Source organism: Giraffa tippelskirchi, chromosome 8 (genome assembly GCF_054371585.1).
Source record: "Giraffa tippelskirchi isolate mGirTip1 chromosome 8, T2T-mGirTip1v1.2.pri, whole genome shotgun sequence".
Lineage (NCBI taxonomy): Eukaryota > Metazoa > Chordata > Mammalia > Artiodactyla > Giraffidae > Giraffa > Giraffa tippelskirchi.
Window position 1 is genome coordinate 58,927,496 of NC_137282.1, and position 144,179 is coordinate 59,071,674.

Below are 144,179 nucleotides of genomic sequence, written 5' to 3' on the forward strand. Positions count from 1 at the left end.
GGGTATTCAACTGGTAACAATTCGTTGGCTGCACATCTGTGACTTGTACATTTTATGGACGTGTGTTATCTTTTATTTAAAAGGGGGAATTGTATGCTTTCAAATGTCAAACTTGAAAGCACAAGAACTTTAAAATTTGATAGCTGAAGCTGGCAGTATGTTCCTTGGAAGCCTCTAACTTACCCTTTTGATCAGATTTTGATATGTGATTCAAAACAGGTTCTGTTTACAGTTACCAGTATTTGGTACTCTAAAAGACGCGAAGGTTTATGCAATAAATAAATGAAAGCCAAAGAGAATATAGCTATTCTTTGGAAGTAGAAGGCGGATCCACACCAGGGAAGCCTCTGAAAAAACAGGTCCTTTATTAAATCAGCCACTAGGACTAATACTGAGCAGGACCCTGTGGGGCCCTTGGGCACAAAGCCTCCCTGTGTTCCCCATTCCTTGGCTACAGGAAATAGGCTTCATTCAGCCTCCATGATCTTCCTTGAGTTCCAACGGGCAGGTTCAAACAGTTGCTAATCAGAGAAGGGAGGGGCTGCAGAGACAAGGGAGGCGGAGTCACAAGAAGCAACAGTGCACCCTTCGGGCAGGTCCTGGACCCCCCTCAAGGGACCTGTGTAACAATGTCTTTGAGTTATTTTGCAGATACGGAAACCTCTACCAGATGGGAAGTTAACTGTGTGCTGCCCGCAGAACTGGTCTGTAGACCCCAGGCCAGTTGGAACCAGAAGACTGATGCTGATGCCCACTCACCTCACCACCAACCAATCAGAAGAATGTCCATGAGCTGATCACACCCTCTGAGAACCACCACGATGAAACCTCTCACTACCCCCTCCAGGTGGGGATGCAGTTTTGAGTGCATTAGGCCACTGTGGCCCTCTCTGGCTGACAAAGCAGTAGAGATATTCTTCTCTACTTCACCCAAAACTCTGTCTCCGAGATTTAATTCGGTGTTGGGGTACAGAAGCCAGATTCAGCTACAGGACCTTGTAGATTGCTGAACAGGTGTGTTTTATGGCCCAGAGGCCAGCATCTGGTAAGAGGATCCCAGGTTCCTCATAAAATTGAGCTCTTTGTCTTGACCTCTGCTAGAGAAGGGTCATCTTGAACTATGATATGAATATATATGACAGGCAGATTTTATTTTCTTGGGCTCCAAAATCACTGTGGATGGTGACTGCAGCCATGAAATTAAAAGTCGCTTGCTCCTTGGAAGGAAACCTCCAATACTTTGGCCACCTGATGCTAAGAGCTGACTCACTGGAAAAGACTCTGATGCTGGGAAAGATTGAAGGCGGGAGGAGAAGGGGACGACAGAGGATGAGATGGGTGGATGGCATCACCAACTCAATGGACATGAGTTTGAGCAAACTCTGGGAGAAGAACAGGGAAGCCTGGCATGCTGCAGTCCATGGGGTCACAAAGAGTTGGACACAACCTAGCGACTGAACAAATGTGAATATATTTTTTTCATGAAGTAGACAAAAGAACATGGAATTTGAAATCAAAACACCTGCAGTTTAGATTCAATGCAGCCATTAACTAAGTTTTTTTAGAAGACCTAGAAGGTAAAATATAGATTATTATATTATTCTATAAAGTAAGCATGAAACATTACAATTCCAAGGCCTTTTGCATATAGATTTTAAATGAAGTGTAGATGGTTGTCTCATCAGAACTCCCACTGGTGCTGGGAGCGACTGAACCACAGAACTCAAATCTGATAAAGAATCAGGTGGGTCAAATGTCCCTCAGCAGTTGTCCCAGATGAGGCAGTTCTGAGGTCTAGAGTGATTGAGGGATCTTCAGAGAGACCATAAGGGGTCTCAGTGCATCTTACAGCTCCAGGCTTCTCAGAATAAGTATGTAAACCTGGTTCTGCTGGTCTATTCTGGAGAATAAGTGCCCTGAGCTCGGACCTCTCTCTGTGGTCTGTCAGGAGGAGTTCTGTCCAATTCAGGTAACATTGAAATCATGATCAGCAGTGATTCCTGCATCAGTCCACATCCTCATCATCACTCTGAGCGAGCCCATCTAATCTTGGATGGCATAAAGCACTGTGATATTCTGGCAAAGGCTGGTGTACTAAGCCCTTTTCATCCGTCCTCAACCTCCTCTTAACAGTTTTGTCTTTAGTCTCAACTTCTGTACCTCACAGGGTTAGTGACAGGAGCACACCCTGACTTCAATTCCACACATGTAAGGATAGGTCCATATGAGGGCCCTTCCAAAAATGCATATCATGGCTTTTCCAAAAGAATCATTCCAAACAAGAGGAGTAAGATTTTATTAAGGAGAATTTCCAAGCCAACCAAACCAGGCTAATAATAGGAACTCTACCCTAGTGCTTGAGGCTTCAGTTCAGTTCAGTCACTCAGTCGTGTCCGACTCTTTGCAACCCCATGAATCGCAGCACGCCAGGCCTCCCTGTCCATCACCGACTCCCAGAGTCTACCCAAACCCATGTCCATTGAGTCGGTGATACCATCCAGACATCTCATCCTCTGTTGTCCCCTTCTCCTCCTGCCCCCAATCCTTCCCAGCATTATGGTCTTTTCCAATGAGTCAACTCTTCGCATGAGGTGGCCAAAGTATTGGAGTTTCAGCTTGAGGCTTAAGTTAGATTAATTTAGAAGTAGGTGACTGAAACAGAGTATTCTCTATAAATGATAGGTATCCCCACCAGCAGCACTGAGATCATTGTCCTCATCACCATCGATACCACCATCACCATTGTCATCACCATTGCTGTTATCATCACCACCATCATCACTACCATTATCACCATCAGCACCATCATCGTATTGCTATCACCATCATCATCACCATCATCACCACCATCATCATCACTATCATTGTCACTGTTGTCATCACGATCAGCGCCCCCATTGTCATCATCACCGTCACTGTCAGTATTATCACTGCCATCAACACCATCTTCATTATTGTTATCAGCAGCAGCACCACCATCATAACTATCACCTTCGCTATCATTGTCATCAACATTAATACCATCGTCACCACCACCAACTTCATTCCAGAGCTGGTATATTGCCTCTGCCTTCTTTGTGTGCCACCTGCCATACTGCTGATGCTCTGCTCCAGACCTGTGGATCTAAATGCCCCTGACTACGCCCATTACAGAGGCACTGGTAAAGTAGTGTGTTCTCCGTCTCTGACCACATGAAAATGGCACGGATATATGTCAACAGCCCACTGTGCACTGTGTGGGACAGAAACCAGGATGCATGACTTTGAGATCCAGGGACACAGAGCGCGAGGGCCCCAGTCCCGGGAGGCAGTGTGACTAGATGGCTGAAAATAAAGATATTGAGAAACTGGCTGCCTGTGATCTTGAAAGTGCAGTGACTTGTGGCCTCAGGGAACCTTTTGGAGACTCTTCTGCCCTGATGTTTTGAATGGAGTTCATTGTGATGCACGCCTGTTCTGCTTATTTATAGCGATGAGATGAAACCCAGGTGAGTTATTTGGCAGCAGGGAATGCTGCCATTTTTAATCAAAGCAACTAAAAAGACAATCTCTTTATTGAAAAGATGTATCCTCAAGGCCTTTTACAGATGGCAGATGTGTGCACCTTAATCTAACATTCCTTTGAAAAGAGAACTCTCCTGAAAAGCAATCTATATGTTCCTAATGTCATGGTAAAACACTCAAATAGGCCTGTCTTTCTGAATCAGGAAAGAAAAGAAAGAAAAACAATAATTTCTCTGTGACTCAGGAATCACTGCAAAACACAGGCTCTTGGAATTGGCGATGCTGGTGTCCAAGAGTCAGAGTTGAACTCTCCAGAGTTCAAGGCCACCAAGTCTGACACTGCTAAGAGGCAAATTTGATTTCACAACTTAGACATGAGAAGCCAAGACAATGAATAAGATGTGAGGGCACAAAAAGATGAGTAGAGGAGCAGAGCCGAATGTGTCTGAGGAGGTTTAAGTGTCCACTTACTCACTGTCAGAAGACTTCACACCCACAGGTAAAGGCGAAGTCGCATGTCAGCTGGTGTATCCCACACCGCCACAATGGTGCGTCGAGGCAAGTCTTGAAGACCAGTCAGAAACACATCCACCTCTACGATGCTTAGGGAGAAACCTGAGAAGACAGACACCCAGAGAACAACTCCTTCCCAGGCTGGAGTGGACAGGAGCCAGCGTGATTTTCATACCAGCCAGGGGAAAGAGATGATCTGTTTGGTGATACTGGTAAAGAAAAACATTTGTGTTCTTAAAATATTCAGGTTGCATGATTTTATAGGAGACAGATAATGTATGGAAAACATACATTGTCTCTGGATTTCTAATAAGGTTTTTTCAGCCAACTAGGTGAGGAAAAATAAAACATTTGCAAATTACTTTGTTTTGTTTAAAACAAAGGATTTTAAGACTCTTCTGTTTCACAAGTTTTAAAACTCTTTTATTTAACAAAGAGTTGTTTTGTTTAAAACTGGTTTGTATGAGTGCAGACATAACTTTGCCTTCTTCAATTGTTCTACTATTTTCAAATGACTCATGCCATAAAACCTATTAATATCTCAAGGAAGTATTCAAGACAAAAAGAATAATTCAGTCAGAGAAGAACACAGCTGAGGGGCATCAAAACCTGGGGTCTGAGCTTAAGAAGATAAATATTTATAAGGTATAGACTGGGTAGGAAAATGTTTCTCTAAGACCCCCGTCTACCTTAAATCTCTTACTGTGACTTTATTTTAGAAAAGGGGCCTCTGCAGATACAGTGAGCTAAGAAGAAGTCATTCTGGATTAGGCTGGGTTCTACCCAATGACTGCTGTCCTTATCCACTAAAAAATTAGTCACAACCTGAAAGTAAAGAGTTATTTTATTTGGTAAGAATGTTAAGGACTCCAAGTCCTACAGACAGCATCTCAGTAGCTCTGGGAAAACTGATCCGAAGAGGCAGGAAAGGAAGTTAGATTATATAAAAGCTTGCAACAAAGGGGGCAGCCAGTCTGAACACCAAAGATTATTATTAAGTAGTAAGGAAAACCGACAGAGGATGAGATGGTTGGATGGCATCACCAACTCAATGGACTGAGTTTGAGTAAGCTCCGGGAGTTGATGAAGGACAAGGAAGCCTGGCATGCTGCAGTCCATGGGTCACAAAGAGTCGGACATGACTTGGCGACTGAACAACAAGGAACACCAGATATCAAGCTAAGGAATTTAGTGAAGATGCAAGGCTCTGGCCTCACTGAATTCGTTCCTTTCACATGCATCTCAGGATTGACTGGTTTGATCCCCTTGCAGTCCAAAGGACTCTCAAGAGCCTTCTCCATCACCACAATTTGAAAGCATCAGTTCTTCAACTCTCAGCCTTCTTTCAATGGCAACCCACTCCAGTACTCTTGCCTGGACAATCCCATGGACGGAGGAGCCTGGTAGGCTGCAGTCCATGCAGTTGCTGAGAGTTGGACATGACTGAGCGTCTTCATTTTCACGTTTTATTTTCATGCATTGGAGAAGGAAATGGCAACCCACTCCAGTGTTCTTGCCTGGAGAATCCCAGGGATGGGGAAGCCTGGTGGGCTGCCGTCTATGGGGTCGCACAGAGTCGGACACGACTGAAGCGACTTAGCAGCAGCAGCAGCCTTCTTTATGGTCCAACTCTCACATCCGTACACGACTACTGAAGAAACCATGGCTTTGACTAGACAGACCTCGCAAACCCAATGACCAGTATGAAAAGGCAAAGCAATAAAGCTCTTGTTTTCTACTCCACCCAAAACTCTGTCCCTGAGATTTATTTCTGTGTTGGGGTTCAGAGACTGGATGTGGCCCCACACTGGAGTGTTGTTTACGTCTAGGAAGGGCAGAAGCTCCTGGAGTAGATTAAGCCCTGCTGGCCTGAACCCAGTAAGGCGTGGAGTTCCAACAGACACCAGTTCCTCCCGTGCGCTCTGTCCATCCTCTGGGCAGGATGCGTTCCTTTGTCTCTTGAGCAGGCTCAGAGAATAACACACTCTCTCTCATCATCCAACCTGCATTTCAAAGGCCTGGGATGTCTTTCAGTTGACAGTGCAGGGTTTTCAGCTGCGAGTCCAGACATTCCCCTAGTGTTTGAGTCTGCCCTGGCCGTCCTCCACTCCCTGCATCCCCTTCCTTCCCAGCCCTCCTCAGGCTCTGTCTGAGCTTCACCGAGGCTCCCCCCACGTGCACAAGGCCTCCTTCATCCTTGCCCTTCTACCATGAATGTCCCTCCTTTGCCTCTTCAGAGCGGGTGTGTCGGCTCCCTAGGGCTGCAGTAATGGTGCTGCTGACTTGGTAGCTTAAATCAGCAGAATGGTCTTCCCTTGCAGCTCTGGAGGCCATGAAACCAGGGAGGTCAGCCAGTCCCCGGAGGCTCAGGGGGAGTATGCGATGCCTGCCCCTGGTTTCTGGAGTTGCCTACCACGCCCAGCATCCCTTGGCTTGTAGCTGCATCCTCGTGACCTTTTCCTATCACCACAGAGTCTTCCTGGTGTGCCTCTCCAACCCTGTCTCTCTCCCCTCATCAGGCAATGGAATTAGGGCCATCCTGTACCTACGTCTGGACCTTACTCTCCCTTTCACAGGTCCCCTATGACCTGAGCTCCCCATGGATCCCCAGGCCCTCCCTCCTTCCAGTCAGTCACTTGTCTGGGTATCACCACCAGGGCCCGTCTCTCCAGACAGAGACCTGCTCACCACCCACACCTGCTGGGCCTCCACCGGCTCCTGCAGACACTACAGAAAGCCTCTGAGTTTCTGAGCCCAGTTGGAACTGTTCTCCCAAACCTGGGCCCTTCCTCTTGGACCTTTCTCCTACTTTGCTCAGCACCCAAAATTTACATCAGTGATGCAGGACAGCGTGGGGACCGTGGCCCAGAGTGGCATGTTTCATTTGGCACTTTTACTTTTCATTTTCCTTCCCTTCTCGTGAGGGGGAGAACACTAGAATTCTTTTTTCTGCCTTATCCCTTGGCTAACTGTTTATACTCTGCAGGGCCCAGTGGGGCGTCTGGGCACAAGGGCTTTCGGTTTCCCCCATTTCTTTGATTATAGGAAATAGTCTTCATTTAGCCTCCATGACCTTCCCTGAGTTCCAATGGACAGATTCAAGCAGTTGTTAATTAGGGAAGGGAAAGTCAAAGTGTTAGTCGCTCAGTCATGTTCGACTCTGTGAACCCATGGAGAGTAGCCCACCAGGCTCCTCTGTCCATGGGGTTCTCCAGGCAAGAATACTGGAGTGGGTTGCCATTCCCTTCTCCAGGGGATCTTTCTGACCCAGGGGTCAAACCTGGGTCTCCTGCATTTGCAGGCAGATTCTTTACTGTCTGAGCCACCAGGGAAGTCCGATGAGGGAAGGGAGGGAAAGTGAAACCAGGGAGGAACAGTCAAGAGAAGACTTGAGGCAAGGTCTTATTTCCCTATCAATGGATATACACACAGCAATATCTTTGAGCTGTTTTGCAGATACAGAAGACCCTTCCAGGTGGGAGAAGTCAGTGATTAATGATGATATGCTGCCCACAAGCAGGTAGACTCCAGACCAGTTAAACCTGAAGTTGATGATGCTGACCCCTACTTACCTCCCACCAACCATCAGAAGAATGTTCAGGAGCTGATCACACCCTCGTTTACTGTTAATACAAAACTTATCACTATCTTTACCAAGAGGGGATGCTTGGTTTTGAGGGCATTAGCCCTCTGTGTCCCCCCTTCGCCTGATATAGTAATAAAGCTCTCCTTTTCTACTTTCCCCAAGACTCTGTCTCTGAGATTCGGTTCAGCACTTGTGCGCAGAGAAGAGGAGCTTTCGGCATTAATTTCATCATTCAAGACCAAGTGCAAGGCCAGTCTGCAGGAAGCCCTCTTAGCCCTTCCCCCAACCCAAACTGGCAGGAGAGCTGTCTTTGGGCCCCCAGAACCCAGTGAGCACAGTCAGCTCTAAATGTCTGCCCGCCCACCCATCTCCCTCCCTCGTCTGGGGTGCCTTGTAGTTCCCAAGTGGGCAGATGCAGCCCTTCACAGGGTGTGGGCACTGGACAAGGTGAGCTGAAGGATGGCCTGTTTCTCCTTGCCCCCTGTCCTCCACTGCCAGGCCAGGGCTGTGGGCACAGCCTCCTCCACTTGATGCCAGGCTTAGCTCCTCCTGGGGGCCTCTACTTGTCTTGCAAACGAGGACTGCAATTATCAGCTCTTTCACCACAGTGGAGAGAACCCAGACCTCCCTCGCCACACTCCGCTCTCAGGCCCTGGGCCCCTCAGAAGACACAGGTGCCCATCTTCATCAGGGGGCCCACCTCCCGGGAGGTCAGAGTTCACCAGAGCCCTCGGCTTGAAGAGAAAGCACAGTGGGGCTTTAATAGGATCGGGCCACAGGCTACACAGACCCAGCTTTAGACTTCCGGGAGCAAACATCCATATCCGTAAACAAAAGTCAGTCATCTAGGATGCTGACCATCTCCTGGGCCTCTCTGGGTGACAGCAGTCCCAGATCCCACGTGTCCCCGGCCTGAGCTGGTGTGGCCAGGGCAGGCTGTTCCGGCCAAAATGGGAGCGGAGCTGGGTCAGCAGCCACAGTCGGAGCCGAGCTCTGGGGACCTTTCCATGTGCTCCAGTTTCCTTCTTAGAGATCGTCTGCCTCTCACTAAGGCATCGGCTTCCCAGGTGGCTCAGTGCCAAAGAATCCGCCTGCAAATCTAGGAGACGCAGGGGACATGGGTTGGATCCCTGGGTCAGGAAGATCCCCTGGAAAAGGACATGGCAACCCACTCCAGTATTCCTCCCTGGAGAATCCCATGGACAGAGGAGCCTGGTGGGCTACAGTCCATGGAGTGGCAGAGTCAGACACAACTGAGCGTGCACACACACACACACACACTAAAACAAACTTATTTAATTATAAGCTTCAAGTGGTGGTTGGGGCAGAATGAAGTATTTCAAACTTAACCTGAAATTTAATAATGGGTTTTCAGGAAGAAAAAAAAAAACTTTAATTAAGAAAGTAAGATGACAGGTGAGAGAAGTGCAATCAAGCAAGTCACCCTTCAGAGCCTCATTTTTTACCATGTCCTCTCCAGATCCAGCCTGGAGCATAGAGTCGCTGATGGGTGTGAATGGAAGGCTTGCTCAGTGTTGACCAGCGCACAGCCCCCAGCCCCAGCCTGGTCACTCCCAGGACCCCATCAAGCAACCTGCTCAAAGGGCAAAGAGGTGAAGAAGGGCAGTGGCTTGTCGGAGTGGAGGGGCGGGCAGGGGAGCCGCCCCGTATGAGCAAACAGAGGTGTGCTCACAGACGCGGAAGAGCGGCAAGTTCTGTGCCCTGGGGAGTATTTCTGCTCACTCAGAAACCACACTCCCCAAGACAGGTTTATCTCAGGGGCCATTGGCACCCTGTTGAGAAAGATCCTGAGGCTGAATCATGGTCAGTGACAAAGGGCCCGACTGTAAGGAGAGGTACCAGCCAGAGTTCGGGGTGGGGTGAGCAGCCAGGCAGGTTTTGTGCATTTGCGCCTTCTCTCATTACAGAGTGTGCGCAATGACAGCCATTCCATACATACCCCAGCATGTCAGGGAATATCACCGTTTTCTCACTTGTTCCTAAAACAACCTCATGGTGTAGGCGAAACAGGCAGTATAAATCCCATTTTTCAGGTGAGAAAGCAGCATTTTAGAATGTAACAGGATATGACACATCGCTCCCATTTTTATTAGATTTTCTCACTGCTGCTAGGAAGACAGTCGAACATCTGGTGACCAGGTTAAAACATGGATGATGCAACAATATTTATAGCATTGCTCTCGGAAAACGCAATCAATACTCCCTAAGGAATAGCAAGCTATCCTGTCCATTCATGTTAAAACGTGAGACAAAACATAATTAAAGGAAAAAAGCTATGAATGATCATGAATATGAACTTCTTTGCAAATGGAATAGTATTTGAACTTATACAGATTTTTTTTTCAGTAAATATGTGTTACAGTACTACACAATCCATGGTTGGTTGAATTCACTGATGTAGAACTGTACATAAAGGGGCCGACTGCAAAGTTATATGTGAATTTTTTACTGCCCTGGGGGCCAATGCCCCTAACCCCCACATTGTTCAAAGGTCAACAGTAGGGCTGATTTATGTTGATGTTTGACAGAAAATTCTGTAAAGCAATTACCCTTCAGTTAAATAAATAAATAAAGGTCAACTGTAGCTGATGCCTCGACATAAAAGGAAATATAAAAGACATTGAAAATCCTCACTGCTAATTTCTGTGCATGCCCAAAAACAAGGCAGGAAAAGACCAGTTTAACTAAATTAAGACTATATATTTGAGTCACATGTTAAATACTTAGAATACACTAGAGTATGATCTAGTATGGGTTAGATTAATGTATGCATGTGTATGTGCTAAGGTGCCTCAGTTGTGTCCAATTCTTTGTGATCCTATGGACTTCAGCCTGCCAGGCTCCTCTGTCCATAGGATTCTCCAGGCAAAAACACTGGAGTGAGTGGCCATGCCCTCCTCCAGGGGATCTTTCCAACCTAGAGAACCCATGTCCCCTGCAGCTCCTGAATTGCAGGTAGATTCTTTACCACTGAGCCTCCAGGGAAGCCCACTAGATCAATGTAGACATAACTATAATCCAAGACAGGATATGATACTTGCCATTGGAGAGATACAAAGAAAATACAATGGGAGATCATTGAGTCAGGAGATTTGGATGTAAACACTCAACATGATTACTGAATGACTTTTTATAAGTATATAAAATTTACTTTCAAATTTAAGAAACCAAAAAGAGAGAGCATCTCTCTCAGTTTTATGGATTAACTCTGACTCTCTGTGGTTTTCTTTTTCCTGGATGAGGAGGTGGGTATGAACAAGCCCAGCCTATAATGTATTCATGTCCATTTCCTGAAACCTTTCTAGGATCATATATAATGAGAACTTGATAATAAACCAGTTTAGCTTGGAACTTGTGGCATGGATTTCAATTTCTGCTTATAAATTTTCAAAGGTTAGTAAGAGAGCAAATAGAGCTTCCACACATGAACACAGAAATCAAGAATTTGATGTAATTCCTTCCACCATTAAATAGAAATATTTCTAAACTATCCAACAGGGTCTATGACCCGTCTTATTCCTTAACTCTCCTGGAAATGAGAGACTCTCTGCTTGTCTGGAGGCTGAACTAGTCCACTCCAGGCAGAGGTTAAGGGTCTTCTGTGTTATTAATTCCTAAAGTCTCTGACCATGGACACTCTTAGGAGTGACATCTTCTCCATCTGCTATGCACTGGTGCTCAGGTCCTTGTGGACGAAAGAAAAAGGTCACAACTTCTTTGACCCCATCACGGACTGAGACTGTGTCCTCTCCCCTCAAGTCAGGGCAGGCTTGAGATGGCTTTGGTCAAGCAGTATGGTGGAAGTGACCCTGTGTCTTCTGGAACAAGGTCTTAAAAGTCATGCTGCTTCCACGTGGTCTCCTGAAGCCAGTCCCATGCAGTGAGAAGCCCAAGCAGGGGGAGAAGCCCCGTGTGGACACACTGCTCAGCCGTGCCGGGGAGCCTGTCCTTCAAGCCATCCAGCCCAGGTAACATGTCTGGGTGAGGAAGCAGCCAGACAGTTCCAGTCCCCGGCCTCGGGCCAGCCCAGACATTCAAGTCTTTCCAAATGAGACCCCAGACCTCCTTTCTGTGTTCCATACAGTTTCCTGACCCACGGCATTTGTGAACATAATAACACTACTGCTGTCTTACCCCCACAAAGCCTGGGGTCATTTGTTACGCAGCATTCAACCAGAACGCCCACCATTACTTCTGCCCATGTTGCTCAAACTTGTCCTGAGGCTCACCTCTCAATCTACTTCTATCCTGACTACAGGTTTCCCTGGTGGTTCAATGGTGAAGAATCCCCTTGCCGGTGCAGGAGATGCGGGAGATGTGGGTTCAGTCCCTGGGTCAGGAAGATCTCCTGGAGGAGGAAATGGCAACCCACTCCAGTATTCTCGCCTGGAGAATCCCTTGGAGCCTGGTGGGCTACAGTCTGTAGAGTTGCAAAGAGTTGGACATGGCTGAGCACACGTGCATACACACACACAACCCAGCTATGCATTCTCTGCCAATCCTAACACAAACTTTCCATCTTAACACTCACCCAACTTTACACTAATATTATTCTCATCATAATGTTATTGTATTTATTTCCAAAATGTATTTGTAAAACCATTTTACTATCATGGGATATTTCCATTCCTTTTCATTATAAATATGCCATCATAAACATCTTTGTATGTGATTTTACGCTTGAGCTTCAGATTCGTTTTGAAGGGTAGATTTTCGGAAGTTCAATTACTGGGTTAAATAGGATTAACGACTTTAGGCTCTGGAGACATACTGGCAAATTTGTGTTCAGAGTTATAACAATTTAGAGCGACACCGACAATCTATGACCATGCCTGTGCTGCCCTGCCCTCTCCAGTTAAATTAAGCTTTACAATTAAGAAAAAATACTAATTTGAAGCGTAAAATTGACAGTTTTGTTTATCTCACAAATTTATGTAGAGGTGGGATGACAAGGGCAGCTAGAATCATAGGTACGTCACAGCACGAGATACAAAAACAGACAGAATGTGGTTTAGAAGAGAAAAAGCAAAAGGAATGATTGTTGAGCCCAAGGTGGGGCAGAGAGGGAGAAAGATGGTGCAAAAGGAGATGGAAGCAGGTAGCAGAAGGGACCCTGAGGCCATGACAAAAGCAGATTCGTGAAGAAAAAGGAAATCAAAAAGAAAGATGAATTCCAAGCAGCTGTGTGGGTCACTGTGTTGAGTAAAACTCTGAGGCTCTGTCAGAGCTCCCCAGGGGTCAGGTAGCGGACAGGTCTCCATGGGGTTTTCAGCTGTGTCTGAGAATCAGACCAAGGTTTTGGAGAGACCCAGATGCAGAGTCTTTCAGAGAATAAGAAAAAAAAATTCGATCAGCAGTGTCATTATGATAAAATGTCCACCTTGTTTATCACCCCACAGTTTCATCAGAGAGAAGCAAGAGGATAGAACATTAGCTTCAGATAAACAGCAATAGGAAAAATGTTTGCAATATTCAAAATATTCCAAATAATATTTGGAATGGGAGTGAATTTGATTCAAATACCCTTACTGTTATTTTCTGAAACAATTAACAATCCATCTTCTCTCAGTTAAATGCAGGCTCCTTGAACTAAGAAATGTATAAGAAAATTCCAGACAGTCTTTTCAAAGAGTGTATTTTTTGAAATCCTGCTGTTTAATGGTCAGCTTGTTGCACTGTTTTATTTATTTCTTCCCAGATACCAAGGCTGGTGCTAAAAACATCTGGTCTGAGTGAGCCTGTTTTTAGCAGCAGCATATTATGTAAACAAATATCTGCTTAAAAATGCATCACACAATTGCAACTGATATCATCAGCTACCCAGTTTTCTAAGAACAATATGAGATAAACCACAATTAAGTCTTCTAAACAAGAAAGTGACAGTTAAAATAGTCGGTTTCATTTAAACTCTGCTCTGGACGGGCATCAGGACCTGTGTAACTCAGGACACTGCAGGCTGCTGGACTTGCAGAAAGAAACATCTTTCCCCTAGACCACACTCAAGGGCTTGGCACATACACCTCACATATGCAAACAAATCAATATTTTATTTCCTGCTGAGCTAGGAAATAGGCAAACTAAACCTTCTACTTCATAGCATAAGTGATATTTACGTGTCAGGTGTGATGATTTATATTTGTACACTGACCTACAACATGCTAAGGTGATTCCCTTGTTCTATCCCATTACATTATCACAACAATTCTGAAAACAAGCTATTAGTATCCCCATTTTTTTTTCCAAAAACTGGTGCTAAATAAATCCAACCGCTTGCCTACATGTGGGGAGCTCAGTGCTGAGGGGAGAAACTATACAATTGCCATTTGGTACAACTTAAAACCAATGTTTTCCTATTGTATGTGGATCCTCAGACCTCACCACACCTGAGCCCTGAGACCTCACCACACCTGGGCCCTTAGACCCCACCACACCTGGGCCCTCAGACCTCAGCATACCTGGACCCTCAGACCACACCACACCTGAACCCTCAGACCCCACCACACCTGGGCCCTCAGACCCCACCACACCTGGGCCCTCAGACCTCAGCATACCTGGACCCTCAGACCTCACACCTGGGCCCTCAGACCTCAGCACACCTGGACCCTCAGACCTCAGCACACCTGGACCCTCAGACCCCACCACACCTGGGCCCTCAGACCCCACCACACCTGGGCCCTCAGACCTCAGCATACCTGGACCCTCAGACCTCACACCTGGGCCCTCAGACCTCAGCACACCTGGACCCTCAGACCTCAGCACACCTGGACCCTCAGACCACACCACACCTGGGCCCTCAGACCCCACCACACCTGGGCCCTCAGACCCCACCACACCTGGGCCCTCAGACCCCACCACACCTGGACCCTCAGACCCCACCACACCTGGGCCCTCAGACCGCACCACACCTGGGCCCTCAGACCCCACCACACCTGAACCCTCAGACCCCACCACACCTGAGTCCCCAGATATCACCACACTTGGGCCCTCAGATCCTAATCACACCTGAACACACCACATCTGGATCCTCAAAACTCACCACACCTGGGCCCTGATACCACCAGCCCACGCTGACCTCACCTCCCACCTCAAGGGGGCTCTGGGCCGTGCCTGAGGACCCACCAGGTGCCAGCTGCCCTGCGCTGCTCCGCACTGCTCACTCTGCGTGACTCTGCGTGACTCATGCCCGACTCTGTGTGATCCCACAGACCATGACCCACCAGGCTCCCCTGTCCGTGAGATTCTCCAGGCACGAACACTGGAGTGGGTTGCATTTCTCTCACGCACTGTCCACTACAATTACCAGGCACTCCCTCCCCCGTGAACTCTACCACCTGCGTTTCTAGGAGCGGACCTACCACAGGCCAGGGAAGAACAGGAGGCCCTGTGTCTGCAGGTCTCCGGGGTCTGGGGACCCCCTGGAACAGCACTTTCAGGAGGAGCCCCCGACCCCCGCTTACACCAGCAGCAAGGCCTCTCTCACGTCCAGAGGCTCTTTGAAGAGAGGACTGCTGTTTTCCAACCTGCTTGCCCCCCATGCGGCTGACATACCCTCTTGGGGAGCGAGGACGTCTTCTGTGGGCCTTGGGAAGGCACAGCAGGTGGCTTTTCTCACAACTGCGGGGTGCTGCTTGTTGGGCGGGGGCCCGGGGCAGCCCCCAGGGGTCCAGCAGTGGGTCCCAGTCTCTGCAGCTCAGTCAAGCTTCACAAATGAGGCTGGGGGATGTGATGGGGCAGGAGGGGGCAGCCGGACCCAGGCCAGCGGGCAGCGTGGGTCCATCCCAGGGTCTTCGGCCGGGAGCCCGCGGCCTTCCGGGATGCTCTCTGTCATCAGGTTCCGCAGAAGCAAACCCGAGACGAGGGACAGAGGTGTGTGATGGGAGCGGGTGTGGGCGGAAATGAATGGTGTGCGGTCCAGGCTGGACGAGAAGCAGGAAGCCACGAGGCGGGCGCGGCTCTGGTCTGATCCCGAGGGGCCCCAGCTGTGAGTGACCCCCAGTTCAGTTCCAGCCCGGAGCCAGGAAGCTGCAGACCTGGAACCTGGCCACGTCTCCGGGGTCGTGGTGGTGGGTGGGGGAGAGGTGGCCGGAACTAACCTCTGGGCACTTCCTGTCTGTGCAGGTGAAGGAGGGGTCAAGGTCAGCGCCCTACAGACGAGCCAGAGCTCCAGTGGGGAGGTGGGCGCAAAGGCAGGAGGGACCTGACAGCTTTTGAATCAAGCACCAGCATCGCCCTCCACAGGTAACAGGTATTTAATTGTTTAATTCTTGGGCTTCCTTGGTGGCTCGGGCGGTAAAGAATCCACCTGCGATGCAAGAGACCTGAATTCGATCCCTGGGCTGGGAAGATCCCCTGGAGGAGGGCATGGCAACCCACTCCAGTATTCTTGCCTGGAGAATCCCATGAACAGAGGAGCCTGGCGGGCTACAGTCCATGGGGTCGTAAAGAGTCGGACACGACTGAGCGACTAGCACTAACGCTTGCTGCCAGCACTGTTGTCAGCACTGTTCCTGAGTGGATGCACTTTGTCCTCCTGACAATCCTCACTGCCCTGACTTCACAGTGAAGCGACTTGTGCACAGAGAGGTTGAGTCCGTGTTCCCTGGTGGTCATACTGGAGGTGGCAGAGCCTGGCCCTGTGGCCAGTATTAAGGCCTGTGTCTGCACGTCTCTTGCACAAGAGCCTGTTTCCTCCTCTGTAAAATAAAGGAGCAACTAGCCGGTAGGGTTGTGAGACGATCCTTACTGATTATGACACGGCTCTGCATTACCCCGGGGCGGGAGCAGGGAGAACCAGGAAGGGAAGCAGACACCCACAGCCTGGTCAGCTCCGTGTGGGGTGAGCCTGTGGCGTCCACATTCACTCTGATACTGGCTCACAGAGAGAAAGGGCTCTCCAGGCATCTCAGTGGTAAAGAACCCGCCTGCCAATGCAGGAGATGTGGGTTTGCTCCCTGGGTGGGGAAGATCCCCTGGAGGAGAGCATGGCCACCCAGTCCCGTATTCTTGCCTGGAGAATCCCATGGACAGAGGAGCCTGGCGGGCTAGAGTCCAGGGGGTCGCAAAATGTCAGACACGACTGAAGCTAACTGAACACGCACTCATAGGCAGGAGCGACCGTGCACGTTTAAGTCCATTCTCTCAAGACCTCGGTGTGAAGGCAGCTACTCCATCCTATTTCACAGGCTGTAACCAACCAGCTCCTATGTTACATTTGTGTGTGTGTGTTAAGTTACCTCAGCCATGTTCAACTCCGCAACCCTATGGACTACAGTGCGTGCTCCACACTGATCTGGCCCAGTAGCCCAGTTCACCAAGCCCTGGTCCAGGCAATGATATCCTTGGTGGTTTGTTTTATGTTTGAATCTAGTGCACCTGGGGAAATACATGGCCAGGGTCCTGAGAGCCTCTCACCAACACAACTTTGTCAGCAGATCAAAACTGAACCTGTATTGTGTGTGCTTCTGTTTAAAGACACTTGTTTAATATATGGTTGACTTATTAACACTGAACTCAAGCCACCATCTCTGGAGCTCATGTCTGAGTGAAACTCATCTAACACGTGTATTTTCAGAGTCTCTTCTTCTTAGGATCCTGGCCAGCATTTCAGCATGATGCTCGAGGAAAATTTTAAACAGTCAAGTCATCAACCAGAAGCCTAAAAATGGGAAAAATGTGTCACTAAATAGACTGTGAAAAGGCCGCTTGTTTAGTGTGGGAGCCGAGACCAGGAGGCAGAGTGCCTTGGTGCCCCCTCTGCTGGGACCATGTGTGTCAGAAACTCAAATTCCTCACTGCTCTGGGGCTAGACAGATACATGCATAAAAGCACTGAGACTGTTGACCTGGGGCTACAGATAAACGTTAGCAAGTGGGTGAACGCACAGATGCAGAATCTGCAGCTACTGAGGACAGGCTGTGTGTGATGTTGGCCACCAGGTCACCTTCATGACCAGAGATGTCACACTAGAAATGCTCCATGACTGTAACGCTGACATCACCAATGAGAACGGATGCTGGTCCTACAGAACCGATGCTCTGAGCCTGAACAGCTGCAGGAAACACCAGTGCTTCTACCAGTCGAGTGCCAGCTTCCAGCTAGAGAAGGGCTGGTGGACGACTGGTACTGGCCAGGCCCTGCCCACAGCCTCTGCCAGCATCGCTGGTGGGGATCCGCAGTTCTGCAGACCAGAGGTTTATGACACAGTGCTCAGAGGAACAGCATATAAGTAGCTGTATTATCCACAGAACTGGATACTAAAAGCCCTGCCCAGGCTGGCACCATGACCCAGGTCCATGCAATGCCTGTGCTGGCCCAGGGCCCAAGGTGGGAACCTCATATACGTCAACACAATGAGTGACCAAGCCTGAGGCCCTGAGGCCTGGTGTCCTGGGTAAGTGACCACAGTTCTAGGGTGATGTGGCCTCAGGCAGGCTACTTAGCCATCCTGTGCCTCAATTTTCTGCCCTAAGGCACCCACCCCACGGGCAGAAAGGGACAACCAGAGGTCCCCCAGCCTCGGAGCGGTGCGTGGAGTGCAGGGAGGTGGGGGGTTGTCTGTCACCTTTGCTGTTACAGCCCAAGTGCTTCGTCTCTTCTCATCCTGTAAAATACCGATGAAACGAACTATCTGCCATTCCTGACTTCCATCCTGTTCCATTTCACACTCGGAAAACAAACATGGAGCACTTTGTCCAGTTACGGAACGCAAGCTGAGGAGATGCCATTGGCGATAATATGCATGCACCCAGAGGACATTACATTCAATGCAATAAGGCAGACACAGAAAAACAAATGTCATGTGGTATCACTGATATTGAGAACCTAAAGAGGTCAAACTCATTGAGACAGAGAGTAGGTAGCTGGCTGCCAGGGGCGGGGGGAAGTGAGAAATGGGGAGAAACTGATCAAAAGGTACACAGTTTCAGTTATAAGATGAATGAGTCCTAGTGACCCACTGTACGGCATTCCTGGCTAGAGTTAGCAATACTGTACTGTGTACTCAGAAATTTGCCGAGAGGAGAGATCTTATGTTAAGCCCTCTTATCACACACATACAAATTATATCAGGGAGGAGGGGGGAAGGGGAAGAGGAGAGAAGAGCAAACTTGGGGAGGTGATGGATACCTTTACACCCAGATGGCGACGATGGTTCCATGGGTGTTTGTATACTCCAAACTTACCAAGTTGTGTACACTAAATATGTACAGCTGTTTTCATGCCAATTGTTGTTGTTCAGTTGCTCAGTCGTGTTCAACTCCTCGTGACCCCATGGACTGCAGCACACCAGGCTCCTCAGTTCAGTTTAGTTCAGTCGCTCAGTGGTGTCCGACTCTTTGCAACTCCATGAACCGCAGCATGCCAGGCTCCTCTGTCCTCCACTGTCTCCCAGAGCTTGCTCAAATTCATGTCCGTTGAGTCGGTGATGCTATCCAGTCATCTCATCCTCTGCCTCCTCCTTCTCCTTTTGCCTTCAGTCTTTCCCGGCATCCGGCTCTTTGTGATGGGGTTCATGTCCTTCAAGGAAGAGACCCCAGACCTTGCTTCCTGTCTGTCTCACTTTCTCTGCCATGTGAGGACACAGCAAGAAGACCACCATCTGCAAACCAGGAAGGAAGTGACCCTTGTCAAGTCTGCAGACACCCTGATCTCCAGAACTGTGAGAAATTAAGATCTGTGCTTAGGCTGCCCAGGCTGTGGTTGTAAAGGAGCAAATGAGAAGGGCAGCCCTGGCAACTTGTGCCCTATAACGGCACCAGCACATGATCCTTTCTGCAGGCTCTGCTTTCGGGAGAATACAGGGTTGGTTTCAAGGGTTCAGTTTGTAAGATGGAGTTTAAAAGATGTATCTTGCATGCTTGTTGCGAGCATGAAATCAAACATATGGAGAATGAAGTCACACCCACCTGCCTAATCATTTATTGGACATTAACTGTCAACAGATATTGTGCTAAGACTTTCACAGTCAGAACCTCTGGTCCTCAAACAACCTTTGAGAGAAGCCCTGTGGTCACCTGATACCCAGATGAGGAGAGGGAGACAGAAGGATTTGAAGAGGTTTATCCAAGGTCAACATCGCAGTGAGGTCAGGAACTGGGAAGGACTTCGTACTTGGAGATCTGGCCTGGGGGTGGCACCTCCTTACCCCCTCTGCGTGATTAGTGACGCTAGGAAGACCGACTAGCACGGGGAAGGGGTTGACAGATGACAGCTTCTCTTTCCCTCCATCTGCCTTTACAGCCGTCGTATAACATGAGGTGTCGTTATTTCAACATAGCTTTGTAACATGTGGTAACCTCCAAATGCATGTTTCCAGCTGTGGGGAGAATTATTCCTGTGACATTCCCTACAAGCACTTGGACCGCACTGGGAGATGAGGTTCGAAAACAACAAAATGAATGGACTGTAGAGCATACTCCATAACATTAATCTGCAAGATCCTTAAAAATGCATGAGCACCCATCCTGATAATTGCTTATCCTTGGAAGCTGGTGGTTATTTCTGAAACACGTGCAGCATTTTGATTTGTGTTACAATACTGAAAAGTTATTCAACTGTATTATATTGGGTTCTTTGTGATGGTGATTTTGCAAGCAACTTTCTGATCCTCCCCCGACAAAAAAAAAAAAAAAAAACCAGATGAAAGTTGGCTTCAGGGGCAGCACACTTGAGTCTGGAGCCCCCCACCTTGTTTCCCTATAAGGTTCATGTGCAGCAGAAGGGCTGCACGAGGCATACAGTCCACCAGCCACTTTCTTTCCCAGCCTTAGAGGATGTTATCTTCACTGAAAGGAAGCCAGCCGTGGTGCACATCTTGCAGACAATTTGGAACTGTTCATGGAGAAACCGGTGCTCTCCTCAGGCCCTGGGCCTCCTCAGGAGCACAGCTCGTGCACAATCCAGCTGACGCTTCAGGAGAGCAGCAGGTCCGGGAGGGGAGCAGGTGAGGGTCTCCAGGCCAGAGCTGAGGGGCCAAGTGCAGGGTCTGGGGCGGGGCAGGAGACAGCCTCCTCGGGGCAGGGAGAGACGAAAGCGGCAAAGAGGGCACACTTTGACGGTGGATTGGGAATCTTAGTGCTCGTCCAAGAGACAGAGGGGGAGGGACGCCCTGGGTGATAAAGGCGGACGGAGCACGCCCCACAGGGTGTTTACAGATGAGTGGGGATGGCAGCTGGAAGGACGAGGCTGGAGATGCAACGGGCGAGTGACATAGCCTCCCCTGGGGCTCCCAGTCATCCAGAGTGACAGGTGAAACAGAGCAGGTGATGGTGGAGGCAGCCAACTAAACACATTAATGAGCCGGTCCAGACTGAGGCTGTGGGCTCCCTGAACAGCAGCTCTGAGGCTGGGGTGCCAGCCCCACCGGGGCCCATCTGTGCCTTTGAAGAAGGAGGAAGGAAAGAGACGAGGCGGAGGGGGCACAGGGCAGGGGCTCTGGTGGTCAGCAGTGGAGGTGGGGGTGGGGAACGGACATCAGAGTCTGCAGGGAGGTCCTGATGAGGGCAGCCTCCTCCTCAAGCCCCCGCCTCAGGCCTCTGCTCTGCAGCCTGCATCCTATCCCAGTTTGGAAGCCGTGGGTGCAAGACAATCCCGCCCCCTCTGATACACTGAGGACCTCAGACTGCTGCTGAGACCCACGGTGGGATCCCAGGGTCTGTACCGCACACCACATACGAGATGGAGGGTGCCACGGTTTCAAAGACAACCACGTAACTACAGAAAGGAGCTGCTGGTCCTGGGACAGAGAAGCAAAGGGCTTAGTACATCCCAGACAGTGGGGTGGGGTGGGGCTGCCTCCTTCCAGCACTGTGTGGCCCTGTGGGCATGGCCCAGGAGGGATGGACAAAGTCCCTGCTCCCTCACCGCCTTCACTCTGGGGTCCCAGTCACACTCAAGCAGTTAATCCCACAGTGACTCTGAGAAGCTGACCTTCACCCACTGCTGAGTTCATGCTGGAGCCCTCAACAGCATAACAGTCAGCAGAAAGAGGCACATTTTGATTAAAAAGCCCACAAACCCCTGGAGAATAGATTGTGGTTTAACAATTTTGCACCTGACCACTATTTTTCATGGAGGAAATAATGAACAGGTACATCAGGAAGAATTATGTGATGAGCACTCAGCACCTCGTTCTAGGGAATCTAGATTCGGAAATATGAATGTCCTTGTCCCCAAACATGCCAGCTGGCGGACACCCTCATCCATCACTCCAGGAATGTTTCCTTCCAAATAAACGACCTTTCACCCTAGGCCACCTGCTTCCTCTGACTCAGTTGTGGGGCTGGTGTGGAGGGAAATAGTCAGGGGTTACTCTGGGTTCTCCAGGGACACACAGTATAGGACACATTTGTCATGGAATGTGGTTCTGAGTCTCTGGAAGACCATGATATGCTGATGGATGGATGGATGGATGGATGGATGGATGGATGATGGATGGATGGATATATAAGTAGGATTATAAATATGATCTCTCTCTTTTTATATTTGTATATATATATATTTCTGGATATATAGATATATGTATAGATCTCTATATCAAATATCTATATATGCATGCATGCGTGCTAAGTTGCTTCACTCATATCTGACTCCTTGCGAACCTTTGGACGTAACCCACCAGGCTCCTCTGTGCATGGGATTCACCAGGCGAGAATACTGGAGTGGGTTCCCATGCCCTCCTCTAGGGGTTCTTCCCAAACCAAGGATCGAACCCATATCTCATGTCTCCTGCATTGGCAGGCAGGTGTTTGTTTTTTTTTTTTAACACCACTAGCACCGCCTGGGAAGGCCTTATCTACATATATCTATATATAATCTATAGGAACCTCTGGTGGCTCAGTGGTAAAGAATCCACCTGCAGGTTTGATCCCTGGGTCAGGAAGACCCCCTGGAGAAGGAAATGGCAGCCCACTCCAGCATCTTGCCTAGAGAATATCGGGGACAGAGGAGACTGACAGGCTACAGTCCTTGGGGTTGCAAGAGTCAGACATGACTAGGCGACTAAACCACCACTATATGTAATCTATACCTCTCTGTCATGTATATTTGATCTTTTCTATTGTTTTCTTCATTTCTTTTTCATTTATTCCAGCTCTGATCTTTATGATTCCTTTCCTTCTACTAACTTTGGGTGTTTTTTGTCGCTGTTGCTGCCATTGTTCTTTTTCTAATTGCTTTATGTATAAAGTTAGGTTGTTTATTTGAGAATTTTCTTGTTTTTGAGGTAGGATGGTATTGCTGCAGATTGTTTTTATTAGAACTGCTTTTGCTGTGCCCATAGTCTTTGGGTCTCCATGTTTTCATTGTCATTTGTTTCCAGGTATTTCTTTACTTCCTCTTTGGTTTCTTCAGTGATCTCTTGGTTATTTAGACCTGCATTGTTTAACCTCCATGTCTATGTGTTTTTTAGATTTTTTTTTCCCTTAATTGATTAATTGATACCTAATCTCTTAGTGTTGTGGTCAGAAAAGAACCTTGATATGGATTCAACTCTCTTCATCTCTGGGTATAGATATAGCTATATAGAGACAGGGATTTATTTTGAGGAATTGTCTCACATGATCATGGGGCCGGGAAGTCTGAAGCCCACGGAGCAGGCTGGGAGTTCAGGTAAGAGCTAACACTACAGTCTCCAGGCTGAATCCCCCAGGGCCACCAGCTGGAACATAAGGAAGAGTTTCTAAGGCTGTCTTGAGGCAGAATTGCTTCTTCTTTGGGAAATTTCAGCCTTTGGTCTTGGGAACTTCGAGCGATTGGATGAGGCCTACCCACACTATTAAGTGTTTGGATGAGGTCTACCCAGACTATTAAGTGTAATCACCTTTAAAGTCACTTAATTGTAGATGTTAATCACATCTAGAAAGGACCTTCACAGCAACACATGGACTGATGCTTGATCAAAGAACAGGGCAGCACAACCGAGCCACATTGACACCTAAAGCTAACAACCCCAGATGGCACCAGTTTCCTTCTTTCTGGAACTCCCTTGGGATGAACAGTCATCTTTTCCCAAAGGCCAGCTGTGCCATTGGGTCACCTAGCTGGCTGTCCATGGACCAGAGAGAACTGGGGTGACAGGAGATCACAGAGGGAGGAGAAGAAGGAGTTGGTTGCTCTGTGATGTTCTCAAGATCAGCTTTTGTCCCCCTCTAGAAATTTCCTTGTGAAGGCAACTTCATGCATCAGGTCTGCTCTCTCTAGGCATGGCAAAATGCCCCAAATTCACAGAAGAAAAATTTTTTGGAATATAATTTACACACATTGATGTGCTCAGACATCAGGTGAACTATTCGACAAGATTTCTATGAATATCAGGAAGGCACATAACACTTTCGCCAGCAGCCACACCCCATCCCAGTGCCTACCTACCACCCAGAAACTGTGGGTCCCTGTTGCTTATTCTTGACTATTTTACCTATTGAATTATATAATATGTATGTCTGTGTTTCATTTATTCCAGTCAGTCTATTATTCTGAGACTTGTATCTGTCTATTTCTTGTCTATCAGTAATTGATTCCTGTTTTTTTTTTTGTATGAACAAGCACAGTTCAGTTCAGTTCAGTCACTCAGTCGTGTCCGACTCTTTGTCACCCAATGGACTGCAGCACGCCAGGCTTCCCTATCCATCACCAACTCCCAGAACTTGCTCAAACTCACGTACATCGAGTTGGTGATGCCATCCAACCATCTCATCCTCTGTCGTCCCCTTCTCTTCGTGCCTTCAATCTTTCCCAGCATCAGGGTCTTTTCAAATGAGTCAGCTCTTTGCATCAGGTGGCCAAAGTATTGGAGTTTCAGCTTCAACATCAGTCCTTCCAATGAACACCCAGGACTGATCTCCTTTAGGATGGACTGGTTGGATCTCCTTGCAGTTCAAGGGACTCTCAAGAGTCTTCTCCAACACCACAGTTCAAAAGCATCAATTCTTTGGCATTCAGCTTTCTTTATAGTCCAACTCTCACATCCATACATGACTATTGGAAAAACCATAGCTTTGACTAGACGGACCTTCATTGGCAAAGTAATGTCTCTGCTTTATAATATGCAGTCTAGGTTGGTCATAGTTTTCCTTCCAAGGAGTAAGCATCTTTTAATTTCATGGCTGCAGTCACCATCTCCAGTGATTTTGGAGCCCAAGGAAATAAATTCTCTCACTGTTTCCATTGTTTCCCCATCTATTTGCCATGAAGTGATGGGACCAGATGCCATGATCTTAGTTTTTTGAATTTCAAGATTTAGGCCAGCTTTTTCACTCTCCTCTTTCACTTTCATCAAGATGTTCTTCAGTTTCTCTTTGCTTTCTGCCATAAGGGTGGTATCATCTGGGTATCTGAGGTTATTGATATTTCTCCCAGCAATCTTGATCCTAGCTTGTGCTTCATCCAGCCCAGCATTTCTCATGATGTACTCTGCATATAAGTTAAATAAGCAGGGTGACAGTATACAGCCTTGACATACTCCTTTTCCAATTTGGAACCAGTCCATTGTTCCATGTCCAGTTCTAACTGTTGCTTCTTGACCTGCACACAGGTTTCTCAGGGGGCAGGTTAAGGTGGTCTGGTATTCCCATCTCTTTAAGAATTTTCCAGTTTGTTGTGATCCACACAGTCAAAGGCTTTGGTGTAATCAATAAAACAGAAGTAGGTGTTTTTCTGGAACTCTCTTGCTTTTTCTGTGATCCAATGGATGTTGTAATTTGACCTCTGGTTCCTCGGCCTTTTCTAAGTCCAGCTTGAACATCTGAAAGTTCACGGTTCATGTACTGTTGAAGCCTGGCTTGGAGAATTTTGAGCATTACTTTGCTAGTGTGTGAGATGAGTGCAATTGTGTGGTAGTTTGAACATCCTTTGGCATGGCCCTTCTTTGGTATTGGAATGAAAACTGACATTTTCCAGTCATGTGGCCACTGCTGAGTTTTCCATATTTGCTGGCATACTGAGTGCAGCACTTTCACATCATCATCTTTTAGGGTTTGAAATGGTTCAACTGGAATTCCATCACCTCCACTAGCTTTGTCCATAGAGAACCTTCCTACGGCTTGACTTCACATTCCAGGATGTCTGGCTCTAGGTGAGTAATCACATGATCGTGGTTATCTACGTCATAAAGATCTTTTTTGTATAGTTCTTCTGTGTATTCTTGCCACCTCTTCTTAATATCTTCTGCTACTGTTAGGTCCATACCATTTCTGTCCTTTATTGTGCCCATCTTTGCATGAAATGTTCCTTGGTATCTCTAATTTTCTTGAAGAGATCACTAGTCTTTCCCATTTGATTGTTTTCTTTGCATTGATCACTGAGGAAGGCTTTCTTATCTCTCCTTGCTATTCTTTGGAACTCTGCATTCAAATGGGTATATCTTACCTTTTCTCCTTCGCCTTTTGCTTCTCTTCTTTTCTCAGCTATTGTAAGGCCTTCTCATACAAACATTTTGCCTTTTTGCATTTCTTTTTCTTGGGAATGATCTTGATCACTGCCTCCCATACAGTGTCACGAACCTCCACCCATAGTTCTTCAGGCACTCTATCAGATCTAATCCCTTGAATCTATTTCTCACTTCCACTGAATAGTCATAAGGGATTTGATTTAGGTCATACCTGAATGGTCTAGTGGTTTTCCCTACTTTCTTCAATTTAAGTCTGAATTTGGCTATAAGGAGTTCATGATCTGAGCCACAGTCAGCTTCTGGTCTTGTTTTTGCTGACTGTATAGAGCTTCTCCATCTTTGGCTGCAAAGAATATAATCAATCTGATTTCGGTATTGACCCATGGTGATGTCCATGTGTCGAGTCTTCTCTTGTGTTGTTGGAACAGGGTGTTTGCTATGACCAGTGAGTTCTCTTGGCAAAACTCTGCTAGCCTTTGTCCTGCTTCATTTTGAACAAGCATAGCTTATCCATTAAAAGATGCTTTCTCCTGGGACAAAAAGCTATGACAAACATAGACAGCATATTAAAAAGCAGAGACATCACTTTGCTGACTAAGGACTGTATATTCAAACCTATGGTTTTTCCAGTAGTCATGTAGGGGTGTGAGAGTTGGACCATAAAGGAGGCTGAGTGCTGAAGAATCGATGCTTTCAAACTTTGGTACTGGAGAAGACTCTTGAGAGTACCTTGGACAGCAAGGATATCAAACCAGTTAATCCTAAAGGAAATTAATCCTGAATATTCATTGGAAGGAATATTGCTGAAGCTGAAACTCTAGTACTTTGGCCACCTGATGCAAAGAGCCAATCCATTGGAAAAGACTCTGATGCATTTCCATCAGATGGAGGGCAAGAGGAGAAGGGGGCGACAGAGGATGCAATGGTTGGATGGCATCACCAACTCAATGGACATGAGTTTGAGCAAGCTCTAGGAGAGAGTGGAGGACAGAGGAGCCAGGCATGCTGCAGTCTACAGGGTCACAAAGAGTCAGACACAACTGAGCAACAGCTACAATTCATTGTGTTGATCAATAGTCACGATTTCACTACTACAAAAGTCTTATAAAGTCCTTTGCATGGACCTACACACACATTTCCTTTGCACACACACCTAGGAGTGGAACTACTGGGGAGGCTTCCCAGGTGCTGCTAGTGGTACTCTTGCCTGAAGAATCCCATGGACAGAGAAGCCTCATGGGCTATGGTCCATAGCGTTGCATGCAGTCTATAGGGTCACAAAGAGTCCGGCATGACTGAGGCGACTTAGCACACACACTCACAGAAGTAGATTTAACACTTCGAGAAACTGACACTCTGCCAAAGTGGCTGTGCTGTTTCATTCTCCTGCCAACAACATGTACAGGTGCTGGCTTCCTCAGAGCTCTTTCAGATTTGCTATGGCCAACCTCCTATGTTTTAGACTTTCAAGCATAGCATGTAGTAACGTCTCATCAGGGTTTTAGTGTGCCCTTTCCTGGTAAAGAATGAAGTTGAAGAGTTTTTCATGTGCTTATTGACAACTTCATATTTTCTTTTGTGAGCCTATATGCCTTTGTGTCCTGAAATTGAGCTGTCTTCTTGTTATTGATTTTCAGGAGTTCTTTGTAGGTGCTGGATAGAAATATTTTGTTTTATGAACACATTCTCACAGTCTGTGACTTGCTTGCTTATTATATTGACAGTGTTTTATGATGAAGATTTATTTTTTGTATTTGATGAAGTCTGACTATTTTTCATTCCATGATCATGACTTTTGTCTCACAAGAAAACTTTTCTTACCCTAAGGTAACAAATATATTCTTCTTCTATGATTTTTTTGTTTGTTTTAGGTTTTACATTTAGGTCTACAGTTTATCTCGAGTAGGTTATCATTTGAAGTGAATTAGTGACTGAGGTTTTTCTTTTCTTTTTTTTTAAATGTGCCTCACATAAGCACATTTTAGACCCTGCTTAAAAGGTATTGATGCATAGCAACAATAAAATCTTTCCTCAACTTAGCTATTAACACAAGCTTTGACAACTTGCTTTAATACACCTGGGAGCATTAGGTGACCTCACCAAATACAACTCCTCCTCTTACAGTTTTAAACTCCTCTGCGTGGGGCCACTCTGACTTACCAACCACGTTTATTTATCACTGTCAGTCTCCTGCTGTCAAAATAGCAGCCCTTCCCACCCCTCCTGTGTATAGTGTAGCACATGTGTCAGTCTCCAGATCGTATCCCCTCTCTTGATGTCTTCCTTTTTCTGTTGTTTTAAATTATGAAACTTGCTATTCATACACATATATAAATAGATGTATATATATATGCATATATATACAATTTCAAAAATACACACACATTGATAAATTGGCTCAGCTGGTAAAGAATCCACCTGCAATGTGGGAGACCTGGGTTCGATGCCTAGGTTGGGAAGATCCCCTGGAGAAGGGAATGGCTACCCACTCCAGGATTCTGGCCTGGAGAATTCCATGGACTGTATAGTCCGTGGGATTGCAAAGAGTCAGACATGACTGAGTGACTTTCACAGAACACAGCAATCTCAAGATCTTTTAAATTTGTACAAATATGTACCTTTTCTGGTGCTCTTCATGGCTGCCTATAGATACAAGGTTGAGTCTGATATAATTTTTGTTTAAACTGGAGAAATTGTTTTGGTATTTCTTGCAATGAAGTTCTGATCTGGAGAAATTCTCTTAGGTTTCATCCCTAAAAATGATTTATTTTGCCTCCAATTTTTAAAATTTATCTACTTATTTTGGGAAAATAGTAGATTCACATGAAACAGTAAGGAATACATAGAGATTCCACATATCCTTTACTCAGTTTCCCCCAATGATAATGCCTCACAATACTACAGTTCAACATCATAGCCCAAGTTATCAGCATAGATGCAGTTAAGACCCACAGCATTCCGTCCCTACGAGGATCTCTAGTGTCGCTCTAGTTAGGAAGGCCTCTCTCCTCTCTGCCTCCATCAGTCACCTTTGGTAACCACTAACCTGTCTCCCCATCTTATAATTTTGCCATCGAATGAAATCATAGGATGGAACAGTTTGAGATTACTGTGTGCTGTGAAAGTTGCTCGGTCGTGTCCAACTCTTTGCAACCCCATGGACTATACAGTCCATGGAACTCTCCAGGCCAGAATACTGGAGTGGGTAGCTGTTCCCTTCCCCAGGGGATCTTCCCAACCCAGGAATCAAACTCAGGTCTCCCGCCTTACAGGGAGATTCTTTACCAGCTGAGCCACCAGAGAAGCCCAGTTTGAGATTGGTTTATCTTTATTTTTAAGGCTATTTTTGTAAGATATGGACTTTCAGGTTGACATTTGTTTGTGTATGAGTGATGGGTGTGTGTGTGTATGTGTCTGCTTTATTTTTCCTGATTGGTGTTTTCTGAGCTCTTTGGATGTGTGGGTTGACATCACCCAACAATTTTATACCATTCTCAGCAAATATTAAATATTTCTTCTTGTTCTCTTTTCTCTTTCTTGGGCTCCAATTATGGATATGTTGGACCAACTGATATTGTCCCATAAATTAAGAGACTCTTATTTATTGGGTTTTTTTTTTTTTGGTTATCTTTTGTTCATTTATTTTTGATTTGCTATTTTTTTCTGAATTCACCTGTCCTCAGGTTCACTCATTATTTCCTCTGCTGAATCATTATGCCATTAAAACCAATTTAGTTTTTTTTATTTCTTATAGTGTATTTCTCATTTCTAGAATTTCTACTTGATTCACTTTTGTAGTTTCTTGGTGTTTGCTGAAATTCACCACCTCTTCATCTATTCTGTACCCTTTTCTGATAGATCATTTAGCTTGTTTCTAGTTACTTTAAAGCTCTTGTCAAATAATTTCAACACCTTGTCACCTACAGTTCTACTTCTATTAACTGTTTTCTTTCTTCTTCGTGAGATGTTAGAACAGCGGAGTCTAAAGCAAATAATAGTTCCCTTCATAGAAGAGCTTTCTTCCTTGTGTCAGGTCACTGGTTTGGAGCGACTGAGTAAATCTGTTCTATAGTCAAGTTTGGTCTAAGCTCTTTGGCAAGTTTAATTTGTTTCAGCTCAGTCCTAAGCTGCAGATCTGAGAGCGGGCGCTGGGCTCAGGAGGGTGCATTCTGCAATGCTCTAGGTGTGAACACTATCAAGTTTATTCATTTTCCACTAGTTTTCCACACCGTGTTAGCTCTATCTCTACAGATCTCTCTCTGGCTTGCAACTCGATTGACATCTTTGTACATTGTTGGGTAGTTCCCTTTGCTTTTCAGGCTTTTGGACACCTGTGAAGACCCTGTTCCACCTAGAATACTTTAGAGGGACTCCTTTCAGGTCTCCTGCCCCACCTGCAGCTGCTGTCCATGGAAAATCTGATGTGTTTGGGGAGTGGAAGATTTTGGGTCTCTTGCTTATCCACAGCCCTTGGCAGCTGGAAATCCAACGTGCCTTTGGCTGACTTATCTCAGGTCTCCCCTCTTTTTGTAGCTGCGTCCTCAGCTCTGACTGGGTCAGAGAGACTATGATTTTACGGCTTATGCATCTTGTTTGAGTTGAAAACAACCGTCTCTCGTCATTTTCCACTCACTTTCTAACCAAACGGACGTCTTCCATGTCTCTTACCTTCTATTTTCTCTCATTTTGTCTCTGAGTTGTTTCCTGTTATATTCAGAGCAATCTTATACCAATATCTCATCATTTGTAACTAGTCAGTTTCTATCCTGTCCCTTGGTTTTATATGATACTTGGAAATATACACGTGTGTATGTATTTGTATCTTTTTGTTTTTAGAAGTTCCAAAGTTTGTTAGTTCTTCGAATCTATGGTCTGATAAGTTTTCATAATCTTCTTTTTCTTTTGTCATACTTTCACACTCCCCTTATTTTTTAAACATATTGAAGACAATTATTCTATGTATTCTAAACCTGGTAAGTAAAACATATAAACTCCATAGATCTGACTTCAAACATAGTGGTTGTTTCTGGAAATTCTCATTCATGGAGTACATTTTTTTTTTTTTCCTCATCTGTTTTAGTACTTTTTGTGGGTATGAGTATGAACTCGTGCTCCTTGGAACTTTTATCTGTGGGGATTCTTCAAACATGGGATTTTGAGATCTTTTCCAGGTGCTTTAGTGGAGCTGAACTGGGAGCACTGTCAACTGATGTGGCGGGACTGAGGCCACACAGAGGGTGTACATTCGGCCCAGACTCCCATGAGAACAGGCCTTTGGGTAGAAATTCTCATGTAAGACCCTGTTGAGTGTTGGTGGGGCTGGGGTTGGGCTCCTGCTCCACCTGTAGCTAGGATGGTGGGCCTTTCCTATTCCTACCTGCTCCTTCTGTGGATGTTTCCTGGTCTTGACCTGAACCCTCCTGTGTTTATGGGGTGGGACCGTCAAGGATGTCACATTATTCTGGCCCCAGGCCTCAGCTCCGCTGACCTTCCTCATGGCCTGTAAACTTCAATCTCATTTGCCTCTAAGAACAGTTTCCTCCCACCTGTTCCCATCCAGGCCATCGTCCCAGTGATCCTTCCCACTATGGATTTCAGCTTCCTTGTCCGTTCTTACTCTCAGGAGGTGCCCTTATTTTCTGTTGGCTCAACTGTGCAACACATTTCAAATATCTGATAAGGTAGCTACACACTCATCTGGGTATCCACTATGCAGACCTTCCACAGGGGGCAGCCTGCTCTTGCCTCAAGCCACTGGGCCATTCCAACTTTAAAAATATCATGTGAAAGTGACTTTCATATTGGTCTTTATCTGGGTAACTGTAAACGTTGGCATGAATATAGATATTACTAAGTTTAAAAGGTAAACTTTTACTACACTTAAAGTTTTACTACATTTTACTACATTTCATTACTACAAACTTACTGTTTTAAATTTCAAACAAGCTGGTATAATTTAAAGAACAATGCTTAACAATTATTTCTAATTTTACATTAATTGTTGGGCAGAAATATACATTTAAATAATGATTAGACATTGTCTGGTGTTAATTGTGCTGGCAGATTTTTTGTAAATGGTTGAATAAGTCTGTGTAAGCTTAATAATTTAGAAGGGGTGTGCATAATCAGAGCTGGAATTACACAGAAATGTTGTAAGATAGTCTGGGGTAAAATGTATCTGACAGAGTGGAAGTACCTGTGACATTCTTAAAATGTTCTGTTTTCCCTTTCTGCAGATAAGTAATCTCACATGTCGTTCAGGCGCTCAGTCACATTGGCCTCCTTGCGACTCCAAGGACTGCAGCACAGCTGACTCCTCTGTCCTCCACGATCTCCCAGTTTGCTCAAATTCACGTCCATCAAGTCAGTGATGCCATTCAACCATCTCCTCCTTTGCTTCCCCCTTCTCCTTTTGCCTTCCATCTTTCCCAGCATCAGCGTCTTTTCCAATGAGTCAGTTTTTCACATCAGGTGGCCAAAGCATTGGAGCTTCAGCTTCAGCATCAGTCCTTCCAATGAATACATTAAGATCTAACAAATGAACTAACAAACCGGCAGGACTGCTACTGAATTACTGAGTGGAACGCGCTCTCAGCTAACGGAAGAGATGTCTCTACGGCTGAATGTCTCCTGAGGTCAGATCCTCATCACCTGTGTGGGCATTCATGTTGCAGGAAGAGGAACCCCTTCCGGGGCGAGAGCGGGCTCTTGTCGGACACTCGGGAATGAATTATCGGAGGAGACACATGAGCTGACAAAGCAAGAGACTCTATCGGGAAGGGGCGCCCGGGAGGAGAGCAGCTGGGTAAGGGAACCCAGGAGGACGGCTCTGCCACGTGGCTCGCCCTCTCGGGTTTTATGGTGATGGGATTCGTTTCTGGCTTGTCTCTGGCCAATCATTCCGACTCGGGGTCCTTCCTGGTGGCGCACGCATCACTCATCCAGGATGGATGCCAGCGAGAAGGGTTCTGGGAGGTGGTAGGACGTGTGGACCGGCAACGACTCCCTTCTTTTGACCTTCCCTGGATTCTTCCAGATGGCGGTAGCTCGTTAGTTCCGCGTTCCTTACCAGGACCTCCCCTTTAAGGTAACTCACGCAAGTGGTTACTACGGTGCTTGGTCGGGGTGGGCAATTTCCATCAGTGGTTCCGCTAGCATTCTTAGGGGCACTGTCTGTATTTTCTATAGAAAAATAAAAGTTTTGAAACTTCACCGAAATTTCTTGGGTGTCTCTAAAATACCATCTATGGGATATCAGGCTTGTTTCATCACTGCTACCCTGAGACAGGAGACAAGGCCCAGGGGTGCCAGGCGCCACGCGAAGCCACAAAGGCAGACGTTCCCCACTCAGCCTCCACCCGAGAGACTCCGGGTTAGCAATCGCGGGTGAGCTGCCCTGTGATCGGGTAGCAGGGGAGGGTAGACTTGCCCAGTGCGCCCCTAAAACCTGGGCGCTGGAGGCCCCCTCCCAGGCCCTTCGGAAGCCCGGCCACCACCAGCGGACGCAGCCTTTGCCTCGTGGAAACGTCTTCCTTGCAAGACACCGGGGGCATGTGCAATACGGCTTGACGCCCTCTGCCTTCTTTTCTCTCCTAAACCTGTGTTTCTGTGTCTGAGTGGATGCGTGGGTGGTTCTGGGCTCAAGACCAAGGTGTAGTGCGCCACCTGCTGGGAAGGTTAGGCGGCTGCAGACCCCAGCTTGAAGTAGAGCAAGGGAACCGATGAGGTCAATGTATTTTCCATCGAAAACTCTTGCATGAGATGAAAAAGAAAAATACGTATGTATCAACTCGAGCCAGGCACAAGGGTTTTATTATTTGAAGATTTTGTTCTCCCTCTCCTTTCTGTCCCCTTAGTCCGATTGTGGAATTTGAATGGAAAGGAACACCAGGTAAGGACAAAATGCAAAGCTCGACCTGTGAAAAAGAAATCATTCATGGTAACATGTCCCTTCTCTTAAGTTCATTGAAAGGGGGACATGCACACTGCTATATTTAACATGCATCACCAACAAGGACCTACTGCACAGCACAGGGAACTCTGCTCAATGTTACGTGGCAGCCTGGACAGGAGGGGAGTTCGGGGGAGAATGAAAGTGAAAGTGAAGTTGCTCAGTCGTGTCCGACTCTTTGCAACCCCATGGACTGTAACCTACCAGTGACAGTGGGGGAGAATGGATACACATATATGTGTGTCTGAGTCCCTCTGCTGTCCACCTGAAACTATCACAACATCATTAATCAGTGATGTTGCTGTTTAGTCCCTCAGTCATGTCTGACTCTCTGCAACCCCATGGGCTGAGGCCCACCAGACTCCTCTGTCCATGGAGTTTCCCAGGCAAGAATACTGGAGTGGGTTGCCATTTCCTTCAGGGGATCTTCCTGACCCAGGGATAAAACCCGTGTCTCCTGCATTGGCAAGCAGATTCTTTACCACTGAGCCACCAGGGAAGCCCTGTTAACCAGTTGTTGTTGTTTTTCAGTTGCTAAATTGTTTCAACTCTTTTTGACTCTGTGGACTGCTGCATGCCAGGTTCCTCTGTCCTTCACTATTTCCTGGAGTTTGCTCAAATTCTTGTCCATTCAGTCAGTCATGCTACCTAACCATTTCATCCTCTGCGTCTCCCTTTTCCTTTTGTTTTCAATCTTTCCCAGCATCAAGGTCTTTTCCAGTGAGTTGGCTCTTTGAAACAGGTGGCCAAAGTATTGGAGCTACAGCTTCAGCATCAGTCCTTCCAATGAATATTCAGGGTTGATTTCCTTTAGGATTGACTGGTTTGATCTCCTTGCAGTCCAAGGGACTTTCAAGAGTCCTCCAGCAACACAGTTTGAAAGCATCAATTCTTCAGCACTCAATTTTCTTCATGGTCCAACTCTCATCCATATGTGACTACTGCAAAAACCAGAGCTTTGACTGTACCTTTGTCGGCAAAGTAATGTCTCTGCTTTTTAATACACTGTCTAGGTTTGTCATAGCTTTACTTCCAAGGAGCAAGCGTCCTTTAATTTCATGGCTGCAGTCACTGTCCGTAGTAATTTTGGAGCCCAAGAAAAGAAAAAACTGTCACTGTTTCCACTTTTCCCCCTTTGATTTGCCATGAAGTGATGGGACCAGATGCCATGATACTCCACTATAAAATAAAAAAGTTTTTAAGACTGTGATATTTAGCTAAAGAAAACTAGGAAAAAAGAAAGTAAACCTATAGTTTCTGATATTGTATTATTTTCCATTTTACCTCATTTTTTTCAATGCCAATATCTCTATTTAGAAATTAAAGTCATGCACTGCAAAATTGCATCCAAATCCAGAAAACTCATTTCCCTGTCACTAATCAAATAAGTTTATGAGCAGAAGACACATTAAAAATATTATTCTGGATGATCTGCCAAGATGGTAGGAACTAAATTTCAGTCTCTTTAAAAATACAGAATAGGATAGGTCAAGAGTGAGTGCTTTAAAAATTCTATTTTCTGCTCCACTGCTGATTTAATAGACAGATTTTCAACGTGCAAGTCAAGGCTGTTTTCCAGTTGCAGATATTCAGCGCGGAGGCTTGACCCTGCAGGCAGCCCTCACGGTTCAACCCAGGTTCCCCAAGTCTCAGGCAGGAAGATCTGCTGTGACCTGCCCTGCAGGAGGCACAGCCCACACTTCATCAAGCGCTCCTGCAGGATTTTAAGGCAGGACACGGTCCAGCTTGGTTTTCTCCCTTGGCCGATGACACGGCTCCGGAGCAGATACCATCACCCTGGAGCAGGCTGTCTCCACCACAGAACCCAACTCTGTGTTTCTAGATGTTTCCACAGTAACAAGACTCCGGAGGAAGCAGACACTGTACATTGGTAGGTTCTCTCCAATATCTGAGGGTGACAGGAGACCAGAAGTCCTGCAGGCCTTGGGATGACTGAGGGGAACATCTCAATGACCGGGCTTGAGATCCAGGCCCCTTGGACCTTCCTCTGCCTGGTGGGGAGTCAGAGCCGGCAGCTTGTTCTGCTTAGCAAGACAAAAATGCCTCTTTGTGAAAACTGCCCCTCCTGCCTTAAAGTTGAAGCAAAGGTTGAAAAACACACAGGGCTACGGGTCAGGAGACCTTTCTCCTGCAGAAACACAGACATTTACCATGGTTTCCTATGAAGGATGCTTCTGGAGGTCAGTCGTGGGTTATCCAAACACTTGCAAATGACTGTTGTTTTCTGTTGAAAAGTCCTGATTACAGGCAGGCGGCTGGTGGGCGGGCCGAGGTGGGGCTTTGCCCTGTGCACGTGGGGAGGTGCCCAGGGCGGGGCTGACTGCCTGGCACTTCCGGTGGTGCCTTGTCTTGTCAGTCGCCCCCCAACCCCAGTCCCTGCCGAGTCCACGTGACCAAGGTGCCTTCAGTACAGGGGGAGCAGATGGGTGTAAATGGACAGCCAGCATCTCAGCGTCCCGGGAAACAAGCCGACCTCACCAAGGATGCACTGACTGTCTGTAGGCCTCACCCCCGGAAACCTCACAAGGAGCTTTCCCATAAAGAACTGTCCCAAAACTTTAAATGTAACTGTTACTCAAAAATCACAAGGGTTACCTCCTTCCTTCCCCAGTGGCTCAGACGGTAAAGAGTCCGCCTGCAACGCAGGAGATCTGGGCTCGATCCCTGGGTTGGGAAGATCCCCTGGAGAAGGAAAGGGTAACCCACTCCAGGACTCTTGCCTGGAAAATCCCATGGACGGAGGAGCCTGGTGGGCTACAGTCCAGGGTGTCGCAGAGTCGGACACGACTGAGCGACTTCACTTTCACCTCCTTTCTGGTTTTGTTGCATTTTTATTAACAATGGTTTTAAGAATCTGTTAACGACTGGTGTGGGCTTGGACTTTCGGGAACCATAAAGCAAACACCCACCGAGTTAGGAGCTGAGGTGTGCAGGCCGCCTGAGGTGACAGCTGGGTGGAGACCGGACAACACTGCCCCCCCACCCCCGCCAGCCGCACCCCGACCGAGCTGCAGGCTCAGGGGAGTTAGTGGAGAGCAGAGCCTCTCAGAGGCCACCCAGGGCTCTATTCCCTCCAGGGCACCAGGGGGCAGCAGCCCCAGGGCCCTCGTTTTCCTGGCTTTCCACCCTCCGGGACCACTTCCCCAGGTAGAAATGCACTCTGGAGACAGAGCCAGTGCCTAGTTAGCTGCTAACCCTGGGGCCATCAGACGGAGCAGAGCACAGCAGGGAAGGTCCCTGGCGTCCCTAGTCCTCCACCGGAGCCGGGCCGGGGGTCTCCGGAAGGAAACCCAGAGCCTGCTCACAGAGCAGCCTGGAACTGCAGGGCCTGGGCGATGGGATAGACAGTGTGTCAACTGTTTGAATGGTTAATTTACTGTAGGCACACAAAACTAGCATGAAAAGATTAAAAACAAATGAAACACATTGGATCATAATTTAAACTATCCAGGTGGACATGTAATAATCCTCATTTACTTATAAAGCCATGGCAATCAAGAGGCGGCCTTCTGTGAATGCTGAGGGTATGGTGGGATCAGGGTTCACTTCTTCAGCCACCGTTTTTTTCCTCTTCTTTTCATTTTTCTCAGCTGAACACTCACAATTTAGGGTGAGATAGTCTCTGAGTAGCAATCAATGACTATTTGTTAGGGAAAAAATATTTCATTAGAAAAGATAATATTCTTAAAAACAACATAAAGAATGAAAAACAAGAGCTTCCCTGGTGGCTCAGGGGCAAAGAATCTGCCTGCCAATGCAGGAGACACGGGTTCGATCCTCGGTCCGGGAGGAACCCACAAGCCAGGGAGCAGCCACGCCTGTGTGTCACAACTACTGAGCCTGTGCTCTGGAGCCCGGGAACCACAATTACTGAAGTCCATGTACCCTGGAGCCTGTGCTCCACCTCCCAGAAAACACAAAAAAGCCAGAGTCTAAAGAAAGAAAAATAGGCAGGGTCTAGATTCATCTCAAGCTGGAATGAAGACTGCCAGGAGAAATATCAACAATCTCAGATATGTAGATGATACCACTCAAGGGCAGAAAGTGAAGAGGAACTAAAGAGCCTCTTGATGAAGGTGAAAGAGGAGAGTGAAAAAGCTGGCTTAAAACTCAATATTCCAAAAAGCGAAGATTATGGCATCCATTCCCATCACTTCATGGCAAACAGATGGGGAAAACGTGGAAACAGTGTCAGATTTCGTTTTCTTGGGCTCCAAAATCAATGCTGACGGTGACTGCAGCCACAAAATTAAAAGACACTTGCTCCTTGGAAGAAAAGCTATGACAAACCTAGACAGTGTATTAAAAAGCAGACATACCACTTTGCCAACAAAGGTCCGTATAGTTAAAGCTGTGGTCTTTCCAGTAGTCATGTGTGGATGAGACTTGGACCATAAAGTAGGCTGAGCGCTGAAGAATTGATGCTTTTGAACTGTGGTGTTGGAGGAGACTCTTGAGAGTCCCTTGGACTGCAAGGAAATCAAACCAGTCAATCCTAAATGAAATCAACCCTGAATATTCATTGGAAGGACTGATGCTGAAGCTTAAGCTTTGGTCACCTGATGCGAAGAGCTGACTGATTGGAAAAGGCCTTGATGCTGGGAAAGATTGAAGGCAGGAGGAGAAGGGGACGACAGAGGATGAGATAGTTGGATGGCATCACCAACTCAACAGACATGAGTTTGAGCAAGCTCCGGGAGATAGTGAAGGACAGGGAATCCTGGCGTGCTGCAGTCCATGGGGTCACAAAGAGTCAGACAAGACTTAGCAACCGAACAACAAAGACTCATCTCCTAATGGCAGAAGGCGGTCAGTGTGCTCACCTCCTTTTCCTCCTAAATCCCCACTGAAACGCATCACAAGGGGGACAAGGTGGAGGCTCCCTGGAGAGTGGAGCTCTGACCTGAAGGCAGCATGAATGGGGGAGCAGAGGTTGCGCCCGGAGTGTGAGCTGTGGGTGTCCAGGGCAGGTTGGGCTCCTGGGCTGCGGACCGCATGCCCCTTCCGAGGCCGGTGCACACTGGACAGCCTGGTCTGGTGCCCAGCGTGTCCTGGGCGAGGCTGTGCCCTCTGAGAACCGCCGGTCTGGGGACCAGCCCGCCAGACGTCCCCTCTCCCATCCCCCAGGGCACAGCTCCTGACAGGTGTGTGGTAGCATCACCCTTCCCAGCTGGAGAAGCAGAGCCCCCCTGGGAGGGCTGGATCCAAGCACATGCAGGGAGCCCTGGTCCTCAAGGTGGTCACAAAAGCCCAGGGTCCTTCATAAACGCAAGAGGATGCTTCCATTTTCATAAAATGAATATGGAAGCATCCCTCACCACCACCCTTTACTCGTCCTTCTCTCTCTGTCAACATCGTTAGAGGCCTTTTCCTGTGCTGAACACACTGACTGCAACACTGGGACAGCTCTGTGATGCATGAGAACAATCCAAGCCTGTGAGGACAGAAGTGTCCTGCTATGAAGGAGGGCTTCCTTAAAACCCTCTTTAGAGGCAAGAAAAGGAACTTCCTGCTTGTTCCACAACCAAAACAAACACGCTGAATTGCTCTGAGAAAGCGTCAGGCAGTGAAGGAAATGCAAGGGGGAGGGGCTTCGCTTGATGGCTCTTCCTTTCCAAAGTCCCCTGAATTCCTAGAGCGTTCCTCAGGGAGCCTTGTGCGGCATCGCTAGCCTTAATCAGGCAGGTTGACCAGATTCTGGCTCTCGGCTCTCTGCGCTGCGGTTCTACACGAGAGGATGTGCTCCTGCAGAGAACAGAGCGCGCACCGGGTGGACAAGGGGAGTTACCTACCTTCACTCACACCATCAGGCCGCATCACACAACCCTCCGCCACACCCACCATCAGCATCGCCCATCTGGCACTTTTTATTTTTGTCAAAGTATTTTGTTTTAGGATCATTAGAAAATATCTAAGAAAGAATCTGACCGAACTGGCAAATATTTGCTTCTATTTTTTTTTCGGTGGTGGTGATGGGAGGAGGAAGGAATTGCTATGATCTTGTTATTCAATAGACAAGTCTTGTCTGACTCTGTGACCCCATGGACTGCAGCATCCCAGGCCTCCCTGTCCATCATCAACTCCCGGAGTTTACTCAAACTCATGTCCATCAAGGCAGTGATGCCATCCAACCATCTCATCTTTGTCGCCCCCTTCTCCTCCTGTCTTCAATCTTTCCCAGCATCAGGGTCTTTTCCAATGAGCCAGCTCTTTGCATCAGGTGGCCAAAGGATTGGAGCTTCAGCTTCAACATCCGTCTGATGCTCTTGAATACCATCTATTTCACAAGTTACCCTTTCCACAGTTTTTCTCCACTTCACTCCTGGAGAAAAGGGCCTGGGCAGTAAAACCACCTCCGTTCAAGGCCACAGATATGGAGAGCTGACTGCAGCCCACGGAGCCCTCTGTGTCTGGGGCCCTGCGGTTCGTGGTGGGGCCACAGCGCCCTCTAGCGGCATCACACTGCTCCTCCCAGGCCAGGCACAGAGCCCCTTGCATGGTTCTACAGGGAATTTGTGAGCTATGCTGTCTCAGCCTATCTAAAAAGAAAACCAAGTAGGCAACGTGACCAAACATTCCTGGGCGGGGCGGGGGGTTACAGCCCCAAGTGTCACCTCCAGGCTGATTCTGAGCTCAGAATGAAAACTAGTCCCGGGAACAAGTCCAGGAAAATCGCTGGCCCTGTGTACGTGGGGTGGGATGGGGAGGGAGTGGGGGGAGGTTCAACAGGGAGGGGACATACGTGTATCTATGGCTGATTCAGGCTGATGCACAGCAGGAACCGGCACAATACTGTAGAGGACCTGTCCTCTAATTAAAAATAAAAATAAGATCGCTGGCTGCACTGCCGCACACCCTCCTCGCCCCGCTGCCCGCCCCTCGGGCTCCCGAGTCATGCACGTGGCTGCAGGCACAGAGGGCCGGGTACCTGCTCCCAGGGGCGAGAGCAGGGGCGGGGGGACCAGCACCCCTGGGCCTCCCGGGTGCCCTGACCTAGTCCGGCCGAGAGCCCCACCCCACTCCAAGTTCAAATGTTTACCTGCACTTTTGCGTGCATCCATTTTTTTCTTTTAAAGTGATGAAACTCTACAACCGTGTTCTGCCCAGGGACCAGAAACGATCAGTTTACCAACAGTTTAAAACTGTTTCGCCCTCTGAGGGGGGACGTGGTATGATGGGCCCGCTCAGGTGTGTGCAGCATCAGGAGCGACACGAGCCTCCGGTGGGCAGAGGGGCAGCCACGTCAGCGCCACCCGTTCCCCACCACTGACATCGCATGGGACTGTAGAGGTCAGGACACCTGAACGGTGGGGGTCCAGTCACTCAGCCGCGTCCAGCTCTTTGTGACCCCCTGGACTATACAGCCCACCAGGCTCCTCCGTCCATGGGACTCTCCAGGCAAGGATACTGGAGTGGGTGGCCTTTCCCTTCTCCAGCAGATCTTCCCGACCCAGGGATCAAACCAGTCTCCTGCACTGCAGGATTCTTTACCACCTGAGCTACCAGGGAAGCGCTCTTTACTGTGAACATGACAAACCACGTGATACCAGGCAAGTTTATCCCCACGATGTGCCCCCAGACCTGCCCTCTCCCCCTTACCCCCTCTCACTCTGCAACCCTCCAGGCTCAGCACGCCCCCACAAGCGGCAGAATCTATCCACCCTGGCCGCTCCTCCGGGACCGCGGACCTCACAGCCTGCAGCAGCTCAGGGGCCGCTGCCTGCCCTCCTGATCCCCTGACTCTGGCCAGGGCGCAGGTGACAACGCGGCTTCTCGGCCACCCCTCCCGCCCCGCCTGGTGTCTCCTCCGCCCCCTCCCAGGCGTCTTCAAGTCACAGGCGGTGCTGAGGGAGGGCAGTGACTCATCCTAGGCGACCGCTCGCTTTAAACACCCTCCGAGCTCCGTCAACTTTCTGACCTCCGCCCCAGCTCGACTCCTGCCTGTAAAGGCTCCCGGCCACCTGCACGTGGATGTCTGTGTCCCAACACAGTGCAGGATCCGTGGCTCCTATCACCAACCCGGAACCCCCATCCCCAGCTCAAAACTGTGGGACCCCCGACTCCTGTCCTTCGCCGAACTCAGCACTGATTTTACCCCCAAGATCCGTGTGACATCCGCCCCCGCCCCTGCCGATGGTCTGCGCACCCACCAGCATCAGCCCCCTGCCCCGTCACAGCTGCGCAAACCTCTCTCGGAGTGTGACTGAGCTCAGGGCTGCCCAGGTCCCAGGGAGGGGCAGGTACCGATGTTACTGTACAAAGGGCGTCACCCCACTCCTCATAGAGCGCGTGGAATACACCAGCCTCCTGCTCACACAGGCAGGCCCTTCCTGTCTCAGAGCCAGCACACCTGTCCACCAGGACCATTCGGGGGTCCCTCCTCTCAGGGCCTAACGAACGAGTGACCTCCTTGGGGGAACCCTCCTGGACCTGCTGCCCTGCTCCAAGTCCCTGTGTCCCCCTCACTGCATGTAACCGAAGTCTGGGGTGACAGATCACACAGGTCTTTGAGAACCTGGTCGCTTTCTTCACCAGCTCCTCCCAGCCAGGCTCTGGCACGGACCACGCGCTCCGGAGACAGGGAGAAAGAAGGAACACACAGACAAAAAGCATCCAGAGGGCAAGGCAGAGGTTTCTTTTTATAAATCTCCGTCTGTTATAATTACTTTAAAAACAGGGTGAAGGAATAACAAAATAATTGTCAGAGGTAATTTTTTAAGGGAAGCATCTCTAGCTAAACGGAGACATCCAATACTGAGGGCCTGGCAGTGCCGGCACGGGGTCTCCAGTCATGAAAACCTCAGAGGACATGGCAGCGAGCGCATCCTGGTGTCCCTGCCAGCGTCCGCGGTGGGAGGCTCCTGGGCGGTGGCTCCCGTCTTTGGTCAGCACCAGGGGCTCACTGCATCTTTGGCTGGAGTAGAAGGCGGGCCAAGGGTCACTCTACTCATCAGGACACTCATGTGCTTGGCTTACTTTTACTTTTTATTATAAAAAAACACATACAAGAGTTTTAAGAAATGATGACTGCGGACAAATCAGGGCCAGGGTGAGTTATTAAACCCATTTTTCTCTGTACAAATACTAAAATTCCGAAAGTGGAATATCATCAAATGTGAGACACATTGTCGGCTGTCCGTATATACAGGGCACACGCGGGGGCCTGCCTGCGCTGGGCGGGGTGCAGACCCCGGGAGCCCGGACTCTTTCCTCCCGGGGCGCGGGCTGAGCGGCGGGAAAGGCGCCCCCCGGTCTCTACCCTGAGCAGCGGCGGCCGCGCCTGCGGGGGGACGAGCAGCCCCTGCCGGCAAGGACGCTGGCAGAACCTTCAGCCTCTGCCTCAACCGCGCTTCCTCCCGGTCAGTCGTTTGGGCACAAGGTCCAAAACTGGCTCAGGAACCAAATTAATGTTTTTTATATTAAATTCATTACAAAATGCCACTCAGTTTCAAAAAGCGACAAAAAAAAAGGGGGGGGGACACTTTCTGCAGCAAAAAAGGGCTAAGTTCAAGTTTCTGTTGTTTGACCAAGACACGACCAACTCCAGTCCGAACGTCCGTGCTCACCGCAGCCGGAAGGGAGACGTGCGCGGTTCGGGGCCCGGCCCGGGTCTCTCGGCCTTGGCCTCGCCTCGCCTCAGGCCCGGGGCTGCATCCTGGAGGCCGGCTGCCCCGCAGCCCCAAGATGCGTGAAGGCACTTCGGGGCGCCGCGGGCGCTCAGCCTCGCCCCTCCGAGCACAGCGCGCCCACCTCGTCCAGGGCGCCGAGCACCGCGGCGGGGACGCTGCGCGCCGTCTCCCTGCGCCAGGCCTCCAGGATCTTGGAGATCTCCGCCGGGTTGCTGGGGCTCAGGTCGCAAAGGGCATACACGGCGGCCAGCTGGACCCCCCACGGGATATCTGAAAAGCATTTCCACATCAGTCATCACACGAGAAAAGCTGTGCTATTCACAATCTTAATGTTGTTAATCTAGTGAATCACTATTCATATACTTTCTGCCAGCAATGAAAACTTAATAGTAAAAACAAAACCGACAATGAAAAAAAACCTCATTAAGTCCCTCTACAAACGGAAAAAACAAGAGTCCAGTCTCGACAGGCCCCTGGTGATGCCGGCACCCCAGGGACTGCGTGCGGAGTGGACGGCACAGCCAGAGTGCCGGTCCTCCGGACCGCAGCCAAGCTCTCCAGCGGCAGTTCTGGAAGGATCACACCCCCCACTTAAGGTTTAATAGAATGTGGATCCCAAAGCATCCCTCAAATAAACGACTCCATTATACCCACTGCAAGTATTTACACATGGACTTTGGAAAGGAAAAACATAATGAAATGAGAGCAAATGAGAAACTGGTTTTTAGTATGAAAGTGTTAGTTGCTCAGTCGTGTCCAACTCTGCAACTCCATGGGCTGTAGCCCGCCAGGCTGTGTCCATGGGATTCTCCAGGCAAGAATACTGGAGTGGGTAGCTGTTCTCTTCTCCAGGGGATCTTCCTGACCCAGGGATCAAACCTGGATCTCCTGCTTTGCCTGTGTGCTCTTTACTGTCTGAGCCACCAGCGAAGCCCAATGTAGTACAGCAAATATGCTGTTACCCACTAGAGCACAGTGCATGAAGACAGACACGGCACTTAACTGTAGATCAGAGCTAGGTTAGAGATTACGGTGGTAAGAGTTCTTCTATAGCCTGAGTTTATTTAGGAGTTATTAAATTCAAGTTTAATTTAGTTCAATTTTAGTCGCTCAGTCTTGTCTGACTCCTGCGACCCCATGGACTGTAGCCCGCCAGGCTCCTCTGTCCATGGGATTCTCCAGGCAAGAATACTGGAGTGGGCTGCCATTTCCTTCTCCACTTTTGGTTAAATTCATTTAAACTATTTCATTTAAAAAATTTAGCAGTCATTTCTTTAAACCTTATTATTAACTATACACTGTTAGTTCAACAAGGCAAACAAGTATTTAAAAATAAACATTGCAAAACCCACACGTTCAGATGGTGATGCTGTGGATGTAGGTACTGCTGCACCAGCTTTAGAGTTACTTTCCTGTTTAGCTACGTGGTAATCAGAGAAGGGGACACAAGACTAAACGAAAAAGCCTAACACAGGAGTCACACGGGGGTGTAAAAACCACTGTGACGAGTAGGAGCATGTGCAGAGCTGCGGCTCTGGCCTCGGCCCCGGCTGTGAGGTGGCGGCACTATCCAGCTCCAGGTCTCTCCTGGGGTGTCAGCTTCCTGAGCATAACGCAGTCAGGGCCACCCGGGAGTGCCGTCCTGGGGTCCCGTGCTGCACTAGGGGGCAGGCCCAAGTGAGTCCCCCTCGACCCTCCTTCTGCTAGGAAACGTCTGACCTGGTGGCTCTGGGGACAGTCCATTAGCCACTCTGCGGCAACTCTAAGATGACAACACACCATCTAGACATGAAAGGAACAGGGTCCAGACGGGAAGGGAGCAGGGTTCAGACGGGAAGGGAGCAGGGTCCAGATGGGAAGGGAACACTCATGGGCATCATCTCAGCAGCCATGCTAAGATCAAAGAGAAAGAAGTTCTCAGTAGTTCAACCTGCCAAGCCTCACCCTGAAAGAGGAGGACAACCTAGAGGTTAAGCTCATCTGGGATGTAAATTTCAGATGTCACTGTGCGTTCCTGATGGAAACTGTGTAAACACATTACCCCTTGATGGCATAGCATTCAAATAAAAACAAGAGAGACTCACCACTTCAAAGGTTCACTTTTTGAGTTTTAAGTTCTTCCCACTAAAGAATAAGACTATAAAATTACATGCTCTGCGGTATGCAAATTAAAGGACATGGGTAGCGTGAAGACTGGCTCAGAGGTTTCCAGTCTCCGAGTTCTCCCGGGAGCTATGTACGCACACCCAGGCCGCAGTGGAGCCGCTGCTGCACACGTGTGACCCCCCTTGTCATCAGGACACATGTTCAGCTGGGCATGTGGGGGCAGCAGGGGTCACGGGAGGCGTGAAGCCAGTGCCCACGGCTGCTGAGACAGAATGCCAGCACCAGGTCAAGAAGAGCCCCTTCCTCCTTAGGGGTTCGCTGCCCAAGGGCATGAGTGGCGACCACGCAAACTGCAGGAAACCCACACAGGTTCAAACGCCAGTGCTGAGAAGATGGGCGGAGTATGGCCTCATCATCACACTTCTCAGGCTCAAACAGTGGGAGACGCGCAGAGTTCAGCACATGGTTAAGAACACAAAAGACTGGGTAAGAGGAATGCAAATGATCTGAAAGTAAGTATGATAAACAGAAGTTGTACCTTCATCCTGGGCATGCTGTATAAACAAACCAATCACCGTACTAATGTTCTTCACAGCAGATGGGAACCCTTCCTTCAAACCCAACTGACCTAAACGACCTAGCGGGAAAAAAAGAAAAAAAATACAAAATGTAAACAACCTTGGGTTAAATGTTAACTTCTCATAAGAATTTAAAACTTACGTTTTCTTTTGCTCAACATTATGTGCACTGAGCTTCAGGATCTGAAACTGGGTTGTTGCTGCTGCTGTTGTTGTTTAGTTGCTCAGTTGTGTCCAACTCTTTGTGACCTGTAGACTGAAGCCCGCCAGGCTCCTCTGTCAGTGGGCTTCTGGAGGCAAGAATACTGGAGTGGGTTGCCATGCCCTCCTCCAGGGGATCTTCCCGACGCAGGGATTGAACCTGGCTCTCCTACATTGCAGGCGGAGTCTTTACCACTGAGCCCCCAGACAGCCCAGTGTCAAAGAAGTACACCCACAATTACTCCAACAGGCTATTAAAGTACTCCTTTCATCAACTACAGATATGTATGAGACCGGATTTTCTCCAAACACCTCAACCAGAACAACGTACAACCAACCAGAAGGGAACGCAAAGCAGCTATGGGAAACCAGACGATAAAGAGGCTTGCAACAAGACAAGGTTTCATTCTATTTTTGTTTGGAAACAGCTGTTTTCCATTTTATTAATTTCAAATGAATAGCCAAATTTTTTTTCAAAGTACAATTTCTATTACAGTCATTGACACATAAAACCTGGGCTGACCAGAGCTCTTTGGGGGTCTCACCAGGAAACCCAACAGGATGACGCTCCTTGCCGAGCCGCCACTCAGCTGGGGGCCCCAGCCTGCTCCAGAGCCAGACCCCTCCCTCCCCAGGGCCAGGCCACGTGGTCTGCCCCCTCTTACACGGGAAGGGGTTCTGGGACAAGCCCTGGATGCCGCTGTACCCAAGGCCCCTTCCCGTGCTCTTGTGAGCACGTTACCCTGCACAGGCACCGCGGTGTCCACGTGCTTTCACAATAGTACAGACAGCCCACAGGTGTGTACATGAACCAGTCCACCCGCCCCTCTGTGTTGAACACGGAGAAACCGAGGCACGGGACACTGCAGGAGCTGCGTTAGTTTGTACCCCCTGTAGGGGCTCACTCAGTGCTGGTCACATGCACCCTGAACGCTGTGACGGGCACAGCCCTCCAGGAAGTTCCTCCTACCAGGGACTCCCCGGACAATGCCCAACCTGGGATGAAACCATAAACATCCGGATCATCTCTCAGGCAGTCATTCACTGAGGCTGAAAAGTAACGTACTTCAGAGGTAAGAAATGTCAAGGAAACGTCGCTCTTAAATACTTCCTTGCATTAGATCAAAGTGCTAACCGCCTGTCCCTAGCCCTGTCCTCTGAGATCATCTATGAGGAGTGTTCGGTGCATGACTCGGCAGAGAAAGGGGTAGGATGCATGCCTCACACAGCGATGGGACCACGTGGCCATGTTCCCAGGTAACACATGGGCTTCCCTGGTGGCTCAGTGGTAAAGAATCTGCCTGCCAATGCAGGAAACGCGGGTTCAATCCTTGGGTTGGGAAGATTCCCTAGAGAAGAGAACGGCAACCCATTCCAGTATTTTTACCTGAGAAATCCCATGGACAGAGGAGCCTGGTGGGCTACAGTCTATGGGGTCACAAAGAGTTAGACACGACTGAGCGACTACACCATTACCAGCAGATAGCACCTGAGTGTATTATATTGGATCCTTTTCTTTTAATTAAAATGTTTAGTGAATTGGGTTTTAGAAGCTATCTACCAGAGTAAATCAGTGTATATGGTTTATGGGAAAAGACTTACATATACGATGACCTCACAAAGACGATGGACAAATCTGCTGAAGAGATGGGAAGAAAAGTCCCCCCATGGAAGGAATGTGGGTGAGTTCAAGGCAGTTCGGCCACAATGAAATTCAAGTAAGAAACAAGGAGGCGCTCTCAGGTCAGAGACAACACTCTCCACGCTCAGGGGGCCTGAGGGGAGCTGAGGGTCACAGGGAACGAGAGCCAGTCTACAGGGCAGGACTCAGCGCTGGACAGTCACCCGGGCTCTCTGTCACCGTTCTGTACGCAGGGGTGTAAGGAAAGGATGCATTCGTTAAGACAGTTCCACAGAAACGCTGAAGGACGTGGCGAGACCCTGGACAGAAATCAAGCACGACTGGCTACCGCAGCGTACGTGCGAACCCTGGCGTGAGGGCCCGCGCCATCCGAGCTCGGGGCTGCGCTGACCCCAGCCAGGCCGCTTCAGAGTCAGAACGCTCTGGGGGCGGCAAGTGGTGTCACGGGGCTTCATACGCCTCTGCGTCCAGTGGAGGCCGACTTCTGGCCCCGCTCTGCTCCCTTTCGACCCAAGGACCTCAGACGGGCTCACCTCTCCCACAGCCCAGCTCTGCCAGGTTCTCCACTCCTCCAGAGCGATCCAAACGCTCCACATGAGGCCCTGCGCTCCATTAGTGTTCAGGCAGGTTAATAATCAGACGTTCCCATGGCGTGTGCTCACAGTGGTGTTCACACCCCAACCCAGCACCAGATGGCCCTGGATCATCCTGCTTTATTTCCCAAGGAGCAGAAACCCTACTGGGATTTACACATTTGGAGTTAAGAATATAGACGGTTCCTGTATTTTATGAACGCCTGGTGTGTGACTTCATTTATAATTATGAAGTCATACTAACCAACTTAATTATTAGCTAAATTATTTAGTAAGCGTCAGCTTCAGAAACTGTTAAGATGCTTCTCCAATGCTTTCTTCTTAGAAACGGCTCACACTGTACCTGAGGTGAGAGCACGGGAAGGACAGCACCCGTCCAACCCTACAGCTGTTGCAGGACTCCGCCCCGTCCTCAGACTGGGCCCCACTGGCGCCTACCCCCAGCCCCCCCGCTCATCAAGCCCCAGCACCTGCTGCGCATGGGGGCGGGGGGACTTTCCGTGCCAACAGACACCTAGCAAAGCTCGCCGAGGTCCTCATGGAACAGCCCGGCGGCCCCTGCCCTCTGCACACCAGCCTTTCCAGGCGTGTGAGCTCCACCTGCCCCGGTCCTCCTGTGACCAGGCAGCGCTCCCCAGGTAGGCCGGGCTCTGTTATTTCCCACATGACACTTGCTTCCTAATTAGCCTCCCTTTGAACTACATTTACTTCTACATTATCGTTTTATTATACAGTACTGTTAACTATATATTAACTATACATTAGTAATTACTCCTATGGGCTTCCCTGGTGGCTCAGATGGTAAAGAATCCACCTGCAATGCGGGAGACCAGGGTTCAATCCCTGGGTCAGGAAGATCCCCTGGAGGAGGGCATGGCAACCCACCCCAGTATTCTTGCCTGGAGAATCCCATGGACAGAGGAGCTGGGTTGGCTACAGTCCATGGGGTCACAAAGAGTCAGACACGAATTATTCCTGTAAGATACACAATTGTATTATATGTCACTCTTAATTATGTAAATATACATATATTACTCTAAATATATCATCAAATCTTACAAACTATTTTCTCAAAGTGTTAGTTGCTCAGTCCTGTCCAACTCTTTGCGATCTCAAGGACTATAGTCCACCAGCCTCCTCTGTGCATGGAATTCTCTAGGCACAGAGAATTCTCAAGAGGTACGAACAGTCCTTCTTGACTCTGTAAGAGAAGCTGCTACTGAAACCAGAATTTCCGGACATACTGATGCTGTCACCTGACGGCTAGAAATGCAGCTGCTGGCCCTTCCGTGTCCTGGCGACCATGCCTGGGACGCTGATCTCACAGGCTCAGGAGAGCCATGTCCTGAGAAGCCATCTCCACTCCCACATCTCCATGCTTTCTTGTTCAGAATCTTAACTCCAAGTATATGCTGGGTTATCTCCATCCAGTAAAATTAGTAGATGTCCACCTTGAAACCAGGCTGCTGTCAGGACTAAGCTTATATATTTACAATGTTCCTATGTTTGCAGGTGAAGCACAGTGCATGTTAATAGACACAGTAACAAAATCAGAGATATTATATTTCTTACTGTGATCTACTTATAAGACTGATTTACATGACTTAAAAATTCTTAAACCCCATTTCGAATGGTATTATCTTTGAGTTTTAATTAAACGCCAAAGATACAGAGGATGAGACTTTCGACTCTTTTTGACTCCATGGACTGCAGCAAGCCAGGCTTCCCCGTGCTTCACCAACTCCCGGAGTTTACTCAAACTCATGTCCATTAAGCCGGTGATGCCATCCAACCCTCTCACCTTCTGTCGTCCCTTCCCCTCCCACCTTCAATCTTTCCCAACATCAGGGTCTTTTCCAGTGAGTCAGTTCTTGGCATCAGGTGGCCAAAGTATTGGAGCTTCAGCATCAGTCCTTCCAATGCATATTTAGGACTGATTTCCTTTAGGACTGACTGGTTGGATCTCCTTGCAGTTCAAGGGACTCTCAAGAGTCTTCTCCAACACCACAGTTCAAAAGCATCAATTCTTTAGCACTCAGCCTTCTTTATGGTCCAACTCTCACATCCATACATGACTACTGGAAAAACCATAGCTCTGACTAGACAGACCTTTGTCGGCAATGTAATGTGTCTGCTTTTTAATATGCTGTCTAGGTTGGCCATAGCTTTTCTTCCAAGGAGCAAGCATCTTTTAATTTCATGGCTGCAGTCACCATCTACAGTGACTTTGGAGCCCAAGAAAATAAATCTGTCACTGTTTCCACATCTATTTGCCATGAAGTAATGAGACTGGATGCCATGATCTTAGTTTTCTGAATGTTTTAAGCCAGCTTTTTCACTCTCCTCTTTCACCTTCATCAAGAGCCTCTTGAGTTCCTCTTCACTTTCTGCCATAGGGTGGCATCATCTGCATATCTGAGGTTACTGATATTTCTCCTGGCAATCTTGATTCCAGCTGTGCTTCATCCAGCCCAGCATTTTGCATGATGTACTCTGCATATAAGTTAAATAAGCAGGGTGACAGTACACAGCCTTGACGTATTCCTTTCCCAATTTGGAACCAGTCTGTTGTTCCATGTTCAGTTCTAACTGTTGCTTCTTGACCTGCACACAGATTTCTCAGGAGGCAGGTTAAGGTGGTCTGGTATTCCCATCTCTTTAAGAATTTTCCAGTTTGTTGTGATCCACACAGTCAAAGGCCTTAGCATAGTCAATGAAGCAGTAGTAGATGTTTTTCTGGAATTCTCTTGGCTTTTTCTGTGATCCAACGGATGTTGGCAATGTGATCTCTGGTCCCACTGCCTTTTCTAAGTCCAGCTTGAACATATGGAAATTCTCTGTTCACGTACTATTGAAGCCTAGCTTGGAGAATTTTGAGCATTACTCTACTAGTGTGTGAGATGAGTGCAAATGTGCGGTAGTTTGAGCATTCTTTGGCATTGCCTTTCTTTGGGATTGGAATGAAAACTGACCTTTTCCAGTCCTATGGGTACTGCTGAGTTTTCCAAATTTGCTGGCATACTGAGTGCAGCACTTTAACAGCATCGTCTTTTAGGATTTGAAATAGCTCAACTGGAATTGCATCACCTCCACTAGCTTTGTTCATAGTGGTGCTTCCTAAGGCCCACTTGGCTTCACACTCCAGGATGTCTGCACAGTCATGGTAACTACTGTGAATGCCCTAAGGGCCTGACACAGACATAGGGTGAACCCAGTTTTGTTTGCTCCCAGGAGATGAACACATGGCAGAGAGAGTCAGTTCATAGTAAAGACAGCCTTCTAATAGTGAACAGATCTCATCACTGATAGTGAAATAACACAGGGAATGGAGAGCAGTTTGTCAGAGATGTGGCAAAAAAAGAAAAAAATTAGTCAAAGTAAAAAATAAAGACTTGTAAGGTGCAAAGGAAGCAGCAAAACTAAAGGGTCACTGAGGTCCTCTTTAGACCTGAGATTAAAAACAATCTGTTTCATTCAAAATATTTTTAAGCAATGATTTTAATTTCTGTATATTCAGCTTAGAATTGTAGAAACAAAATAAAACTAGTTCCAATTATGGAAGTATATCGTTATCCTTACTGAGCAAGTATGAAAAAAAAAAGGGTGAAAGTAGGGAAGATAAACTTATTTTATAAATCAAATTAGACTATAACTTATAGCAATTTGTGTATCCTGGTAAGTGTATGTAGATGTGTGTACGTGTCTATATATTAAAATCAGTATCTGAGAATCAAGAGTTCAATTATAAATAAAATGTACTAACAAGAAAAATCGTTACTCTTTGACAAAGTTGAATAAAATGTTAACATATAGAGTATGAGTAATGAAAATTAATTTAGTGCAAAAGTACCTACTCTAATGGCTATAAAGTCAGTCATTATAGTGAAGTTTCAGTCAACATTTATCATTATTCCACACTTACTCTCCCACCAAGACAGCATCAATAACAAGAACAAATTCAGTGCAAGAGACAACTCACCAATGAGCCTCAGCACTGACGCTATGATGATATCAGGAGTGTAGGCGATGTTCGGATGTCCTTTTCTGTACTTTATCCACTTATCCATCACAGGCCACAGCTCCTTGCTGCAAAGTAACAACAACAAATATAGACACGTATGTATCTATATGAAAGTATGCACGCCCACCATGGCTCAAATATTAAGAACCTATCTTAAAAATGGTCCATAAGTGACAATCAGTGAAGAAGAGGAACTTTAAAGATGTAGCATTTTTGGCTAACAACAGAACACACACTGAAAACTCAGACTTGCCAACTATTCAGGATCTCAGTGCTCACAGTGGCTTTAAAAAGGCTACAAACACTAATGCTGGCATCTTTATTCTGTTTAAACACTTCTCACAAGGCAAAGTACCCAGGATCATCCCCAAGCTGCAGAACTGGAAGCAGCACAGTCTGGATTTTCACGTGGACCATCTAGACATCAGGCAACACCTGTGTTCTAGAAGCCTCGTTTCCCGACAAAGAGCAAGGACAGGCTGTATTTCATAAAAAGAACTAAACCAGAGGAAATGAACCACACTGCACAGGGATTAAAGAAACTTTCTACTGACTAAAAACAATCGCAATTCCTCTTTGCTTTCTTTTTTCAAAAACGTCTTAACTTCTTACATAGTATTTATAACATTAGAAAAGTTTAATACAGACAAACGAAAGGAAAATGTAAATTAAAAGCACCCTAAATAACACCCTGTCAGATAACTATCATTCTTTTAATTTGGGGCTTTTCCTCCCACACACATCTTTGCCTGCATTTATGTAAAAAACACGGACAGAGTGACCACAGAGCTCAGGAATCAGGGTCTCAGGTTGCTCAGGCAGAGATCCTGCTATTCGCTACTCTGTCCATTCCACGAGCTGGGGGACCCCGGACAAAGCACCTGTCCCTGGCACGTCCACGGTGGTCTCATCTGTCACTGGGGAGGAGGCCCTGCCAGCTCCCAGGAAGAGGTGACCCAGGGCAGCCACTCGCTTGTCATGACACAGCACGGAACAGACGGCCCTGGCACTCTGTTAGTAACAGATGATGAAACACTTTCGTCTCAACACATACAAAGCTATGTAGTACAGCTCTTAATTCTAAAATGGCTGTACCTCATTATACAGACGCCCCAGAATTCAATTATCTATTGCTTGACATTTAGATGTATAATCTTTTCCTAGTGTTAAGGGAAAACAAGAACAAGTTTCCACAGGATATCAAGATACATACTATCAGTCCTTTGTGGACTCCTCTTCAGCCTTTTTCAGTCAGGGTTGTAAGAAAATTAAGGTTTTATTTAACCATGGAACAATTATAAATACTTGACTATTTTTCCATTCTCCAAAGATGCTGCATAGTTGATGCACAGAGAAAAGTTAGTTCATTACACAAAACAGATGCCTGAGCATATCAGACTCTGTCCTCTCCGGAAACCAGCGAGAAGAGCCGCCAGTGCAGAATCCTGACCAGCCCTGTTCCTGTGGCCTTTCCCTCGCGCCTGTGCGTTAGGACAGTGATCACGGCATCCCATCTACACGTACTCGCTGGGCGCCTCGCTTGCGCAGGCACAGGTCTCCACACACAAGGGAGGCCAGGAAACCAAAGACATGAGATTCACTTCTCGTCGGCAAAGAGACAGTAATAAGAGAACACAACAAAAAGTAGTGAAAGGTGCCGTAAAAAAATAAAGTGGGGGCATGTCACAGCGACAGAGGCATTTTACGAGCAGTTTTATTAACTCCTATCCAAATCAAAATGCATTCTAAATGGTTCAGCTGCCTTAAACGGCAAAAATTATTCAAATCACAATTCGGCAATTGCTGAATAGACTACTTGACAATTCAAATAACCCAGCCTGAGTCAGGAGAGCAGCCGGTACCTGATAATGTTGTCGTGCGTCCAAACCCACTTCTGATGGCAGCAGAGCAGGTCGATGGCACATACGTACTCCCAAGTGCTATCACTCAGGTCTTCCCCAAACCTTGCACTGGGCTGAAATTCTGTTTTTGGACATAACTGTATGGTCAAAAGCAGCTTAGAAACCATGAAGCCAACATCTACAGGAGCATTCTAGCAAATAAAGGAAAAAAAAAGGGAATTTAGAGTTTCAAATGTTAACGTATCTTCTATGGGTGATCTTAAAGCACATAACGAGCATCAGATGAATCATCATGTAACTTTAAAAGACACCCTTTGAAAGCTAGATTTTGAAGAGGGCATTTTGTTTATCTAGGCATAGTACCTGTCCTAAATGATTATACAACAGTGGCAGAGAGGCCAGATAAAAAGCTCCAGGCACAATGCAGAAGCCAGACAGGCTAGAAAAGACTCTGCAATCCACGTAGGGACGCAAAGTCAAATTAACTTAAATCAGAGAATTAAAGTTACCAAAAAAAAGTTTTTAATATTTAAAAAATTCTTTAATAAACTCATTCGGCCATCTTTCTGATCGTATGTATCAACATGCTTTTTCCAGAAATTCAAAAAACTGAAGGAGACTGTACTAGTCTCTCATCTGGCTCCTTTCATAGCTGAGCGTGCTGCCCGGGTGTCCTTCCACGCTCCTGAGCGCACGCCTTTTCACTGCTGAGCAGGGACCTGCCTATACCACAGTTTGGATATACCAAAGCACGGATATACCGCGGTCTGTCCTTTCACCTACCGAAGACATGTGGCTCACTTACAGCTTTAGGCTGCCATTAATAACGCTGCTTTGGATATTCCTGTAGAAAACTTTTTGTGACATAAACTTGAATTCCCTTGGGTTCATACCCAGCAATGAATTTATAATGTTCTTCTCTTTCTTCAGTTATTTTTTATTGGGTTTTGTGATTTAAAGTGAACAGGAAGCTTTCAATCTCTGAGGCCTGAAAAAAACTGGAATTAATTGGTTCTTCAAAGAGACGATTTAGTGTTCAGGTGACATCTACACGCCCTTCTTGCATACTAAGTTTTCAACCGTCTTTTTTGTCTTTTGTAACTGAAAACTGGCTTACTGCAGTGTTCGACCCTGAAGCCGACTGTGATGTGTGTATACTGCTGAGACTACCCAGGTCCAGAGGTGCCTCTGTGACGCTCCAGGCGGCCGTCTTCTCATTTTCCACCCTCTGTCTCTACTCACATCTCCTCTCATCCTGAAATCTTGAATATTTTTTGCTTTTCTCTTTTTATAGTAATCTGAACTGAGTTATCTGTCTTATCAGCATTTTTTAAAGGCAGTGTTTTTTTTCATTCTCAACTTTATTACTGTTACCTTTTAAATCACATTCTTTCTTTCCTAGATTCCGTCTCAAATGTTTAGTTTTCAAGATGGTTATCAAAGAACCTTGTTTCTGTGTTTAATACTAAAGACATTTAAACGATCGCGATGAGTGTGCGTCTTCCAAAAATGAGAGGTCTCTGGTAATGAAGGGTTCCAGATACGTGGAGTTTCTATTTGTTCACAGACTGTCCAAGGACTGTGCATCTCAATCTCTGGGGAATTTTTATAGAATTTTTAAATTATTCATGTATAATTTTACTAAATCATTACCAGACAATTTTGAGTGTACAATGTTTACTTTTTAAAACTTAAAGTTCTTGTGTGGCCAAATTTATGACTGCTTTTGCAAATGTCATAGACATGAAAAATATAGTCTTCATTCAATTTTACTTTTTGTGTTGTTGATTTCTACTGGCTCTTTACTTATTTTTTGAGTATCACATCTGTTGAGTTCTGTAAGACAGAATATGGAAGTCTTAGACTATAATGGTATTTTCCCCCCAGGTATTTCTCTCTCTTTTTTTAATAGCTTTGAGTTTATATTTTTATTTTATATGATACAGATAAAATACACTTACTAAAATTCTCCCTTCTTCGTTAATCATGGCTTTTACCACCCTGTCCTATCTAGCTTCACCCTGAACGGTCTGGAGGAGGAGATCCCAGTACACAAGCGGGAGGATTCAGCAGGGGAGGGTGAGCCTGGCCAGCAGGTAACACAGAGGGCGGGACGCACGCTGGATGCGGGAGGGCTCTGCTCATGGCCAAGTGAGTGCAATCAGATGGGACCTCACATAACACACTCTGGACCGTCAAGGTGGACTGACGGAGGGCTGACTCAGACCTGCTCTTCAACACTTCCCTAACTTTTTATCCACCAAGCCCTTTTCTTATCTCTTTATAAGAAAATTAAAGTCTAATTGACAGTAACATTAGAAAGAACTAAAAAGGAAAGCACAATGGCACATAAACATTGACTACAGGCATAAGCCAGAATGTTTTTTAAAAAAGGACAGTAATATAGTCCTAAAAAAGGGCAGAACAAAGTGAAAATCAACCTGTCACTGATTTCAATACCTCTTCTTATAGTATATCACTATCAATTCAGCACCCAGATAATCAGAGATCATCTATGAAAAGAACACCCATCTAGACATTACATTAGCACATCAGTCACTAAAGAAAATCAAGTAATAAGAGAAAGCAGACAATACTCCATAAAAATACAAATTCCATCAGTTGGGAAGAAGAACACAGAAGATTACATTCAGAAAAATCATCAAAGGAAGGAGTTGGGACGCCGATTTTCTCACCTAAGTACCACGTGCAGAAGCAGAAGTTTGCATCTTCTCGGGGCCCTAACATATGTAAGCGTGTGTATGGATTTCACCAGCGGCAAATTAGTACACAAGATTAACTCTGCTCAATGAACACAGCACAGAGGTCCACAACTTCTCCCAAAGTGTTTCATGCATACTTAATGAGCAAAATGCATAAGCTTAGACTAAAAGGGTATTCTGAAGGATCTAATATGAAGGATAATAGCTCTAAAATGCTCATGAACCAACACAAAACCAAATAGAACATTTACATAATATCTATGCGTGCAGTATTGCACAAAATAAAAAGAAACCTCACCTTCTCCCAATTGAGGAAGGCTCGCAAACAGTTCAGAACTTCTCCCTTGGCGCGCTGCCTGGCTACCAACTGCATCGCCTTATTAATCACCGACTGAGAGATAAATACATCATGCCACATGTTCGCAATGAACAAAGTCAATTTTTCAGACTCTGGAAAATCTATGAGAAAGAAAACAAGATAATAAACCTTCATGTCTGATTAAGTGAGTAAATTACAAAGCAAGAACATATTTATTCAACAATGCCCTCCCCACCCCCCGCCCTGTGCGCAGCAAGGCCGCCTACACCAGAAGGGGGAGCCCTGTGAGGCCGCAGCCTCAGCTGCTTCAAACCTACTTCTGTCCCTCCTGCCTGTCCTCTCCCCCAGCCTCCAGCCAACTTTCCCCTTCGGCAAAGTTTCTTGAATCAAATGTGAAACACAGCATGAGTATACAGCACTGTCGAGAAGAGCGACACGCTCTAAGCCAAGCAGGGAAGGCAGACTCCCTGTCTCACGAACCCTGCCATCAGCTGAGTGTCCTTCCAGGCCACCGCCTGGATGGATCACAGCCTTGCTGCGGCGAAGGTGCAGGGCCACCAAGACAGACGGGTCACCGTGCGGACTACTGACAAAACCCGGTCCACTGGAGGAGGGAGTGGCAACCCATTCCATATTCTTAGCATGAGAATCCCATCAGTTCAGCTCAGTTCAGACGCTCAGCCGTGTCCGACTCTTTACGACCCCATGAATCGCAGCACGCCAGGCCTCCCTATCCATCGCCAACTCCCGGAGTCTACCCAAACCCATGTCCATCGAGAATCCCATAAACAGTATGAAAAAGCAAAAAGATATGACACCGGAAGATGAGTCCCTCAGGTCGGAAGGTGTCCAATATGTTACTGGGGAAGAGTGAAGGGCAGTTACTCCAGAAAGAATGACGAGGCTGGGCCAGCAGAAACAGTGCTCAGCTGCGGAAGTGTCTGGTGGTGAAACGAAAGTTCGATGCTGGAAAGAACAGCATTGCATGGGAACCTGGAGCGTTGTTAGGTCCATGAATCAAAGTAAATTGGACATGTTCAACAGGAGATGGCAAGAGTGAACACGGACATCTTAGGAATCAGTGAACGAAAATGGACTAGAATGGGCAAATTCAACTCAGATGACCACTGTATCTACTACTGAGGGCAAGAATCCCTCAGAAGAAATGGAGTAGCTCTCAGAGTCAACAGGAGTCCAAAATGCAGTACTTAGGAGCAATCTCAAAAACGACAGGACAATCTCGGTTCATTTCTAAGGCAAACCATTCAACATCAGAGTAATCCAAGTCTATGCCCCAACCACTAGTGCCAAAGAAAGTGAAGCTGAATGGGTTCTATGATGACCTACAAGACCTTCTAGAACTAACACCAAAAAAAGATGTCCTTTCCATCATAGGGGATTGGAATAAAAAGCAGGAAGTCAAGAGATACCTGGAGTAACAGGAAAGTTTGGCCTTGGAGTACAGAATGAAGCAGGCAAAGGCTAACCGAGTTCTGCCAAGAGAATACACTGGTCAGAGCAAACACCCTCTTCCAACAACGTAAGAGGTGACTACACATGGACATCACCAGATGGTCAACACCGAGATCAGATTGTTGATACTGCAGCCAAAGATGGAGAAACTCTATACGGTCAGCAAAAACAAGACCTGAAGATGACTGTGGCTCAGATCATCAGCTCTATATTGCAAAATTCAGGCTCAAATTGAAGAGAGTACGGAAAACCAGTAGGCCATTCAGGTATGATCTAAATCAAATCCTTCATGATTATACAGTGGAGGGGACAAACAGATGCAAGAGAGTAGATGTGGTAGACAAGAGTGCCTGAAGAACTACAGAAGGCAGTTTGTAACACTGTACAGGAGGCGGTGACCAAAACCACCCCAAAGGAAAAGAAATGCAAGAAGGCAAAGCGGTTGTCTGAGGAAGCTTTACAAACAGCTGAGTAAAGACGAGAAGACAAAGGCAAAGAAGAAAAGGGGAAAATATACTCAACTGAATACAGAGTTCCAGAGAATAGCAAGGAGAGATAAGGAGGTCATCTTTAATGAACAATGCAGAGAAGCAGAGGAAAACAACAGGATGGGAAAGACTAGAGACCTCTTCAAGAAAATTAGAGATACCAACATTTCGTGCAAGGATGGGCATGATAAAGAAACAGAAATGGTAAGGACCTCACAGAAGCAAAAAAGATTAAGACAAGGTGGAAAGAATATGCAGAGGAACTATACAAAAAGGTCTTAATCACCGGGATAACCACGAGGGTGTGGTCACTGACCTAGAACTAGACATCCTGGAGCGTGAAGTCAAGTGGGCCTTAGGAAGCATTACTATTAACAAAGCTAGTGGAGGTGACAGGATTCCAGCTGAACTATTTCAAATCCTAAAAAGTGATGGGCTGCACTCAATGTGTCAGCCAATTTGGAAAACTCAGCAGTGGCCACAGGACTAGAAAAGGTCAGCTTTCATTCCAATCCCAAATAAGGGTAATGTCAAACAATGGTCAAACTACCACACAACTGTGCACATTTAGCAGGCTAGCAAAGGAGGAAAGGAGAGATATCCCCATCTGAATGCAGAGTTCCAAAGAAGAGCAAGGAGAGATACGAAAGCCTTCCTCAGCGATCAGTGCAAAGAAATAGAGGAAAACAACAGAATGGGAAAGACTAGAGATCGCTTCAAGAAAATTACCAAGGGAACATTTCATGCCAAGATGGGCTCAATAAAGGACAGAAATGGTATGGACCTGACAGAAGCAGAAGATATTAAGAAGAGATGGCAAGAATACACAGAAGAACTGTACAAAAAAGATCTTCATGACCCAGATAATCACGATGGTGTGATCACTCACCTAGAGCCAGATATCCTGGAATGTGAGGGCCTTAGGAAGCATCACTACAAACAAAGCTAGTGGAGGTGATGGAATTCCAGTTGAGCTATTTCAGATCCTAAAAGATGATGCTGTGAAAGTGCTGCACTCAATATGTTAGCAAATTTGGAAAAGGTCAGTTTTCATCCCAATCCCAAAGAAGGGAAATGCCAAAGAATGCTCAAACTACCGCACAATTGCACTCATCTCACACGCTAGTAAAGTAATGCCAGGCTTCAGCAATACGTGAACCGTGAACTTCCAGATGTTCAAGCTGGTTTTAGAAAAGGCAGAGGAACCAGAGATCAAATTGCCAACATCCGATGGATCATAGAAAAAGCAAGAGAGTTCAAGAAAAACATCTATTTCTGCTTTATTGACTATGCCAAAGCCTTTGACTATGTGGATCACAATAAACTGTGGAAAATTCTTCAAGAGATAGGCATACCAGACCACCTGACCTGTCACTTGAAAAACCTGTATGCAGGTCAGGAAGCAACAGTTAGAACTGGACATGGAACAACAGACTGGTTCCAAATAGGAAAAGGAGTCCGTCAAGGCTGTATATTGTCACCCTGCTTATTTCACTTATATGCAGAGTATATCATGAGAAACGCTGGGCTGGAAGAAACACAAGCTGGAATCAAGATTGCCGGGAGAAATATCAATAACCTCAGATATGCAGATGACACCACCCTTATGGCAGAAAGTGAAGAGGAACTAGAGAGCCTCTTGATGAAAGTGAAAGAGGAGAGTGAAAAACTTGGCTTAAAGCTCAACATTCAGAAAACTAAGATCATGGCATCCAGTCCCATCACCTCATGGCAAATAGATGGGGAAACAGTGGAAACAGTGAGAGACTTTATTGTTTTGGGCTCCAACATGACTGCAGATGGTGACTGCACCCATGAAATTAAAAGACGCTTACTCCTTGGAAGGAAAGTTATGACCAAACCAGACAGCATATTAAAAAGCAGAGACATTACTTTGCCGACAAAGGTCCGTCTAGTCAAGGCTATGGTTTTTCCAGTGGTCATGTATGGATGTGCGAGTTGGACTATAAAGAAAGCTGAGAGCTGAAGAATCGATGCCTTTGAACTGTGGTGTTGTAGAAGACTCTTTGAGAGTCCCTTGGACTGCAAGGAGATCCATCTAAAGGAGTCCATCCTAAAGGAGATCAGCCCTGGGTGTTCATTGGAGGGTCTGATGTTGAAGCTGAAACTCCACTACTTTGGCCACCTGATATGAAGAGCTGACTCATTTGAAAAGACCCTGATGTTGGGAAAGATTGAGGGCAGGAGAAGAAGGGGACGACAGAGGATAAGATGGTAGGATGGCATCACCGACTCAATGGACATGAGTTTGGGTGGGCTCCGGGAGTTGGTGTTGGGACAGGGAGGCGTGGCGTGCAGCAGCTCATGGGGTCACAAAGAGTCGGACATGACTGAGCGACTGAAGTGAACTGAACTGAGCAGGCTAGCAAGATTATTCTCAAAATCCTTCAAGCTAGGCTTTACAAGCAGTCTCAACAAGTCAATCCGAAAGGAAATCAGTCCTGAATATTCACTGGAAGGATTGATGCTGAAGCTGAAACTCCAATCCTTTGGTCACTTGATGCAAAGAACCGACTCAGTGGAAAAGACCCTGATGCTCGGAAAGATTGAAGGCAGGAGGAGAAAGGGACAACAGAGAATGAGACGGTTGGATGGAATCACAGACTCGATGGACATGAGTTTGAGCAAGCTCGAGAACTGGCGATGGAGAGGGAAGCCTGGCGTGCTGCAGTCCATGGGGTGGCAAAGAGTAAGACACGACTGACTGAACCGAAGTGAACTGAATGGTGACATTCCAGACGCATAGGCTGTGCTGAGAAAAGGCAGAGGAAACACAAATCAAACTGTCTACATTCACTGGATCCTAGAGAAAGGGAATTCCAGAAAAACATCTACGTCTGCTTCATTGACTACACTAAAGCCTTTGACTATGTGGATGCAACAAACTGGAAAATTCTTAAACAGATGGGAATATCAGAGCACCTTATCTGTCTCCTGAAAAATATGTTATGTGGGTCAATAAGCAACAATTAGAACCTTACATGGAACAATGGACTGGTTCACATTTGGGAAAGGGGTAGGAGAAGGCTGTATAGTGTCACCAAGATTATTTAACCTCTATGTAGAGTGCATCATGCAAAATGCCCGTCTGGATTAATCACAGTATGGAATCAAGATTGCCAGGAGAAATATCAACAATCTCAGATATGCATATGATACCACTTTAATGGCAGAAAGTAAAGAGGAATTAAAGAGCCTCTTGATGACAACTGGAAGAAGGTTAAGCACCAAAGAATGGATGCTTTCAAACTGTGGTGCTGGAGAAGACTCTTGAGAGTCCCTTGGACTGCAAGGAGATCAAACCAGTCAATCCAAAATGAAATCAGTCCTGAATATTCAATGGAAGGACTGATGCTGAAGCTGAAGTTCCAATTCTTTGGCCACCTGATGGGAAGAACTGACTCAATGGAAAAGCACCCGATGCTGGGAAAGACTGAAGGCAAAAGGAGAAGGGGTGGCAGAGGATGAGATGATTAGACAGCATCACCAACTCAATGAACACGAATTTGAGCAAACTCCGGGCAACAGTCAAGGACAGGGAAGCCTGGCGTGCTGAAGCCCATGGGGTCCCAGAGTGTCAGACATGACCTAGCAACTGAACAACGATGATGATAAATTAATGTTTAATTTTATAAAAAACTAAGTGTTTTCAAGTGGTTATAGAAGTCAACACAAATATTTGTATCCTGTTTGGCATGAAGCCGTATCTTTTTCACTTTCTCTGTTCTATTTTATCTAACATTGCGATGTGTTTAGAAAGAGTAACCCAAAGGATACACTCTCTACGCTACTTTGATCTGTTACTCAGGAAACCGTGCTTATCTGGTCACACTTCCTCCTGTCCCAGGACATCACAGGCTGTTCCCTCCGCCTGGAATTCTCTCCCTCACTTCTGTCTTCACATCTAAGCTCAAAAGTCACTTTGACAAGGAAAGCATCCCAGGCCTAAGACTCTCTCAAAGCCACCTTCCACTGTACATCTCATTCATTCAAGAGACACTTAATGGGAGCACACAACACATTTTTCCTGGGAGAGGATGTAACAGGAACAAGAGAAACAAAACCGGTACTCTGACGGGATCTAGCGGAGAAGAGACGACAAAGGGAAAGGGGACAGTCTGACCATAACAAAGTGGAGAGAAACGCTTCCCCGGAGAGAAACGGTTACCAAGACCCAGAGGGGAGAATGGGCTGGGTGCGTCTGAGGAGGAAAGAGAGCCCCGGGTGGGCCTGGCCGCCCCGCGGGGCTCTCCTCTCTGCCGCCCTCCACCGAGAAACTTGCTGTGTGCTCCTGTGAGGTCACGGTCACGCATACGCCACTGCAAGGCCATACCAATACCTGGGTCTGGGCACCAAAGCTTGCACACTGATGTACACCCCGTAACTGTTTGCTAATAAGTGACTGAAAAAATAAATAAAAACAAAGTGGGCAACCAACACAGCAGCCTCATGCACAAGTCTACACGTGGCAGGTTCATCCCGATTCAAAAATCCCATAAACATTATGATGACACAAGGTTATCAACCTCTGCAATCTAGATAAGACTCTGATACAATATTCAGTTGCATTTGTGTGTGTATCACGTTGCTACTCAAATGTTGCCCTGACGACCTGATGTAAAGAATGAGGCCTGTCTGCTCCACGAGCAGACTGACGACAGCGCTGAAAGGTAAGACTCGAAGGGCAGCACTCCTTCCCATTTCTCCCTGAAACTTCTCGTGAGCCTACGAATCCACCTCAGAGTTTCTGCTCTTTCCAGCCAGGGACACAGCAGAGCAGTTTGCTGCGTCACAATGATTCCCTCCTCCTGTGTCAACCACCTCTGACTCCAAAGCAGCTGCAAGAGGAATAACACCAAGATGCATTGGTAAGAGACCCTCTCATACACAGTAGGGATGTACGTGCTGACCTAGCTAAGCTTCGGTCACATAAAGCCTCCCACTGAAAACCAGGGAGATGCACAAAAGACCCACAGCAACAACTTAGCTGGAAATCCAGATGCACAGACAAGCAGGTAAAAGAGCAAGCAGCTGTTTCTGAGGCCAGAGCGTCACCACCTAAGTGTACCTTCCTTCAGCAGGCCGTAGCAGAACAGGCGCGCCCTCTCCAGGTCTCCCAGCTGCCGGCAGACCCCCACGTACACTCTGCACAGCGCGTGGATGTAACTGTGCTCCACGGACATCTTCTGACTTTTCAGCTCTGAGAGGATCGAGTGAAGCAAGCTCTCTGCTAAATGCTGAATTGGGGGAAAAAAACAAAAAGGTGATGTACACTGACATTCATCTTTAGCCTACTACGGAACAGCTACAAGTTACAAAATCAAGTCTTTGGGAAAGCTGTAAAAATAAAAGGGGCGCTGTCTCAGACAGAGGGCAGCTGCCACTGCAGTAACCCGCTCAGCAGGGAAGCCGGGAGGCTCTGCGGGGAAGAGGGCCCCTGGCGAGAGACGACGGTTTGGCCGGGGTCAGTAGGGCCCGGGGCCCACGGCCCGCCCAACTCCTGATGCCCGTCACTACTGCCACTCCAACAAGCTACTATTTTTTGGCTTTTACTAAAATAATCTGTGTGTATGAGATCCACTCTAACTCTACTGCCATTCCTGTTTTCTGAACTGCAATATACTCTACACATTTGTCCTGTTTAGATCTTACAACACTGGGGAACAGTTTCCTTACTCAGGAAAAGGAGTACTAAGTAACCTGATACATTCAGTCACGTGAAAATAAACATCCTTCCAAAGTTACCTGTGTTGCTCTTTATGCTTTCTGAAATGAACAATCAATGTTTATACCACTGTGATTCCAGGCATATACAGTAACCAATGATGCTAATCCAGGGACACTGGAACTCACCCACTCGCCATCAACATACACATGAAAGACTTAAGAAACCCTGTATGTAAACCTACACACTTCTCTCTCCACCTCCTCTTGAAACTAAGCATGTGTTCCTATTTGACTGCTGACCTGTATTAGGTGTGTGGGGCGAGCGGGGGACCCACACACTAAGTTTCTCTCAAAATTCTCAAATGGGTACGTAAAACTACTGACAGAAAAGCTCTATTACAAAGCAACAGATGCTCTGAAGCAAACCATTTTGAGCCTTTAAACATGCCAGAATCAATGGCAACTGTGCAATTTAAGTCCTGACGAGCACCTTTTTTCCCTTTAAAATTTTAACTCATCTAGTGAATACAGACTACCAAGCCTCCAACGTCTGACCACTTCTCAGATGTACAAACTGCTGGCTAGAGACAAAGCACAGGTCCTGACGCTTACACGGGAGACTGTCCATCTCGGACGATAACCTTCTGTTCACGGCCCCCCTCGCTGGCAGGATGCAGCCTGCGTCAGGGGACGGGCAATCCCAATGCTCTCCGAGCAAAGCAGCCACGTACCTTTTTTGTGGTGCTGAACTCGTAGACAACTTCCTTCTCCTGGTCTCGCATCACTGGCTTTTTGGAGATGTTTCCCACATACACGTGACTCCGGATGACAGGTAACAGGTCAAAGGCCGCCTCCCCGATCTTTCTCAGGGCCTCTGCGATGGCTCTGTCAGGGGACTCCACGGTTTCTTCGGGGCAGGGGGGAGACTGCGAGGCTGGGAGAGGATGCCTGTCCTCCTCTGTCCTCTGGGCTGCAGCCTGGGGGGGGTCCGTCCGGGGGCTGTGGCCCAGGCCCTCTGAGGTGGGCTCCGGCTCCGGGGACCCGCTGTCCAGGCGCAGCCTCTTAGCACTCCTCGGTGCGCTTGCAGACAGCGTCCTTTTCCCAGCTGGGTCCTGCGGGGGCCCCAGGCCCCCCGCCTTGTCCTCCTTGCTGTCTCCACCGGAGCTGGCCCCTGCCTTCACGAAGGCGGTGGAACTGGAAGCGATGGCTGTGAAGCCTGAGATGGCGCCCACGGGCCCCGACAGGCCCTTACGATCGGCCGGTGGGCCTCGCGTGAGCTGGATGTTCCCTTTGAGGATGTTGAGGGTGCGGGCCCGGGCGGACAGCTCCGGGTACATGGTGTCCAGGATCTTCACAGAGTTCTCCGGGGGCGCTGCCACTGCAGGATGGGCGGGGGCGAGCGGGGGCAGGCGGCCGGGCACTGGGAGGGCGTGCTTTGGGGTCGCCGCGCAGAACTGCAGTGGAGACGACAAGACCCTGTCCCCGGCCGGGGCGGACGACGGGAACGGGGAGGCACACGGAGGAGAGCAAGGCCCCGGCTCCTCCGGCGGCGGAGACGTCACAGGAGGCGCTGGGGGCTCAGACGACGGGGACGTGGGGCAGAGCGGGGACAGGGGGGAGGAGGGGCTAGAGCTGGAGATGAGAGGAGATGCCGGCCGGGACGTCCGCGGTGGCGTGGCGATCAGGGGGGCCAGCAGCGGGGGCAGCGGGGGCCCCACCTCCTGCCGGATCTTGCTCAGCGTGTCCATGCAGCAGTCTGCGGGCGTGGACGTGTCGGCAGTGGCCAGGATGGTCTGTGTGTGACTTCTCTGGGGTTTTCCGTGACTTCTATCCCCTGAAAACGACGGAGAGACTTCACGCTGAGCGGTTTCAACTCGGCCCGATGCCGGAGTCTTGACTGGCCTGTTGGACTGATCTCTGTGTGAAACCTTTGATCGATTCTTATTTTTGCCTACTGGCTCCAGTTTTGAGTTATAATAAGTGTGATCAAATGGAGCAGTCTGTGACTCAAAGTTCTGATCATATATCTCAGAGCTGATCCTCACGCTGGGTTTAACGGGTCTGTTTCGCAAACGACTTTTATCAAAGTTACCACTCTGCCCGCTGCTTGAGATATCCTCCTGGGTTCCAGCCACACTGCGGCCACACGGGGGCTCCTGAAGAGGTGGGCCAGGGCAACTGGCCTCTGGAGACCTCTCCACGGGAGGAATCGAAAGGAAACCAGCTGCCAGCTCTTCCGGATCGGCAGAGAGGGGGGCGTCCTCCGGGGCGTCACACAGGATCACCTGGCCCACCTCCGGCATGAGCGCCACCCCGTTGATGATGGTCCAGTGGTCCCCTTTCTCGATGACTAGGTTCTGATCCTTGTTGATGAGCACGTTGATGACCTCAGAGGTCACCGTGGAGATCTGACATTGGAGCGTCACCTCTCCTGGCCCCGCTCCTGGATCAGTGCTTGGGACCGAGGGCTCCGTGGGTTCCGACGGCACCTCCTCCCCATTGCCCGCCGGCCTGATGGCATCCACGTGGCCCTCAGGCGTGCTCTGCGTGTTTTCACGGCCAGGTCCAGCACAGGGCGGGGACCCGCCCTGAGTGTGCGAGCCGGCCGTCGGCACGGGTGAGGCGGCAGTGGTTGTGTGCAGAGGCGGAACCTGCTGCTGGAGGTGTTCTGCCGTCACGCTCTCAGGCCCTCTGAACAGCAGCAGCCCGCTGGCCTCCTCCGCCTCGCTGTCCTCCTGGCCGGCCTGCAGCTCCTGCCCGAGCCTGGTGAGCACCTCGGACAGCGTCTTCAGGGAGCCCCGAGGGATCTGACCCCGCAAAGGACAGTCGTCTTCCTCCGACTCCACCCAGTCTTCAGAGGTCTCCAGTGCTTCCTCTTCACAGAGCTGACTTCCATACCCTTCTCCTGATGGTCCACTGGGCTTCAATTCCTCGTTCGTTCCTCTCTTCAGTGTTCCTTTGCTAGAACATTCTGAAACAGAGTCCGCTGAACTATAGTCTCTTAGCTGACAACTTTCAAGAAACATGACGACCTCAGACGTGGACAGTCGGTCCATCTCAGAGAGTGTGCTGATGTTGAAGTCCTGCAGAGCTGAGGTCAGGGAGCCCACCTCAATGGAAGGCCCGGCCTCTGCAGACCCCACTCCCCACCTGGGGGCCCGGGGGGCGCCGTGCGGGCCTGGCTCGGGGGCGGGGTCGGGCTCAGCCTCCCCCTCGCTGCCGCTCGGTGCCTCACTCTCCTCCACCTCGGTGTCGCCTCCCCCCACCTCCCGGATGCCGCTGTAAGAGCAGCGGGCATCAGGAAGGCTACCCTGGGGGGCAGCGTGTGGAAAAGCGGTCTCGATGGTGCCCAGGCCTTCAGGAGGTGCACTGCCAGGACTCTCAGACTCCAGCTGCTGGCGTTCCTTCGGGCCACGCTGTACGGCAGGTGGGGCCTGTGAAACGGCCAGAGCCGCCCCCAGGGACCTGACTGCATCTCCAGCAGGAAAACCTCTGGAGAGTGTCACCTCCATGGCTGGACGTTTATCCATGTCCAACCTGGATGTGTCCATGCCTGTGGCCGGAAGACTGGGGCTCCGCTTCTGCGCCTCTTCCTGCACCGCGGCACCCGTCACCGAGTCTCGGTTTGGGACCAGGATGTTCTCAGAAGAGAAAGAGAATTTACAACCTGTAGGATGATGAGACTTTTCCACTGGGAAAGAACTGCTTGGAGCATCAAAATCTAATCTTCCCCAGGAGGTGGGGGCTCCTGAGGCAGGGATCCGGGCGCCACTCTGCGTGGGGGCCCCCCTCTCTCCGCCACGCGGCACTCCAGACACCGTCCAGCCGGCCCGGGTGTCGCCGGCGGTTGCTGAGGCGGGCTCGCTCCCGGCTGGCCCAGGGGGCTCCGGGTAGGCAGGCTGTGCGGGGCCAGCCCGCGCCTGCTTGGTGATCACTGACACCTGGTTGGGCAGCAGGGACGCGCGGGCCTGGGGCACAGCGGGACCGCGGTCCTCGCCTGCGGACGCGGACGCTGACCCGCCGCCCGAGGACCACGCAGCCTGGGGCGCATAGTCGGGCTGTATGCTCGGCCTCTCCTCCCCTCCCTGCTGCAACAGGTCACTGTGGTGCCAGGAAGAGCTCCTGCCAAAGCCGAAGCCACTCCTGACCAAGCTGGACAGAGGCCCCGGCGACGCTGTGAAACCTGTCTGAGCCGGCGCGAGCTCGACCCTCAGCGCCTGCCCCGCAGCCAGCCTGCTGCCAGCAGCTCTCGAGAACACCGACTGCGGGGGGAACACCGACCGCGGGGGGAACAGAGGCTGCGGGAGCAAGCGGGCATCGCTCAAGTCCTTCACAAAGGCCGCACATCCCAGCAGGCCACTCCTCTGAGCAAAAAGACCGGACGCCCCCGACACGGGGCTCAGAGCGGGGAAGCTGCTCTCCAGACGGGCCCCTCCTGAGGGGCGCCCTGGGGGTTCAGGGGGCACCTCCAGCGCAGTCACCGTGGGGGCTGGCACCATCTGCTCTGAGCCAGGCGGGCGGGGAGGGCCAACGGCAGGGGGAACAGTGGGACCACCACCATCCTCCAGCCCTGAGGGAGATGGGAGGCGGCCGCAGAGAGGGGAGGCTCCCGAGGCCGAGGAACAAGACCAGGCATCTCCCAGGCCGAGCCCCACAGCTCCCGGGGTGGGGGGCGCTCCCAAAACACACCCCTGCGCCACCACTCTTTCTTTCTCCAAGGCTCTAGGCTGTCCCTGGAAATGACCAGAGATTGACCACCGCCCTGATTCAGAAGCAGTTCCGTCGGTGAGTGCCCACCTGGCCAGCTCTGACTTGGGTGATTCGATCCCTGGGGACAGCAGGGTCTTCCCGTCAGGTGCCCTGGGCTCACCGAGCGGCTGCAGGCCCAGGGGAGGGGGACATGGGACTGACTGATCACGAGCCGCGCCCTCCTCTCGTGCCAGGCCGCCCAACAGCGTCTCAGCAGGCTCGCCGCCCGGGGCTCTGGGACGTGTCCACGCCGTGTGCACCAACCTGTCCTCCCCGACCTCTGTCTGTCTGCCCAGCTCGTCCACAACACCCTTCTCTCTCCCATTCACGAGCTCAGAGGTCACAGTCCAGTGCTGCTCCCGAGCAAAGGCGAACGTGGCTGCGGGCTCCCTCAGGGTTGCTGCAAAGGTCCCAAAGCCGAGCGTGGTCCCTGCGCTGAGAGCTGGGGTGGCCTCACAGGCGTGCGGCCGCTCCTCCCAGGCTGCAGCTCCTCTCCTCTCTCCAGATGAGCCACAGCGGTCCTGCGACTCAGGCGGATCCTCTTCTGACACAGGCTCCGAGTTCCTGCGTGGGGCCGAGTCATCGTCACTGGAGTCGGCACCCTCTCCAAAGAAGGGTTCCTTAAAAACAAAGGAATTGTATCCGTCAGTTAAATACCACTTCAACCAACTACAGAGTTACTGATTCAATGCACCAGACACGGACATGCTCTGGAACCGTCTGAGGAAGGCAGGCCACCCCGGGCGAAGTACGGGTGGGTGGGCAGGGGTTGGGGGGTGCAGCCCCCCCTTCTCTCCTCAGAGAAGCCCCCCAGGGCTCCCCACGCGCACACCGCTTCTCCCCAAGGCGTCCAGGCACTGCTGCACTTACAGCCGAGGGGTAGCTCTGTCCTGACTCTGAACCAGCCTCCTCCTCAACTGCCAAGACCCACTGCCCGCAGTTGCCCAACTGTCCTCTCTACCTCCACTCACCCCTCCCGTTCCCAGGCCCAGCCCGGCCCGCGCTCTGGGGGCTGCCCTGCAGGCCCCTCTGCCCACACCTCTCACCAAGGCTGCGCCCCAGCTGTGGTTATCCCGGGATCCTTCAAGTTCCCCTCCGTGTATGGACTAGTCCCCCTTCCCCATGGCTGTGACCTCCACGTCTGCTCCAGAAGCCCTCCGTGACCTCCGACTAGCCCCTCTCGTCCTGAGACCTGCCTTCGTCACCCGGCCCCAGAGAGCCAGTGCACCACCAGCCTGCCCTCTGTCCTGCAAGGCAGACGGACTGAGGAGTAACCACCACTGACCCAAACGGGCTCCCGCCATTAAAGCCCTTCCTCCCGTGGGTTGCAGGGCACCCTCTTGTCCTGGTTCTCCTCTACTGCAGGCGTCGCTTCCAGCCTCTCCCCTCTTCCGTCCACCTCACCGGCACCGAGCGCCCAGCACTCCGTCGGGACAGAGCTCTCATCTCCTCCACGCTTGGAGGGAGTGACAGTGCCCGGCCCCAGGCCTCCGCTGCCCCGACATGCTGGTGCACCCGGCGCCTGTCCCACCCAGCCCGCCCCAGGGCAATGCCACAGACGGGAACCCCGCCTCACAGGCGCCCGCGGGGAAGGCCCGGCCACCCCGGACAGGGCCCATTTCCTCTGCTGCCTTCCCGCCCAGAGAGGCTCCTCTTCTGTGCGCTGTTTCCAGGACCCCTGTCGGACCCCTCCTCTCACAGCCACACTGCAAATCTCACCAGGTTCGCTGCTCACTCAGCCTGGAGACCTTTTCCAAACCAGCGCCTACCAGTTAACTTCAGTGCAGCTACTGGGTCCAGGGGTCAAGAACGCAGGACACTGCTGATCACAGGAGTCCAGTCCACAGTCCTGCCTCTCCCCAGACTCTCCCATGTTCTCCCCATCCCCACTGCGACTCAGCGGAAACTTTCACTTCTCTGGACCCATCAACACTCCCCATTGCCGTCACGAGAAAACGTCAAGCCCTGAAGACACACACAGACTTGGGCCCTGGTCTAGGTGAACACTCCCCGCGTCAGGTTCGCCCGAGTTCCACACCTCTGTAAACAGCGCCTCCACCTGACACACGGCACCTCCTCCGTGCCCGGCGGGACACCAGTATCCGGGAGCCTCTCCCACTAGTTGTTCGCTGGCCTCCCGCCAGGGTGAGCCCCCAGCCCAGCCCCCAGCAAGGCAGACTCCACCATGGCCCCTTCATGGGCAACCACCCAAGATTCAAGCAAGAGTGACCAGATCCTGTCACCTCTGGGCTCCTGGTGTCTAGCACCGTGTCCAGGACGTAAGAGACATGCATTACAGTTCCTAAATGAAGTGATCCAAAGGAGCCATTTATCTCTTTCTTCCTTAGGCCAAGAAGTATACAAATCTGCTTTGTCAAGACTAACTTCCTCTATACGTAATTTGGTTCTGTCTATTCCCAGTCTCCTAGTAAGTGTGTTGTGAAGTGAAAGATGCTCAGTCATGTCCGACTTTTTGCGACCCCTACCACTTTCACAATTTAAACAATAAAAAGGAAAGAGAAACAAAAAAAGATTAACTTCCTAAGAAACTACATAAACCATTCTGCAAATACACCAAGAGAGGATGAATTCATTGCATGAAGGTAGAGAACGCAGCAACCTAAGTTAATAGGCGTGCATGCCATACATGGATTTTCCGGCTCTGAAACACCTGTGTAACTCACTCATTCCACGCCTGTTACGGGTCCAAAACTAAAGATAAGAGTAAACAACTAAGACACAGTCCTCCACAGGAGACTTAAAATATGCTGCAGATGAAAACAGTGACAATGCACCCCCAGCACAAAACGAAGACCATGACCTGTGTCCGTGTGCGCGTGTCTAAGATACGGACCCTCAGGGACACTGGTGTGCCTCGTGAACTCCCGGGTTCCTTCCTGAAGCTATCTGGAATGCGCTCACAGGTCAGGGTGGGCAAGGTGGCCAAGTGCCCACTCACAGGTGCAAGCAGAGAGGGTGAGGCGCCCGGTTGAGGCGGCGGCGGCGGGGGGGAGGGCAGCGGGGACAGCAGAGGCGGGGGCAGCCTGAAGAAGTCGACCGCAGCCTGGAGGTCCTCGTCGAAACCAGGGCCCTGAGCCTCGCTCCTCCGCGCCGCAGCCTCAGGATTCGGGTCCTCTTGAGAGAGGCCGTTGTCGCGACTTGCTGCTCTGCCCGCGTCCTCACAGGCAGAGAAGTCGCCCTCGATCTCCATGGACAGTTCTGCCAGGCACGTCCGCACAGCCGAGGTTCGGATGGGACTGCCACCTGCTGCAGGGGGCACCCCATCTTCTCTGGACTCTATAGATCTGCGGTTTTCTTGGGCAGGTTTTTCTGTGGGGGAAAAAAAGTGAATATTAAATTATTTACAGTTATCAACAAAAAAACCCCAAAAACCACCTATTTTAACAGTTCAAAATGCTTGTATTAAATCCAAGTAGAAACATTTTTAAAAGCCAACAATCCCTTCCTAAAGAATATCCTATAAGACTTAAACACATTCCACAAAAGTACGCTTCCCTCAACCAGCAAACGAGAAGACAGGCGGGGGGAGGGGGGAGATGCCTTTGTCCATGGGCAGCAGGCTGTGCCCGCTGAGGCTTCCATCCGTGGCCTTGGTGACGGGCCTCGATGACACACTTGTTCTTGGGAAGTCAGCAGTACTGGGCAGAAACAGCCTTCTGCAACAAGGCGACAGGAAACAGATTTCTCCTTCTAAAATCAGCTTATCCCAGGCCTACTCCACGTAGGGCTTCCCTGGTGGCTCAGCTGGTAAAGAATCTGCCCACAATGTGGGAGACCTGGGTTCGATTCCTGGGTTCGGAAGATCCCCTGGAGAAGGGAAAGGCTACCCGCTCCAGGATTCTGGCCTGGAGAATTCCATGGACTGTACAGTCGATGGGGTCACAGAGAGTCGGACACAACTGAGTGACTTTCACCTTCACCCCATGAAAGTATTTGTACAATAGTCTAAGGAACCTGACTATGTCACAGAAATACTTTGCACTATAGCACAACAGAAAACTACTATAAAATGCCAGTTCTCTTTGGGTTTTGATTTTGGTAAGCAACAGCAATGCTAATTGTTAGTAAAAATATTGCGTCCTGGGAATTAACTGGAAACAACCACTTGTCATATTTGAAAGCTGTAAAAATACATGAAAGCTACAAAAACACCTTTTGTAGAAGGCCTCAGGGCTCCCTGGAGCAGCGGCTGATTACAGGGCTGGGGAGGGGCAAATAGAAGCTGAGCCCGAGACAGTTTGCAGTACCAGATGTAAAGAAGTACTCAGAACAGGATGGACATGCCTAAGAGGCCCAGATGGTCCCAATGACTGCACCTGGGGCAATCTGAGCAATAAGATGAATAATAAAAGTACTGGATTATAATGCAGAGAATAAAACAAGTGTCTATGAGACCATACTGACAGAAATAAGTGAATGAATGAGAAAGTGGAGATAAATGACAGTTCTTCCTTACAGAAGAATTGCAATTAATACCTTCAGGAAAACAAGGGAATTACAAAAACCACTATTGGACAGAGTAGTAATCGCAGCCTATGAAACGTATCAGCAGAGCTAACATCCGTGGGCCGGGGATGGAGAGAAAGAGCCTGTGCCGTGTCGCAGCGTCTCCCTCAGGGCGATCAGTGAGTAAGGAAGCAACAGCCACTGCACAGGAGGAACCTGGCCAACACTGCCTTCCGCAAGAGATCAGGGGACCAGGCAGACCACACGCCCTCTGCCCAGCACACACTAGGAGCTCCTGTGGAAAATACACAGCCTCACTCTAATACAAGAAAACATGCCACAACCCACAGGCTTTCTACCCAGCGGTCTGTACTCTCCAAAAGGGTCAGGATACAAGGAAAGATTGGTAACTGTCAGACCAGGGGAAACTAAAGAAGAAAAAAATGAAAGGGAAAGCATCAGTCGGTCAGTCATGGTCCAGCTCTTTGCGACCCCGGGGACTGGGGCCCACCAGGCTCTTCTGTCCATGGAATTTTCCAGCCAAGAATTCTGGAGTGGGTAACCAATCCCTTCTCCTGGGGATCTTCCTGACCCGGGGATCGAACCCAGGTCTCCCACACTGCAGACAGATTCTTTACCATCTGAGCCACCAGGGAAGCCCAATTAAAGGAAGAATGACTGCTAAACACAACCTGGGGAAGGTGACACGAGCGGACAAACGGAAATGGTGAGACTCGGTCTCCATGTGCACCCGCCACACACACTCCCTCTACGAGTCCTTCCAGTTTCCGTGGATATTCTCTGATGAAGCTGCTATTACAAAATTCAAAACCAGATGCACTCAGTGAGACTAGAAGTCACGATGGAAGGAACAGAGCTTTGTATGATTACAAGTGCCCATCTTAGCTTATTTCACTCTTTTGATGCGAGATTTGAGAGATATAAACTAAAGAGGTACAACATCCACAGTAAACACCACTGCTGCTGTATGAAATAAAGCTCTGGAAGCTTCCCCTCACCTGGGACGCATCTGCCGCCGTCACTGGGGAGTCTGTGTGTGGTGTTGATGCACAGCCAGAGCTCCTTCAGAAGCAGCTTTACCTTCCCTGTGGGAGAGTCAAGTGTTAGAGTCATGTCACTTGGCTCATTCAGCCCAAGGCCAAAACACACTCCTAGGAAACTGGGATTTATCAGGGCATTAGAAAACTAGGTAACTTAAACCCCTTTCCCTCCTTCAATCACTGAACACAATTCAGCCAGCTACTGACACGGAGGCCTATTGATTGAAGCCTGAACACAAGCTTGGGTTTTGTTTGGAGAATGGGGTACACACAGGGCAGGACTCAGAAAACCCAATCTGCGTGTTGTTAAAGGTCTTCGCCACCATTATGCATGCACAGGATAAATAAATCTGTCTTTTCCACAGACAGTGACATGTGATTGGGGAGTGACATGTGATTGGGGAGTGCAGGGAGGAAGCCCAGCTAGAATGACCGGTATAGATCACCGCTCCATGAATTCTACAAAGAAGAAACAGTATCCGCTCAGTTCCATGAGGTCATCAGAAAAGCCACCAGAGGTGACCAGGCGGTAATTAACTTAGGGGCTTCACGGGTCTTGGGAAATTCTTTAATAGCCTTAAGGGGAAATGAGAGGAGACAAAACGTGGGTATAAACATATGGAGAGGGAGAGAGAGTCACCCACATGAGCAGACACATAGAAAGAAGCTTCCACATCAGTAAGGAAAGTGAGAGCGTTGGGATTTTTGAAATTTTTTTTCAAAGGGGTCTGAATTCCTAAAGTGGTTAAGAATCACTGGTTCAAGTTGAAAGGCAAAGGACAACTGTAACTGAATGAAAGTCATATATCATTAAGAATATCACACTGTGGTTTTAAAGTGAATTTAACATTAAAAATACAAATTCCCCAAAATATTCCAAGCAAAAAACATTCATCAAAATATAAATATGAATCGTTTGTGTCAAGTACACACAAAAAGACAAGCACATCGCTTAAAATTTAACTGAAAATAGTATTAAGTCCTTGTAATTTCAGGTCACCTCAAAATTCTGTTATAGTTCACTTGAAGTTATTAAACAGAATCATTTCTTGAAAACACTGAAATCTTTAATCCAGTTCTAGAGAGGCTAAAAAGGTCAATCTTCCAAACTAAAATATCACCAAGGAATCACAAATTTTGGAACAGGACAGCCCTATTTAATGGCAAACTGCATCACTCTATAAATGAATTCCACAGAAAAAGGACCAGGACAAATCGGGCAAACTTACAGAACTTGGAGAATTTGGGCATTTCTGACCTCTCCTGACCCAAATTAGCCAGTCACTATGTGAGGTGCATCCATATGTAAGTTTCGGAATTCTGTGATCAAGTAGTTTATCTACATTGTGATTAACCCACCCAAAAGCCTGCTTCCAAATACCATGACCCCCTTTGCTTAAATGACCTGACCAGCATCCCTGCTTATTACAAATACCCAAAGCAGCAAAGAAGGAACCTTAGAAAAAGAACAAAAAAAGTTCCTTCTCTGTTCTTACAGAGGCTATTAACCAGAGCTATGCCTATTTCAACTGAGCACCCCTTCATTACCTCCAGTCTGACACGAGAGCTATCCAATACTAGCAAGCAGAGAACAGCCTTCACTGTGGCACCAGGACTTAGTCGTGAAAACCTCCTTCAGCTGACCCTTTGATAAACGCCTCCTTTATCAAAAGCCAGGCATCTCTGAGGACAGTGTTTCTAGACTTGCCTACTCCACTGACTTGGCAGTGTCCACATGAACAGCACGCATCGTTAATCACGACCTTGTAACTATATTTTAGTATCTGTGCTGGCATGATTCTGCCTCAGGGTTAAATTATTATTATGGAGTCTATTGCTCCTGATAAGCCTTACCCATCCAGTGTTAAGAGTATACATTTATAAATACATGTGGGGAAAATTCCCATCTCTATGCCTTCACTGTTTGGATCCAGGAACACGGCATTTGTGTCCATGGTTAGCGGTTTTAGAGCTGCCTTCAGGTACTTCCCCGGGCGTCTGACCGATCTGCAGCCATCTGAGAACAGACTGTTCTTATCCCATCTGTTCCGACAGACTAGTGACGATCCACCGTGCGCCCTCACGGTATGCACCAGCGCTTGCCCACACTCTAACACTTGTGTCTTCCTTTCTCTACCTAGTCAGTCACCTCATTTAAAATGACAGCACTCTGACTCTCCCCCATCAGCACTGACGGGTGCACGGCCCCGCGCCCCCAGCACACACAGGAAGGGGGACGGGCAGGCCTGCCTTGTCTGACTGCAACGACTCTGCTCTCGGTGCTCCACCTTTCTCAAGGTCACAATGGTTTTTTCTATTATTGTCTTTTTTTTTAAATGAGGAATGGATGCTGAATTGAGATGATCCTATCATGTCCCTCTTAACCAGTAGTGGTGGTAGTCCTGAGCTAAATCCTCAGTCATAATTTGTCCATATTTTAAATTACTAATAGATGTGTGTTCTTAAAATTTTAGTATTTTCACAGCTTTACTGCTAAGTGACAGTGCTGAGTCTTGAAGCTATGTGTGCATATCTTTACATTTATAATGAGTTTTGGTACATGGTTATGCTAGTCTAAAAGAATGAGACAGGAAGCAGTCTGTAGTTTTTAAGCCCTAAAGCAGAAACAGTAATAAAGACATCAGGTTTGCACTGAAGACCTGCTCACCTGCAGGCCATCCGGATCCTCCACAGTATTAGGTCTTTAATTTAATACTTTCTTATGGGTCATTCCTCTGTTCAGGACATTCCAACAACTGGTCTATGTCAATCTGAGTGTGTTTCCTAAAAAACACTCCATTTTATAAACATGATAAAATCTGAAATTTGTAAACTCAGAAATTCTCCAAATGTAGTTTGACAGCTTCCTGTTTTTCTGCCTTCCTTTCTTGATCAGCTTCACCAGCACTGCAGAGATCCAGCTATTCATTTCAATGGTCCCAAATTAACTGCTCTGTTTCCTATTTCATTCATTTATGTTTCCACCTTCATCAATTCTTTCCTTCTATTTTCCTTGGGTTTCTGTTGTATTTTCCTACCTTAAGTCATTCATTTTCTGGAATTCCTGCATCCTAACATCACTTACCAGGAGGCGCTAGCGGTAAAGAATTTACCTGCGAATGCAGGAGACTTAAAGAGACTGTGGGTTCAGTCCCTGTGTTGGGAAGATCCCCTGGAAAAGGGCACAGCAAGGCACTCCAGTATTCTTGCCTGGAGAATCCCATAGACAGAGGAGCCTGGCGGGCTACAGTCCACGGGGTCGTAAAGAGTCGGACGTGACCGAAGCAACTTAGCACACAAGGGTGCGTCTCAGGGTTCTTCCTCTGAGTCTGGCCTTCTGTCTATCCTTATATCGTTAAGACCACAGATCACTCACTGTATACTGGCAGTATCTCAAACATGTTAATAAATGTTGCCTTATTTTTATTTCCAAAACCGTTGAGTATTTCAGCTTTTCTCTTTCCTGGTAGCCAAGAGCGGTTTATTATGTGTGTTCACTTATCAGGTTTTCAGGAAGGAGGTAGGAGAGACTTTTGCAATATCTTTTGAAATATCTATAACCTAATCTCAAATTGTAGCTTTTTATTTAGTAAATAGTCAGCTTTTAGGTATTTTTGAAAAGTAGTTTAAAGAATCCCCAGTCTGTGGTTTAAGAGTTCAAGTAAATCATCCATCCTGCAATCATGATTCCCATTCCATCTCCCATTTTGTTTGCTTCTACTCTCCATTCCTAACAAACACACTAAAGTCTCTCATGAAGACAGATTTGGCTCTTCCCCCTAGAATATCCAAGCGTTTCACCTAATGCAGTTTTATGCCTGAAGGTCACAAGAGCAGTATCTTCTTGATGAACTGTACTGCTGATTAATCTAGACAGTTCCTTTTAATCCAGGTAAATTCATTCCTAGGCATGAATTATTCTTTTGCGTTATATGGTTGGTTTAGTCACTAAGTCGTGTCCAACTCTTGCGACCCCATGGACTATAGCCTGCCAGGCTCCTGTGTCCATGGGATTCTCCAGGCAAGAATACTGGAGTGGGTTGCCATTTCCTTCTCCAGGGAATCTTCCCAACCCAGGGATCGAACCCAGGCCCCCTGCATTGCAGACAGATTCTCTACCAACTGAAATACGAGGGAAGCCCTTTGTGTTATATGACTGCTTTCAAATTAGAATTTGCTTGAACTGAAATTTCTATATCCATTCCTCTCTATTCAATCTTTCTGTGTCATTTGTTCTTAAACATACTTCCTTTGAACAAGTCAGGGATGGAGACTGTACATAAAAATCATGCTCTACAGCTGGCAGGTTTTTCTAATATAAGTATCACATCAGGGTCCTCATCTGGGAAATCTTCCATCATTCCTCGATCACACTCTCTCTGGAAAGAGCAGCTCTGTTCTCCGCTCTGGAAAGTCCTAGGTGACCATCACAACATCTGGATCTACGCTCCAAAGTCTCAGATTTTCCCTAACACCTGTTATTTCCTTATCTTTTGACACCACATACTCAGAGATATCCACGATTTAATCCCTTGGCTCATCAAAGCAATCTTGTATTTGCCCACTCAGCAACCCGGCCAGTGTTCACATCAACAATCCTGTCTTCAGTATCGGAGAACTCTGACTCGGATGTCACAGCAGCGGCCGACGGCCATGCTCTCAGACGTTCTCTAAGGACACGGCTTCAGCTGGAGAGGTTTCCTCCTGTTCACGACTGAACACTGTTCCCTCAGGGACTACTCGGGCCTGGTGTCTTTCTCTCCCGTCCCTGCTCTTCCTCAGGACAGGAGCATCTCTCACAGCCAGGGCACGTCTCTTCAGCCTCCATCCACAGTGCCATTCCTCTGGCAATAAATGCAGGTCCTCGTGTCATGAACCTGAGGACATGCCTCCATCAGGAGGGCAAGCAGAGCAAGAATGGGGAGGACCTACATGGCGCGCACACACCTCACTTTCTGGAAACAGGAGGCACTATCCTTCAAAGCGGCACCATTAACCCAATCTTCTGACACCCACAACCGCTCTGGGGCCTCCTGCGTCCTAACTCTTCAGAGGACTAAACCTGGGTCACAGCCCGTGACAGCGTGCAACCGGACGGCTGCAGACCTCCCACCCCTGTCAGGCACACTGCTCTTCCTCACCCCCACACCACCTCCAGTCTGGGGACGCCAGGCTCCCGCAGTGAAAGCCCGCTTTTGGAGGGCTGCTATTTTCTCTGTGACTTGGGATTTCATCACCAATTGCCACCATCTGCTTTAATTGTTAGCACTTTTTAACTTCTTTTTTTTTTTTAATCTTCTGCCATCTTTAGATAAGGTATGTGAACGAAAGACAGGCCAACACAGGACTCAGGCAGTCTTCTGCAAAGTGAAGCCGGCCCAATGCTCTTTCTCACTCATAATGTCCTTCAGAAGTCCAGTATTAACAGAGGAAAGTGTTAAAGACATATTTAAGCACTGGGAATTAAACCCATCAAGCTCCACAGCTAAATAATCAGCAGATTCCTAAAGACTTCATTTATTTGGAAAAAGTAAAATAAACAAGATCCTTTCCCTCACAGAGAGGATATGTTAAAAAAAAAAAAGATTTTACTAGTTCTAGCAAAACTAGTAAGTAGTTCTTTGACGAAAAATCAGAACGTGAGGCTAGCGAGCAACTATGGAAGGGGGTGAGGGTTCTGCTTTAAACAGTAAGGCCTGATAACGGCTGACTCCTAAAACAGAGATGACCAAACTCAAGAGCTGGCTGTCAGCTGGCAAAGCCAAGCACTGCTCAGCCCTCGCTTTCTCTCAGCAGCACCAGTACACAAGAGTCTCCACACCTCGGAGCAGGAAGAGCCAAAGATACATGGAATCATATATCAGTGATGGTGATAAACAGGGAGTCAGGGCCCAGGTGGCTGAAACGTGTCAACTGTCAGTCTAGTCTGAAGCCTTGAACTGTAGACTAAAAAAAAAAAACTGAAGGAAAAAAGGTAAAGTAAATTTCTGAAGAGATACTACATACCTGCACAAAACAATGTGTTTTTAATAATTTCCATTTGGAAAAAACATGGGTGACATGAAAATACCATTATTTACTTACTTGTCATTTTAAACTTATCTCTACCAAAAAAGTACGAGATAGAACAGCGGAAATTCGTAACTTTTTCAATACTGAGAATGAAAATACAAAGAAGGGCAGTACACGGCCGAAGGTCCCACAACCGGTGGAAGTGGCGATGTGAACCCTGGGCTCCCCACGTCTCGTGTGGTACCTCCAGCCACGCGGCAGCAGGCGCAGCAGGCGACGAGCGGGGCGCAGGGCACCCCTACTCCCTGAGGACCACCGCACCCTCCGTGGGTCGTCCGGGCTTCCCCAGGTCCTCTGTCTGCCAAACACCCCTCAGGGCTCGGACTCCATGGTCTCCCTGCCTGCCTTTGCTGCTGCTAAGTCGCTTCCGTCGTGTCCGACTCTGTGCGACCCCACAGACGGCAGCCCACCGTGCTCGCCAGTCCCTGAGATTCTCCAGGCAAGAACACTGGAGTGGGTTGCCATTTCCTTCTCCAATGCATGAAAGTGAAAAGTGAAAGTGAAGTCGCTCAGTCGAGTCCGACTCCTAGCCACCCCATGGACTGCAGCCCACCAGGCTCCTCCATCCATGGGATTCTCCAGGCAAGAGTACTGGAGTGGGGTGCCACTGCCTTCTCCGAGAACAAGAATAGCCAAGGCAATCCTGAAGAACAAAACAAGTCTTACTCTGTGCTAAGTTGCTTCCGTCCTGTCCTACTCTTGGCGACCCCATGGACTGTAGTCCCCCAGGTTCCTCTGTCCATGAGATTCTCCAGGCAAGAATACTGGAGTGGGTTGCCATTTCCTTCTCCATCCACGTCTATATACTTGGCACCTAAGAAATTGAGCATTAACTTGATGAACTGTAACCTAATGAGGAAACTCTACTTATTTATTGCAAAGTGTGGAAATTATACTTCTCCCAGCTTTTCTTTCCCAAACAATACTGCTTGTTTGACTCTTTCATTCACTGGATTATTTTATCAGACAGCAAGGCTCTAGATCTAATCGTGACAGGAGACAGGAGGTGGTTTCTTCTAACAAAAATCATTTACAAGCCCTGGAATTCCCATCATTATAGGTAAGAGTAACAAGCAACCTCCCAAACCACTAAAAGAAATGCACAGAGATTAAACCTAATTTGTAATATACTCACGTTTATCGATGCTTCCGTAAGAATCACTTGAAATTTGCGTTCCAATATGTCTCAATTCTAAAATGTAGGAGAAAACAGTTAGAATACTGTGTGTCAAAACAGCATTTTAAGTAAGCATTAACTGAATACTCACCCCTTTCATTTCTCTGTTTAGAAAATTCATCAAGTCTTTCCTGTGAAAACAAAACAGAAGCAGTGTATGCGGTAGATACAGGAGGGCAGCTGTTTTGGACAGGATATATGGGGGCGACCCGGGGGCGCCCCTCAGTGCCCTCATGTCTGTGGGGCCTCTGACTCTGCATGATGAGGACCCACTGTGCTGAGAAAGGCCACCAGCAGGCCTGGAGTGAGGAACTGAACACAGGTGGCACTGCTGTGATCTATTACCTGTGTCTTCTTAAATTCCTTTTCAAGTATTTTCTTTTCATTCCTTAGTTGCTTGAAGTCCTGAGTTTGCTTGACAGCAGCCTCTTTAAAAAGTACAGTGAAGTAAAAGAGAAAAATAATTTACCAAATTTATAAGTACCGTTGATGAAATACTCAAATAACCTACTGAGAGCTTTTCTCATTTTTTTCAAAGTGGAAACAGATTTTGTAAAGTTTCAGTATTCTGTCGGAGTCAGGAATAAAGGCAGGAACACTTTTGATTACACTATTATCTACAAAAACGAAGAACTGTCATAGGCCTTAAGAAACCTTTCCAATCCCCAAACAAGCCAACCCAGACCCTTCAGTCCGGCAAAAGGCCAACGCACAAGACCTACAGAGCAGAGGCTGTGGTGTGCTCCCTCTCCAAGCAGCAGCAGCGCACCAGCGCCAGAAGCTCAGAGGTGTGATTCTGCTGCGCAACGGTTCAGGCCCTGCTCTTCATCCGGGGGGAGGGACAGCCTGCCTGGTGTTTACTACACCGACCGCCTGCCCAGAGTTACCCTGCCTCAGGTCAACTACCCCAAGTGCCATAACTTTATCACAGAGGTACTTCTAACATGTTTGTGTAGCTCCCCTGTGGACCGAGAGCAAATTCTTAACTCGAGTTTTTGGCTCTGAACCACCAGAGGGTTCAAATATACTATGAAGAACCAGACCAGTATTGACTGCATCTGAGTATGTTCACATACAATTGCTATGAGAAGTAAAATCCTATAAACACCACAGAGATAGTCCTTTCCTGATTCCTCTAACAAACTTGTCTATTTCTTCACCTGATTTCTACGTCCTATCACGTACTAGAAACATGTTTTTGTCACATTAAAAATATATTTTTGATTCAAAGGAAGTTTGTTATAATAGCTTCATACACTCTCACAGGCACTTTGGATCCCTTTAAAATATGTCCTTAAATAGACATTTATCTCCACACACTAGCGAGGTCATACTGAGAAGGAACACAGTGATGTTGTGCTTACTGCCACAATGCTTGTGCAACAACCAAATCAGGGGAAAAGTTATCAAAATATTTAGAGCTTAAGTCTGAAAAACCGGGCTCAATTTAGGCAAGTTAATAACTGGAAATATATTCAGCAACGTCTATTCAAATTCTCACTTCGCACTCGAAATGAAAATAAACTGTTCTCCGCCGGACTCTCGGTTGCCAAGGGGGATGGAGAGGGAGGCAGTGGGAGTGTGGGGTTAGCAGATGCCAACTGGTACACACAGAATGGACACCAGCAAGGCCCTACCACACAGCACAGGGGACTAAACTCAATCTGCTGCGTGAACCATAATGGAAAAGAAGATAAAAAAAAGGATCTTTTTTTTTTTTAAAGAATGTTTGTATTATGTGAGTCACTATGCTGCATGGCAGAGATTAACAAATGCTATAAATCAACTATATTTCAATGAACAAACAAATTAAAAAAATAAAACCGTTCTCTGAAGCAGAGCACTACTGGTGTGACAACAGGCCAACACAGGGGCAGTAAGGCCCGCAGTAAGAGGGCAGCCCAGGCGCACGCTTGGCTGAGAGCGCGGAGGATGGGACCAGGAAGGGTCTGGCAGGGCTCGATGCAGGGACTCTCACAGAGATCTCTCCATCATGGGAGTCGTGATCATCCAAATACTCTGAGTTTCTGAGTACTAAAAGGAGTATCCTTTCCTACTAACCACTGATTTCATCACGAATAAAATGAGAAGGCCCCATGAGATTCAGCTTTCAAAATTACGTCCTTTGACTGACTGCTGCTTCTTACACGGAACATGCGGGCTGTGTTCTAAGTGAACACGTCAAGGACCTACACATTCCAGGCCATGTCTGTCCAGGAACTTAGAGGAGCGTGGTGCTCACGCTTCTGCCTAAGGGTACCCTTAACACACTCTCCCAGGTATACGCCGTCAAAAACCAGGACTGGACTGCCTGACGGAGTACTCCAACCCTGTACAATTACCAATCATTCATACAAGGCTGATGACTTCCATTAGCTGGTAACAGAGAGCCAATTACCTTCCAGCTTCTTCACTTTGGCTTCTAGCTTCTTCTTCCTGATGACACAATTGTGCACATTAACATGGTTAGGAAAGTATTAATGGAAAAAATATATTACAACTTCACAATGTGTGATACATGTTTTTTTTTTTTTAAAGTACTGAGATTTATGTAGCAAAATGTTAGCCACAACAAGCATCAAACACCAACCACTAAAAACATCAACTATTCAGAAGGCAGAGTAAACCACAGAAACAACAGTATGCTGCTTTCATGTAGTATTTGGAAAACGGACTTAAAATTCTCCATCAGGCATGCCACGCCTGGGACTTAGATAAGCATGGTTCATCTAAGCCAAGCTGATGTGTCCATGTGATATAATGATCAGGTGAGGTTACTTTAAGAAGCATGTCTGATGGGAACAGTCACACCGTTTTATAGGAGACAGTGGCTAGAAAACTACAGTTTTTCAGTTTTAGGAAAGACTTCTGAGTCAGAGAAGGTAGGAAACCCTCTGAGAAAGTCTCTCGAGTTACTGTGAAATAACTGTATGTGTAGTTCAAAAGTTTTGTAAATATGTGAACATAGTATTAGACTTCAAAACAGTTAACTGACATAATTTTTGGAAGAGCCCTTTGCCTTAGTAGAACAGACACCCATTCCACATAATACATGTTAAAGGACTGGTACAAAAAAAGGAGATGACAATTATGTTTTCTCTGTGAAAACATAACACAGACACACACACGCATACATATAGACATAAAAACTTTTATGGAGTTCCGTCTTTGTGCGAGCCCTTAACATACGATGGGGTATTGTATCCTATTAATCCTTCAACATAGAATTTCCAGACATGCAGAAACCAAGGTTGAGAGACTAGTTCAAGATCACCCCACTAATTATGGCCAATAAATCCAAAGACAGAGAGAAGATGACACTACTCATATAAGCATTAGACAGCTTCAAAGTTGAACACCCTATTTTCACAGTAATTTTTAAATACGTACTGAGCATCAGTTTTCAAGCATTCTTCTTTCACACGAGCATATTCCTGATGAGTGTCCTGATATAACTTTAGAGAACTCTGGAAAAGACATTTTATATATTGAAATTTACATATTGATTGACATTCACCAATGTGAAAGTCACTGACCATCAGTGATAACCGATTTTGAACTTGATAAGCTAAATTATTATCATTTAATACTATGAAATTAACTAAATGAATAAATATGTTTAGGCAGGAAACCAAAGTACAATTCATTGAACGCTTTAACAGATATAACCAGATTTTTAACAGAGGTAACATGATTAACAGTCTAGTCAAACAGAACTATAAAATTGAAAATATACTAATTGTAAGGTAACTTCAAATCTTCCTAATATTGAATAGCTAGTATCTTTGTCTCAACCAATTAGAATTCAACAAACCTAGAGCAGTTTTCGAGCTTAATAAATGTAAGTTACTATTACCACTAGGCTTCCCCAGTGGCTCAGTGGTAAAGAATCTACCTGCCAATTCAGGAGATGCAGGTTCGATCCCTAGGTCAAAGATCCCCTGGAGTACGAAATGACAATACACTCCAGTATTTTTGCCAGTAAAGTCCCGGGGATAGAGGAACCTGGCAACAGTCTATGGGTTGCAAAGAGTCAGATACAACCAAGCGACTAAACAGCAACAACAATTATCACCACTGTGCAAAAATATCCACCATTACACTGACTGATAAGCGGGGGGAATATGTTCACACCAATCCACAGGCACACCTACAGGCGTCGCGGGGTGGGCGAGAGACATACTGAGCCTGATTACACAGTCCACCTGTGCACACGGCTCTGCAGCTGCAGAGCTCGGAGACACGGTCTTTATGACCCCTTTTTACAGATGAGGGGCCTGAGGATTCAGAAGCTGAGGAAGGCTTTGAAAGCCAAAGTGAAGGATTGACTGTTGTGGGTTTATTATTCAACTCTGACTCCAGTATTAATGTTTCCCCTCAGGTATGGTTGATGACATTACTTTGTCATCAGAGGCAGACAAAATTCAGCATGATTGTTCATTTAACTTTCACCACATAGATAAATGTATGATACTTTCTAAACAAACAGGAAAGTCAATCACTGTTAAAGTAGGAAAACCTCAGAGAGGTGCAGGGCATGACCTTACGGCACGGCCTGAAGTCTGAGAGGCGCGAGTGCCATCAGGTCAAGGGGACAGGAGCCAGCGTGGCCACCACTTGTCTCATGCGAAACACCAACTGTCGGCTTCAGAGGTTTTAATCTGTAAAAGCCATCAATTCTCTTCTAGAGCTCCAGTACGAGTAACACGAATTTTATATTAAAAAATAAGTGTACAGCACTTAAAATTGTTTTATTGCAACTGGGTTTTGAAACGGAGAACCGAATTTTTCTAAGTTTCAGTTTGAACTTTGGCATGTTATTTTATACTTATGTGCTGTGCTTAGTCGCTCAGTTGTGTCCTACTCTTTGCGACCCCATGGACAATAGCCCGCCAGGCTCCTCTGCCCATGAGGATTCTCCAGGCAAGAATACTGCAGTGGGTTGCCACGTCCTCCTCGAGGGAATCTTACCAAGCCAGGGATTGAACCCAGGTCTCCCACATTGCAGGCAGACTGTTTACCATCTGAGCCAACACAATGACAGAAAAACAGAAAAAGCAAGCAATGCAGGACACCAGGTCATACAAATTCACAGCTAAAAGGTTCTTCTACTAAATCTCTCAAAAAGCATAAGCAACTAATACAGCATTCCATTAATCATTAATAATTACTGTGAAGGACTGAGGCATCAGTCAACTAGTTCAATGTTCTCTAAGGATAGCAGTACACTTAAGATTCCTGACTACCATTTATCTCTCCTTTGTTAAGATATATAACACCCCCTTATCCCAATGATAGTAAATAAGCAGGTCTTACTTTATTGAAGATAAACCCTTGTAGGAAAATTACTTTAGGTACCTTTTTCTCTTCTAATTCGGCTTTTAAAAATCCCAGTTCTTCCTGACATTTCTGCAGAGGAGAGATTTTTTGAAGCATCTGCTCCACTTGGTGATGCAGAGTACTATTCTCTCTAAAAATGGACAAAGCATTGACGTTATTATGAGAAGTATCTATGGTGAATTATTAAATATATCTACTGGTGAGTTTCAATATCTTTTCTAAAAACAAAACAAAACAAAAAGAATCTCTTTTCTTAAATGCATTCTATTTATTTTTATATTTTTAAATACCAAAATTATTTACATATCACTTTTTATTTCTTTGACACGACTCTATTTCTAATAAAAGTACACCAAGAGTCATCTGAGAAGCAAACACCACAGGCTCTCAACCCACTGGGGAACACAAGAATACCTGGAGGATCTGTCAAGTGATGTGGCTCTTCCAATACTGAACTGATCACCACTGATTTAAATTAAATGACAGGCAACTTTGTGATTCATTTTATAACCACCCTTAGCCTTCTTCTAATTGGTAAATATAATCAGTAGTGTTGTATACAACACTCCTAAATTCTAAGTAAGACTATTTTAAATTGTTTAGAATATACACAGTAAACAACCACATTAAATTGTCCAATTCACAGAGATAATAACTGATAGCAATAAGCTTCATCTCAAGCCACATGGTCAGTAAAAGTAACTGAAAAATCAAACCCTAGGCAGTAATTTGAGACCTCAGTAAGAATTCATTTAGATAATTTAATAGGAAGGAAAATGTAAATCTTTTATTATGAGCACTCAAAAAAGCCTACATACTGGGCCAATTCTATGTGGCACTTTGTTGAATTTGGGTAGAATTCTAGTCCAGTAAATGTCTACCCTGAATCAACTGTGAAAACAGGTAGCTTACCTTCTTGCAAACTGCAGCTGTAAAACTTGTTAAAGAAAACTGTGACAACTTTATCTACAGGTACTGGTCTGAAGATAAAACTCCCTTCAAAACTGTAATAATCTGTGTTCAATACACATACAGGTAAGATCATAATTCCTAGAAAACAACATTCAAAGTTCCGCCTATAACATATGATAAAAAGCTTTTTACTGAGCTTTCCTAATTTACAACATTACCATTAAGTTGAAATACATACTTCTCTAAACTAAAAGATTCTTGATTAATTGTATGATTAATATGAAATTCCAGACAAAAGCAAAGACAAAGGAATAAACAACTAACGAAAACGACCCTGAATCCCCCCATGTCCTGCCTTTCCTTTCTCAGAGCCCAAAGCACAGTTCCAGCAAACAAGAGTTATATACTTACTAAAATCATATACATATATGTATCTATGGGTTTAATGAATGCAGGTGGCTCCAATGGTAAAGAATTAGCCTGCAATGGGGGAGATCTGAGAAGAGAAATACAGGGAGAACATAAAATCTGAAAAACCTTTCACTTTTACAATCTGCATAATTTGATAACTTCATTTCCCATCATGCTGCTGCTGCTGCTGCTAAGCCACTTCAGTCGTGTCCAACTCTGTGCGACCCAATCGACGGCAGCCCACCAGGCTCCGCCATCCCTGGGATTCTCCAGGCAAGAACACTGGAGTGGGCTGCCATTTCCTTCTCCAGTGCATGAAACTGAAAAGTGAAAGTGAAGACTGAGCGACTTCAATTCCCATCATGCTGCCAGTAAAATATTACTGAAGACAGCAGTTTCATCTTTAAGTTTCATCTCCTGTAAAACCCTACTCTCATATCACAATATAGAAATGCCTATTGGTCATAACATGTCTGTATCGTCCTCTGTTAGAATGCAAACTTGTAACGGAGTATATTTTATTCATCCTAAATTACTGCAGTCTTGGCAAGAAAGAAAAATTCACAAAAATTTCTGATGAAATAAAATATACCCTTTGTCCTATAGAAACTAATAACAAAACAGTCAGAATGACACAAAAGAGTACAGAAAGCAAACTAGAAGTAAGGTGAAAAGACAGCCCTCAGAATGGGAGAAAAGAATAGCAAATGAAACAACTGACAAAGGACTAATTTCCAAAATATACAAGCAGCTCATACAACTCATTACCAGAAAAACAAACAACCCAATCAAAAAGTGGGAAAAAGACCTAACCAGACATTTCTCCAAAGACATACAGATGACTAACAGACACATAAAAAGATACTCAACATGGCTCATTATTAGAGAAATGTAAATCAAAACTGCAATGAGATATCACCTCACAAGGGTCAGAATGGCCCTCATCAAAAAGTCTACAAACAATAAATGCTGGAAATGGTCTGGAGAAAAGGGAACGCTCTTGCACTGTTGGTGGGAATGTAAATTGATACAGCCACTATGGAAAATGGTATGAAGATTCTTTAAAAAACTAGGAATAAAACCACCATATGACCCAGCAATCCCACTCCTAGGCATATACCCTGAAGAAACCAAAACTGAAAGAGACACATGTATCCCATTGTTCATTGCAGCACTATTTACATTAGCTAGAACATGGAAGCAACCTAGATGTCCATCGACAGATGAATGGATAAAAAAGTTGTGGTACATATAGACGATGGAATATTACTCAGCCATAAAAAGGAACACATTTGAGTCAGTTCTAATGAGGTGGATGAACCTAGAACCTATTATCAGAGTGAAGTGAGTCAGAAAGAGAAAGATAAATACTTTATTCTAACACATATATATGGAATCTAGAAAAACAGTACCGAAAAATTTATTTACGGGGCAGCAATGGACAATCAGACATAGAGAACAGACTTATGGACATGGGGAGAGGGGAGGAGAGGGTCAGATGTATGGAAAGAGTAACACGGAAACTTACATTACCATATGCAAAATAGATAGCTAACAGGAATTTGTTGTGTGGCTCAGGAAAGTCAAACAGGGGCCCTGAATCAATCTAGAGGGGTGGGGTGGGGAGGGAGATGGGAGGGAGGTTCAAAAAGGAGGGGACATATGTATACCTATGGCTGATTCATGTTGAGGCAGGACAGAAAACAGCAAAATTCTGTAAAGCAATTATCCTTCAATAGAAAATAAATTAAAAAACACAAGAGTTCAGAATGAGGTCACAGAAGACGCCGTATTAAGTCTACAGCACTGGCACCTCAGGCTGCAGAGTGAACAACCGCGTACCTGAGGGCAATGGACACACTGTGGGCTAGTGTCAGGCGTGTTTATTGTTTTAAAAAAATCTGTACTTACCTGTAATTGAGGCTGAAGCACATCACCCCATTATAGGGGGAATTCAAGAATAAGTTCTATCAATGTTTAATAAACTATTCTAATAATTTTGATCTTTAAAATTTCATAAAGTTTAGGAAAGTAGCTCAATAATTTCCCTGCTGAATGACATTTGTCATTACTCAAAAAGTTCATACCATTTCTTCCAGGAAGGATACAATGAGCACGTTTGCCACATATTGGAATTAATATTTCCCTATTTTGCTAATTAAAGGTGTTTATGGTTTCCGCACAGCTTTCAAAACAAAAGATATCACTCTTGTAGTAACATAGATTTATAGTTAAACAGATGGACAGTTTCAATAAATAAAACACTAGAGGAGATTTTCAGAGGCCTGTTGTTTTAAATGTAAAAATTCAGATACTAAAGAGACTGAAATGCTATGCCTTGATTTTATTACTCCAATGATACAAATCAGATATGACTGTACCAACACAAACCAATAACTGATGAACACATGTGAGTTTAGGAATGCCAGAGACAATACAAAAACCAGTCTCAGGTTAGTGCAAAACCTAAATAGCGACATTTGCTCCAACACTGAAGCTGGAGCTGCAGGTCCGTGAATTCCTAAAAATGTGTATGTTTATTGTCATAGGAGAGACTTAATTTAGGTAAGTATTAGCACAGGATGCAGCCGAACAAGTAGGCACACAATTTCCCCCCTCTCAAGAAAATACAAAGACCTATTGGCTCCAGATGGCTCCTGAACAAGTGGAGACCCAGAGCCCAAGAACTGTCCAGTGGATACAAAAGCCCGCTGTGACTTGGCATATATTTATTACTCCCTACAAATCACAAAGCTAATGAACAAAGTTAACCTTTCAACATTCTGACACTCCTACAGTATACTTCTTACAGAAACCCCCCAATCTTCTCACAGCACCATCTCAGCTTCACATTACTCCTAAACCTAAAGAACACAGGGGATGTCCTCAGGGCAAATGAAAAAGACCAACTTTTTATAAAGCTTACAAAACCTGAGAAAATCACAATTAATGACAAAAACAAAGCATTCTATAACAAGGAGACGAGCAGCCTTGATTTAGCATGAGTCTAGAGTAGAAGACAGCTGCTCACGGTGCTTACTAGAGGCACTTCCTGCTTTGAATCTGTAAACACCACTTCCCAAAGGATAACCATGAACACTCTCACATTTGTTTACATTCTTAAAATTTCAAAGGAAAAAGCCAGTAAAAGGATATCATCGCATTTCTTCTGATATTCTGTTAACAAATTACTGCAACAAAGAAAAGAGTTATGTTACTTTTCAATCTAGAAAAAACATACTATGTTTCAATCATATTTCAAAATGTACAAGGCACTCGCCTTCCTAGGTTTCCTGCTACAGATTTATGTGTAATCCATTAAATATATGCACCCATGCACATACAGCACCTTAAATTCCTTAAAAGCACTGCACATATGAGTTTTTAATGTAAAATTCCTTTGATCTAAATACTATCTTTGCCCATAAATTCCTGTGATTTTTACAGGATTAAAAAAACAATCTCATACCATGACCATGCACTACCACAAGGAAATCTATCCAGTCCTAAAGCTAAGAAGGCTTTAGAGAATTTTTAAAGCTCTTAGAATTTTTAACATTTCCAGCTTAGCAGAAATATGTCCTAGCCCCTGAACTTTGCTGGAAAGGTCTGAGAACACTGGGAGCTCCCGGGTGGTTCAGGGAGCTAAGACCCTGCAAGTCACACGGTGCGGCCACAGCCCACAGAAGCCAGGCGAGGCCCCGAGGAGCTCCACTGCCACCCACAGCGCCACACAGGCCCCGGGCGAGCAACCCCAGGTCCACCCCCAGCCCGAGGGCGCTGCCAATACCACCACCCGCTCCAGCTTGTATGTCAGGTGCGGCAAGTTCGGCCAAATGCACGAACACATACTCACTCTGTGTTAATAATTTTTTGCTTCAAGGTAATTAATGCATCAACGTATTCATTCAAATTCTGAAAGAAAAAAAGCTGCAGTCAGATATTTGTTTTTATAACATAAACTTTTCTGTAACATTTGTGATAAAATATAAACATATGGCTCACTGTATTATACAAACACACAAATATGTGAGTCTATTATCTACATTGTACATAAACCCCCAGGGGTATTCTGTGTGACCCTGGGCCTTTGCTGCACTGCTCAGAAGCTCCTTCTTTACGTGGATGACGGCACTCTAACAGCAAGATGCTCTGACTGTGCGTGCTTTCTCACTGTGAGAGCTCAATAAATAGTTACTATTTTAGTTCACTCACTACTATTAACCACCAGTCTACACTTCACTCTGCGTTATTTCCAAAAGGACTTAATCCAAAAATACACATAAATTCTTAAAAACACCCAACAATGAAAAATAACATGGGAAAGACAAATAGGAATATTAAAATAGGGCCAAGAGTCAGTGAAGTTTCTTTTTACAAGTATCTATTTTATACTTTAGGGACAACTACAAATGTGGCTCTAAATTGTTGCTATCAATTTGATGGAAAAAATTAACTGACTGTTCAAAATGTTCCTAATACTTAAAACTAAATAGATTTTTTTTTCTTTTAAGTGACTTTTCCCTTTAATGTCTCCTTTTCTCATTGATAAACATTTCAGAAATAAGAACTTATTTTTCATTAATTATCCACAGAATGTCTTTTTCTATCTAATCTAACATATTTTGAGAATTACAGAACAATTTCCCTTCATACTAACATGTATACTTTCTTTGCAGTCATACATGTATCATTTATTGAAATAAGAAATCTACACATTAAAATAAAATGTATCATCTTATAATCACCTGTCAAAAGTCACTCTTTTTGTATATATTCTTTGAGAACTGTTACTGTATATTTAAAACATGTTTGGATGTATTCAATTCACCAATTCTCCACTGAAGACCAGGTTGGGTCCTTTTCAGTCTTTACCATATTGTTAATAATACACTGGGCAATATATTTTCTTGCCCAGTCTTCTGGGAGACACGTCCATTTTCAAATCCAAACAGGCTCCCTGCATTAGTGATAGCTGGAAGCTCGATCATCTCAGAGCCGTGTTTTTCATTTATATTTCTTCATGAGTGAAATTGAGAAATTGCCCTTGTCTCTTCTGGCCATTCTTAGAAAAAATTTTAAAAGCTCTTAAAAATTAAAAATAGACATCCACTAGGATGGCTAAAATCAAAATGACAGATAATAACAAGTGCTGGTGAGCATGCAGGGAAGCTGGAACTCTCCTAACACTGCTGGTGGAACAGGAAATGTGCAGCTGCTGGGGAAAATAACTTCACAGCTCCTCAAAATGATGAACAATTAACTATATGATTCAGCAATTCCACTCCAAGGTATACACCCAGAAGTGAAAACATATGTCCATGCCAAGGTTGTACATTCTTATTTAAAGCGCTTCCCAGGTGGTGCTAGGGGTAAAGAAGTTGCCTACCAATGCAGGATACGTGGGTTTGATCCCTGGATAGAGAATGTATCCTGGAGGAGAACACGGCAATCCACTCCAGTGTTCTTGCCTGGAGAATCCCATGGACAGAGAAGCCTGGCAGGCTACAGTCCACGGGGTCACAAAAGAGTCAGACACGACTGAAACAAGTTGGCATTTAAAGCAGCATTTATTCACACCAGGCAAAAAGTGGGAATAAATTAAACATCAACCGGTAAACGGATGAATCATCATCTGATGAAGGAAAATACAAAATGCGGTACAGCCACACAACGTGAATATCTGACGATGAGCAGAAATGAACGGCACACGCTACCTCATGGAGGAATGCTGACAACCTGCTTAGTGCAAGAAGCCAGAGACAAAAGGCTAACGCTCTATGCTTCATTCGTGTGAACTGTCCATAGCAGGCAAAGCCAGAAAGCCAGAAAGTAGACTAGAGACCACCAAGGGGCTTGGGGGCTGGGGAAGGGGGATGGCTGCTAATGCTTAATGGGTTCTTGGAGAGGGCACAGGGGCAGGAAAGACATGTTTAACAAGTGGTAACCGGGTTTCTGTAACTGTGAATATATTAAAAACCACCTAACTTTACATATTAAAAAGATGAACTTTATGATATGTGAATTATACTTCAACAAAACTGTTACAACTAAATTAAAAACAGGAAAGCAAAATAAAAGACTCAAAAGATTTGGTGGTAAAGCCGAAAAAAAATGTCCTCCAAACCCCTCCCCCACAAAAAGCAGAGAAATGGGAAAGAATTTAGAAAAATAAAAGCAATCAGTGTGTCAGTGCAAGAAGTCTCACCTGCCTAGGAAGAATGGAAAAGACAGGGAGATCATTAAACACTGAAATTCAAGAAGAAAAACCCAGAACTGTAGCCAGAGTTGCCAAACTGAAAGGGCCCAGCACACGGATACAAACTGGATCCAAATCATGAAACAGAAGTACAAAATTTCAGAGCATGAGGCAAAATAAGGATCCTCTAAGAATCATGAGAGAAAGAAAATCAAAGTGAAAGAAGTCACATACAAAGAACCTGGAATCAGAATATCTTCCGACTCCAACAATCATCTAGAGACCTGAGAAAGCAAGCCTTTAGCATTTTGGGGGAAAATGAATTTCAAGGTAAGATTCCGCACAAGCAATCAATCAATCAAGATGGAAAACAGACATTCTAACACTTGCAGTCTCCGCAAACTCACTTCCCAGATGCCCCTGCTCAGGGAGGTACCCAAGGATGTGAACAGACCCCACCCTAATCATGAAATAAACAGAGAGAGAACGAGGCAGGCACAAAACAGAGGTAGGAGAACCCAGCAGGGCAGCTGTGCACCAGACTGGGGCAGGCCTAAAGGCTCAGAGGGGATTTTTCCCCTTAAGAATAAAATGACAGATCTGGTGGAACGAAGGCATTAAGATGATCTAACTGACAGAGAACTGCAAGGGAAAATGGCGTCATCACACACTGAGATGGATTATTTTTCAAATAACCTCTTTTCCCCTCATTCTCTTTCAAGTTCTTTGCAAGTCACTCTCCTGTTCCCAGCCTTGCTTCCAGGTGCCATTCTGTAATGTCCAGAACTGTGCCAGACACATTCCAGAAACCTCAGGCTCTGTGATTAGACACAGCTGGGCTTAAATTCCTCTTCAGCCACTTTCTAGAAGGGCGCATGGGGCAAACCAACTTAAGTTTCCCTGCCTCAGTACTATTTCCAGTTGTACAGACAGGAAGACTGAAACACTGGTTTGTGTGTGTGTTTGGAGGTGGGGCAGGTTATGTATCTGGCTTGCTATGAGGATTAAACGGAAGGAGCCATATAAAGCATTTAACTTCATCTCTGCCATATTAACATTTTCAAGATTAATCCACTGAATTAAGGATATAGCTATTAATGAGGGGAAACACTAGCAAACACAGAGGTAAGGAAAAATAACCACAATTTACTCCATAGCTTGGCTCTAACAGTCATAATGATGTCAACTCTGAATAGTGACCTAAGGGGCATCGCAGCTACACCAAGAGGATTGTTTTTTTCACTGTTGGGGGCGGGGCTGGGAAGGAGGGTACAGGGCAGAAAGACAGCTCCAGCCTCACCCTCCAAAGGCAGAAACGGAAAAATATGTCTGAAACTGAAAAACAAGAAGTAGCAACATACCTTTATTATTTAACAATATGCAGCGGCGCAAACAAAACTGGTGTCTCTTGAGAACGCGGACAGGGTGGCTGGGGCTTAACAAATTCGGTGTGTCTAGCTGTCTTTCTCAACTATGCTCACACAGAACTCTGACTTTAAAAACTTAAAATCACAAAACCCAGCACCACCCAGGAAAGCAGCAGACACACCGGGCGAGGACAGCCCCACGGTGGCCACGGCTCCCGGTCCCTAACTTCTCCTGTGGCCCGGCTGGCTGGTCTGCCGCTGTGGCGTCCTGATAAAACATTCTCCGGTGTTTCTCCGACCCTGGTCGTGGTCAAGACCTCTAGCTGATGCGTCTGGGAACCGTGACCGCGCTGTGGAGAGGAGGGCAGGCCCGGCTGACCCGACCGCCCGCGTGCGTACGCGGTGCCCTCCCGGTGCCCAGCCTCTAGGGCAGGACGCAGGTCCCGGGCGGCTCTCCCTCCCCGGGAGGTGAAGGCAGGGGTGTCCTGAAGACCGCTCTTCTTCTGCGGCCTGTGCTCTCCTTCTGGAGCCCTATTCCCGCTGTCTCTATTTCTCTGTCCTAACACAGCTTCCTCTCCTTCGGGGACTTCTGCCACAGGTCCCCCAGAAACCTCACTTCACCGCAGTCTCCTCTCTGCGTCCTAACTCCCACCTGCGGCTTTCCTCTGTCTTCGGCCTGCGCTCCTCAGGCTCCATCTTGCTCACTCCCGGGCTCGCTGACACAGCCCCCAGAGCAGCCCCCATCCCTCCGAGTCCTGCCCCCTGCTGCACAGCACTCTGTTGATCAGCCAGACCACAGCCCCTGAGCGTCACTGCGAACACGGAGCACCGAGGAAAAGGGGAGAGAAGCAATCCTCTGATTCCCGTCTTCCCTCAACACAATGAGGGCTCAACACGATGGCTGTGTGCACAGGGTGGGGGGCGGGCACCTTGCAAGGAGCACGCAGGGGGCCCGGGGGCTGAGAGGTGGGCAGAGGGGACAGCCATTGAGTTAGGAACGCGGTTTTACTAACGCACTAAGTACAACACACAGACATCAACACACAGACATCTGGCAAATAAAGAAACGCACAGATGACAGCGGGCTAAGTAAACTGCCTGAGTCAACCTGGGACCACGGACATTTGGGGCGGGAAGGCTCTCGGCTGACTCTGGAGCGGCCCTTCCCGCCGCAGGAGGCCGGCCGGCTTCCGCACGGCCAGAGGCTGTCCACACCCGGGGATGGTGCAGCCCAGAGCCCACAGGGCAGGCATGAGGCTGCGGTCCTCAGAAAGGCCTGCTCGCGAGGGGGGCCTTGGCTGGCACCCAGGAACCTGGCTTTCTGGAGGGTTCCCGCCTCTCCCCGAACCAGTAAGAGTGGTACCCGGTGGCTCAACAGTGTGACATGGCTGCTGCTGAAAGCTGCTTTCCTCCTGGAAGGTGGGCGCCTGGGCACGTAGGCAGGCGCGACCACGTGGCCAGCCCACAGCAGCCTCTGGGCTCGGAGTCTCGAACGAGCAGCCCTCCTAGACAATACTTGACATGTGTCACAACACACGGCTACACAACCCTTGAGTCAAGCGCTCAGCTGGCTTCCTCCACATGGCACCTCACTTGCCTTTCCTGGGTCTGCTTTCACTGCAATAAACCACTAACCTAACCCTGGATCAGCCCTCCCTGGGCGTCACAAACCCGGGGCGGTCGTGGGGATCACTACTCCAGGGTAACCACCGAAACGTCTCCCAACCTGGCCAAGTGTTCCGCAGAGAGTACAAGGCTGTACTGGAACTTCCCCACACACAGAGAGAAAGACTAAAGGAAAAAGCCTGAGGAGACGTGACAACGACATACAGTACATCTCCCTGACAGGGTCTCGCACCAGGAGGGGCGAAGCTACAGCTGGCCGTAATGTAGGCCCGTCGGATGGGTCTACAGACAATGACCTAAGGGAAATCGTAGTCACACAGAGAGGCCAGAGGGAAGTACGGTGCGAAGGCTTCCGGCCTGATGGGAGAGCTGTGGCTCTGCTGGAAAGCGCTCAGATCTTGAAGAAACACACTCAGTGTGGAGCAGGGAGAAAGTGTGTGTGTGCAGACCAATGAGAGTGTGCAGTGGGGAGAGTGTGTGTGCGCGCGTGTGTGTAGACCAATGAGGATCTGAACACGGGGAGAAAGTGAGTGTGTGTGTGTGTGTGTGTGTGTAGACCAATGAGGACCTGAACGTGGGGAGAAAGTGTGTGTGTGCAGACCAATGAGAGTGTGCAGTGGGGAGAGAGTGTGTGTGCGTGTGTGTGTAGACCAATGAGGACCTGAACGTGGGGAGAAAGTGTGTGTGCAGACCAATGAGAGTGTGCAGTGGGGAGAGAGTGTGTGCGCGCGTGTGTGTAGACCAATGAGGATCTTGAACATGGGGAGAATGTGTGTGTGTGTGCGTGTGTGTAGACCAATGAGGATCTGAACACGAGGAGAAAGTGTGTGTGTGTGTGTGCGCGTGCGTGTGTGCAGACCAATGAGGACCTGAACATGGGGAAAAAGTGTGTGTATGTGTGTGTAGACCAACGAGGACCTGAACGCAAACCTCTTGACCACCTGTGAATGGGATGAACAGAGTATCAGCCTTCTCTGCACTCTTCTGGCGACTTTCCTGGATGTTCTAAACTATTTCACAATAAACTCTCTTTAAAAACCACAAATCTCTCTGATTGCTATGCTGTGGGTGACTTGGCTACACGACCAGCTCGAATCCTCTCTGATGAGCCACGTGTCCTGCTCTGGTTTGCTAACTTTTTACCAACCGCAGCTGAATGAGTCTGGTTGAGCTCCATGAGGGCTGAGTGTGTCCCCTGAGCGGTCAGCCAGGGCCCCAGGTGATGCCCCCTGGCACAGTGGGAACACCTACTCGCTCCACCTGCGCACACCCGCCGGGATCGCTGAGCGGCTCTGGCTCCGGGGAGGGCAGTCTCCAGCCTTGCCAGCTTCTTCCTCTTTGTCCCTCTGCTTTGGGCTTGATCACTCAGAGACTCCGTTCCCCTCCTAGTCTCTGCCCGTGACGCCTCCTCTGCCCACACCACTCCCCTTCCGTCTTTTCCCTAAATGATTCTTCAGGCCTAGACTCACTTCCTCCGCGGAGCCTTCAGCTGTCCCTCCTGGATGCTCCCAGGGTGCCTACCCTGAAAGGCCCCTAGAAGAGCACAGCTGACCTCTGACCAACACGGGTCTGAACTGTGTGGGTCACACCTTTTACTCAGATTTTCTCAGTAAGTACTCATTGCAAGACACGTACACTGTGGTTGCTGTTTCATTCATCTGTAACCTCAACCACAACACACACTCCACGTCTCTTCTGTTCACGGTCATTGTTCCCACACACACCACAGTATCACAAACGTGGTGACACTCGAAAAACATTCGCTGAATGAATTTCAATTCTGTGAGCATGCGTTATAACCACTTACATACCGGTATGTCTAGGGGCAAGTATGTTTCAAGTTGCAAATAATGCAAGTTCAAACCCCTGGTGATTATCAATGGAAGTCCAACATAAATTTATATAAGTAATTGGCTCAAACTCCAAGGACAGCCAAACACCATTTATTCTGAATCTATTCTAGTTACATAAGCTAAACAGTATGACTATGTGCTTCAAACTCTCATCTGGATTTTCCAGAGAGTTAAAATGTCTTACTCTGCAATAACTAAAACTGGTTAAAAAAAAAAAGAAAAGAAAAAGAAAAGCAGCGGGGGTGGAGAGGCCCTCTCCTTCACCAGAATAAAGGGGCTTACACCAACTTGACTTAAAACTTCTCAACTTAAGATTTGTTTAACGATACGTAGTATAACCAGTGTGAGGATCCACGCAGGTTTAGGATTTCCAAAGTTCGGCAACCCATATGAACACTGGGCTACAGATCAGTGATCAACCTTCACAACCAGTAAGGATGAGAAAACAGAGGAGGTGATGTGAGAGACTAGGGGAAAACGTGGTCAATCTACAAACTTCTAAATCAAGCAACAAAAGCAACGTATCTCTGCACCCGCTAAAGAGAAAGAGGACAGGAATTCCCTGGCAGTCTAGTGGTTAAGACTCCAGGCTTTCACTGCTGAGGGCTCAGGGTCAATTCGTGGTCAGGGAACTAAGATCCTGCAAGCCAGGAGCATGGCCAGAATAAAAGAGAGAGACAGACAGAAGAGGGCCGGCGGAGAGAGACTGGGAAGAAGGCGTGCAGCCGCGTAGAGCACAGCCCCAGGGGGACAGAGACAGCTGGCCTCCAGGGGCTCAGGAGGAAGCCACGGCCGCTGGCTCGGGGGCTCCTGCTGGCAGATGTGCCTGATGCATATGGTAAACTTCTGCAAGGCCCAGGGGTCTCGTGGTGTCAGCTCACAGCAGGGTGTGCTCTCCACAGACCTTCTCTCTGACACAGCTGCAGCTGAGACACAGGACATGCTGCGATACTCCCCAATCCTGCAGAAGCTGCTTTTCTGCGGGGCCGACCATGGGCCTACTGACTGGCAAACGTCTGTTTTCAGCCCTCCTGTCTCTCCCATCCTGATTTCCCACATGCGTCCTCTTTACCCTGTCTGTCTGCTTCTCCTGGCTTCATGACCCCATACCCACCTTAGTGACCAGCAGGCGTGGACAGAACACACTCCTCCACTCTCCTGTCCCCACCTCTCCCCAAGTAAGATTCTCACAGTGAACTCTGAGCCCATCTGACCTGGCCACTTCACTTTTTCCCTGGAAGGAGATCGTGGTACCTGGAGGCCTGGCTCCATAACCAGACATGAACAGAGCTGAAAATCCTCAGGGCTTCAGTCCCCACTTCCAGTGTCTGTCCCATCCCACAAATATGGGTTCCACCGAGCCTAACCACACCCATCCCTCCAGGGCTACCCGTGGCTGTCTCTGCACTACACAGGCTGAGCTGAGTGCCGGTGAAGGAGACCACAACACCTAACTATTATGATCCTGCCCCTTTCGGAAAAGGCCGGCAGACTCCTGTACTTAAAGAGACTTCAGAGGACGACTCCTACAGCTGCTGGCTGGCTTGAGAACCAACAGGAAGAATGTGGCACGGCAGGAAGGAGGGAGGTGCCCAGGAGGCGACTGCAATAGCCTCTGGGCCAGAGATCACAGGGGTTCATGTGAGGGAGGGGAAGCGGTGGGGACCAGGAGAAGACGCCGATGAGCTGACGGGCTGGACGCGGGGTGTGAGAGAAAAGCAAGGAACCAAGGGGGACATCTAGCTCCCGGCCAAGCCACCAGGAGGATGCAGTTGCTACTCTGAATGAAGACCAGGTCTTTGAAGGAAAATCGGACCCAGAAATGGAAAGCATTATTTACACTTGTCCTCCTCCTGCACAAAAGCCTCCTGTGACTCACTATCCTTTCAGAAGAGCCAGCATCCTTACGACGGTCTCCAAGGGCGCCCACGGTCAGCCTCTCTGCTTTCTAACTTCATCAAATTCTGCAGGTCATCGTGCCCCCCACCAAATTCATATACGGATAATGAGCAATAGGACAGCCACCTGCAGCATGGTCCTCTGCTGGGTGAATAGGTTATAATGGCACAGCCTTCGGGGATAGAATTTGTGCTCTTACGAAGGAGACCCCAGAGCACTGCCAAGTGAGGGCACAGCAGGAAGGAATCATGAACCAGGAATCCTGCTCTCATTAGAGAGCAGATCCAGCCCCTAGATCCTGGACTTCCCGGCCACCGTGACTGTGAGGAGTGAATCCCTGTCGCTTATCGGTCACCTGGCCAGGGCGGCCCCAAACCGACCAAGACCCCAGCGCGCACTCCACCCCAGCTACTGCGCCTCCACGTCTTCCCAAGCACACGAGCGACCCTGGCCACCACAGCTGACCTCTCTGCCATCTGGGGTGCGCCTCTCCAAAGACGTCTACAGAGCTTATCCTCACCCTCTCTGCCCAAAGACAACCTCCCTGAGGCCTCCAGGACTCCCTATTTAAATTCTACCAGACACTGGCCCTTTCCTCAGCCTTTTATTCCCCTTCCTCCTTTCTCTGCTCAATTTATTTCCAACACGTTTATTACCTTCTCACATAACTTGTTCACTCTGTCTCCTCCCCCTACCTCCTAAAACAGAGGCTCTAAGAGATCACAAATACTTGCCTTTTCACCCACTGCTGCAACTGCACTTCCTAAAACACAACAGGGGATCAAAAAATATTTGCTGAGTGAATAAACAGCCCAAAGAATAAACACAACTTACAAAAGATTCAAGAGAACTTCAATCATGGACCTGGGTTTTGAGGGAAAAACAAAAGCCCATCATAAATGCCTCCATGAGACAGCTCAGACAGTGACTTTTCTATTGGTTCTCCCTCTATTTCAGAGTGCCAGGGCAGGACTTTCTTCTCTCCCTCCCTGCTCCCAGCCCTTAAAATGTCTGGGATCAGCTCACAGATGCTGCTGTTAAAAAAACAAAACCCCAAACCCTCAGCTTCTCTGATGGCCTCGGCGCCTCCACTCCTTCCTGGCTTCACAGAGCTCTGCCTCTGCACCAACCAGAGCTCCTCCAGTTCCTCATACACCTCGCTCCTTTTCACCCCAAAATCCGATCACCTGTTAAACCCTCTACCTAGGAAGCTCCTCCCACACCTTTCTTAGTCTGCTTCTCACCATTCACATGTGCAAATGTCACCAGCTAAAGAACAACCTGCCCTCCACGCAGCCCCCAGGGGAGACAAAAACCACCACTCCAACTCCTCCTTTATTTTCCTAACACTTCAAACCTTCTAAAGTCTTACATGCACACATATACCTTATCTACAAGATGCTTAGTTCACCACTACTTTATTGACCACTATGTCCCTAGTGCCTAGAACACTAGGTAGAATAGGGGTAATTTAATTACACAGCAGTACCGCGTCGGACAAGAGGAGCTTCCCTGGTGGCTCACATGGTAAAGAACCCACCTGCCAAATGCAAGCGAAGCAAATTCGATCCCTGGGTTGGGAAGATCCCCTGGAGAAGGAAATGGCAACCCCCTCCAGTATATTCCTGTCTGGAAAAAAAGTCCCATGGACAGAGAGAGGAGCCTGGAGGGCTACACATACAGCCCACGGGGCCACAAAGAGTTGGACGCGACTGAGCACCCAGGCAGCCATGGGTGACAGCTCCCCTTTACCACTGGAAAACACTGACGACAGCAACAAAAAGAGAGGCTCCCGACATCAGACGGCCGCGAGAAGTCCAGCTGGAGAGGAGCACTCCGCACGCAGGACCTGAGGCAGACGCTGGCAGCGGCTCCTCTTCTGCCGGGGGCGCGCACACTCTGCGCTACACTTAAGAGACCTGCAGTGTCCGCGTGCCTTCGGGGGACGAATGACCCTCCTGGCCAACCCTCAGGCCACATGAGCACCCGCCCCCTCTGTCCCACAAGCAAGAAATACGGAAGGACTGGCCGGCACAGTAAAAAAAACAAAAAAACAAAAAACCACCTTCTCCTGGGAGAGATTAGCTTCCCTTGGCATTCTGACCACCACTCATCTCCCTCGCAGTCAGCCTTGGGGGAAACACCGGGATTGGAGAAGGGAACCCCAGGGGGCCCCCCACCCCTCCACCAGCGCTGCACCCAGGAAATGAATCCCGGATTCTAAGCCTGAAGAACGCAGCGGAAAGTCGCTAAGACGTGTCCAACTCTTCCAACCCCATGGACTGTAGCCTGCCAGGCTCCTGTGTCCATGGGATTCTCCAGGCCAGAATACTGCAATGGGTAGCCTTTCCCTTCTCCAGGGGATATTCCCGACCCAGGGATCGAACCCAGGTCTCCTGCATTACTGCTGCTAAGTAGCTTCAGTCGTGCCCGGCTCTGTGCGACCCCATAGACAGCAGCCCACTAGGCTCCGCCGTCCCTGGGATTCTCAAGGCAAGAACACTGGAGTGGGTTGCCATTTCCTTCTCCAATACACAAAAGTGAAAGTGAAGTCGCTCAGTCGTGTCCGACTCTTAGCGACCCCATGGACTGCAGCTTACCAGGCTCCTCAGTCCATGGGATTCTCCAGGCAAGAATACTGGAGTGGGGTGCCATTGCCTTCTCCATCCTGCATTGCAGGCGGATTCTTTACCAGCTGAGCCACCAGGGCAGCCCAAGAATACTGGAGTGGGTGGCCTTTCCCTCCTCCAGCGGATCTTCCCGACCCAGGAATCGAACCAGGGTCTCCTGCATTGCAGGCGGACTCCACTAGCTGAGCCACCAGGAAGGCCCCAGCCTTTCCCAATACGGGGAGGAGGAGGAGGCTTCCGCCCGACCCCCACCCCCACCTCCGCCCCGCGCCCCGCACGGCCCGGCCCAGCCCCTCCACGCCCTCGGCCTGAGGAGCAGACGCCGCACCTGCTGCAGGGAGGCGCAGCCCTGACAGCGCGAGAGGTCCGCCGCCGTCCCCGGCGCCGCCGAGTGGGTCTCGCCCGGCATCATGGTGCCGCCGCCGGGCCCGCGGAGCCCGCGCGCCTCAGGGGCCGGCGGCGTCGGCCCCGTCCTGCCTCTGATGACGCCGCCGGGGCCGCCCAGCCCTGCCGGGCCGCTTCCCGCCGGGTCCGGGCGGGTCCATCCGTGCACCGAGGTCCCCGTGGAGCCGACCGAACGGCTCTCCGAGCCAGAGCCACCTCAGGCGCTGGAGAGAGAAACGGTACACCCGGCGCGGCCCCCCGAGCGTGCGACGCCGCCCAGCCAGGACCCCGCCCCGCCCCGGCTCGCCCCGCCCCCTCGCCGCGGCGCCGGGCTGCCCGCCGCGCCGCCTGAGGGAAAACGAGGCGCGGGGCCGCGCCGCGGCGGCGTGGGGACACGGCTCGAGGAAATGGCGCAGGGCGGAGAGGCGTCGGACAGGCCCCTTCTTCTGCCGTATAGAGTTTAGTCTTATTTTGCCGGCTTGCTGTGTAGCCGGCTTTCCATAGACATCTAAAACCGTCGCCGAGGGGGATGTGACGTAAGGTGACGTCACTGCAGGCGCCTCCCAGCCCTGAAGGACCCCGCAACCTGACGGGCCGGTGCACGAGTTTTAACTGGAGCGGCTGCTCCGTCAGAGAGCGGCCGGGCCCAGGCGGACACCCGAGGACTACATCTCCCGGCGGCTCCCGCGCGCCGGGCGGACCCGAGCGGTTCTTCCGGCCGCCGCAGGCGCGCCTGAGGGGGCGGTTCGCCTCGTTCGTCGTCCTCGTCGCCGATGACCAGTCCTTCTTCCCGGACGTCTCTCTTCTCCGCAGCTCCCTCGCCTTCCGTGTCCACTTGCCGTCCGGCCCCGCGCTCCTCGGCCTCTTTTTTTCCCCCCGGAAGCCCTGCCAAGCACAGCGCCTGGCCGAATCCTGGGCGACCCCGCCTCCCGTCTGTGGCCGGCTGCTACCAAATCTTTTTAAAATCTCTTGAAAAGGGGAAAAAAAGAGAAAATCTTCACCTTACAGCAATTCACGGATACACTCAAGTCCTCATCCTCTTGTTTGAATCGAAGTTTTTGATAATCCCAGCTTGTTGCCATCGGTTACCTTGCTTGGAAGCATCAGACGTCGCTTCCGGACGTCTGGTTAGGAAGTCCGAATTTTTAGCGTCCCATACAAGAACTGCATGCATTGAGGAGGCGTCCCAGACCCTATCAGCTCCTTCCTAAATCTTCAGGATGGAAATTGCAACTGAAAACAACCCCCACCCCCCTTCCAAGAAAGCAGTCTGTGTTCCTCTCCAAACACCGGCATCCCTGTCCTTGCTTGTACACGCTCTGCGATTGAAGCTGGCTGTGAAGTGGAGGGACCAGGTGTCCAGCAGTCGCCTATATCGCCTGTCCTTGGCACTGAAGACACGTCTGTACTCGTCCTAGGGGCTAATGTAGGATGTGAAGAAAACAAGAGTAGGGTTAAAAGTGAAAGGAGAAGTGAGAAAGGGGAGAGGAGCCCCTGTGGTCCTGGTGACTTTCCATGTCTGCCTTCCTTCCTCGGACAAACAGGTCTTAACAGTAACTTCCTTTTTATCTAAGGTTCCCCAAATGAGTGGTTGCCCCCCCCCGCCCCCCGCCCCAGGGTACCTTAGTCAGGGAGGCACCAGCTTATGCTCCAGCGTTGGCTCCCTCTGCACTGTCCACCCACCCGCAAGACATCCCTGCTCTTGCTGGAACTGGAAACTCTGCTGCCTTCCTGTCTCCTGCACCTGCTTGGAACGCCCTTCCTCCCAGCTTGACATTCTGTAATCCTCCTGTCCTTCCAGGCCGCACGTTTTACCTCCACAACCACAATGTGTATGTCCTTTTTTGTCCCCTTGCTGTTGCTTACTTACTATGTCATATCCAACTCCTTTGTGACCCCATGGACTATAGTCCACCAGGCTCCTCTGTCCATGGGGTTTCCCAAGCAAGAATTCTCGAGTGGGTTGTCATTTCCTGACCCAGGAATCTTTCTGACCCAGGGATTGAAACTGTGTCTGCTGCACTGGCAAGCAGATTCTTTACCGCTGAGCCATCAGGGAAGCCCCTTTTTGTTCCTTAGCACTTAATTTTTTTTTTTAATAATACCACATTTTGACTTGGATAATGGTTATCTTTATGTCTTAAAGGTGAGTTTTCCTTTTAAATACTACAAAGTGCTGTACTCAGTAGGTGCTCCATGAATGTCAAAGTGAGTCAGATTTGCTACAGCTAATTGAAAGTGAAAAATAATAAGAACTTCCATTCAGAAGTGAAAGTACATTTGATACAACTTCTACCTTTCTCGTAAAATATTCAAAGGGGAAAAAAAAAACCAACAGCAACAGTCTGGTTTGTGTAATGTAGTGTGGGCAAACTTTCCATAAATGGCCACACAGTAAATATTTTAGGCTTTGGGAACATACAGATCTTTACTGCATATTTGTCATTTTTTTGTTTATGAGGAACCGTCTACAGATGTAAAAATCATTCTTACCTGGCAGGCTGTGCGAAAACAAGTGTAATTGTTGTTCATAATGGAAATTGGTGTTGGCCACTGTTTAGAGAATGCTGGAGATGACATTTTTCCTCTCCCATAAGAATGGCCACACCTACTGTGTCATACTTTAGCCACCTGATGTGAAGAGTCCACTCGTTGGAAAAGATCCTGATGCTGGGAAAGATTGAGGGCAGGAGGAGAAGGGGGCAGCAGAGGATGAGATGGTTGGATGGCATCACTGACTCAATGGACACGAGTTTGAGCAAACTCCTGGAGATAGTGAAGGACAGGGAAGCCTAGGGTGTTCTGCAGTCCATGGGGTCACAAAGAGTCAAACACAGTTTAGCAACTGAGTGACAGCAACATTGTGTCATTGTGATGGAAACAAACAAGCATATGTCTACATAGCAGAAAATGGTGAGCAATGGCTTTGGAACCACACACTTGGCTTTAAACTCTCAAGCAAGTGATCTATTTGAGCTGCCATTTCCTTACAGAGGAGCAGCTGTAATTTAAGGGTAAAATGAAAAGAACAGGGCCAAGCCCATAGCCTCTACCATACAGTGAAGAGGTATTCACAGTTTATTGATGGTGTTATCTAGTTTGGAAAATAGATAATATCTCCATCCAACTCACATTAAAAAAAAGTAATAGAAAAAAAGGGGAAAAAAAGAAGAGGTTTGGTTGGGGGGGGTGGTTAGCAATTTTTTTTTATTTTGGTCAAGCTTCCAAGGAAAACTGTTTTTCTGTCAGACTGTCCTAAGACCTGGAGGGATGTCTAGATTCTGGTTCTGATTTGAGGGACCCTTGTGTCTGGAGTCCAGGCAGCTGTTGAGAGAATCCAACTATAACAATCTCAGTTCTTGCCCCACACCCTCATCAGTTCAGTTCGGTTCGGTTCAGTTCAGTCGCTCAGTCGTGTCCGACTCTTTGTGACCTCATGAACCGCAGCACGGCAGGCCTCCCTGTCCATCACCAACTCCCAGAGTTTACCCAAACCCGTGTCCATTGTGTCAGTGATGCCATCCAACCATCTCATCCTCTGTCGTCCCCTTCTCCTCCTGCCCTCAATCTTTCCCAGCATCAGGGTCTTTTCAGATGAGTCAGATCTTCGCATCAGGTGGCCAAAGTATTGGAGTTTCAGCTTCAACATCAGTCCTTCCAATGAACACCCAGGACTGGTCTCCTTTAGGATGGACTGGTTGGATCTCCTTGCAGCCCAAAGGACTCTCAAGAGTCTTCTCCAACACCACAGTTCAAAAGCATCAATTGTTCTGAGCTCAGCTTTCTTTATAGTCCCAACTCTCACATCCATACATGACCACTGGAAAAACCATAGCCTTGAGTAGATGGACCTTTGCTGGCAAAGTAATGTCTCTGCTTTTTAATATGCTGTCTAGGTTGGTCATAACTTTCCTTCCGAGGAGTAAGCGTCTTTTAATTTCATGGCTGCAGTCACCATCAGCAGTGATTTTGGAGCCCAGAAAAATAAAGTCAGCCACTGTTTCCATTGTTTCCCCATCTATTTCCCATGAAGTGATGGGACCCGATGCCATGATCTTAGTTTTCTGAATGTTGAGCTTTAAGCCAAGTTTTTCACTCTCCTCTTTCACTTTCATCAAGAGGCTCTCTAGTTCCTCTTCACTTTCTGCCATAAGGGTGGTGTCATCTGCATATCTGAGGTTATTGATATTTCTCCTGGCAATCTTGATTCCAGCTTGTGCTTCCTCCAGTCCAGCATTTCTCATGATGTACTCTGCATATAAGTTAAATAAGCAAGGTGACAATATACAGCCTTGACGTACTCCTTTTCCTATTTGGAACCAGTCTGTTGTTCCATGTCTAGTTCTAACTGTTGCTTCCTGACCTGCATATAGGTTTCTCAAGAGGTAGGTCAGGTGGTCTGGTATTCCCATCTCTCTCAGAATTTTCCACAGTTTACTGTGATCCACACACCCTCATCATCACCCTCCATATCCTTGGTAACTTCTCAAATTTAATGCTTTGAAGAATGACATAATTTAAAGGTTAATTAAATTGTATTTAATTTATTATCGTGATTCCACTGAAATGGCGAATAGGCTTTGTCTAGAAGTCAAGGCTTGTATCACAAGAACTCAAAATGGAAAGCCGTTTGTTCTTTGAATGTTCTGATATTTTGCTTTATGGAGAGCTATTCTTTCATCTGCTGCATTTACCCATAAGCAAAATAACCTATGTTTCTTCCTTCTTTTAAAATCCTGAGAGATGTGTTACAGAATAATGTGCAACTCTAGTAGTCTACAGTTCAGTGGTGTTATCTAATTAAGTTGTGTTAGTTTCTGCATCTGTGATGTAATGCTAACATAAGCCCACAAGATGTCTATCTTTCCCTGTCTGTGGTTTAGACCCAAATGGAATTTCCAACCATGTTTATGACTTACTAGCAACACTTCGGCCACCTGATGCAAAGAGCTGACTCACTGGAAAAGACCCTGATGCTGGGAAAGATTGAAGGTGGGAGGAGAAGGGGATGAGAGAGGATGAAATGGTTGGATGGCATCAGCGACTCCATGGACATGAGTTGAGCAAACTCGGGGAGACGGTGAAGGAAGGGTAACAGTTCTGCAGTCCATGGGGTTGTAGAGAGTCAAACATGACTGAGCGATTGAACAACAGCAACAGGCCTTTCTGGGAGGGGAGAGATGTTTGAGTTTTCCCCAGGGAGGAGAGATGTGAGGCCCAGCATGAGAGCGTTTGGTGAAGTGAGAAGTCCACCCGTGATGTCTCTGGACTGGTCAGACTCTAGTGTCCCTTAGGACAGGAAGGAGGACCATCTGGTGGGCTTAGTCTGAGAGCAGCGAGGACACAGCTCTGTGCTTCAGGCTTGGGAGAGGGTGGACCATGGGGGGAGGCGAGGAGAGCTGGGATCAGTGGTGGGCTTTATGCCTTTGCTTCTTTTTTTAAATTATTTATTTGGCAGCATTGGGTCTGAATTGCAGCACACAAGATCTTCGTTGCATCATGCAGGATCTTTTGTTGCATTGCAGAGATTCTTGAGTTTTGGTGTGCAGATTTAGTTTACTTTGCAGCATGTGGGGTCATAGTTTCCTGACCAGGGATCAAACCTGTGTCCCCTACTTTGTAAGGCAGATTCTTAACCTTTGGACTACCAGGAAGTCTCTTTCCCAGCATCAGGGTCTTTTCCAGTGAGTGGGCTCTTCACATCAGGGGCTAAAATATGAGCCAGTAGGTGTGGCCATTCTTATGGAAGAGGAAAAATGTCGTTTCCAGCATTCTCTAACCAGTGGCCAACACCAACTTCCATTATGAACTATAACTACACTTGTTTTTGTACAGCCTGCCAGGTAAGAATGAGTTTTACATCTTAAGTCAAGGGGTCTTCCCTGAAAGATTGAGTTTACTCAGAAACCTGAAGAACCAGTTTTGGGAAGACACCCTGAGGCTGGGAAAGATTGAAGGCAGGCGGAAGAGGGGACAGAGGACGGGATGGGATGGACGTGAGTTTGAGCAAGCTCTGGGAGTTGGTGAGGGATGGGGAAGCCTGGCATGCTGCAGTCCACGGGGTCACAAAGAGTCGGACCCGACTGAGCGACTGAAGAACAACAACCTGGAAGACTGAGTTTACTCAGAAACCTGAAGATCCAGTTTTTGCTTTAAAACAAGTGTGATTTGGAATAGAAGGCAAAACTGATACAGCTGATACAGATGAAGCGCAATTTAAAGGCCTTTCCTGGTTGCTCAAGCCGTCTCCAGGGGAGTGTGAGGTATTTTGTGAACATCTGGCAGCTGTAACTCCTGGTCACCCAGGAGTCTTCCTGTGGTCTCCAGGATTTGCTTCCTGAAAGTTCCCACCCTACAGACCCGGTAACTTCTGGCCCTTTCCAGCACCAGGATCATCTACACAGTTTTGGGGGCCAGATATAAGATGAAAATGCCAGACGCCTTGTTCAGAAGTTCTCTTGAATTCTAAGGTGCAACAGCAAATTATCAAACAGGGGCAGGCCTCTTGTGAGCGAGGGTCAGTCTGACAATGGACAGCACGCTGAGAAAGTGGCCCCGCCACCTCCCTGACTCGAACCAGACCTGCCCCCAGCTCTCCTCGCCTCCCCCCATGGTCCACCCTCTCCCAAGCCTGAAGCACAGAGCTGTGTCCTCGCTGCTCTCAGACTGAGCCCACCAGATGGTCCTCCTTCCTGTCCTAAGGGACACTAGAGTCTGACCAGTCCAGAGACATCATGGGTGTACTTCTCACTTCACCAAACGCTCTCATGCTGGGCCTCACATCTCTCCTCCCTGTCTGTCTGTCCATCTGTCTAGGCCCTTCATGATCCTGGTTGCACATGGTCTCAGCCACCCGTGTTGTGGGTCACTCCTGTCTCCTATGACTGTGATTGTAAGACTCCACGGATCCCTGGGATAACTGCAGGGTGACCCCAGGAAAATTCTGAAGGATGGCTCAAAATGTTGTTCTAACTGTCAAAGAAAAAAAACTTATTTCCAACACTTGACAAAGAACAGCAAAGCCTTTATTTATGCCCTGGTGACAGCCATAGGGAGCCCTGCCGGGGTTTTGCGGCAGGAGAGAGAGCTTGGGCTCCGCGCCAGCGACCACAAAGGAAGGTGGGGATTTGCAGCCACAGCGCAGGGTTGGGGCTGCAGGGGGCGGAACGTTTCTGAGAAAATGTCCAGCCTAGGGAGGTGGGGGCAGGGGTCCTGGCTAAACCATCCTGACAGGACTCTTGCTGCAGGCAGGCAGGGTGGTCAGACCTCACGTGGGGGACGTGGAAGATGGAGAACCTGATCAGAAGTCTCCGGTGTCCCGTACCCAGGATGGGGGCTCCTGGTCCGAGTGACTGAACAAGACTCTGGCTCAAATCCGGCCAGGCAGAGTTGAGCCCTGAACCCTCAGGGGGTCAGGGCCACACTGAGAGGACAGCTCAGAGGTGGCCTGTGGAGGGGAGACCTGGCGGGCTGGCGGCAGCCGCTCCCCCGGGCTCTGCTCTGCCCGCCCCTGCCCGTGTCACCTGAAGCAAAGCGCTCTCTCCTGGAGGAAGCTTGGGGACCTGTCTCTCTCTCAGAGCCGCCACTCAGTCCGAGTCTGAGGGGAGCCCAGTTGAGGCCATTCTGCGTCGCGTTAGTCGCTCAGTTGTGTCCGACTCCTTGTGACCCCATGGTCTGTAGCCCCCCAGGCTCCTCTGTCCATAGGATTCTCCAGGAAAGAACACTGGAGTGGGTGGCCATTCCCTTCTCCGGGGGAATCTTCCTGACCCAGGGGTCGAACCCAGGTCTCCTGCGTTGCAGGCAGATTCTTTACCATGTTAGTCACCAAGGCAAATCCACCAGGGCATTTCTGGATAAGAATAGCATTCCCTGTTAGCACTTCAAGGCTGCCGGTGGGTCCCAGCACCGGTGACAGCAAGGCTGGACCCACGGTGAGAGAGGGAAGACAGAGGTCACCGCAGGTCACCTGTGGCGCCTTCTGACCCTGATCCTTTCAGGCAGATCCGAAGGAAGGAAGGGTCTCTGGCGGACACTGTCTGAGGATAGGGGTGCTCCTTTTAAGACAGGCTTCCTTTTTCCACTTCATGGGAATCAAAGCGGCTGCGGAGACGCAGCATCCCTGGAGCCCGGGGAGGCTGTCCTGCCAGTTGGACGTGCTGCCGGGCGCCTCCCTTCCCCGCCCCTCGCCCCTTCACACCTCCGCTGCTGGCTCAGTCCTCACCCTGGAGTCCTGCCGGCACCTCCGTAGCAGGTACTTAAAACCCTCTGCCCCGATTTTTGCTGCAAGTCATACCCTGTTTCATTGTTTTATTGAGACAGTGATGGTTCCACTCCCTTCTGTGCCTTCCCTAGGGCCTCACCTTCCCTCCACCCTCTTCAGAGTCTGTGCTCTGAGCTGAGGTTTGGTCCTCGCAGGCCCCACCGGCCTGGCCTGTATCCTTGAGCGCTCGGAGGACCGACTCTGGGAACGACCTGTTTCTGTGATGCCTGTTACCGCTGTGACCCCTGTGCACTTAACATCCTTCTTGCCACCATTTAAACGGACCCATCCTTGCTAATATAACCAGAACCTCTCCTAAACTGGCATGTGTGTTCAACAGTGTTTCACCATCATCTTTTCATAGTTATTCAATGTGAGGTCTGGTGAGCCCCGCTCGAGGTTTGACACGACACTGCCCCTTGGTGTCCTCAGTCCCATCCCGGGAAGTGTCTGGATGCACCTGTGAGCTTGCCCTAGGCCTGTGTCCCTGCTGGGCCCTACTCTGAGGGCCACTAGGCGTCAGCCTCACACACTGCAAATTCTCACTCCACGTCCGAGTTTCCCAGCCTCGCCAGCTGCTCTCTTGTTTCGTTGCTGAGTCATGTCCAACTCGCTGTGACCCCACGGACTACAGCCCTCCCAGCTTCCCTGTCCATCACCATCTCCCAGAGTTCGCTCAAACTCCTGTCCGTTGAGTGGGTGATGCCATCCAACCATCTCATCCTCTGTCACCTCCTTCTCCTCCTGCCCTCAATCTTTCCCAGCATCAGGGTCTTTTCCAGTGAGTCGGCTCTTCGCATCAAGTGGCCAAAGTATTGGAGCTTTGGCTTCAGCAACCCTAGGACTGGGTAATTCTGGAGAGTTGTGGTGGTGGTGCCTTCCTGTGCACCTCAGGATATTAAACAGCAGCCTGCAGGCTGTATACCAGATGCCAGGAGCCCCTCACCCTCTGTCACCGTTGTGAAAACCAAAACTCTCTCCAGACCCTGCTCACATCCCCGGGGTGGAGGTGGGGGGTACAAAACCACCCCTCTTTGAGAACCACTGCACTGCCTCATGGAAGTTGCGTCTTTAATTTTCTTGGTGGCTGGAAGGGAAAACGTGGAGGTGAGGGAGCAATTTCTTAAAGACGGAGGATGTGCATCTCAGCTCAGAGTCCTCAGCGTGCGCCGCTTTCCTTTGTCGCAGCTGCTGGTCACTGTTACCCCCTTCACTAGCATCTTACTGGGGTCCAGACACCCTCTCCCCTGGACACCCCCCATTCCACAGGCTGCTCCTCCTCTGTCTCTTACTGGCCCCCCGGGCTGCCCCTTGCAGGGTATCAGTGTGGGCAGACCTAGAGCGGTCTGCCTCCTCCCCTCCCTCCGCGTTCACTCCGGGAGCGGTGAACTCCTCCGTCTGCCTCGGCTGACACCACGCTGCCTGGTCCGCTGGCCTGAACTCTACAAGAGCAGGTCCTCCACCTCTGGGCACTCTCCCACAGGCGGGAAGAGGCGTCCTGACTGTCCCGCCTGGTTACAGGCCCAAAGCCGAGGAGGTCCCTTCCCTCCTCTCTCTCCCGCAAGTCCAGCTCGCGGGCAGCCGGGCAGTCCAAGCGCATGCAGCTCCCGTCATGCCCACTGCCCTCCCCCACGCCTGTCCCGTTTACTCATCCCAGCAGTGACACACAAGTCATCCCAGATTCCCCAGCAGACCGGGAAAGAGTGAAGTCCCAGCCGACCTTCCTGCCTCTGTGTTCTCACTGTCCCCCACCCCTCCCAGACTTGCCCACCTGCTCCAGGCACCTCCGACCCCCTTCAAGAGGCTCTTCCTTCCCCTCATCATCTGTTGGCCCCCTCCCTCACCTCATTCGCATCTCTGCTGCAGTCCCCTTCCCAAGCGGAGGGTCTGCCTGGGGGGCTGTCCAGGCCAGCTTGGCTGCCAGTCTTCTGAGCTCTCGTCACTGCCTGGCATGACCTGCCTGTGTGCTGATGGCTTCACTCGGCTAGAACTGGCGCTTAGTGGAGGAGAAGCACTTTGTATTCATTCCGGGTCCCGAGCACCTAGAGCACACCTTGCGTGGGCAGTTATTCAACAGGTCTCATTGTGGAAAGAATTAATGAGTGATGGATTAGCAATTAGCTAATCACTAATTAACAGTCCTGAATATTCACTGGAAGGACTGATGCTGAAGCTGAAACTCCCATACCCTGGCCACCTGATGCAAAGAACTGACTCATTTGAACAGACCCTGAGGCTGGGCAAGATCGAAGGTAGGAGGAGAAGAGGACAACAGAGGATGAGATGGTTGGATGGCATCACTGACTCGATGGACATGAGTTTGAGTAAACTCCAGGAGTTGGTGATGGACAGGGAGGCTTTGCGTGCTGCAGTCCATGGGGTCACAAAGAGTCTGACACAACTGAGCAACTGAACAGAATTAACAAATGAGTGATTAATTAACAAATATCTGGATTAAAAAATATAGGTTAGTGAGATTAAAAACCAGGAACTCCACACTTGTGCTCCATGACACTCACCTGAATGAGCTGAAAACGCATGTCAGCACGTGGATGTTTGTAACTTTTGTTCATAATTGCTGAGACTTGAAAGCAACTCAGACGACCTTCAGTAGGTGCACAAATAGATAAACTGTGGTCCATCCAGTCAATGGGATACTATTCAGTACTAAAAAATGCACATTAAGCCATGAAAAGACATCAGTTCAGTTCAGTCACTCAGTCATGTCCAACTCTTTGAGACTCTACAGGCTGCAGCACACCAGGCTTCCCTGTGCATCACCAACTCTTGGAGCTTGCTCAAACTCATGTCCATCGAGTTAGTGATGCCCTCCAACCATCTCATCCTCTGTCGTCTCCTTCTCCTACTGCCTTCAATGTTTCCCAGCATCAGGGTTTATGAAAAGACACGGAAGAAACAAGTGCACATGACGAAGTGAAAGAAGCCAATGTTAGTGGGCTACATCCTGTATGATTCTGACTCTTGAGACATTCCAGAAAAGGCAAACTATGCAGACAATAAAGGCTTCCCTGGTGGTGCTAATGGTAAAGAATCAGCCTGCCAATGCAGAAGACTTAAGACATGCTGGGTTGATCCCTGGGTTGGGAAGATCTGCCAGAAGACGGCATGGCAACCCACTCCAGTATTCTAGCCTGGAGAATTCCATGAACAGAGGAACCCAGCCGGTTATGGTCCATAGGATCACAAAGAGTCAGACACTACTGAAGTGACTTAGCACACATGCATGGAGACAGTAAAAAGATTGTGGTTTCCAGGGCTTGGGGAGAGGGGAAGTGAACAGGTGGAGCACAAAGGATTTTTAGAACAGGGAAAGCTTTTTTCTGTGTTATAGGATAATAATGGTCAGATGTCTTATGTTTGTCCAAATCCATAGACCGTTCATTACCAAGCGTGAACACTTACGTAAACTATGGACTTTCGGTGATGATGATTCATCAGTGTGGCTTCATCAGTTATAACAAATGTACCACATGGAGGGAGATGTTGGCAATGGGGAAGGCTGTGGGGGGGGCGGGGGGGCAGGGGATACATCTGTACTTACCACTCTGTTTTGCAGAGAACTTAAAATGTCTAAAAATTAAAATTTAATATATATGTGTGTGCAAGAAATTTCAGGCAGTGGGACTCACAATAAGTCTCCGAGTCAGGGACTCTGGAATGCAGTGAGCCAGGGGCCAGCAATCCTGATTAATTGAAGTGAGGGCAGGGGCGCAGACCAGACCATACAGAGTCTGGTAAGCCAGGGTAGAAATGCTTTAGATTTGAAGTGCAATGGTCAGCCACTGGGCTTTCCTGGTGGCTCAGATGGTAAAGATGTCAAGTTGCCTCAGTCGTGGCCGACTCTTTGAGACTCTATGGACTATGGCTTGCCAGGCTTCTCTGTCCATGGGATTCTCCAGGCAAGAATATTGGAGTGGACTGCCATGCCCTCCTCCAGGGGATCTTTCCGACCCAGGGATCGAACCTACATCTCTTAGGTCCCCTGCACTGGCAGGTGGTCTCTTTACTACTAGTCCCACCTGAGAACCCCTCTAAAAACACAGATGGTAAAGAGTCTGACTGGAATTCAGGAGACGTGTATTCAATCCCTGGATGGGGAAGATCCCCTGCAGAGGGGAATAGGAGCCCACTCCATGGGCAGTCATTCAGTTCAGTTCAGTCGCTCAGTTGTGTCTGACTCTGCAACTCCATGGACTGCAGCACACCAAGCCTCCCTGTCCATCATCAACTCCAGGAGCCTGCTCAAACTCGTGTCCATTGAGTCAGTGATGCCATCCAACCATCTCATCCTCTGTCGTTCCCTTCTCCTCCTGCCTTAAATCTTTCCCAGCATCGGGGTCTTTTCCAGTGAGTCAGTTCTTCACATCAGGTGGCCAAAGTATTGGAGCTTCAGCTTCAACATCAGTCCTTCCAATGAATATTCAGGGCTATTTTCCTTTAGGATTGACTGGTTTGATCTCCTTTTAGTCCAAGGGACTCTCAAGAGCCTTCTCCAACACCACAGTTCAAAAGTATCAATTCTTCAGCACTCAGCTTTCTTTACGGTCCAACTCTCACATCCATACATGACTACTGGAAAAACCATAGCTTTGAGTAGGCAGCCATTAAAATTTTAAGAAATGGAGTGGCCTGATAAGATTTACATTAAAAACATTTCATTCTGGCTGTCAAATGGAAATAGCTTAGGAGACTGAGTGTCCTTTCCTGATTTGGGAAAGAGTAATCAGCTTTGGGCAGAGAATCAAGTATGTGTTCCTCTAAAGATGCATGTAACTTAAGTTGTTTATGGCTTTCACAAGAGAGATCACACAATAAAATTATCTGGACCTGTGAATGACAAAATGATTTTGGAAAGTAATATTTTGAGTTTCTTACTGGCCTTTAAGTGGCTTCCCTGGTGGATGAGCAATAAAGAATCCACCTGCCAATGCAGGAGACATGGTTCAGTCCCTGGGTTAGGAAGATCTGGAGAAAGAAATGGCTACCCACTCCAGTATTCTTGTCTGCGAAATCCTATGGACAGAGGAGCCTGGTGGGCTACAGTTCATGGGGTCATAAAAGAGTCAAACACGACTTGGTGACTACATAGCTACAACAAACTGGCCTTAAGAAGCCATGATTCTCAAAACTTTCTTATTTCTGAAACTGGGGGTCCAGATTGTGGGTTGGGATGGTTTTATTCTAAGATCATGAGAATACAGCACATTCTGTAATTTATCCAGGCAGGAAAGGATTGCCAAGGAGGGGGAAAAATATATATCTTTCATTTAGAATAAATGTTGAGCAATTGTTTGAATTTTAGATAAAATGATACCAAACATCTTTGGCCAGAAATTTTCCTTTGGCCTCATCCTCAAGCCCTGACATAAAGAAAAATGGTGCTAAACTTTAACAATACATTCCAGATATATGGTAGATGCTCCAAGTCTTGGAGATAATCATTCAACATATACTAGAGTGAAAAAAATAGCTACATGTTCTTCCTTAAAAAAAAATAGGAAAGTGTGAACTCCAAATGCCTCTAGGACATATCCTATTGAATTGGTTGTCATATTTTGAATTCCTAGTTAAAAAAGAACTTTTGCAGCCAGTGAGGAACATTATAGCTTTTGAGGAAAAAAATTAAATATCTGTTCAAGCATAGGTTGAAATTTCTTTGAAAATTCAGAAGTAAGATCTGACAAGGACTGTTGTGAAGACAGATTACATCCTATCTAACTCTGGAAGTAGAAGTTGCAGACTGTCAAGTCCATCCTTGTTCTCAAGAACTAGGACATCTAGTTTTTGTGGAAGGCAAGAGGCAAGGAGAGGGGTGATGCTTCCTTTTCCTTTGCAAAAAATATAAACAATCCCTTGGACTACAAGGAGATCAAACCAGTCTGTTCAGTTCCGTCGCTCAGTCATGTCCGAATCTTTGTGACTCCATGGACTGCAGCACACCAGGCTTCCCTGTTCATCACCAACTCATGGAGCTTGCACCAGTCAACCCTAAAGGAAATCAACCCTGAATATTCATTGGAAGGACTGATGTTGAAGCTGAAGCTCCAATACTTTGGCATCATGATACAAAGAACTGACTCATTGGAAAAGACCTTGATGCTGGGAAAGATTGAGGGCAGGAGGAGAAGGGGACAACAGAGGATGAGATGGTTGGATGACATCACCGACTCAGTAGGCGTGAGTTTGAGTAAACTCTGAAAGAGAGTGAAAGATGGAAGCCTGGCGTGCTTCAGTCCATGGGGTCACAAAGAGTCAGACACAAGTTATCGACTGAACAACAGCAAACAAACAATTCAGGGGGCCTTTCAAGTAGGCAAAGTGATTCAGTGAAAGTGTTGAAAGTTAGTCGTGTCCGACTCTTTCCAACTGCATGGACTGTAGCCCACCGGGCTCCTCTGTCCCTGGGATTCTCCAGGCAAGGATACTGAAGTGGGGTGCCATTTCCTTTTCCAGAGGATCTTCCCAACACAGGGATCAAACCCAGGTCTCCAGCATTATAGGCAGGTTCGTTACCATCTGAGCCAAATGATTCAAGGCTCCGCTAAAGCCAGGTAACTCTGTCACTTAGGAATGATTCAATTGTAAGGAATAGGAAGTGTAATCTCATTTGACTTTCAAAGGAAGGTCTTGGCTCCTGTTAACTGATCTGATCCAGGGTTAGGAGACCTGACCTGTAACCTCTGTCAGTGATTAGACAGGCCCTCCCCGCCCAGCCACGTGGAAGAACGTATCCTCAGGATTCTCGGGCACTAGGAGGGAAGTTCCTGCTCCCACAACAAAGCCCTGGCTCCTTAGGGTCAGGTGCGCGTACCTGAACCAGCCTCTGTGGCTGGGAGGAGCTTAGGTCTGGGTCACGCACCTTGCTGGACAGCCAGGCAGCCGCCCACCCCATGGGGTATGGGGTTGTTCAATTGCTCAGTCATACCTAACTGCGACCCCATGGACTGCAGCCCACCAGACTTCCTGTCCTTCACCAGCTCCTGGAACTTGCTCAAACTCATGTCCATTGAGTCAGTGATGCCATCTGACCATCTCATCCTCAGTTGCTTCCTCTCCTCCTGCCCTCAGCCTTTCCCAGCATCAGGGAGTGACCATGGCATGTGGGGCCAGATACTGAAATGAACTCAGATGCTTCTACGCATATGAGAAGACTGGATGCTAAGTGTCCATCCCTCCAGCACAGGTGGCCATTCCGGGGGACTCTGACTGCACTGCCCTCCGCGGGTTCGCACCTTGTGGACAGGACTGGGATGTAACCCCCCAGGTGGGCAGTGACTCCTTTTATTCCTCAGGTGACTAACTGTAGCAGGGGCTTTAGTAAAAGGAAACCAGGTTTGAAAGGGTGATTATGAAAGCAGATTTTTTTCATCTGTTCATTTATTGGGTGTATCTTGGGGGGCACTCCTCCTCTGTGGCAGGCACTGTGTGTTGCACTGGGATAAGGAGATGCAGGCTCATCTTACCTTGTCCCAGGAGCTCACCTCTGGGTCACGTAATTGAGAGTTAGGAGATAAGAGTGTCTGTCATTGAAACCATACAAGAAAAAGGAGGAAGTCTGAAAAAGCCCAGTGGTCAAATAGCATTGGGAAATTGAGTTATACCTGGATATTTATTTCAAGAGGCTTATATGAACATCAAATAAAAACCAACGGCTTGGCCTTTTACAGGCGATTATTTTTAAAAGGTAAGCAAAAATGCTTGCTCAGCACTTGTTTAGCTGACTGCCTAACAATGATTAGTTGTTCAGATTAAGAAGCTATAAGCCAGGACACCAAAATTTACATCATGGCGATTTAATCAGATTGTAGACGAAGCAGTAGAGAAGAAAACAGCAAAATTCTCCAGTGGTCCCGCATTTGCAAATCTTTATCTGGAGTCAAGAGAAAAATGATACATATAGGAAATAAATTTAAATCACATGCAAGGAAATGGATTGTGTAAAATGAGAGTAGATGCTGTTTGTTTAAAGGTGACTTCACGTGGTAGAAAGAGGTGATTGGCGATCACATCCTCTCGTGATCTTCCTGGTGTGTCTTGTGCAGATTAGAGGGTCTAGAAAGCTAACACGACTGTGCGTGTACGTCCTTGCAGCTAGGCTGATGGATGTGAATTAGCGTCTGCCAATTAAAAGTGGTCACAAGTGTTTCAGAAAAAGGAAGCAAAGGGGAGGTCATGTTTCTGCTGCTGTGACCGGGTAAGGTTTGATTTTTTATTTTTCTCCAGCAGTATCCCAGGATGCTGTGACTAGTTTCTTAGCTGTTGAGAACCCTTTGCAGCAGTGGTGGCTGGAACATCTTTGGACCACTAGGAAAAGAGGTCCCTGGATACACCAGGTTGACACTGTCCCTCTGACCCCGCACCTTCCCCACTGGGCCCAGGTGGCTGCTCCTGGTGGGTCTGGGCCCGTGGTGCACTGGGCATTCCTGGAGGCCCACCCAGCCTGGAGACAATTTTCCAATTCAGTGTGCAACAGCTCTGTGGATTCGTTGCTTTAAATCCTTTCATGCTTAAAATAGGTGCGGTGTCTTTTATTCCTTGCCATTTAATTCTCACTCATCCAAAAGTTGGCAGCCAAAGTTGTCATAGGCAACAGACCCCGGGGGACTGAGACGGTGAGATGATCTGTCAGTGGAATCTGAGGGCGGTGAGGATTCAGTCACCGTGACAGAAACTGGACCTGTGTGGCAGAGTAGTAGGAAAAGCTACATAAATTCTCACCCAAAGTGTCCAGGAGTAAGGAGCCTTTTAAAAGCAAGACACCGGGGGACCAAGCGGCTGCTCCAACCTCATGTCAAGAATGAGGAGCATAAGGTGGGTGGGTGGGCTGGCAGCTTGTGGCTAAACTGAAGATTTCAAAGAAAGAAAGTGTTAAGCCCAGGTTTTTACATTCTCTGCTGTAGGCACAGTCAGACAAGGAGCTCCTAAGTCTGACAGATGGAGCTTCTTCCTGGTAGTCGTGTACATGGCCAAAACGATCACTCTGGTTGTTGCCTTGCAGAGTCAGCTGAATTCAAAGCCTTGCTAGAGCTCCTTTGAAATACAGGAGATTGTTTGGTTAAGAGTTAGAACTGGAGAACTTCGGTTGGGAGATTTTCTTGCTAAGAGAACTTTCTCCTTCTTTGTCTGTCGAGGGCAATCTTATCAACATCTGACATAGTTTCCTGGAAAGGAATGCTGGGTCTCTCCTTGCCTGTTCCTACCTCCTCGTCACCCCTAGACCTGTAATTAGAATCAGATCCCCACATGCTTCAGAGGCAAAGAATAGAATCTGACTCAGGAAGAGAAGACATACTTATCAAAAGAATTATCATTTGTTTATGCAGTCAGCCTTCTGTATCCGTGGGTTTCACATCCATGCATTCAACCAACCACAAATTGAAAATATTTGGAAAAAAATTCTAGAAATTACCTAAAAGCAAAACTTGTGCCACTCACTGGCAGCTGTGTACATAGTATTTGCATTATATTTACAGCTCACTGCATAGAATTTACATTATACTTACAATTATTTACATTGTATTAGGTATTACATCTAGAGATGATTTAAAGTATGCTGGAAGATGTCTGTAGCTTATATGGCAAATGCTAGACCATTTTACATAGGAGACTTGAACATCCATAGATGCTCCTGTATCCTGGGAGGGGTCTTGGAACCAATCCCTCTTGGATATCCAGGAAGTGTTACTCAGTCAGTCATGTTCAACTCTTTGTGATCCCATGGACTATAGCTCTCCAGGCTCCTTTGTCCATGGAATTCCCCAGGCGAGAATACTGGAGTGGGTTGCCATTCCCTTTTCCAGGGGATCTTCCCGACCCAGGGATCAAACCCGGGTCTCCTGCATTGCGAGCGGATTCTTTACGGTCTGAGCCAGGGGTAAAGGGAAGAGAAGGGTTAGATATCTAGGAAGGATTGTATTTAATTACATGAGAAACCTGGGTAATATATTTTGGAATAGTTTGGCAACATGCTAAATAAACTAGAGTAAAAGAAATATATCTTTAGTTTGGGCAAAATGTATCAGATGTTCTAGTCTCTCACTTTTGATCTGTGTCAACGTTTTCATTCTCTGACAATTAGTCATAGGAAATTTGAGTATCTTACCATCCTATAGGGACAGAGGAGCCTGGCAGGCTAGAGTCCATGGGATCGCAATGAGTTGTACATGACTTAGCAACTAAACTACCACCACCACCATCATCCCTTAGGGTACAATATTTATTCAATTTGTTGATGGCATTGTGCTCATTGAACTTGGGGAGCCAGAAATATCCTACCGAGTGTAACAGCAGGCAAGATAGAACTGATGAAAAGTGCCAGGGGTCACCACCAACAATGAACTTGTTGCAGGTCCACATACAGTCCTACATGGGAGGGTATAGCACAATTTGTGGGTGTTTGAGACTCTACCACAGAGAAAGAAGCTCAGGGCTTGGTCAGACTCTTTTTTTTTTTTTGAGGAAGAATACACTACATGTGGGTATTTGGGGGAGCACTTGTAGGAAGTAGACTCCCTTATATTCTGCCTCAGTGCCTCTGCTCCAGACCCCTGGACCCCTCAATGCAACCTTGACCCATTTATTTTTGTAACCTGAAAGACAACCAACTTTAGAAGAATACAAAGCAGGAGAAGGCAAGATGCTCTGATACCTGGCTGCCTAGCAGACTCAGAAGGACTGAGCAAATGTGCCGTCAAACCTACTGCAGATCTTCCTAGAGGAACTGGTGAGGCCCTTAGACTTTTGGCACAAAAAGTAATGCCTTTTATGGAAATTGTTGTTCACTCACCAAGTCGTGTCTGACCCTTTGCGACCCCATGGATGGCAGCATGCCAGGCTTCCCTGTCCCTCACTATCCTCCCAGAGCTTGCTCAAACACATGTCCATTGAGTCGGTGATGCCATCCAACCACCTCATCCTCTGTCACCCCCTTTTCCTCCTGCCCTCAATCTTTCCCAGCATCAGGATCTTTTTCAATGCGTCAGCTCATCACATCAGGTGGTCAAAGTATAAGAGAATCAGCACAGTGTTTTTTCTAAAATATCTCTTCATTGCTGCAGGATCCCAGAAGAGATCGTGGGACATTGTATGTCCTTATGATCTCACTGATTCGGTCATGAAGTGTGGCTTCCAGAACAGCACTGGGTCAAAGGGAGATGACCTCGGAGAGCTTGAGCATTAGCAGGCCTTGAAGGTCCATTGAAATTGCAAAAACATTAAGCCTAATTAGTAGAGGGTTGGGCATGGTGTGCCAGGAACAGCCCAGGATGGACCTTTGTAGATGACATCTCCTCTCAGGCTTGCTCCTGTTGATGTAGAGTCAGGGGAGTTTCTCCCTAGGGTGAAAATCAAGCAGTTCATGTAACATCTCATTTTTATTGGAAGGAGCTATGGCCTCAGGCGTCGAGCTTAACTTATCCATGGGAAGTCGAGGGAGTTTGGCTGCTCAGGGACTTGGAAGGAATGAGATTGGAGACCTGGTGACAAGGGGTCTGCAGCAGAGGCACTTCTACAGAGTCTACTTCATACAAGTGCTCCCCGAAAGTTTTCAGTAACCAGGTAGCCCAGATGACCTACCTGTGGTGATCGGTTGCCCTCTCCCCACATCACCTTGGTTTTCCACCAGCAAGTTGGCTGTGGTGTCTTGGGTGAAGATGAATAATAGCCCGGGCTTTCCTTCACAAAGCTGAGCTGTCAGCCTGCCATGGGCCTCGCCGGCCAAGAACTGACAGGGCTGAGTGTCAGAGACAGTGTCATTCCATGGGGAGTGAGAAATGAAATGCTGCCCGCCATATCAGGAAACAAAGGATGTAAGAGCCATCAGCACTTGCCGCCCCCCCATGGGGAGCCCTGAGGGAACTCAGGATGGAAATGAGGAATGCCGGCCGGGTCATCATCACACTGAATCCACCACCACACCCGGGCGGCCTGAGGAGGCTCTGGACGAGAAAACACGGGGTATGGGCCCCAGGCAGCTGAGGTGCAGATCAAAGCACTGGTTTCAGCGAGCCCAGACTCTTGCATCTTCCCATACAAAGGAAAGCACTAAATTCCTTAACCTGAGATGTCTGGCTTCCTTTAATTAACAGTAAGCTTTTGATGTTCAGACTGCCTGCCCCTTGTAAAACTTCTATAGAACCTGGAAACCCCCTTCAGGTGGGAGAAGTTAACCGTTCACCATGGTACACTGCCCGCAAGCACACAGACCCCAGACCAGTTGGAACCTGAAGGTTGAAGATGCTGACTCATACTTACCTCACCATCAGCCAATCAGAAAAATGCTCACAAGCTGATCATGTCCTCTTTGAAGCATTACTATAAAACCCCACACTCACCCCTCTGATGGGGACACGCCATTTTCAGTGCTTTAGTCCACTGTGGCCCCCTTTGCCTGGTAAAGCAATAAAGCTATATTTCCTATTTCACTCAAATCTCTGTCTCCAAGATTTAATTCGGTGTTGGGATGTAGAAGCGAGATTTGACTTCAGCATCCCTGTAGGGTTATGTCGTCTTCCCTTCCTACCCAAATGTCCACATGCAGCTGGATGTTCAAAATGCTGGAATAGTCTATTGAGTACCCAGACAAGACATCCATCAGGGGGCACTACTGAAGTGGGAGTAATGTGAGAGTGGGTGATGCCCTGTAGAATGCAGTGTTTGCTTTGAAACGGTGACTGATACTTGGTGCTATTTCCTCAAAGACAAAAATACACGTACCCCAGACCCTTGGAGGTAGGGCTGGGTCCTTTTGTTGTTACCCATAATGACCATCGCACAAAATTGCTTCCTGCTCCTCCGACTTTCAGATTTCCTTGTTTAAAGGTTTTCATTCCCAGGTAAGAAATGCTTAAACCCAGTATCCTCAGGGACAGCTCTTAGAACTGCCGAGCCAGTGGCAAAGGCTAACGAAAAATTCAAGAAAAATTCAATCAACCGGCGGAAACAGGACCCCGAGGGGCTCAAGTCTGCTAAGAGTAAAGGTTCGATTGACCAGGTAAGTAGCTGAAGTATTTTCTGAGTGGAGAAAGGGAAGTAATTTGTAAATGATTACATAAATAGAAATAATATCTATGGCTTTGTGCCCACTTGTGGGAGTGAGCCCCATAGTAACGACCAATGTTCCTTTCCTGTTCTGTAAAGGTGGCTTAGTCAAGTCCCTTCTCCACTGCTTACTTTTCTCTTTTTATTTTACACATGCTGTGTTGGCCACGGTCAGCGTCTCAGTCTCTGGTTGCAGAAGGGGAGATTGTGACTCCTGAGGACGTGGTCCAATGACAGGCATGTTGATGGACAAGAGTGTGGATCTCTCCTCTTTTGCAGAGAAGATGGAGCAACTTTTCATTTGTATGAAGAATAAATCCATTATGTTGGGCAGGAGCTTTCTTGTCCTCTGGTGTCTTAGTGGATTCACCGTGTGGGATGGGGTGGGCACAGGTCCCGGGCTGCTGGAATGGGTTGCTGTGGCACATCTTGGAGTGCCGCTCTCAATGTCCACTCCGAACCCCAGCTGTGCCTTCCCAGGGGGCCAAGGTTAGGACAGTGTTTCTCTGCCTCCTCTCCAGTCATGGTCTGGGTGAAACTGACTTCTGAGAAGCAGCTGTCTTCCCAGGACCACTGCCAGGCAGAAGGGCAGAGAGTTTGCCTTGCTGCCGCCGTGGCCACGTCAGCTGACACTTGGGACCAAAATACTGGCCTCTGCAGCCGTGGTCCACCGTCTAGACCCTCACTTCCTGCACCTGCAGGGTGAGTCTTCTGGGGCCTGGACCACAGAGAAGGCCACAGGTTCCTGAGGTCACTGATTCCATTGCGATTCCCCCAGTCCTCTTTGTCACGGAAGTGCAAGTCAGAAAGGACTTTGAGTTATTCCCCAGGCCCAGTCGGTGTGCAGACCTCTTCTCCTTTTGACTCTACTGGAAGCACGTGACCCGTTGCACTAAATCCCTTTTCGTTTAAAATACCTAGTGATTCTTGGGGACCTCCTGGTGGCCCAGTGGCAGAGACTCCACACTCCCAATGCAGGGGGCCTGGGTTTAGTCCTTGGTCAGGGATATAGATCTTCCTGGGTGGCTCAGCAGGTAAAAATCTGCCTGCAAGGCAGGAGACATGGGTTTGATCCTTGGGTTGAGAAGATCCCCTGGAGGAGGAAATAACAACTTACTCCAGTACTTTTGCCCAAGAAATCCCAGGACAGAAGAGCCTGGTAGGCTACAGTCCACAGGATTGCAAAGACTCAGGCACAACTGAGCAACTGAGCGTGCACACGTTTATCGTGCTTGCAGGGAAATCAATCCCGCATGCTGCAATGACATCCCACGTGCCTCCACTAAGACACACAGTGCAACCATATACGTGGTTCTCAGTTGCTAAGTCATGTCCGACTCTCTGTGACCCCATGGACTGTAGAGCCCTCCAGGCTCCTCTGTCCCTGGGATTTCCCAGGCAAGAGTACTGGAGCAGGGTACCATTTCCTCCTCCAGGGGATCTTCCTGACTCAGGGATGGAACTTGTGTCTCCTGCATTGGCAGGTGGATTCTTTACCATTCAGCCACTTGGGAAGTCTCAACCATATAAATAAATAAGAATAAATATATTTAAAAGAAATACCGAGCGGTTCTTGGGTCTGGTTTGTTAGCCTGAGGGTTGACTTTGGAGGCAGAATTGCTAACAGCGGTCCTGAGCTGGTTTCTCAGCCGTCTCTCTTGTTTTCCTCAAAGTTCCCCCACCAGCTCACAGTTCCCTCCCTCTTGTTCTGCTCCTCCTCACCGCCTCCACGTGGCTCACGCAGGCTCCATCGTCACACGTTTACACGCAGATTACTGCTGACTCACACAGCCTCAGACGTCTCTTTCCACTCGTCTTTAACAGCATTGACGCATTTGTTCTCTTAAAGCGCTTTAAAAACACACACACACACACACACAAATTATTCTCTTTCCCTAAGAACTCTGTCACTAAGGTCACCTACAAGACAAAGTCCAGGTGTCGCAGAATGGGCTTCAAGCCTGCTCCCTGCCCCTCCCCACACGTTTCCCACACCTCCTTGAAGCTTTATTATCACTTGGTACATTTAATCCCCCCGGGTCTCCCAGTCACGCCTTGTGCCTACATGCCACACAACTCCCGTAACTTCAACTACCCAAATGCCGCCACTCTGCTCTTCCGGCCAAGCCCGTCTCTTCCACGAGGAATCCCTGATTTATCTAGCTCAGGGGAATTGCTCTGTCCCGTAACTCTCACAGGACTTAGAATACAGCTGGGCCATGCCCTCCACCCCTCAGTGCCCGTGCTGCTGCTGTTTTATCCTGGGTCTCTCTACGCTCGAACTGGAGGGTCCTCCTGCTTAGAAGTTCATGTTATCACCACCTTCCACAAAGCACATCACAATCCATTCGTAAGACGGGCTTTAATCCATAATGACTTAACTGACCTCTACCCTTGAAGACAATGGATGGGGACCTGACTCCCACCGTCAGACTTGTAGGGTGACGTCAAATGCTTTATGTTCTAATAGCAACCCAGGCATGCATTGCATGTGTGCTTTAAAACATTTTTTTTTTCAATGTGCGTTTTAGATTTTCTGCCCCCAAATGGAAGTATGTGTATTAACTCACTTAACAGGAATCCTGCAAAATGCCGTGTTATTTGTAAAGTACGTTCTTTCTCATTGATAAGTAGCAACATGAAGAGAAGGGTATCATTTACTTTATGAAGTGTGTTTAAGTCATAGGTCCGAAATTTGAGAAAAGTTAAAGTGTTCCAACAAATTTTAAACTTGACAAATATGATCCATTGTCTCTGAACCAAGTGGTACTAATTTGGCAAAGAAAAAGGAAAAAAAAGAATCCTTATTGTTGCCAGTGTATATGTTTTCAATTCCCTTATCCAAAAGTCTCTCTCGTTCTTTTTGAGGGGAATTCCTTTTTTACACTAGGTTTGATGAAACTCCCATTTGTTACAGGAGTAGAGTGCATGATTTCCTGATCTAAACGTCTCCCCAGAAAAGTGACGGTCCATGTTGGAAACAGCACATTCGCCCCACTTTGGTCTGCTGATCAAGCATGGACTGAGCACATCTACTCCAGGCTGGGCCCGGCTCTGGGGTGTGGGGATGGCCGGGTGAGCGCCCCCCGCACTGGGATGCTCTGTCCCCAGCACCTCACTAGCAGAACAGGGAGGTGCAGCTTTGGGGGGCGGGGCAGGGGTTTTTACTAGATATTCAGGAACCGTCACAGAGGAGATGAGCTTAGAATTCAGGGCTGGACGTTAAGAAAGGATTTTACCAGGAACAGAACCATTAGGGCCGGCGCATCTCCAAGGGAGGAAACAGCTTTGGCCAAGTCACTGGGTATGAAAGTATCGGTTTTCTGAGCGGAGATGAGTAATAATAGCCCGTGGCCGGAGGGAAGGCTGGTAGGGCCAAGTGAAGGAAGACGGAACGAGAGGTGGGTGGTGGGGTGCTTAGGTTACCAAAAACCCGTCTGGGCCCCAGGGATATTGTGTGTTGTCAAGAGTCAGGGAGGAGAAGGGTTTTGTCTAACTTGCTGGACTGAGAAAGGAAGACTTTCTCAGCTGGATTTCTTCTCTCCTCTGCAGGACAGACATAAAAGCACACACAGCATCACGGATGCTGAACGCTGAGTTGCGCAGGCACCTCAGCACACATCAGATGTGCGCATTGTGCAAACCCCGCAGATTCAACAGCAACCACCACAGCAGCTTCTGAGGAATGCCAGGGCAGCGTGGGGTCACGCAAAGACTCGGAGCCTTGGTACGTGGCCACTCACTGAGACGCCTTGGCCGGACCCTTGAGCTCTGAGAGAGGACCTTTCTTCACGCTTCTCTAAGGTGGGGCAATGAGACCTCCCTTTGGTCCATGACACAGGTGCATGCGTCAGACCTGACCAGCAAGGGGATGCTTAGTATGTGGTAGATGCTGTAATACGGAGATACCTCACGTTCACAGATCCAGAACTTGGTAATTTCTCTCTATTCCTCTGCCACAGGTGAGCTCTCATTGGGAGCAAGTCTACGTGGTTAAAAAAATGCTTGTTTTGTTAACAAAACAAAATTCAAATAAAACTCCTTGTTTTATTTGAATTTTGCAAAAAAGTCTGCCACTTTGCCTTCATCTGGAATTCACCCCGGTGTTGGGCTGACCTGCTCCCTCAGAGGAGGAGAAAGGCACCCAGAAGGGCATCCAGCTCTATGCTCGTCCCTTCCAACACGTGCGGCTGTCACGCAAGGAATTCTTCCCCCTTCTCATGCCCTTGTCCACACTTCCTGTCATTTTCACACACCCTTGGAAGCCGTCCAGCTGTGGGTTTTGGAAATCATGCAGAGAGAATGTTCTTCTCTGACAGCTGACCTTGCTGCCAATGACCCAGGGGACGGCCTCCTGCCCTCAGCCCTGGTCTGACTCTGTGTCGAGGGGTGCCTTCTGGGTTTTATATCTTGTGGGGGCTCCTCAGAAGCACGCTCTGCTTGAATCTGGTTCATTTAAGAATTTGTGGTGGGCTGAGTGTCGGGAACCCAAACTGCATGTGGAAATGCATCCCCACAGAACTGACTGTCTACATTACATCAGTATACCACCCCACGATCTATATCAGCCTGACTTCTCTCCAGATAGGAGTGAGCTTGCAAATAATTTTACTGCCAATCTCAGGAATGTCCCCAATATTAATTTAAATGAACATTCAGGTACTCAGTTTGCAGTGGATTGTAGTGGATGACTATATGTCCTCAAGACTCACGGAGTCTGCTTCTCCTAAGATATTTTATCATGAACCTTAAGCCATCCCAATCCCACCCCACTCTGCTTTGAAAGATCAGCCTTAACCCAGACTCCAGAAATCTCATAAATATCCCAGCTTTGCCCCACTCCCTCCAAGACAAATACAAGACCTTCAAGGTGAAATGGAGCAGCACCCTGCGGTCCTTCCCGCCCCCATGTCCTCTGCCTGCCTTTTGTCTGTGGGAAAACTTTAGCCAAAGAACAACTATAATGTGAGTGAGTCACTCAGTCGCAGCCTACTCTTTGCGACCCCATGGACTGTAGCCCAGCAGGCTCCTCTGTCCATGGGATTCTCCAGGCAAGAACACTGGAGTGGGTAACTATTCCCTTCTCTAGGGACTCCTCCCCACCCAGGCATACAGCACGGGTCTCCTGCATTGCAGACAGATTCTTTACTATCTGAACCACCAGGAGAGCCTACTATTAAGAGACATTTCTAACTATAAAGACAGATCAACTTAAAAAGTATCAGCAGATACATGCTTGATTTTATCTTACAATCTATAGACAATACATTAGAATGGGTAAATAATCCATACACCTTTTCCAAAGGAATACCTGAGACAGAAGCAGCAATAAAGTTATAAATGACAAGCATCAATCAAATGAAATAATTTAGATGAAGCTTATCTCTCTTGAAGAGATGGGGACTGGGCAAGTGGTCAGGAAGGAAATACAATGTGCTTTTAACTTTGTATGAAAAATAACGTTCAGTCCATGTTGCTGAACATAGTTCTGTTTTTGCCAAGTGAATCCTCTACTTCAAATCACTGTCCGAATGCTTTATTAAAGTTCCACTTCTGGCGGAAATGCAGAAACAGAGGAAAACAGTCAAAGAAGACCAAATAGCAATAGCTTCCTCATTAAGCAAAGTCAGAGACCTGTAACTCCTCCTCAAGGGCTAGATAATTTTCTGGGCCACATCCTGTGAGCTGTCTTACAGAGCCTGAAACCCCCACCAAGTGGAGAAATTAACTACATGATGACCACACTGCAGCCAAGATAGGAGATGCAACAGTTCTGAGAACTGGCCTCAGAGAAGCTGGAACAAACCAGCTCTGGAACTGAAGGTAAACTGTACCTAAAACAATCAAGATGATGCTGGTCAGACCACTGATGACCAACTTCAAGATGACCGTCAGAGCTGACTGTGCTGTTTCTGCAAGCAGCCCCCTTACTGCATCTACAAAAGCTCTAGCCTACTTCTTAGATATCATTCGTAACTACTATCATGTCTGAGACACATTTGAGAAACCAGGTGATACGCGGAAGAGGATATAAGGCACAGAAAATGTGAGCTAAAGCTTTGGGGTTGACCCAGAAGAATCTTGCAAAGGGCCACTGTCTTCAGACTGATGGCCAATCAAGGCTAAAGTCCTATTTGAGGAAAGTCCTGTGATCCTCCCTGGTGTGGGGACAGAAGAGGGAGACTGCCTTCACGGCTGACTTCCACAAGCCACGCTGCCTTCATTCTGGGGGGAAGTCGGGCTTTGGAGTAGAATCTGCCCTTCCCTGCCCCCACCCGCCAGCATCCAAAATAAAGCAAATTTTCCTTTCCGATAACTTGCCACCTTGTTGGCTTGTGAACCGCGATCCACCGGACCCCATTTCCAGTTACCCAAGTAGAGTCCTCCTGTTCCTTGGCGAGCCACAGAGTCAGCCATGCTCTGCCAACAGCCTGCACTGGCAGGACTTCCAAGGAATGGGCATTTAGCTGCTTGGATGCCCCAGTGCCCAGGTCCATCTGGTCACCTCACCGCTCTGCACTCTGTGTTGAAGACATGTGTCTCCGAGGGCTGCCAGGGGCTGTAGACAGGGTTGTTGCACCATGTCCAGACTCCATCACTTACTTACCAGCATCGTCATCCTCGACGAAGCTCCCAGTCCTGACGGAGTGCTGAATAATGGCTCCTAGAGTTATCCATCTCCATTCCTTGTTACTTTGCATGGCAAAATGGACTTTGCAGATGTGATAAGATTAAGTATTTGGGACAGGAAGGTTTTCCTTGATTACCCAGGAGGGCCCTAGTAGTAATCTCAGATGTTCTTATAAGAGGGAGGTTTTATAGCGAGGGGAAAGCAGGCAGAATGAAGTCTGTGTGACTTCCTGGAGTCAGTCATGAAGGCAGCCTCCCTCTTCTGTCCCCACATCAGTGACCATTGCAGGATTTTCCCCAAATAGGACCTTAGCCTTGATTGGCCATCAGTCTGACAACAGTGGCCATTTGTAATACTCTACTGGGCCAACCCTAATGCTTTAACTCACATTTTCTGTGCTTGACACCCTCTTCCGCATATCATCTAGTTTCTCAAATGTGTCTCAAACATAGCAATAGTTATAAATGATCTCTGAGGAGCCATGGAATCATGGGATTTTATAGCTATATTTTTCCTATCACAAAGTTCTCCTTTCTTGAGAAAATTCTTCATAAAATCTTCTCTAATGGGTCTTTTATATACAATCTGATTTTGGTCCCGTACCATTTTTTTTAGTTTTAGAAAAACTTCATAAATTTTCTGAAGATATAAATTATTCCAGGCTAGAGTACATTGTCCTAATTATTGAAAATATTTAATTAAAAAAAAATTCTCCAAAACAGGGTTCCAGAATTCTGCTTCCCTATGGTATTATGAAACAAGACCCATCTCCTCTCCTACTCAGTAAGAGAAAAACTTCCCACGATTGTAGGCACAACCAGCATTTTAAAATCTTTATTGAACGCGTGGTTTGGAGTCAGTGGGAACGTCTTCCACCAACACTACAGGCAGCCCCGGCCTGGTTGGCCACCCACCCCCGAAGATGCGGGGACCCTCTGGGAAGGGGTGCAGCCCTCACCTTCCCAGGCAGGATGGCTCCTTCCCTGAGTACCGCTTTTCTTCTGATGGTGAGTGGTTCTGAGCCTCCCCAAGCACCGTGTTCAACAACAGAGACACAAAACACTGAGTGAGCTGGACTGGGACAGTAAGAGGCCAGAGCTGGAGACGGCCTGAGTCTCACCAGTCACCGGCTGACCCTAACCCTAACCCTAACCCTAACCCTAACCCTAACCCTAATTTAGGGCTGCGGAGGAAGGGCGCGGGCACAGTGTGAGAAGCTGCAGCTGGGTGGATGACCGATGCCGAGACAACGGAGGGGTGGTGCGGACAAGGCAGCGGGGAGCAGGGGTGTCCCCTGCAGCCCAGGAGTGCTGGCCTGGGGCAGGCGGGCTCAGGGAATCCTTGGAATGTGTGAACAGGAACACCCCAAAGCAGCCACAGAAGGTCCTCTTGCCTGAAGATTTAGGCACAGCTGGTTGTCACCCCTGCAGAGAATTTAGGTGGCAAATGACAGCTGGAGCCGAGGTCCAAAACCCACGCCCTGTCCCCGTGCAGGGCGGCACGTTCCTGACTCACTGAAAGGCTTGGGCAGGCGGTGATCGTGGTGACAATCCTCCACCGTTCCTCCTTTTATGGCCAAAATCTTTCCAAAACACACATTACAATTTCCTGTTTTATACAGTGCATGCATGCATGCTAATTCGCTTCAGTTGTCTGACTCAGTGCAACCCCATGGACTGCAGCCCACCAGGCTTCTCTGTGCATGAGATTCTCAGGCAAGAATACTAGAGTGAGTTGCCATGCCCTCCTTTAGGGGATCTTCCCTAACCAGTGATAAACCTGCTTCTCTGACGTGTCCTTGCGTTGGCAGGTGGGTTCTTTACCACTAGTGCCTCCTGGGAAACCCCACTTTATGCAATACTATACAGTAATTATAATATACATATAATGTACAGTGTATATACTAAGGGCCTCCCTCGTGGCTCAAATGGTGAAGAATCCGCCTGCAATGCAGGAGACTTGGGTTCGATCCCTAGGTTGGGAAGATCCCCTGGAGGAGGAAATGGCCACCCACTCCTGTATTCTTGCCTGGAGAATCCCTATGGACAGAGGAGCCAGGTGGGCTACAGTCCACGTGGTCACAAAGAGTCGGACACAACTGAGCTGCTGAGCAGAGCACACACAACACTATGTAAATATAGTTTATTGGCTGATTCTTTGATATTTGATGACATTGAAGTTCATTAGCTTCATATTTTAGCTGATCACTTCAGTCTAAACATCAGTGATTATAGGAAGCACTGACAGGTAGATGACTTCACTAGCTACAAGTTGCCCTGGATTTTACTTTTATTTTACGAAAGCTCTGATGGAGATAATAAACCTATTCATTTCAGTTCAGTTCAGTTCAGTTGCTCAGTCGTGTCTGACCCTTTGTGACCCCATGCACCGCAGCACGCCAGGCTCCCCTGTCCATCACCAACTCCCGGAGTTTGCTCAAACTCATGTCCATCGAGTCGGTGATGCCATCCAACCATCTCATCCTCTGTTGTCCCCTTCTCCTCCCGCCTTCAATCTTTCTTTTCTATCTTTCTTTTCATCAGGGGCTTTTCAAATGAGTCAGCTCTTCACATCAGGTGGCCGAAGAATTGGAGTTTCAGCTTCAGCATCAGTCCTTCCAATGAATATTCAGGGCTGATTTCCTTTAGGATGGACTGGTTGGATCTCCTTGCAGTCCAAGGGACTCTCAAGAGTCCCAACACCACAGTTCAAAAGCATCAATTCTTTGGCGCTCAGCTTTCTGTATAAACCTCTTACAAAGTTTATTCGGTTTATATATTCACAAAGGAGAGGAAGCTGCCTGTATCAGTCATCGCTTGCTGGTCAACGACTCACCTCAATCGGGGTTTTGTCTATTTTCAAAGATGTCCCTTTCTCTCTCAGCCACACTGCACAGCTCTACCCAGTGGAAATAAGGTGTGAAAGCCACCTGGTTTCAGTGCATCTGCAGAATTCGGCTCTCTTTAAATCACATGACAATCTCAGGGAGATAGTCACACGCGCTCGCAGATCAGCCAGAAATTGTATACTCCCAGAATAAACTTCAGGAGGGTGGGAGAAGATTTATTGGGCTTCAAGGAAAAAAGGGAAAATTACGTTATCAAGTGAAGGATCGCAACCCACAAAAAATTAGAGAACGCAGGACACCGCCAGGCTCCTCCCCGGGGAGCAGCAGGGCTGGCCGACCCTCCGGATTTCCACAGTCACACATCCCGGACATTGAGAAGGCGTCACAAGGAGGAAATTCTGGGGGTACTTTTGGGGCCCAGAACTTGGAAAGAGCTTTACCTAAACTCTCCTCCCTGAGGTCTGTGATCATTCCAATATAACAGAAGAAAGTTGTCAAGCCAAGGGAACAATTTCAACAGGCACGTCAGTGTTCAGGGTGGACACCACATTGCGAAATTTCAGGGACAGATGTGTGATGGGGAACCCGGAGGACCAGAGCCCTGGAAACCTGGAGGCTGCTGGTTAGCGCACTAATTTCACAGACGAGGAACCTGGAGTCAGCGACAGAGCCAGGGCTGGCGGCCAGGTTTGGGATGAACAGTCCTGCGGGCCCCCATCTCGCAGGACCTGCGGCTCTCAGCTGACTCAGTGAGTGGATGGACAAGCTGGCCTCAGGGAAAGGGACAGGACCCCTGTCCGCTACATCTGCTTCCCTTCCCTGGGCTGCTCAGAGGCCCAGCTTTCTAAGGAGCAGTCCTGCAGCTCAGCACCGGAGCTGTCTGCTCCTCTGCTGAGCCACAGGCTGGCCCCCCCCGGTTTAATCAAGAGCTTCCTAGGCAGGGTTCATGGCTCATAAGGGGTCAGTGTGCTCTCTGTACAGACACATGCATTATAACAGCTTTAACTGTCTTAGAGACAGGACTCCTTAGTGAAGGAACCTCAGGCATCATCACACCACAGAGGCAGTCAATCAATATAGAAATCAACTGACAAAAGATACAGAATAATAAATACTATAATACATACATATGGCTTCCCAGGGGGCTTAGTGGCAAAGAATCTGCCTGCCAGGGCAGGAGACACAGAAGACCCAGGTTCGATCCCTGAGTCAGGAAGATTCCCTGGAGAAGGGAGTGGCTATCCATTCCAGTATTCTTGCTTGGAGAATCCCATGGACAGAGGAGCCTGGCGGGCTTCAGTCCACAGGGTTACAAAGAGTCAGACACGACTGACTATGCACACACACACACACAAGCACATATTCATTCATATGCTACTTCCTATAGACACATATAATGAATCTATTCTGTCCATGGGAAACATAAGAGACAATAGTCTATAAATACATAAATATTTTATTAATACATTTATATTTCCTAACCATATGATGATTCAAGTATAATTTTATAAATTTTTTTTTCACTTAGCAATGAGTTCTTAATATAAATATGAATCTACACCTGTAATATTATAGTTTTTCCTTATGCTTGCAAAGTATTGCACTTTGATTCAGCTTCATCCCTGCAGTTGTACAGTTTGCTTATGGTTTCTCAGGCTCGGGACTGCTGGCATTTTGGGCTGGGTCATTCTCTGCGGTGGGACTGACCTGGGCGTGGTGGGACATTGAATAGACCTCTGGTCTCAGGCCACTAGATGCCAGTAGCGGCCCCTTTTAGTCGTGGCAATTAAAACTGTCTTCAGACATGGCCCCAAATCTGTCAGAGGCAGAATCACCCTGGACAGAGAACCAGTGATGTATGTTCTTTCTCCCCCGCCCCAGCTCTCATTACACAAAGTTGCCTGAACTTCCTTATAGCTGTCTTCCCACCTCTATCCAATTCTATCCAGAGGGTAAATTCCTCAATGCTAAATTACTGTCTCAGAGCAGAAACATCCATCTGAGAACTTTAATATCCTTTTGCCAAATTTCTGTCAAAGTATCATTTTTTTAAAAGTTAAAAACACAACTCTCAGACAAACACACAGTGAACCTGTGTTAAAGATTTCTTTGTCTCATTTAGTAAGACAATCAGCAGGATGGGGAGGCTGGTTCAGAAGGAAGTGAAGAAATGGCGCCCCAAAGCATCGCAAAAACACTGGAGAGGGAGGTTAGTCAATCATACACACAAGTAAGCTCTAACCTTGGGCTGTAATCCTTTTCAAGGCTACGAGCTTCATTCATTGCTTTGTGTGGATGTGGACTCTTTCAAGGCTGTGAAATACCGTAATCAACAGATTTGTGCGTGCTAGGTCAGTTCAGTCGCGTCCTACTCTTTGTGACCCTCGGGATTGTAGCCCTCCAGGCTCCTCTGTCTATGGGATTCTCCAGGCAAGAATACTGGGGTGGGTTGCCATTTTCTCCTCCAGGGGATCTTCCCCACCTGGGGATAGAAACTGTGTCTTCTATGGTTCCTGCATTGCAGGTGGATTCTTTACTACTGAACCATGGGGAAAGCCCCAATCAACAGATAATAGTAGGCAAACCAAAGGTACTTACTTCTAACGAATCAGGTGGGTCTTAGATGACTACTGGCCAAAGTCATCCTCTAACTATTTCAGATTTCCGATTGTCCCTCTCCTGACGTCGCCTTCCTGCAGTTTTGTAAAGTGTGCTCTCATCTCAGTTGACCTAGCTCCCGTAACCGTACCAGCATGAGTGGGTGGGTTCTCAGTTTTTTTTTTACTATGTTCAATCATATGTATATCTCGTTACTTTTTTCCTCTTTATTTCACTACCTTTAAGGCCAAATAGTTTCACATACTGGCCATTCATGATCTAATTTATTTGTCCGTTCAGGTCCTTTGTCCGTTTTCCTTTTAGAGAAGTCAACTTTTTCTCATTCGTTTGCAATTCATCCATCTATTTAGAATACCAATTATGTGTCTCTTTTAAATGTTAGAGACATTTTTTCTAAATGTTCCTTTGCCTTTTTGTTTAGTTTCTCTTCATTGCAGAAATGTCTGTCGGGGCTTCCCTGGTGGTTCAGTGGTAAAGAATCCGCCTGCCAGTGAAGGAGACGCAAGGTCGATCTCTGATCCAGGAAGATCCCACAGGCCTCAGAGCAACTAATCCTGTGCCACGCAACTGCTGAGCCTGTTCTCTAGAGCTGGGAGCTGCAGCTGCTGAAGCCCACACGCCCTAGAGGCTGCGCTCTGCTGCAATGAAAGCCCACGCCCTGCAACGAGAGAGGAGCCTTGCTCTGTGCAACTAGAGAAGAGCCCTGGCAGGAACGAAGACCCAGCATAGCCAAAAATAAAGAAATTAAAAAAAATTTTATAAAGAAATGTATGTATAATTGGACTGATCAGTATTTTTCTGATGATTTAATTCTGGGATTATGTTGAAACATCCTTTCTTAAACGCGGATAAAATACAGTTACCCTTAGTACCCACTGGCTCTGCGTCTGTGGATTCAACCAACAGTGTATCAGAAATATTTGGGACAAATAGTCCAGAAAGCTCCTAGAAACAAAACTTGAATTTGCCACACATGCACTGCAACACTTGACATGGCATTTGGCTGCATTTGCACCGATTTTCATGGAATTTACATCGCATTAAGTAATACAAATAACCTAGAAATGATTTGAAGTATAGGGGTGTATATGCCTGAAAGAGAGAGTGTTAGTCACTCAGTCGTGTCTGATTCTTTGCAACCCCATGAACTGTAGCCTGCCAGATCCCTGTCCATGGAATTCTCCAGGCAAGAATACTGGAGTGGGTAGCCTTTCCCTTCTCTGGGGGATCTTCCCGACCCAGGGTTTCCCTCACTGCAGGCACATTCTTTACCTTCTGAGCCATCAGGGCATGTGCCTAGGTTACATACAATTACTGTGCCAATTTAAATACAAATACTGTGCTAATTTCATATAAAAGACTTGAACATCAGTGAATTTCACTAGCAAGAAAAAATAGTACAAAAATAAGATTATGGCTCATCTGATTCGGTTTCATAAAGACTGTCATAATTATTGTCATAAGTATTCTCACAATTATCCTCAGAAGGATCTGTGTGGGTTGGGGGTTGTCCTGGAACCAGGAACCAAAGGGCATAGCGGGACAGCTGTATTTATCGGTGCTTTCTTTCAAAACATCTAGCAGTTATTTTATATTTAAATTTGTATTCTACTTACAGTTCATTTTCAAATAGGATGAGAGTTGGAGATATAAGATTTCTTCCCCAAAGAGTTAGCCAGATTTCCTGACTCCAGTTCAGTTCTGTTGCTCAGTCGTGTCCGGCTCTTTGCGACCCCATAGACTGCAGCACGCCAGGCCTCCCTGTCGATCACCAACTCCTGGAGTTTACTCAAACTCATGTCCATCGTGTTGGTGATGCCATCCAACCATCTCATCCTCTGCCATCCCCTTCTTGACTCTAAAAACTTTAACAACTCATTTTTTTTAAGTCCTATTGCTTGTATGTGAAGCCCGTGTACAGGAGGGCCTGTTTCTGGACTGTCTGTTCTGGCCTCTAGATCTGCCTGTGTCTTGGCCCCAGACCATAAAACATAAATCACTGTTGATATATAATAGACTTCTTTATCTGGCAGAGTAGGTCTCTTTTTAAATAGCACGACATTTATTTGCAAATGATAGAGTGTCTACTTGTTTGGGATTTAGGTAAGTAAAAAAGCATTCTTAAGTTTTTTTCTAAGGACAGTGATTTTTCATTTTCTTATCAAGCCATTTTCTTATTAAAAAGATATTTTCACTTCTTAGTGAAATTTCTTCCTGTGCAATATAAGGCAATGAACCCTGTCTTAAATATTCTTACCAAAACTCCCTTCCTATGCCTTATTGTCTGAGAATGTTAAGGCTCAAGGTCATGGTGTGATCAGTCAGTCAGTCGTGTCTGGCTCTTTGCAACCTTATGAACTGTAGCCTGCCAGGCTCTTCTGTCCATGAGATTCTCCCGAGAAGGACAGTGGAGTGGGTTGCTATGCCCTCCTCCAGAGGATCTTCCCAACCCAGGGATCGAACCCAGATCTCCTGAATTGCAGGCAGGTTCTTTACTGTCTGAGCCACCAAGCTTTAAGATCATGGGGGAATGTCCAAAATCTGGCCAAGCGAAGGCTCCTGGGCAAAGGAAGGTGTAGACCCTCACACACCCATGATCACACACAGCACGGCCAGATTGCACACAACAGAGTCTGTGCATCTTTGTTTACTTTTTGCCTTTATTAATCTCTGAACCAGTTTTTTCACACTGGGCTCCTCCCCCCGCCGCCCCCATTTATCAGAGTGGCTGCAGGAAAGGGCTTTCTGGAGCGGAAGGGTTGGAAACATCCTGCGACTCTCCGAGAGCATGATGGTCAGCAGCGTTGGCACCTTCTCCAAGCAACAGCCATCAGCACGTCTGTGAACACCAGCTTTCTAAGCTCTGCAGCCCAGGCAAGTCTAGTCCCCCGATACTACAATTTTTCAAGTAAAACTGTAAAAAAAAAAAAAAAAAGAAATAATATCTCCAAGAGTGAAAATGAAAACAAGTGTAATTAACGATGCTCATTGACAAGAAGGCAGCAGGACCCGCTCTATCTTGGAAGCAGTTTCCAGTCTTCTGAGTGAGCTCTGTGCATTCTCTGGGCTGCCTCCCGCTCTCCCCCAAGGGGGATGGAGGACAGGGGCTGTCATCCTTCTCTGCTGAGGTCGTTGATGTCCTGCAGCTGTGCGGTGGGGGGCCTGGTCGGGAGTCGGCATCTGAACATCACCCAGCAGATTCCGTCAGTTTTCCTCTGCTGTGTAAATTCACCAAAAGCTGCTGGAAAGAAAGCGGAAATGTAGTCACTCAGTCGTGTCCAACTCTGCGACCCCATGGACTGTAGCCCACCAGGCTCCTCTGTCCATGGGATTCTCCGGGCGAGAATATTGGAGTGGGTTGCCATTTCCTATTCCAGGGGATCTTCCTGACCCAGGGATTGAACCCAGCTCTCCTGCATTGCAAGCAGATTTTTTACTGTCTTAGCTCATAATTTTGCAGGTCAGAAGGCCATTCTCTGCTCAGGGTCCCACCTGGTGAAACTGGGCTATTGGCTGGGCTTCCTTATTTTCCGGAGGCTCAGGAAAGATTATGCTTCCAAGTCATGCAGGCTGTTGGTAGAATTCGTTTCCTTATGGCTGTTAAGACTGAGGACTCTGGGTCCCAGAAGCCATCCATATTCCCTGCCATCTGAAATTCCCTTCCATCTTCAAAGCCAGCAGCTGAGGGACCCCCTCATGTGAGTCCCCTTGATACTTCCAATCTCTTTCTTCAGGAAGAAACTTATCCCTTGTATGGGCTCACCTAATTAGGTCAGGCTCACCCTGGATAATCTCCAGATCTTGAAGTCAATTTATTTTGGGCCTGAATTCCATCAACAAGATCCAATCACAGCAGCACCTAGGTTACTGTTTGAGTAACTTGCAGCCTATGTGTACAACACAGGGTTGGGGAGCTGTAGTGGGAACCTGGGGGCTGTTTCAGAATTATCTCCACACTCATTGCCTTTTATTGGGGGTACCAAGACTTTGGGCTTCCCAGGTGGCTCAGTGGTAAAGAATCCACCTGCCAATGCAGGAGACGCTGAAGACATGGGTTTGATCCCTGGGTCAGGAAGATCCCTGGAGAAAGAAATGGCAACCCACTCCAGTATTCTTGCCTGGGAAATCCCATGGACAGAGGAGCCTGGCAGGCTACAGTCCCTGGGGTCACAAAGAGCCAGACACAAGTGAACGCACACACATACACACACCTGGATGGCACTGGATTTAGACATTTTCTGTGCTACTGAGTTGTATCTTGTGTGACCAGGAAGATAAAAATGAGTCAGGAGAGACTTGGTTGCCTTTGTGTGTGCTGAGTTGTGCCCGACTCTTTGTGACCCCATGGACTGTAGCCTGCCAGGCTCCTCTGTCCATGGGATTCTCCAGGCAAGAACACTGGAGTGGGTTGTCATGCCCTCCTCCAGGGGATCTTCCCGACCCAGGGATCGAGCCCATAGCTCCAGCTTTGGCAGGTGGATTCTTTACCACTGAGCCACATGGGAAGTCTTTGCTCTTGGCTAGGGGTAGTAGAATGCATAAGAAACCCAGAGAGCCACCCAAAAGGCTGCTGCTGACAACCTGGCAGGGTTCTGCCTGTGTGGCGTGGTCACTTTCCCCATAGCTGTTTTGCCCTGTTGTTCTGGGGATGGAAAGAATCTGTGTGGGGGTCCTGAGGTTGCCTTTTTCTGAATGCTTTAATAAGTCTATATTAAGCTTCACTGTTGTTTGTGGTTGATGAAAATGCTCAATATATTGGGGCCAATGAAATAATTCACAGCCATGGTGCTGATGTCCTTTATGGGGTACTGACGCAATTCACGTTTTGCTTGCCCTCAGTGATACTTGGAGAAGGCAATAGCAACCCACTCCAGTACTCTTGCCTGGAAAATCCCATGGACGGAGGAGCCTGGTGGGCTGCAGTCCATGGGGTCGTGAAGAGTCAGACACGACTGAGCGACTTCACTTTAACTTTTCACTTTCCTGCATTGGAGAAGGAAATGGCAACCCACTCCAGTGTCCTTGCCTGGAGAATCCCAGGGACGGGGGAGCCTGGTGGGCTGCCATCTATGGGGTCGCACAGAGTCGGACACGACTGAAGTGACTTAGCAGCAGTGATACTTGGAAAGAAAGCACCCATCTCACCCCCCTCAAAACAGAGACTTGCTGCCACAAATAGCATCCCATGCTCCAACCCACTTTTCTCCCCAGGCTACAACCTGATCTCCTTTTTTGAGCTCTGGACCTCAAGTTTGTGAAAGTCACTTGGTAAAGTTTTCAAAAAATCTAGCAAGTGAAAGCTTTTAGTCAAACC

The 144,179-nt window shown here is 47.9% G+C and overlaps 1 protein-coding gene and 1 long non-coding RNA gene across 17 annotated transcripts; one reads left to right on the forward strand and one right to left on the reverse strand.

The window, feature by feature from the left end:
- Positions 1 to 42,590: 42,590 nt before the first annotated feature.
- Positions 42,591 to 108,267, reverse strand: ICE1 (interactor of little elongation complex ELL subunit 1). 16 transcript variants are annotated; one of them, XR_014063228.1, is made up of 20 exons: positions 107,193 to 107,272; positions 106,450 to 106,869; positions 93,347 to 93,405; positions 92,633 to 92,681; positions 88,186 to 88,297; positions 86,218 to 86,294; positions 85,226 to 85,263; positions 83,173 to 83,255; positions 82,919 to 82,958; positions 82,786 to 82,842; positions 75,537 to 75,623; positions 73,010 to 73,380; positions 66,033 to 70,670; positions 64,703 to 64,871; positions 57,632 to 57,792; positions 54,611 to 54,801; positions 52,707 to 52,813; positions 46,252 to 46,350; positions 43,545 to 43,877; positions 42,591 to 42,892 (listed from the first exon to the last, which is right to left on the reverse strand). XR_014063228.1 is itself a non-coding variant. In XM_081523584.1 (18 exons), the coding sequence occupies exons 4-18, from the start codon at positions 88,261 to 88,263 to the stop codon at positions 43,696 to 43,698; spliced, it is 6,378 nt and encodes a 2,125-aa protein (XP_081379710.1). In that variant the 5' UTR covers positions 88,264 to 88,297; positions 89,080 to 89,118; positions 93,347 to 93,405; positions 107,942 to 108,267; the 3' UTR covers positions 42,591 to 43,695. The 16 variants fall into 16 exon arrangements, 12 of the variants coding, with proteins under 12 accessions (XP_081379710.1, XP_081379709.1, XP_081379697.1 ...); XR_014063230.1 differs by lacking the exons at positions 42,591 to 42,892; positions 106,450 to 106,869 and adding exons at positions 46,434 to 46,581; positions 49,627 to 49,702 and having other exon boundaries at positions 42,946 to 43,877; positions 107,071 to 107,238; XR_014063231.1 differs by lacking the exons at positions 42,591 to 42,892; positions 106,450 to 106,869 and adding exons at positions 46,434 to 46,581; positions 49,627 to 49,702 and having other exon boundaries at positions 42,946 to 43,877; positions 92,607 to 92,681; positions 107,071 to 107,238.
- Positions 106,040 to 112,453, forward strand: LOC145518732 (uncharacterized). The gene is made up of 2 exons (XR_014063232.1): positions 106,040 to 106,992; positions 112,265 to 112,453. It is a non-coding gene; the product is annotated as an uncharacterized LOC145518732 (long non-coding RNA).
- Positions 112,454 to 144,179: the final 31,726 nt, after the last annotated feature.

Excerpts from the sequence above, each read along its gene's own strand:
- ICE1 (XM_081523571.1), bottom strand. The coding sequence starts at position 108,028 with ATGTCATCTCCAGCATTCTCTAAACAGTGGCCAACACCAATTTCCATT. Across the intron at positions 70,671-72,904 it reads GCACACCAGTGTCCCTGAGG|GAACCCTTCTTTGGAGAGGG; the intron begins GTCCGTATCTTA and ends TTTGTTTTTAAG. Across the intron at positions 52,814-54,610 it reads ACGCACGACAACATTATCAG|CAAGGAGCTGTGGCCTGTGA; the intron begins GTACCGGCTGCT and ends GTTACTTTGCAG.